This window comes from Chiloscyllium plagiosum, unplaced genomic scaffold (assembly GCF_037043375.1).
Source record: "Chiloscyllium plagiosum isolate Xiang-an unplaced genomic scaffold, Cpla_swu_hap1 HiC_scaffold_47, whole genome shotgun sequence".
Taxonomy (NCBI): domain Eukaryota; kingdom Metazoa; phylum Chordata; class Chondrichthyes; order Orectolobiformes; family Hemiscylliidae; genus Chiloscyllium; species Chiloscyllium plagiosum.
Genome location: NW_028270185.1, coordinates 8511637 through 8631636, shown reverse-complemented (window position 1 = coordinate 8631636; position 120000 = coordinate 8511637). Strand labels below are relative to the sequence as shown.

Sequence of the window (120000 nt, the reverse complement as noted above, 5' to 3'; positions counted from 1 at the left end):
CCTTAAAAGGTTTTGATTCGATGATTTGGAAGGCAAATGAAATGTTGGTGTTTATTGCAAGGACAATTGAATGGAAAAGTAGAGATGTTGCATAGAGAATTGATGAGGACACATCTGCATCGTCCTTACTTCGGGAATGATGTAACTGCTTCAGAAACAGATCAGAGCACCTTCACTCCATTGAGTCCTGGTTGTCCCATGAGAAAAGATTGGGTTATTTATGGCCTCGGTTATTCTTTGACATGAGGCGATTTGTCATTGGTGAGGCGAACATTCATTACCCATCCTTAATTGCCCCCAAACTGAGGGTCTCACTCGGTCATTTCAGAAGGCAGTTGAAGTAATCCCATCACTGTGGGTCTACAGCTACCTATAGGCCAGATCGGTTACGGATGACAGATTTCCCTCTCCACCGGGCATTAGTGAACTTGCAGGGGCTTTTAACACTAATCGATGGTAATGTCATGGTCACCATCACTGAGACTATCCTTTCGATGCCAGGTTCGTTAAAGAGAATTTAAAATCCCACCAACTGCCATGGAGGAGGTGGGTCTGGGTGGAATGCTCTTCGGAGGGGCAGAGTGGACCTGATGGGTCGAATGACCTGCTTCCACACTGTAGGGATTCCATGATTGTATAAACCTCTCTCTGTTCCTCTGGGATAGTCTACCCCTTTGAGCGTGCTTTCCCTAATCCGCCTTGATCTGACCTTAAATGATGTGGAGGAGCTGGTGTTGGACTGGGGTGGACAAAGTTAAAAATCACACAACTCCAGGTTATAGTCCAACAGGTTTATTGTGGAAGCACTAGCTTTCAGAGTGTTGCTTCACAACCACCTGGTGAAGGAGCAATGCTCCGAAAGCTAGTGCTTCCACATAAACCAGTCGTACTATAAGCTGGAGTTGTGTGATTTTTAACTTTGTCCTTAAATGAACCAGTGCTCTTTTGTAACGCTCCCTGGGACGTTTCATTACACTGAAGGCGCCACAAAAATCTAAGTTGTTGTTAACCTTTTGATTTTTCTTCAATGTCGCTTGCAGCCCTGGACTGGAGATTAATCTTCAATCATCAGATACCTGAGGGCAGTCCTGTTATAGATTTTTATAGCTAGTATTTAAGCTAGCCCAGTATTTAGTGCCTGTTCCTAATTGCCCAGAGGACAGTTAAGAGTCAACCCCATTGCTGTGGGTCTGGAGTCACATGTAGGCCAGACCAGGTAAGGATGGCATCTTCCTTCCCTAAAAGACATTAGTATTTCCTGACAATTGGCGATGGATTCATGGTCATCATTATGATCCCGAGACAGCACCTTCCAAACCCCCAACCGCTTCCATCTCGAAGGACAAGGACAGCAGATACATGGGACCACCACCTCCTGCAAGTTCCCCTCCACTCACATTCCTGATTTGGAAATATATCGCTGTTTCTTCAGTGTCGCTGGGTCAAAATCCTGGAATCCCCTCCCCAAGGGCATCGTGGTTCAACCCACAGACCACAGCAGTTCAAGAAGGCAGCTCACCCCCACCTTCTCAAGGGGGCAATTAGGGATGGGGTTATATATGCTGGGCCCAGCCAGCAACACCCATGTCCCACAAATGAGTCAAGAAAAACAATTATACCTTGAAGGGAAGCTCAATTGCTACCATCTGCTGTAGGAGGATTCAAACCGAGACCCCCAGACCATTAGCTGGATTAAAGGCCCAGTGACAGCACCACTAGGCCATCCCTGCCCCTTCACAGGCAGTGTTTGTTTTCATTTTGTTTGCAGTTGTAGGAAGCAGAGCATGATAACTGAGCCTCTCAGCAAGTGTTGATTGAACGGGCGCTGCATTTACATAGAGCCCGGGTGTTGTTGACACAGCTGGGTTTCCGAATTCAATGCTCTGCCTTTGACAAACAGGCCAGCTGATAGTTACCAGCTGCTGTCAGCGCAGTTCCCAGGCTTCACCGTTTCACTCGAGATCTCACGTGGGAGTTGGAATGTTATTTCCTGGCCTGTGGCTGTTCTCACTTAGCGAGCAGGGCACAGTCATAATGGGCCAAACGGCCAACTGCCTTGTTGGGGTGGCACGGTGACTCAGTGGTTAGCACTGCTGCCTCACAGTGTCAGGGACCTGGGTTCAATCCCACCCTCAGGTGGCTGTGTGGAGTTTGCACATTCTCTGTGTGGGTTTCCTTCCAACGATGGTCTGGTTAGGATGGATTCTTCTGCTCTGAAATCAACTGGACGTGTTGGTTTAACACTAATCCAGAACATGAGGTTAATGCCGCAGGGACAAGGGCTCGAATCCCACCAAAGCCGACAGTGACATTTCAATTAAAAAATAATCTGGAATTCAAAGTTAACTTAATGACAAACCGTGTGCCACTGTCATCAAAAATCCATCTGATTAACTAATGCTTTTTAGGGAAGGAAATGTGCCACCATTAACATCGCTCAGAGGGATGTGAAACTTTGGAATTCCTTGCCACAGAGAGCTGTGGGGGCAGAGTCCTTGGGTATGTTTAAGGCTGAGATCGATTCTTAATCATTTGAGGAAATCAAGGGTTATGGGGATAGAGCAGGAAAGTAGACATAAAAAATGTTGGATTGGCCATGATCCTATTGAATGGTAGAGCAGACTCGAAGGGCTGAATGGCCTCCTCCCATTCCTATTTCTGCATTTCTGATTGCTTTGTGACTCCAGTGTTGCGTATAGTTCTGGTCGCTGCATTATAGGAAGGATGTGGAAGCTTTGGAAAAGGTGCAGAGGAGATTTACCAGGATGATACCTGGTATGGAGGGGAAGGTCTTATGAGGAAAGGCTGAGGGACTTGAGGCTGTTTTCATCAGAAAGAAGAAGACTAAGAGGTGACTTAATAGAGACATACAAGATTAGGCTACAGAATGAAAACAGGCCCTTTGGCCCAACAAGTCCACACTGACCCTCTGAAAAGTAACCCACCTAGACCCATTCCCCTACCCTATATTTACTCCTGACCAATGCACCTAACATTATGGGCAGTTTATCATGGCCAGTTCACCTTACCTGCACATCTTTTTGAGTGTGCAGGGCATTTAAATTGGCCATGAAAAACAAGATGATCAGAGGATTAGATAGGGCGGACAGTGAGAGCCTTTTCCTCAGATGGTGATAGCGAGCTTTAAATTGAGGGGTGATAGATATAGGATAGACCTCAGAGTTAGTTTCTTTACTCAGAGAGTAGTAGGGGTGTGGAATGCACTGCCTGCAACAGTAGTAGACTCACCAACTTTAAGGGCATTTAATTGGATGAAAATGGAATAGTGTTGGTTAGATGGGCTTCAGATTGGTTTCACAGGTCAGCGCAACATCGAGGGCCGAAGGACCTGTACTGCTCCGTAATGTTCCACGTTCTATGTCAGACCCACAGGAATGTGGTTGACCCTTGACTGCCCTCTGGGCAATTAGGGATGGGCAATAAATGTTGGGCCTAGCCAGCGACACCCAAGTCCTCCGAACACATTCTTTTAAAAATTATGAGAGACCAAAGGCTCCGAGATTGTATGCCTGGCTGATAACCCTAACATGGCCGTTGGTGTGGTTCTTAGCGCACTCGGTCATGTTCAGTATGTGCTGCTAAACAAATGCAGTGAGCTGATGTGACCCACAAAGCACTGCTTGAAGGGGGCAGTGGAAACAGATTCAGTCGCAAAAAGGAATTGGATCGAGAGGCAAGTATGCAGGGCAATGGCAGAGGTAATGGGAGTAATCTGATGGAGAGTTGAAACTTTATTGCTGGAACAGCACAGCAGGTCAGGCAGCATCCAGGGAACAGGAGATTCGACGTTTCGGGCACAGGCCCTTCTTCAGGATTCCTGAAGAAGGGCCTGTGCCCGAAACGTCGAATCTCCTGTTCCCTGGATCCTGCCTGACCTGCTGTGCTGTTCCAGCAATAAAGTTTCAACTTTGATCTCCAGCATCTGCAGACCTCACTTTCTCCTAATCTGATGGAGAGCCCAGCACCGGTATGACAGGCCAAATTGCTTTCTTCTCCAAGGCACTATTGCCGTTGAAGAGTGAAAAGGCCATCCCATTCTCCCTGATCAGGTACATTTGTGAAATACTCCACGCCCCTATGGCTCGGCCGGTTTATTTGAATATGGAACAAGAGAGATGTAACTGAACCGTCAAAAAACAAAACAATCCCCAGGGTGCAGACGGAAACACTCTGACAAGGCTGTTACTGCTACTGCCTTCGTAAAGCAAATTGCGGAGTATCGGATCCCACCCCTCCCCCAGACCCCACTTCCAATTTTCCTGCGAGAGAAGGAGTTGACTCGGGTCAGTATAGAGTCAAGAAAGAATAGTACAGCACAGGAACAGGCCCTTCGGCCCAATATGTCTGTGCTGACACATGATGCCTTTCTAAACTAAAACCTTTTGCCTCGACGCGGTCTGTATCTCTCTGTTCCCTGCCTGTTCCTGTATCTGTCAAGGTGTCTCTTACACGTTGGTATTGTATCTATCTCCTCTGGCAGCGCATTCCAGGCACTTACCACCCGCTATGTAAAAAAACCTGCCTCTCGCATCTCCTTTAAACTTATCCCCATTTACCTTAAACCCATGTCCCCCAGTCATTGACATTTCTACCCTGGGAAAAAAGACACTGACTATTCATCCTATCCGTGCCGCTCAGAATTTTGTAAACTTCTATCAGATTGCCCCTCAGCCTCTGACATTCAAATGAAAACAAACTAAGTTTGTCCAACCTCTCCTCGTAGCAATTACCCTCCAAATCCGACAACATCCTGGTAAATCATTTCTGTTCCCTCTCCAAAGCCTCCACATCCTGCTAGTAGTATAGGGACCAGAACTGTACAAAATGCTCCAAATGGGGCCTAACTAAAGCTCTATACAGCAGCAACATGCCTTGTCCATTTTTATACTCTGCTCCAATCAAACATGCTGTATGCCTTCTTGACCAACTTATCTATGTGCTGCCACGTCCAGGGAACTGTGGACCGATATTTCTAGATCCCTCTGCATGTTGATACTACTAAGAGTTTTGCCAATCCCTCTATATTTCCCTCCTACATTAGATCACTCAAAATACGTCAGCCTGCATTTGTTCAGATTAAACTCCATTTACCATTTCTCTGAAAGCTGGTGTATCCTCTGACAATCCTCCTCAGTATCCGCAGCTCCCCCGGTCTTGGTGTTATCGGTAACCATGCTCATCAAACCACCTACATCCTCCTCCAAATCATTTAGATAGATTACACACAACAGTACTGATCCCTGTGGAACACCACTAGTCAGAGATCTCCAATCTAAAAATCACCCTTCCACTACAACTCACAGTCCTCTAAGACTTGGCCAGTTCTGTATCCAGGTAAAAACAATGACTGCAGATGCTGGAAACCAGATTCTGGATTAGTGGTGCTGGAAGAGCACAGCAGTTCAGGCAGCATCCAAGGGGCAGCGAAATCGACGTTTCGGGCAAAAGCCCTTCATCAGGAATAAAGGCAGTGAGCCTGAAGCGTGGAGAGATAGGCGAGAGGAGGGTGGGGGTGGGGAGAAAGTAGCATAAAGTACAATAGGTGAGTGGGGGAGGGGATGAAGATGATAGGTCAGGGAGGAAAGTGGAGTGGATAGGTGGAAAAGGAGATAGGCAGGTAGGACAAGCCCGGACAAGTCATGGGGACAGTGCTGAGCTGGAAGTTTGGAACTAGGGTGAGGTGGGGGAAGGGGAAATGAGGAAATTGGTGAAGTCCACATTGATGCCCTGGGGTTGAAGTGTTCCGAGGCGGAAGATGAGGCGTTCTTCCTCCAGGCGTCTGGTGGTGAGGGAGCGGCGGTGAAGGAGGCCCAGGACCTCCATATCCTCGGCAGAGTGGGAGGGGGGAGTTGAAATGTTGGGCCACGGGGCGGTTTGGTTGATTGGTGCGGGTGTCTCGGAGATGTTCCCTAAAGCGCTCTGCTAGGAGGCGCCTAGTCTCTCCAATGTAGAGGAGACCGCATCGGGAGCAACGGATACAATAAATGATATTAGTGGATGTGCAGGTAAAACTTTGATGGATGTGGAAGGCTCCTTTAGGGCATTGGATGGAGGTGAGGGAGGAGGTGTGGGCGCAAGTTTTACAGTTCCTGCGGTGGCAGGGGAAGGTGCCAGGATGGGAGGGTGGGTTGTAGGGGGGCGTGGACCTGACCAGGTAGTCACGGAGGGAACTGTCTTTGCAGAAGGTGGAAAGGGGTGGGGAAGGAAATATATCCCTGGTGGTGGGGTCTGTTTGGAGGTGGCGGAAATGTCGGCGGATGATTTGGTTTATGCGAAGTTTGGTAGGGTGGAAGGTGAGCACCAGGGGCGTTCTGTCCTTGTTGCGGTGAGTGGGGTGGGGTCTGAGAGCGGAGGTGCGGGTTGTGGACGAGATGCGTTGGAGGGCATCTTTAACCACGTGGGAAGGGAAATTGCGGTCTCTAAAGAAGGAGGCCATCTGGTGTGTTCTGTGGTGGAACTGGTCCTCCTGGGAGCAGATACGGCGGAGGCAGAGGAATTGGGAATACGGGATGGCATTTTTTCAAGAGGTGGGGTGGGAAGAGGTGTAATCCAGGTAGCTGTGGGAGTCAGTGGGTTTGTAAAAAATGTCAGTGTCAAGTCGGTCATCATTAATGGAGATGGAGAGGTCCAGGAAGGGAAGGGAGGTGTCAGAGATGGTCCAGGTAAATTTAAGGTCAGGGTGGAATGTGTTGTGAAGTTGATGAATTGCTCAACCTCCTCGCGGAAGCACGAGGTGGCGCCAATGCAGTCATCAATGTAGCGGAGGAAGAGAGTGTGGATGCCATGTGTCTTCACCTTCGGTATCAGCCTGCCATGGGGGACCACGCTGCCTTCATTAATCATTGTGCAAGACATGACCTCCCTCCCAAAAAGCCACACTGTCTATCAATAACAAGCCCATATTTTCCCAAAGTAAATACTAAATCTCTAAAATCGGTAAGTAAATCCTATCCCTTAGAATCTTCTCCAACAATTTCCGTGTCACTGGCAGAAGGCTCACTGGACTATATTTTCCCAGATTTTCCCTGTTACCCTTCTCAAACAAAGGAAGAATGTTGGTTATTCTCCAGACCTCTGGGAACGTTCCTGTGATGAAAGAGGAGATAAAGATTTCTTACAAGGCCTCACCTGCCTCCCTCAGCATTCTGGGATAGATCCCATTAGGTACTGGGGCCTTGTCCACCTTAACACTTTCTGAAGCAGCCAACACCCCCTCTGGTTTTGGACGATTTACTTTCATGAAATGAAATTGTGAAGGCAGTTTGTAGATCTGGGGGAACTAATAGAGTTCCATCCATGACCCAAAATGTCCTTTTGCACAAATCATGTGGGCTGTTTCCTTCCAACACGTCAACTCCACTTCCTCCAACATTAACATCCTGGACTCAAAGCCTGGGATCTCTATGACAGTCACTACACTATTGTCCTTCAAGGACCAGTGGGGCATTTTGCTGATTTGAGGTAATTCAGTTTGCTATAGAATCACTGATTCCGCACAGTACACCTAAAGGCCATTCAGCCCATTGAGTCTGCAGTGACCTTCTGAAGAGCAACCCACCCAGACCCATCCTATCCCTATAACCCTGCATTGCCCATGGCTAATCCACCTAACCCGCACATCTTTGGACTGTGGGAGGAACCAGAGCACCTACAGCAAACCCACGCAGACACGGGGAGAATGTGCAAACTCCACACAGACAGTTGTCCGAGGCTGGAATCGAACCCGGGTCCCTGGCGCTGTGAGGCAGCAATACTAACCACTGAGCCACCCCCACACTACAGCTTACAGGGAAAAGCATGAGTCAGTGGTATCTCAGTGAGTTGTTAAGGGACAATTTTTTTTTGGGAGGCCAATGATTAGACAATATGCAGTAGAGAAACAGAATCGATGGCTCCTGCTTGATGCTCAGATTCTATCTGGGCTCCAGCCAGCTCCTCCCCATCCACTACTGGACTGGGCAGTACAGACATGATGGACGAATGAGGGGAGCTGACCTGGGGGTTGCAGTGAGAAAGAGACTCACTCAGATTCCTGTAGAGAGAGGAGGAGAACTTCTTCAAGGTAGGCGTCCTTGCAAGAGGATTCGCAGTGAGGTTAAAATCAACTAGGCAAAAGTGAGGACTGCAGGTGCTAGAGATCAGAGTCTAGATCAGAGTGGTGCTGGAAAAGCACAGCAGGTCAGGCAGCATCCAAGGAGCAGGAAGATCGACGTTTTGGGCAGAAGCTCTTCATCAGGAATGAGGAAGGGCTCCTGCCCTAAACGTCGATATTCCTGCTCCTCAGATACTGCCTGACCTGCTGTGCTTTTCCAACACCACTCTGATCTGGACTCTGAGCTCCAGCGTCTGCAGTCCTCACTTTCGCCAAGTTGGACAAATGGCCTCCTCCTGTACCACAGAAGGTCTGAAGTGGAGATGGTGGAGAGTGTCAGGTTCCTGGGAGTGACAATCACCAACAATCTGGCCTGGTCCACCCACATTGATGCGGTGGTCAAGAAAGCACAACAACGTCTCTACTTCTTCAGGAGGCAAAGGAAATTCAGCGTGTCCACAAAGACTCTTACCAATTTTTACAGGTGCACCATAGAAAGCATCCTATCCAGACGCATCACGGTCTGGTACAGCAACTGCTCTGCCCAGGACAGTAAGAAAACTACAGAGAGATGTAAACACAGCCCAGTCCATCACCAGCCTCCCATCCACTGCCTCCGTCTACACTTCCCACTGCCTCGGGAAAGCAACCAACATCATCAAAGACCCCTCCCACCCCGGTTATACTCTGTTCCACCCTCTTCCATCGGGCAAAAGATAGAAAAGTTTGTATAAACATATGAACAGATTCGAGAACAGCTTCCTCCCTGCTGTCATCAGGCTTTTCAATGGACGTCTCAAATGTATATTCTGATCTCTCTCTCTCTGCACCATCTCTGCTGCTCTAACTCTGTATTTTGCACTCTCTTCTGCTACCCTGGTCACCTTGTGTGGTACAATCTACCTGGTTAGCACTCAAAACAACACATTTCACTGTAGCGTGGGAGATGAGACAATCAGACTCAAACACTCATTTTCCCTCTTACTTCCACGTGGAGATTTCTTGCTAACACTCTGTGCAATGAAGCTCCAAGGCTAATACCCTGCGCATTGTAAACTCTCCCCAAACCTTCTCTCTTTGGCTCACATTTTCAGGATAAACATAATCTCTGCACTTCCCCACACCTGCTCAGTGTCCTGTTTTGTCCTCATTATTGTCCAATGTTTTGAAGCCATTCCTGTATTGAGACAAAATGAAAAAAAAGTACAAGTTTGTCAGGATCTTAAGAAACATATGCAGGACAGAGACAGCACGGGGTTGGATACAGAGTAAAGTTATCTCTACACTGTCCCCATCAAACACCCCCAGGACAGAGACAGCACAGGGTTGGATACAGAGTAAAGTTATCTCTACACTGTCCCCATCAAACACCCCCAGGACAGGGACAGCACGGGGTTGGATACAGAGTAAAGTTATCTCTACACTGTCCCCATCAAACACCCCCAGGACAGGGACAGCACAGGGTTGGATACAGAGTAAAGTTATCTCTACACTGTCCCCATCAAACACCCCCAGGACAGGGACAGCACAGGGTTGGATACAGAGTAAAGTTATCTCTACACTGTCCCCATCAAACACCCCCAGGACAGGGACAGCACAGGATTGGATACAGAGTAAAGTTATCTCTACACTGTCCCCATCAAACACTCCCAGGACAGGGACAGCACGGGGTTAGATACAGAGTAAAGTTATCTCTACACTGTCCCCATCAAACACTCCCAGGACAGGGACAGCACAGGGTGAGATACAGAGTAAAGTTATCTCTACACTGTCCCCATCAAACACCCCCAGGACAGGGACAGCACGGGGTTAGATACAGAGTAAAGTTATCTCTACACTGTCCCCATCAAACACCCCCAGGACAGAGACAGCACAGGGTTAGATACAGAGTAAAGTTATCTCTACACTGTCCCCATCAAACACTCCCAGGACAGGGACAGCACAGGGTGAGATACAGAGTAAAGTTATCTCTACACTGTCCCCATCAAACACCCCCAGGACAGGGACAGCACGGGGTTAGATACAGAGTAAAGTTATCTCTACACTGTCCCCATCAAACACCCCCAGGACAGGGACAGCACGGGGTTAGATACAGAGTAAAGTTATCTCTACACTGTCCCCATCAAACACCCCCAGGACAGGGACAGCACGGGGTTAGATACAGAGTAAAGTTATCTCTACACTGTCCCCATCAAACACTCCCAGGACAGGGACAGCACAGGGTGAGATACAGAGTAAAGTTATCTCTACACTGTCCCCATCAAACACCCCCAGGACAGGGACAGCACGGGGTTAGATACAGAGTAAAGTTATCTCTACACTGTCCCCATCAAACACCCCCAGGACAGGGACAGCACGGGGTTAGATACAGAGTAAAGTTATCTCTACACTGTCCCCATCAAACACCCCCAGGACAGGGACAGCACGGGGTTAGATACAGAGTAAAGTTATCTCTACACTGTCCCCATCAAACACCCCCAGGACAGGGACAGCACGGGGTTAGATACCGAGTAAAGTTATCTCTACACTGTCCCCATCAAACACCCCCAGGACAGGGACAGCACGGGGTTAGGTACAGAGTAAAGCTCTCTCTACACTGTCCCCATCAAACACCCCCAGGACAGGGACAGCACGGGGTTAGATACAGAGTAAAGTTATCTCTACACTGTCCCCATCAAACACTCCCAGGACAGGGACAGCATGGGGTGAGATACAGAGTAAAGCTCCCTCTACACTGTCCCCATCAAACACCCCCATGACATGGACAGCATGGGGTGAGATACAGAGTAAAGCTTCCTCTACACTGTTCCCATCAAATACTCCCAGGACAGGGACAGCACGGGGTTAGATACAGAGTAAAGTTCCCTCTACACTGTCCCCATCAAACACTCCCAGGACAGGGACAGCACAGGGTTAGATACAGAGTAAAGCTTCCTCTACACTGTTCCCATCAAATACTCCCAGGACAGGGACAGCACGGGGTTAGATACAGAGTAAAGTTCCCTCTACACTGTCCCCATCAAACACTCCCAGGACAGAGACAGCACAAGTTTAGATAGAGTAAAGGTCCTTCTAACTGTCCCCACCAAATATGCCCAGGACAGGGACAGCATCGGTTTAGATACAGAGTAAAGCTGCCTGTACATGGTCCCACATCAAACACACCCAGGACAGGGATAGCACAGTGTTAGATACAGAATAAAGCTCCCTCTACATTGTTTCCCATCAAATACTCCTATGACAGGGACAGCACGGGGTTAGATACAGAGTAAAGCTCCCTCTACACTGTTCCCATCAAATACTCCCAGGACAGGGACAGCACGGGGTTAGATACAGAGTAAAGCTCCCTCTACACTGTCCCCATCAAATACTCCCAGGACAGGGCCAGCACGGGGTTAGATACAGAGTAAAGCTCCCTCTACACTGTCCCCATTAAACACTCCCAGGACAGGGACAGCACGGGGTTAGATACAGAGTAAAGCTCTCTCTACACTGTCCACATCAAACACTCCCAGGACAGGGACAGCAGAGGGTTAGATACAGAGTAAAGCTCCCTCTACACTGTCCCCATTAAACACTCCCAGGACAGGGACAGCACGGGGTTAGATACAGAGTAAAGCTCCCTCTACACTGTCCCCATCAAATACTCCCAGGACAGGGCCAGCACGGGGTTAGATACAGAGTAAAGCTCCCTCTACACTGTCCCCATTAAACACTCCCAGGACAGGGACAGCACGGGGTTAGATACAGAGTAAAGCTCCCTCTACACTGTCCCCATTAAACACTCCCAGGACAGGGACAGCACGGGGTTAGATACAGAGTAAAGCCCCTTCTACACTGTCCCCCATGAAATAATCTCAGGACAGGGACAGCACAGAATAAGGGCAGTCTGAATCTTTAGCCTCGCTGTGGGCATTTGGAGCGTGAAGGGGAGTAAGTGGGAAATTTGTAAATCCGGAAGTAAATAGGAATAGGGCAGATTCAATATGTAGACATTGTACTCAGATGACTAGCCATTTGGATACAGAACTGGCTCAAAGGTAGAAGACAGAGGGTGGTGGTGGAGGGTTGTTTTTCAGACTGGAGGCCTGTGACCAGTGGAGTGCCACAAGGATCGGTGCTGGGTCCTCTACTTTTTGTCATTTACATAAATGATTTGGATGTGAGCATAAGAGGTACACTTAGTAAGTCTGCAGATGACACCAAAATTGGAGGTGTAGTGAACAGCGAAGAAGGTTACATCAGATTACAACAGGATCTTGACCAGATGGGCCAATGGACTGAGAAGTGGCAGATGGAGTTTAAATCAGATAAATGTGAGGTGCTGCATTTTGGGAAAGCAAGTCTTAGCAGGACTTATACACTTAGTGGTAAGGTCCTAGGGAGTGTTGCTGAACAAAGAGACCTTGGAGTGCAGGTTCATAGATCCTTGAAAGTGGAGTTGCAGGTAGATAGGATAGTGAAGGCGGCGTTTGGTATGCTTTCCTTCATTGGTCAGAGTATTGAGTACAGGAATTGGGAGGTCATATTGCAGCTGTACAGGACATTGGTTAGGCCACTGTTGGAATATTGCATGCAATTCTGGTCTCCTTCCTATCGGAAAGATGTTGTGAAACTTGAAAGGGTTCAGAAAAGATTTACAAGGATGTTGCCAGGGTTGGAGGATCTGAGCTACAGGGAGAGGCTGAACAGGCTGGGGCTGTTTTCCCTGGAGCATCGGGGGCTGAGGGGTGACCTTATAGAGGTTTATAAAATCATGAGCAGCATAGATAGGATAAATAGACAAAGTCTTTTCCCTGGGGTCGGGGCGTCCAGAACTAGAGGGCATAGGTTTAGGGTGAGAGGGGAAAGATATAAAAGAGACCTACGGGGCAACGTTTTCACGCAGAGGGTGGTACGTGTATGGAATAAGCCACCAGAGGATGTGGTGGAGGCTGGTACAATTGCAACATTTAAGAGGCATTTGGATGTGTATGTGAATAGGAAGGGTTTGGAGGGATATGGGCCGGGTGCTGGCAGGTGGGACTAGATTGGGTTAGGATATCTGGTCGGCATGGACGGGTTGGACCGAAGGGTCTGTTACCATGCTGTACATCTCTTTGACTCTATGAGTGAGGGTTAACCATCAGTGAGAGCTCAGTGTAAACTCATTCCTTTTCCACAGGCTTGAGTGCTGCCCCCTTGTGCTCACCCCAGCTCACAGCCGTGCTTTCATAAACGGGTCTCCCTTTGATCAGCTGCCCTGTGCAAACACTGGCAGCTCAACGACGAGTCCAATCAACCTGCTCTGATAAGCTGGGCTCCTCTTCATTAATTGCCACTTATCGTGAATTGCAATTAACTTCTCATCACAAAATATCAATGCATTTTCCATGCCTTAATTTCCAGTCTATGTGACTATTTTCTCTTGGTGACACGCTCCATATTGTTGAATGTCTCCACCTAGCAGGGTGTGCGTCTATGTATGTTTTGTCTATGTGTGTCTGTTACTGTGTGCCTCTGTGTGTGTCTGCGCCAAAGGTGTGTGTCTGCCTGTTTGTGTGCATATGCTGTGTCTGTGTGTGAGTGCATGTGTTTGTGTATGTGCGTGCATGTGTGTGTGTGTGTGTGTCTGCGTGTGGGTGTGTGTGTATGAATGCGAGAGTCTGTGTCTGTGAGAGTGTAAGTGCATGTTTGTGTGTGTGTCTTTCTGTGTCTGTGTGCGCGTGTTTTTGTGTGAATGTGTGTACCTGTCTTACTATAAATGAATAAAATTTAATCAAAAAAGTATGTTGAGTATCACTATCAGTCAACATTTATTGCCTGTCCCTAATTGCCCCTTGAGAAAGTCCTGGGGTGAGCTGCCTTCTTGAACCACTGCAGTCCACCTACTGTGGGTTGACCCCCAATGCCCATAGGGAGGAAGTTCCAGGATGGTGAGTGGCTTGGAGGGGAACTTGCAGGGGCTGGTGTTCCCATGTACCTGCTGCCTTTGTCCTTCTCTTGGGAGTGGTCGTGGGTTTGGAAGGTGCTGACTAAGGGACCTTGGTGGATTTCTGCCATGTATCTTGCATACGGTACACACTGCTGCCACTTCTATATCCAGTAAACTGGCCCTCAGATTAACAGCCCATGACAGCACCACTGGCAGTGCTGCACTCCTTCAGTAATGCAGCAGTCAGCCTTGAGTTTCTTGTATTCTGCCCACTCCTGGAGTTGAACACTTCTGGACTCGGGGAGCTCAATCATACCAACTGAGCGACAGCTTCCACTGAGAGGCAGAAGATTTGCATAAAGAGGATGAAAAGATTGGATACTGAACTCATTTGCACAATCTTTACATGATCAGTCTGTTTACAAATGGAAAATCATTTGAAAGGATGAGGAAATTTAAATATATTTAATCCAAAGTGTTTGCTGTCTATATTAGCGAGTAGGCAAATTACAGCCCGTACGTATTTAAACAGCAAGGAGCATAGGTTGAATTTCGAGAGAGTTGTTTGGGAGGTAGAGGGTTTAGCTGGCATGCGGGACACAGCTGAAGGTCTGGTCTTGTTATGAGACAGTACCAGTGATTGCTGCTCTGGGTTTATGAGCCTGCCTTACATTCTGTCACGATGCCGCGATCGTTTCTGGTCAAAAAGCAACACGCCAAGTGTGGCTCTCGCAACTGGGGAGACATATCGGATGATCAGCGAGGAGATTTCTACATTCCAGGTACGCTTTCTCCACAAACCAACTCCCGAACCCTCCAGGAGGAAAGAAAGAGAGACAGAATGAGGGACAGAGGAAGATGAGTAGAGCATAGAGTTGTACAAGACGAAATAGACCCTTTGGCCCAATTCATCCATGCTGACCGGGTTTCCTGAATTGAGCTAGTCCCATTTGCCTGTGTTTAGCCCATATTCCTCTAAACCCTTCCTGTCCATGTGGGCAAAAGTGAGGACTGCAGATGCTGGAAGTCAGAGTGGTGCTGGAAAAGCACAGCAGGTCAGGCAGCATCCGAGGAGCTGGAAAAATCAACGTTTCGGGCAAAAGCCCTTCATCAGGAATGAAGCCAGGGAGCCTCCACCCTGGAGGCTTCATGGCTTCATTCCTGATGAGGGGCTTTTGCCCAAAACGTCGAATTTTCCTGCTCCTCGGATGCTGCCTCCCCTTCCTGTCCATGTACCTGTCCAAATGTCTTTTAAACGTAATTGTACCCACCTCCACCACTTCCTCTGGAAGCACATTCCATACACGCACCGCCCTCTGTCTGAAAAAGTTGACCTTTAGATCCCTTTTAAATCTTACCTCTCTCACCCTAAACCTATGCACTCCAGTTTTGTACTCCCTTACTCTGGGAAGAAAGAGCTTAAAAATGTGTTGCTGGAAAAGCGCAGCAGGTCAGGCAGCATCATAGGAACAGGAGAATCGACGTTTTGGGCATAAGCCCTTCTTCAGGAAGATTCCTGAAGAAGGGCTTATGCCCGAAATGTCGATTCTCCTGTTCCTATGATGCTGCCTGACCCGCTGCGCTTTTCCAGCAACACATTTTTAAGCTCTGATCTCCAGCATCTGCAGTCCTCACTTCTTCCTCTGGGGAAAAAGGCCTGGGCTATTCACCCTATCTATAACAGTTGTTAAAACGTTGAACAGTTTTATTGGGCAAGGAATTAATAATTGGCTGACACACCAGAAATGGGAATTAGGAGCAGAGTAGGCCATTTGGCCCTTCAGTCCTACTGGGAAGTCAATACAATCATGGTCAAGCTGCTTGAGGATTCAAATCCACAATTGCCCACCCTCTGGCTGTTTTTGTAGGATGTAGGTACCAGAGTAGAATGGCATTGGAATTAGGTTTTATTGTCACATCTATTTAAGTTCAGGAGTACAATGAAAAGTGGGCAATGTCACCACACACAGCACCATCTTATTTACAAAGTACTGAAAACAGAAGTTGCTGGAAAAGCTCAGCAGGTCTGGCAGCATCCGTGAAGAGAAATCAGAGTTAACGTTTCGGGTCCAGTGACCCTTGCTCAGAACCTGGTTCACTCTGAAACATTAACTCTGGTTTCTCTTCACAGATGCTGCCAGCCCTGCTGAGCTTTTCCAGCAATTCCTCCTTTGTCAATCCTTCCATTCCCGGCAACATCCTGGTAAATCTCTTCTGAACCCAGTCCAGCTTAATAATATTCTGGCCATCGCATTATGATGTTCGTTTCGAAGTATAGTCGGTTCTGTCATGACACACGTTTCTTCAACCCGAGCTGGCTATAACATGATTGAAGAATTTAAGCTGTTATTTGCCAACTTTCCTTACCCATATTGGCTATAACACGATTCCTGCCCCATTGGTTTAAACGGTGCGGCTATTTTCTTATAACGTGGGATTGCATGGGAACGGAACTGTCGCGTTATATCACAACAAACTGTAGGCTTGACGCCAGTCGTGAAAGACACATCTCATTAACAGAGCGGTGATCTGACATGGATAGTATTTCATTCAATCCACAGAATGTTTAGACAGGCAGCAGTGCTTACCTGACCGAGGTAACACAATGAGTGGAAAGGACACATGGGAAAGATCATTTGATAAAGGATTCCGTGAAACAGATCAGCGTGAAGTACAGCCAGTGCTGAAAACAGCCAAGGTACATCTTCATAGTTTAAATTATTATGACCACTCTCTGGGAGACTCTCTCTAATTTGTTACGGTTCCAGACAGGATGGAGGATGTTATTCACGTGCTTTCTGGTTGGTCATAATTCAGAATCGAGCCCCTACAGTGTACATGCCTCTCTCCCAAACTCAATGAAGTTATGTTTTAAAAGAAACCAATGTAACTAGACTTGTTTTCATTACTCAGGAGAGTTTAATGATTACATGTAAGAAGAAATAGGAATGCAACACGTAATGTAGAAATGAGGCAAATCCAAAATAAAATCAGCATCATCCCTGCTATCCTCCCACAGATGCAGCCAGACCTGCTGAGTTTCCCCAGCAACTTCTGTTTCTGATTAATATAATGCAGTCATTTAGGAGAAACATTTTTCCCCAGAGAGCACATGAGCTCACAGTGACATGAAACGGTTGAAGGAAAAAAAGCATTGATGTTATTTAAGGATAAGCCAGTGAAGTACATGAGGGAGAAAGCAACACAGATAGGGTTGGATGAAAAAGACTGTGAGGGAGATGGTGGCACAGTGGGTCATATCACTAGACTAGTAATCCAGACGCCCAGGTTATTGTTATGAGAAAACGGCTGCACAGCAACTTTTAAATTCAATTACTAAATTCAGGAAATACACTACATTTTTTAATGATAGTAAAATGTAGGGTATGTAGGTTAGTTTAATCCTGGAGTAGGGTGAAAGGTCAGTACAACATAGGTCATAGAAGGGCCTGTACTGTTCTATGAAATAAAGCTGTACTCGATAATAGTAACCAAGACAATTGTCATCAATTGGTGTGAAAATCCATCTGGTTCACTGGTACTTGTTTTAGGGGAGAAATTCTGCCAGCCTAACCTGGCCTAGATGCGATTCCAAATACCATTACAATATGAGTCAAGATTAGAGTGTTGCTGGAAAAGCACGGGTCAGGCAGCATCCAAGGAGCAGGACTTTAATCTTGACTCTGTTCTCCAGCATCTGCAGTCCTCACTTTCGCCTAGGTGACCATTACAATATGGTTTATTCTTCCAAAAGACCCAGCAAACCAGGGTAACTAGAATCAGGCAACAAACGCTGGTCTTGCCAATGGCACCCAAGTCCTACAAAGTCAATGTGGTGGCTCAGTGGTTAGCACTACTGCCTCACAACACCGGGATCCAGGGTTCATTTCCACCCTCAGGTTGAGGAATGACCTTATAGAGGTTTAGAAAATCATAAGGGGCATAGATAGGGTAAATAGACAAGGTTTTTCTCCTGGAGTGGGCGAGTCCAGAACTAGATGGCTGGAACAATGACAGCATTTAAAAGGCATCTGGATGGGTAACTGAATAGAAAAGGTTTAGAGGGATATGGGCCAAGTGCTGGCAAATGGGACTAGATTAATTTAGAATATCTGGGTCAGCACAGATGAGCTGTACATCTCTATGACTGTCAGTGTGGGAGTTTGCACATTCTCCCCACGTCTGCGTGGGTTTCCTCTGGGCACTCCAGTTTCCTCCCACTGTCCATAGATGTGCAGATTGGACTAGCCATGGGAAATTTCCCCATAACGTCCAGGGATGTGTTAGGTTAGGTGGGTCAGCCATGGGAAATGCAGGGTTATGAGGATTGGGTGGGATGCTCTTCGGAGGTTCAGTGTGGCCTTTTTCCACACTGTAAGGATTACAGCCACAGGGTTATAGAGACTTACAACATGGAAACAGACTCATCAGTCCAACTCGTCCATGCCGACCAGATATCCTAACCTAATCTAGTCCCGATGTAGTAACCACCTGATGAAGGAGCAGCGTTTCGAAAGCTAGTGCTTCTAAATAAACGTGTTGGACTATAACCTGGTGTTTGTGTGATTATTAATCTAGTCCCATTTGCCAGCACTTGGCCCATATCCCTTTAAACACTTCCTATTCATATACCCATCCAGATGATTCCATGAAAGAACAAAGAAAGTCTCCTGTGGAAACCAGGCACAGGTTAATGCTTATAAGGGACAGTCACACGCATTTTTCAAAGGGGGTCTCACACAAAAAAAACTGCCCGCACGTTCTAAGCAAAACGGGGTCAACAGGCAACTCAACATTAACATGGACTAGTTGGGCTGATTTTGTGCTATAAGTCATTCTCTCTTGTTTTGAATCATTAATTTTTGTTTTTTTTTTTGCAAGGCGCAATCAGCCTACACCCAGGGCCATTTCCTCTGCTCCTCCTGCAGCAAGATCTTCCCGTTACACCGCATGCTGACCCGCCACCTGAAATGTCACAGTGCTGTGAAGAGGCACATCTGCAACTTCTGTGGAAAAGGCTTCAACGATACGTTTGACCTGAAGAGGCACATGCGAACACATACAGGTACAGCGGGGGAGGGGGTACATCAGGCCTCACAGAGAAGAGTCAGATCCCAAAAGATAACAGCAATGCCGCACACGCTCAGTGCCGCACCAGGGACTCTGTTGAGACGTTGCACGTGAACCTCTGTGCAACCAAGACCTGCTCGAGGACACAAAATCGGGATCGGAGGCATAGCTTTTTAGCTGAGACCCAAACTGAGGCTCTAACGTCTTATGTGATTTGGGACAAGGGCAAAGTGTTTTCACAATACCTTAGCCAAAATGTATCACTCAAATGAAACTTAATGTAGATGAGCAGGTCATTCCTTCCAGTTAAGGAAGCCTGAGAGACCCCTGGTGGGGATGCTTCCTATGTTCAAACAATGGTGACTACACTGGCTTTAAGATGTCTTCGATGCATATCGAGTTAGAGTCATTGAGATGTACAGCATAGATACAGAACCTTTGGCCCAACTCGTCCATGCTGACCAGATATTCTAAGCTGAGCTGGTCCCATTTGCCAGCAGTTGGCCCATATCGTTCCAAACCGTTCCTATTCATATACCCATCCAGATGCCTGTTAAATGTTATCTTTGTACCAGCCTTCACCACTTCCTTTGGCAGCTCATTCCATACATCCATCAACCTCTGCGTGAGAATTTTGCCCCCTAAAAACTTTCCCCTCTCACCTTAAACCTTAGCCCTCCTACTTTTGAACTGCCCTACACTGGGGAAAAGACCTTGTCTATTCATCCTATCCATGCCCCTCATGATTTTATAAACCCCTATAAGGTTGCCCCATTAGCCTCTGATGCGCCAGAGAAAACAGCCCCAGCCTATTCAGCCTCTCCCTATAGCTCAAATCCTCCAAACCTGGCAACATCCTCGTAAATCTTTTCTGAACCCTTTCTACATCCTTCCTACAGCAGGGAGCCCAGAGGTGAACGCAGTATTCCAAAAGTGGCCTACCTAATGTCCTGTACAGTCGCAACATGACCTCCTATACTCAATGCAATGACCAATAAAGCCTAGTGCATCAAATGCCTTCTTCACTATCCTAGGCATAAGTGAGGACCGCAGATGCTGGAAACCAGAGTTTAGATTAGAGTGGTGCTGGAAAAGCACAGCAAGTCAGCAGGGTTTCTAAGGAAGGGCTTTTGCCCGATATGTCGATTTTCCTGCTCCTCGGATGCTGCCTGATCTGCTGTGCTTTTCCAGCACCACTCTAATCTAAACTTCTTCACTATACTGTCTACCTGGGACTCCACTTTCAAGAAACTATGAACCTTGTGAAAGGTTGCTGTATAAATGCAAGCTCTTTCTTGTAGTGTCTGGTACCTCCTCACATTGGAGGGGGGGGGGGAACTTATCAACTCACCTTTGCTTGAAACAGGTATCCGGCCCTACAAGTGTGACCTGTGTGAGAAGGCATTCACACAGCGATGTTCCTTGGAGTCCCACCTGAAAAAGATTCACAGCATACACCAGAACTATGCCTACCGGGAACGGCGCTCCAAGATTTTCGTCTGTGAGGACTGCGGTTTTACGTCTAATCAAGGGGACACGTATTTCCTCCACATCAGGGACCATCATCCCACCAGCCCGTTACTGCGCAAGTACCTGCGGAAGCAAGGCACGTCATTCCAGGATAGATTAGACATGCTTCTCTTCCCACGTTTTGTCTAGAAACCAGCCAAGAAAGCAGCAGCACTGAGATAGCAGCTATCACGAGCAGCATCCAAAAGTTGCCCAAGAAAAACTTTTAAATTGCATCAATTGTTCTAACATAGGCAATGTGGTACCAACATGCAGGAGCAAAATGCCACAAACAGCAGCAATGCGCTGACAGAATCATCTGCTTTTATTATATTGACTGAGGGATAAATATTGGCAAGGACACCAGAGATGAACTCCACTACTCCTTGAAACTGGTTTTGGAACCAATTATGTGCACTTATTTTTTCGTGGAAGCTTAAGTCCTAGTTTTTTTTCGACAATTTTTTTTATATCCAGAAGTGCTCTTACACACATTAGCTTTGTCCCCCTCAGTCGCTGTGACATTTTTCCATCTATTAACCATCACCAGTAAATCACTCGTGGAGATTTCTCTCCACAGATGCTGCCAGACCTGCTTCATAAGTTCTAGGAGCAGAATTAAGCCATTCGAGTATGGTTCGCCATTCCATCATGGCTGACATGCTTCTTGCTCCCATTTTCCTGCTTTCGCTCCAGTTTTTCCAGCATCTGCAGTTCTTTCAGGTTTCAGTAAATCACTGTGATGGATCCTGGGTTTAACGTAGCGGGGAGGGTACCAGAACACATTGTCACTAACAGGGAGGTGGTGACATAGTCAGAATAACACTAAACAACTTAGAGCATGGGTTCAAAATCTCACCACAGTGAGGTGGCCTGGAATTAAAAGGTAGTCTCAATTATGGAGAACTTCATTGATTGCTGCAATGGCCCATCTGCATCATCAATGCAGACCTTCAGAAAAGGCTATCTTTCACACTTAGTAAGTAATAACATCACAGGACTCACATTTCAGAACCTCACAATAGCAGCGGGTAGAAATTAAATGAATAAATCTGGAAATAAAAGCTGGTCTCAGTCACAGTGATCATAAACATATTGTTTAAAAAATCCACCTGGTTCACTAACGGTCTTCAGGGAAGGAAATCTGCCACCCTTGTGTCGTCTAGCCGACTGTGACTCCAGATTCACAGCCAAGAGTTGACTATTATCCTCCAAAACGGCTTAGCAAAATACCCAGTTCAAGAGCACCTAAGAATGAGCAAAAATAGCCTCTTCAGAATCCAAAGGAAAGAAACGAGATTAGCTGCTCAAGTGTCTGGAATAAACTTGTCATTTGGAGGTGTTCACTGTGATACTTGATCTAACAAGTTGGGAAGGTTAGCTAGGAGGAGGAGGCATCACTTGACACAAAAGAATAACTCTGATTTCTCTCCACAGATGCTGCCCGACCTGCTAAGCTTTCCCAGCAATTTCCGTTTTTGTTTCTTTTTTACAGCGTCTGCAGTTCTTTCGGTTTTTATTCAGTACAGATTGTTTACTGTTTGAACAGCTTCTGAACTGAAAAATATTAAGTGAACATTGAAAATCTCAAATGATAACAGAAAATTTATTCCAGGTGTAGGAGCATCTGCAGAGAGAGAAACAGAGTTAAAATTTCAGATGTGACTTTTTAATCTAATTTTAAATTCTAACCATACATCTCTCCATAGACTCTGCGGCCATTAACTTGCTGAGCATTTCCAAGTTCAGTTTTAAGTTGCAGTGAAGTATTCATCACCCGAACTGTCCAACTCAATGGTGTCGATAAACAATTTGTTTGCTTTCAGCTAGGGCAATTTGGGATGGGCAATAAACACTGGCTAGCCAGCAACACCACACATCCCACAAAAATAAATAAATTTTCAAAAAAGATAATGGGAAACAGATGGCAGTTTGGCATCAAACAGACTTCATATTAAGAGATGACAAACAATTTTAAATTGGGGCGAGAGAAAAAATATAAAAAGGACAGATGGGAACATCAACAGGATCGGAGCTGTCCACAGGCCTGAGTTTGATGCCAGATTGACTGTGATAAAACACAGGCATGTCTCCAAATGAGTTCAGGAGCAAGCACAGGAGAAAGGAATGTTCTGAGGCACAGTGGGTAGTGCACTTGCCTCAAGTTTAGGAGGTCCAGTTGGAGTCCCACTCCAGGACTCAATGGCCAAGAAAATGTGTGCGCACAACAGAACCAAACAGGGTGCCCATCAACCTGCAAATCTTTCCAACACATGCAAATGATGATTAGCGAGGCTGGGAGAGATTCCTGGACAACCGTGTAGTGGAGAATATGTGGGAGCCTCTAGCTGTCCATAGTTCTGAACTCCAGTAAGGCAGAGCAAGTTAGAGAGGGGGAAAATAATCTCACTGTAACAAAGCACGTTCCTAATGTCGGGAACATGAATGTATGAATGCTGAGTGAAGACAAAGGGGAACTTCGCTGAGGTCGAAGACTCAGACAGTGGTCAGGGTACCATAGAGCCACTGGCAGCCCAGAAACTGCAGTTTAGAGGCTGTAAATTTTCCAGAAAAGAAAATTAAGGTACTACTGAGCAGCACAGCTTGTTGGTACACAAATGAGATGCACACAGAGTGGACTCAGGCAGAAAACTTTTCAATTCACATCCAAATCATAGAATCCTTACAATGTGCAAGAAGGCCATTGAGTCCACACTAACCTTCTGAAGAGCATCCCACCCTATGCCTGTAACCCTGCATGTCCTATGGCTAATCCACCTAACTTGCACATCCCAGGATACTATGGGGCAATTTACCATGGCCAATCTACCTAACCTGCACATCTTTGGATAGTGAGAGGAAATCGGAGCACCCAGAGGAAACCCACACAGACAGTGGGAGAATGTGCAAACTCCACACAGACAGTCATCAGGTTGGAATTGTATCCAGTCCCTAGTGCGGTGAGGCAGCAGTGCTAATCACTGAGCCACCCTGCTGCCTACAAATCACCCAAAATATTTACATCCTGTTCTCTGACCATCTAATATTCATAGACTCTACAAATCAGAACACGTTTGCTTCTCTCCCATCCTGTCCATGAGGATCAATGAAGAATCTGATGCTGGCATTGGGTGGATGTAACTGGTTAACTCTGTCCATCAGAAAAGAACAGCAACGTGTCAGTCAGGCTGCAGAATGACATTAAAGTATACATTGGTGCACACATTAATGCAGCAGAATAAGACTGCTGTTTCATAAAATTACAAGTAGGGACACAGCAACAGCTTTCATTTATATACAGCTATTATGGAGTAAATTGACCCAAGGCACTTGACAGGAGGGCTTATCAAACACAAATGGACTTTGAGCTAAAGAGCAAAATAAAACAAAGAACTGCAGATGCCTGAAGATCTGAACAAGAACAGAAACAGCTAGAGATACTCGGCAAGTCTGGCAGCACGTGGAGAGAAAGCAGAGTTAACGTTTTGAATCCAGTGAACCTTCTGCAAAGAACTAAAGAGCAAGATAGCAGGAAGTGAACAAATGTTTTCTTTAAAAGATAGGCTTTAAGGAGCTTCTCAAAAGATGAAGAGACAAGTAGAATTTGTTTCAGGAAAGTTTTGCAGAATTGAAGCCTCTAGACAGTTAAAGGCAAGGCCGCGAAAGAAGTGGGAAAATATACATTGTATCATTTTTTAAGCTTCTCTGAGACATACTTTTATATAAGAGCCTTTACATAACAAAGAAAAATCACAGGAGTTTACTGTATCATTTAACACAACTAGATAAAGACAAAGAAAAACATCAGTGTGTATGGGGCAAGGGAATCAGAATAGATAAACTCTGATGTATATTCACTTCAGATACTAAGTGGTTTTTCTTGATTCCGTGAAACAGTACTGAGAGATACCACTTAAGTAAATGCTGATTCACAGAACATAATTCCAACTTTTTAAAATATTTATTACTGTATTTACAAATCAGCAGTCAGTGCATTAAAAAAAATAAACATTTTACCAAACAGCTGATTTTTCTGACTCAATTTTGCATTGTCCATGAATTGACAGTCTGATTGTTGAGAAAGGTCACAGGTGGTACAGTCTGACAACGACACAGCAAAGTCTCACGGGCTGACACAGCCTCCTCACTCAGTCCAGCGATGGCCGCAGTGTGGTGCTGTGCACACATAGTATAGCCTCATTGCGTCCTGCAGCGGGGAGGAACGGTAGCTGCAATTAGATGTATGCTTCAAACTCAATCTTTTGTCCCCGATGAGTCACAGACACCATTTGGCTCATTCGCAGAAGTGGAGGCAAACTGGCAGTCAGGTTTCCCTACATTCTAATATGTTTCTCACCTTTTTAAAACCATAAACGCTGTTAATGTTGTACATAAAGCAAGGTCACAGTCCTGACCTAAACCTTAATAGGCACGTAAACACAACAATTGAACTGTCTAAAATTTTGAGGGAAGCTTCCTGGATTTTACATTTTAAAACTGAAGAATACTTAAATCTTATGTACACCTATTGTACTTAACATAAGATTTACTACATATCCACATATTAGTTTTTTTTACAAAGCAAGACCCTTGTTATCCTCAGAGATCTCACTTTCGAATAATTATGGTTCTCCAGAGAGTCTGTAACCAATACACCATATTGTCACACTCCCATAGCACTCTAATCAAGGGTCAAACTTAAAGCTTTTCATCACCCAGGCTACCTATTCAGAGCCATGACTTAGAAAACAAAAGAAAACCCACACACACCCTGAGTAATTCATGGCTGTTCATTATCCTATTCTCCCTGGCTACACATTCAGACTCACAAACTGTCGCAAAGGCATTTCAAAGCAGACAGCTACGTGCACATTTCGAGCTAGGCGGCAGAAGGTTTAAGTAGTGGTTACAATGGCTGCTGGAGCCTGCAAACGGCTCGATACTGGGCTTGGCAGGAGTGCTGAGAGAACCCACTCAGCAAACAAAAAATACGGTCAGTAAACAAAGCAGCACTGCATGCCAACACCTACTTTCACAAGTTTAAACACCCTTCCCTTACATCTTTAAGAGAGGATAAATTAAAGTTCAGTTTTATTTACCAAAGGACAAATAGTGAAAAACAACTAATGTTTGTTCTGTGGCCTCTAATAGATAACACAATTATCCATATCACTGATGATATTCAGTTGCGTTATGTGGCTTGAATACATGCTTTTGACAATTACGTGCATATTTCCAATAGGTTCAATGTCTGTACCTCAGCTCTTGCACTGTGTGACTGGAAAAACACAGCTTCCTTGTGTCCACACCTGCAACGACATTTTAAAACAGCTGTTAACAGCTTTCAGAAGAATGTGTACAGCCTGGTGAATTTTCACACAATCTCAGAACTGCTGTAGTGCAGGAGGAGACCATTCAGCCCACAAGCCTGCACGAACAATTCACATTGTTCCATTCCCACATCTTCTCCTCTTGGTCTGTCAAAGCACGCAGTTCATTTTCAGATAACAGCCTTAATTCCCTTTTGAGCATTTCAAGTGAACTCAGACTGCGTATTTCAGACTGTACCCACTCACTGCTTGAACAAGGTTTACCACATGGCACTTTTGCTTGTTTTGATAAGAAGTTTAAATCTGTGGCCTCTTGTTCTCAATCCCCTAATGAGCAGAAGCAGTTTTTCCCTTTCTGATTTTTCTAGACCCATCATTTTTGATACAAAACTGATTGAAGGCATACATTTTCTGGAAACAATGAGGAGAAGCAACATGGTCCAATTTTAAAGTGGGTGCAGTAACAGAGACTTGTATGCCCCCAAATCTTCGATATCCAGAAGACCACTGAAGAAAATCTTGGGATCCTTGGATTTAACTGAGGGATAGAGCACAAATACATGCAAAAATCTTAAAAGTTCATATTAGGCTTCAGCTGGAGTACTGCATCTAATGCTCAGCCATTCACTGTAGGGTGTTGTGGCCTGGGAAGGAGGGACGGGTGATTTACTGTATGATATCAGTTGAGGGACCTCAGTTATATGGAGTGGAAAAGCAGAGAGGTTCCCTCATTACAGTCTGAGGGGCTAAGAGGGGATTTGATAGAGATGTTTAAAGGGTCTCGGGAGACTAAGGAGAAATTGTTTCCAGGAGGGTCAGTAAACAGACGACAGAGTAACTGGCAAAACAATTCTAGACCTCCTATGACCAAGAGAGCATTGCATGGGCTGGAAACAGATTCAGGAGTCATTGTTAAGAATTAACTGGATAATTGAAGGCGAGAAAACAGCTATGGGGAAAGACACGTGTTTAGGGACAGGGACATGGAGATCACCTGGACAAGAGGACATGGAGATCACCTGGACACCCCAACAAAGAGCTGGCATAAGCACGATGGGTTAAATGGGCTCCGTCTGTGCTATATTAGTTAATGACATTACCTATCTGTCTCATGGCAATGGCAGCTAGTGTTCTGCTTCGCAAGTATCCCAAACCCCTCTAAGGTTCACTGGCCTCAGGCTGTCAGTCTCCATCCCCAGCTCCAGCTCCTCACAGCAAATGCCTCAAGCTTTTTCTCTGCAATGCATCAGCTGCTGCTGCACATTCAGGCCACAGGCTGATATGCCAGTTTCTGAGGCTGCCTCTGCTCCAGGTCCCAGGATAACATCCAAGCTGCTCTGGTTAGAACATCTATTTCTCAGGAAAAAGACATTAAATGCCCACAACAATTACAGTGAGAATGAATTACTCCTAATTGAGGGTGCTAACATCTGCCTATGGAAGGAGGGTGGAGATTAGGAGAAGGTAGACAATGTGCAATAAGTAGTCATCATCATGGAAAGGATTATGAGGTTTAAAGGCTGACTCAACATGGAAGAGGGCAGTGAGATGTTGCAGCATTAGATATCACAAGTCAAGGCAGAAGGAGCCGAGGCACACTGTCGAGATTGGGGATTAGGTATTATTATTTTTTGACTAGCTCCAACAGGACAGTCAGATCTGAGTCAACTGGAGAAAGGTTTGGATGATTCACATAGTCAGATAAGCCACCTGACTGCTGTGCTATTGGAGGTCATATACCTGACATTTTCCTAAGACAGATTTTGTCCTCTCTTATTGCACCAAACAAGAACCTCTGTTCCGTATCTACGACAGAAAGGCAAGTGTGATCCAATCCATGACCTTCTACAACACGGTTGATAAAGGTTCTCAATGGGAGAAAGTGAGGACTGCAGATGCTGGAGATCTGTGTCAAGAGTTTGGGGCTGGATAAGCACAGCTGGTCAGGCAGCATTTGAGGAGAAAGTGAGGTCTGCAGATGCTGGAGATCAGAGCTGAAAATGTGTTGCTGGAAAAGCGCATCAGGTCAGGCAGCATTTGAGCAGGAGAATCGACCTTTCAGGCATAAGCCCTTCAACAGGAATGTTCTCATAATCAGAAAGGTTCTCAATGATCAACAATTTAGAATGGCTGCGTATTAGAGAGCATGGTGCAGTGAATAGGTAGACACATCATCTTTCTCCCTGATAACTCAAGACTGGATCGTCAACAAATTTAGGCTGTATGAGAACTCTTGTAAAATAAAGTCTGAAGTCACAAGACACTAGGTTGTAGTCCAACAAGTATAGTTAAAATCACAAGCTTTCCGAGCGCTGTCCCTTCATCAGGTGAAGCAGAAGGAGGCACGTCCTCTTACTTCACCTGAAGAAGGTGCAGCGCTCTGAAAGCATGTGATTTTAAATAACTGTCTTGGGCTATAACCTAGTGTCTTGTAACGGCTTTGTCCATTCCATCCAACACTAGCATCTCCACATCTTTGTACAATAAGGCAAAGCTGCAGTACTACTTGCTTTGGGCAGGGATGGTCTTCTGTTCTGGGCAGTGTGGGATCTTGTGCCACATCAGCTATGATTTGGGTCAATTCACTGTGAAAGAAGAACAAAGATACCTTTATGAAAACAATGTAGGTGCTGCGGTCAAAACAGTGCAATGGTTACTGGTATAAAGTTCAACCATACAAGATCAGGCCCAGCTATTCCATGTATTAGAAAACAAAAAGAAATTCAACTTGAAGGCCACTGGACCAATGGTGATGAGTGTCACAACATTCGTTGCTGTTACACCACTCAAGCTGATCGCAACTTCTGGCGTCCATATGTGAGCAGAAACCAGGAAATTTGGAAATTGCTGTCATAATTTGACATTCCTTCAAAACAAGCACCCTCTGAGCTCCCCCAGACAGCAATCAACTGGAAAACACTGAACTGAAGACAGAAGTTCAGTTGCTACACTCTTGTTCTCATTATAAAAAACTCTAACAGTGTCGAATGAAGAGTAGCTGGTTTTTGTTTTAAAATGCACTCAGTTCAAATTACTATTAAACACCCCTCTGGCCCTAAATAGCGAAGTTTGTCCATGGATGTCAAACTATTTGACTCGGAAAAAAATCTGCATTGATTATCTTCATTATTAATCTTTCCTCTTAATTCAATCATTTATTTTACTGTCTGAATTATTCATATTTTAAGCAAAGAAGCTCAAGCGCTTTCAAATTCCTTCACTGTCTGTGAGAATAATGCAATGTGATTGGTTGTTCACAGCACTGCTGTTAGAAGTGGCCTTGACTTGGTGTTAGATTTAAACAGCTGGTGGGGACTGGGGGAAACCACAGCATAGAGATTCTGGATTTGCCTGGGGAAGTTCTTTCGAACCCAGCAGTGAGTGCCAATGTTTCACTGAAAACAGCAAAATCCAGACCAATATCTCAGTATATCCAGACCGAGAGTCTCTTATGAAAAACTACCAACGTTACAATATTTTGCTAAATGGTTCCTTGCAAAATCACCTAGCGTTTAGATCGTGTATCACTTGCTTGAAACTTATCATTTTTTTCCTGGGCTGAAGAAGATATTTTTGGATATAAAAAAAATTAAATGGAATATCCTGATATGGTCATTAAACGGTTACAGAAACAGGTGTTCTTAAGGTGAGGATTCCAAGTAGCCACATCTTAGTAATCCTCTAGTACATCACCAAAAGAGTCAAATCTCTGGGTGGAAGGTGTTTATGCATCAAGATGCCAACACAGGAACAGCTGTTCTATCCTGACTTGAAGCACACAAACTTTAACGAGATTATGCCTCAAGTACTGTGTAGTTTTGATCTCCATATCCAAGGAAGGACACACATCACTTAAAATGCAATACAATCAAAATACAAGATTGATTCCTGGGACGAGAGGTCTGGCTGGAAGTTTAGAGCTTTGTCTCAGAGAATAAGAGCGGGCCATTTGTGACTCGGATAGGGCAATACTTCTGCATTGAGTTTGAGAATCTTTGTAATTCTTTTCCCCAGAGAGCTGTGGATGCTCAATTGGTAACTAAGTTCAAGACTGAGACCAGTAGATATTTGGACATGTTTATTAGACTCAAGCCACACCAAGATTAAAATCAGCTAAAATCTTATTCAAATGGTGTAGTGAGCTCGAGAATCAGTTTCACACACTCTTGTTTCTGCTCCTATACTTGCAGACCTTCCACCAAGACCATGGGGCAGCAATCAGATCAACTTTATGTTCTCTAAAGCACAGCACTAGGTGAAGACTGAAATAAGGTCATTCAGCAAATATAGGTCTGCATGGTTCAGGACCACAGAGAGCGTTTAACCACAATGTTCAAGGGAGCCACAAGAAATGAGAAGAACCACAGTGGGGTGGGGTGGCACGGTGGCTCAGTGGTTAGTACTGCTGCCTCACAGTGCCAGGAACCTGGGTTCAATTCCAGCCCCGCGGGTGACTGTCTGTATGGAGTTTGCACATTCTCTCCATGCCTGTGTGGGTTTCCTCCAGGTGCTTCAGTTTCTTCCAACAGTCCAAAGATGTGCAGGTCAGGTGGACTGGCCATGATAAATTGCCCATTGTGCTCGGTACATTAGTCAGGGGTAAAATGCAGGGGAATGGGTCTGGGTGGACTTGTTGGGCCAAAAGGCCTGTTTCCACACTGTAGGGAATCTAATCTAATCACTCTCAATAATTCGTGTCTGTTATGCCAGTCCTGCATGTAGCTAGCTTCTCCGTGGTACACTTACAACTTAACTGCCAGCCTCCGTTACAATGATGCACTGCTTAACATCGCACACAGCAGACACATGCTACTTACTCCACTTCATGCGTGATTTTGTTGACATAGATACAGCTGTTATCAGCTTCTTGTTGGTAGTCACAGTTTCGACACTGAAATTAAAACATATAGCATTTAAGTTAGAGCCTGGTCACACAGATCATGAAAAAAAAGCTGTAGTTCTTCATATGGACTTGAAACGTTAACTCTGATTCTCTCTCCAGTGATGCTGCCACTGCTGAGTGTTTCCAGTATTCGGTGTTTGTCCTGACATATTAGCTTAGTGTGTCTCTCCACTGATGCTGCCAGATCTCCAGAATATTTTAAGCAATTTACATTTTAATGCAGGCCCTGATTAGATGAGAACAAGCTTCTGGTTCAAGTGTTTACACCTTCAGTTTCCCATTCATTCTGCAGGGAAGCACAGAGTTTGGGAATTCAGAAATGTAGAGGCACTGATACCCAGTGCAGCTCATGATTCAGCATAGACTGCTGAAGCATTCTGCATTGTCTGGGCTAGTGTAACACTGGGCAATGTCTTTATGTTCCAAACATTTTCTCACTGTGATTCCATTTTACAAGTTTGGTGCACACCTATCAGCATGGCAGCAGTCGTGGCTAGAGTTTTAAATCCTCTCCCTTGGGATGTGTGGCAATCATCACTGAATCAAACCTGATGCACAAAACAGAGATGGGATTCACCAGATGTCACAAAATCAGCCACAAGCTTGGCACAATTTGCCAGAAAAGTACAATTTATTCAAAACGATCCACTGTTTGATGGCCGCCATTTTGTTCTTGGACCTTGCAACCCTAAAATTTAATCTTACAACCTCACTCTGTAGGAAGTCTGCCCCAGGCCAGTGAATGTAGGAACCATTCACCCCATTTTCAGTCAGTAATCTAAAACATCAAAACATTAAACATCTGGTGGTAATATTGCTGGACTATTAATCCAGAAACCCGGGTAAAAGTTCTGGCAATCTGGGTTTGAATCCTATAATGGCAGATGGTACAATTCAAATTCAATAAAAATCTGAAATTAAATGTCTAATGATGACCACAAAACCATTGTTGATTCTCAGTAAAACCCATCTGTTGCACTAATGTCCTTTAGGGAAGGAGACTGCCATCCTTACCTGGTCTGGCCTACATGTGACTCCAGACCCACAGCAATGTGGTTGAATCTTAACTGCCCTCTGGGCAATTAGGGATGGGCAATAAATGCTGGTCTAGCCAGCAACGCCCTCAACCCATGAATTAAACCCTTGCAATTCTAAGGTTTAAGTGCTTTTGTGTGTCATACAGACTAGCATTTCACCAACAGTAAACTTAGAGTTGTGCAACATTGCAGATTACACTTTGCATGTTCAACAGTCAAGGGATTTAATCAGTTTGTCTCCATCCAACACCAGCTACAAAATATTTCAGCGTTTTTTTTTGCTTACAAACACATTTCTCTGTTGTTCAGACAAGTTGTCAACTTAAATGACAAGCTCTGCTGCTTTTACATAAATCCATGCACAGACTCCAGGGATTTCCTTTCTTCTAGTTCTCCACCAGCCTCACAATAAAAAAAACCTTGTTAATTGCATCACAATTACACTTTGTAAACTTCAGCTCTCCCACAGTTGGGTTGCACTCCTGAATACAAACAGCAAGATTTGTCAGAAACTAAAAGCAGCCATGACTACTCGAGAAATGAACCTGGCAACAGATTACTGTCATTTATTCCCATAACTGTAACACCTATGTAGCACCTTGAACAATATAAACTCTTCCAAAGTACTTCACGGGACAGTTAACTCAAAATTTGTCACTGAACCACAAGATATTGGGACAGATGATCAAAATGTTGTTCAAAAAGACAAACTTTAAGGAGTATTTGAAATGGAGTGTGAAAAAAAAAACAAAAGTGGGGGACGGGGATGGGGACAGGAGGGAGGGGCAGGAACAAGAGAGTAGCAGGGGAGCGGAAGAGTGTGGCAGAAGTGGGGAGAATGAGGGGGAGAAGGGTGGAGTTGTGGTAAGAAGCAGGCAGGGAGAAGACAGAAGACGTGAGAAGAGGGAAGAGAAGGGGGCAGGAGTGAGAGGAGGGAAGGGAGAGAGGAGAAAGCAGGAAGAAGAGGGGAAAAAGGGAAGAGGGAGGGCAAGAGCGAAGAGTTTAAGGCCCAGGCAGCTAAAGTCACTGTTGTCAACAGTGGAGCCAACACAATCCAGTTTCTTTCATTTATAGTTTGAACGATTACTCTTCAATACTACAGAAATTTAATACTGCCATTTGCAGTTGCTTCACAGAATTGTTACAGGACAGAAGGCTATTCAGCCCATCATGATGAAATAGGAAAATTAGGTAATTACAGACTAGTTAGCCTGATATCTATGATGGGGAAATTATTGGGACTAACTGCATATCTGGAACATATTTAGTTAATCATAGATTAATGACAGAAAGGTCATGCCCAGCAAAACCTCATTGAATTTTTTGAGGTGGTGATTGAGGACAGGAGAATGTCTACATCATTCATATGTACTTCCAGAAGGCATCTGATAAAAATCCCACATAAAGACTTTTAACTAATGGCCATGAGATTGAGGGCAAAATACTGACATGACAGGTGACAGAGTAGGGATAATGGGGAAATAGAGATAACTGAGGAGGCTGTTCGAAAGTTCGCTTTACGCCACTTCCCTTTTATGAAAGACCTACATTAGGACCTGTTTTCACTAATCCGAAGAGGACTTTTGCTTTTACGAGAAGAGGTCAAACTTTTGCCATATAAATTAATGCATTTTCGCATTATGGCATTTTGGCGAACGAAAGATTTCATAAGAACGCTCTACTTTCAGATAGCAGAGGGGGGATACCTGTACCCGAATTGTTAGAATGTGACCAGTGGTGTCCCAAAAGGATCTGTTAGGGCCTCAATTATTCACATTATTTCTTCACATCTTGGATCATGGCACAGAAAGTCATATACACAAATTTGCTGATGACACAAAGCTAGACGGCAATGTAGATAATGGTACTGATGATAGTCTATCAATTGCTCTTTATAATTTTATATCAAGTGAATGAGCAAAACCGTAACAGATGCAGTTTAATTTAAGCTAGTGTGAGGTTATCCACTTTGGATCGAGAAAGGGTAGATCAGTGTACTTACCAGATGGTATGAAGTTAAATACAGTGAATGAACGAGACACTTTGGGGCTCAGATGCATAGATTTTTAAAATGTCACAAACTGGTACAGAAAACAATCATGGAAGCTAATGGAATGCTGGCCTTTATATCTACAGGAGTGGAGGACCAGGATGCAGAAGTTATGCTGCAAATGTACAAAACCCTATAGACCCTACATTGAATACTGAGCGCGGATGTGGGGCTTTGGAAGGAAAGATTGGCCTTGGAGGGAATTCAACATAGGTTTAAAAGAATGATACCTAGACTTCAAGGATTACACTTAAAACAAAACCCAAATGAGATCTGTTCTTTCTCGAATTTAAACGTTTAAGGGCGATCTGATCAAAGTCTTTGTGATATTAACAAGAAAAAAAGATAAACAGTCTGGCCCTAATTCACAGACTATTTCCCAAGTTCTGGAATCTCCAAATAGGGAAACCGCCTGTGAATTAGGACCGGATCACTTAGGAGAGATGTTAATAAGCACTTGTATACACAAAGGGTGGTAGAATCCTGAGAAGCTGGGTATTTTGTTTACATGACATTTATTTTGTCACAACATCACCCTTTTCCAATCCTTCCTCTGCAGCAGCAGAAATATCCCTGGATGCACCAATGTGTGACTGGATTCTCCTCCTTCACATCAAGTACTTTATGTAAATACAACAACCTGCAGGAGCACTTTTCGCTGGGGTGGGACCAAATGCAAACAGTCCCTTATACACACCAGGGAATGCAACTACAACATAGCACACCACCTGATAAAAATGTGGAACAGTGGAAGGGCCAGCACAACCAAGCTCCAGCAGCAATACTTCATCTTTCAACTGGGCTCTTTACCTTCAGAACCCACTGAATTCAGGTATTTCACATCATCAGTTCTGCCACATTTTTTGGTCAAAGCTGTTGGATGATTCTTCCACTGCCTACCCGGTCCATATTAACCCCACCCCCAACTTAACAACATTCCACCTCCATCAAACCCATCCCATTATCATCTCCTTCTGCCTCACATCCCATTTGTTAGTTAATCCAGCATCTACCATTTTGGTCCTTTGTATCACCTGTCTATATTGTGTTGATACTTTTGCTCCTGAAAGCTGATCTCAGCAAAACTGAGATTCCTGAATAAAACAATCACTTTAAAAACGTGTGAACTCACCGCATAAAGCAGGATCCGGTTTTCTTTATCTTCCTTTGGATACAGCATATTATTACTAACACAAACAAGAAAAATCATGCTTAGAAAATAACAGACGAAAGGATTACAATACCTAAATACAATTTCCCTATCCTGCTGCCAGACCTAATGGGTGCTTCCATTATTTCCTGCTCTTATTTCTGATTTACAGTATCTTGGTACAATTCATTTTACTGCTGGCTGTGACCTAACTTGTAGTCATGTGAACAAGCAGGAGTAAGCCATTCAAACAGATAATGGCGATCTGATGGAAACCTCAAATCTGTATTTTGAGGGGAAAGGGCGAAATAAAGTCGGGGAATTGGGGGGGGGGGGCAACAAAGTAGGAGGATAGGGGGTGCAACAAAGTAGGAGGATGGAGAGGGCAATGAAGTAGGAGGATGGAGGGGGCAACGAAGTAGGGGGATGGAGGGGGCAACGAAGTAGGGGGATGGAGGGGGCAACGAAGTAGGGGGATGGAGGGGGCAACGAAGTAGGGGGATGGAGGGGGCAACGAAGTAGGGGGATGGAGGGGGCAACGAAGTAGGGGGATGGAGGGGGCAACGAAGTAGGGGGATGGAGGGGGCAACGAAGTAGGGGGATGGAGGGGGCAACGAAGTAGGGGGATGGAGGGGGCAACGAAGTAGGGGGACGGAGGGGCAACGAAGTAGGGGGACGGAGGGGGCAACGAAGTAGGGGGATGGAGGGGGCAACGAAGTAGGGGGACGGAGGGGGCAACGAAGTAGGGGGACGGAGGGGGCAACGAAGTAGGGGGACGGAGGGGGCAACGAAGTAGGGGGACGGAGGGGGCAACGAAGTAGGGGGACGGAGGGGGCAACGAAGTAGGGGGACGGAGGGGGCAACGAAGTAGGGGGACGGAGGGGGCGACAAATTGGAGGGATGGGGTGGTGACGAAGTAGGGGGCGATGAAGTCGGGGGACGGGGGGGAGACGAAGTCGGGGGGCGGGGGGTAAGGGGGGGGGACTGAAGTCGGGGGACAAGGGGGAGACAAAGTTGGGGGGAGGGGGAGACGAAGTTGGGGGACGACAACGTCGGGGAACGAAGGGCGACGAAGTCGGGGGACGGGGGGCGACGAAGTCGGGGGATGGGGGGGGACGGGGGGAACGGGGGGGGGGAACGGGGACGGGGGGAGGGGGGGAGACGGGGGGGGGGGGGGGGGAACGGGGGGGGTGGGACCGGGGGGGGGGGGGGGGGGGGGGGGGTGGGACGGGGGGGGAAGAAGTCGGGGGACGGGCGAAGTCGGTGTACAGGGGGGCGACGAAGTCGGGGGACGGGGGGGGACGAAGTCGGGGGACGGGGGAGCGACGAAGTCGGGGGACGGGGGGGCGATGAAGTCGGGGGACGGGGGGCGACGAAATCGGGGGACGGGGGGGCGACTAAGTCGGGGGACGGGGGGGCGACTAAGTCGGGGGACGGGGGGGCGACTAAGTTGGGGGACGGGGGGGCGACGAAATCGGGGGACGGGGGATGACGAAGTCGGGGGACGGGGGGGCGACTAAGTTGGGGGATGGGGGGCGACGAAGTTGGGGGATGGGGGGCGACGAAGTAGGGGGATGGGGGGATGATGGGGGGGTGGGGGGATGATGGGGGGGTGGGGGGATGATGGGGGGGTGGGGGGATGATGGGGGGGTGGGGGGATGATGGGGGGGTGGGGGGATGATGGGGGGGTGGGGGGATGATGGGGGGGTGGGGGGATGATGGGGGGGTGGGGTGATGATGGGGGGTGGGGGGATGATGGGGGGGTAGGGGGATGATGAGGGGGTGGGGGGATGATGGGGGTGGGGGGATGATGGGGGGGTGGGGGGATAATGGGGGGGTGGGGGGATGATGGGGGGGTGGGGGGATGATGGGGGGGTGGGGGGATGATGGGGGGTGGGGGGATGATGGGGGGGTGGGGGGATGATGGGGGGGTGGGGGGATGATGGGGGGGTGGGGGGATGATGGGGGGGTGGGGTGATGATGGGGGGTGGGGGGATGATGGGGGGGTAGGGGGATGATGAGGGGGTGGGGGGATGATGGGGGTGGGGGGATGATGGGGGGGTGGGGGGATGATGGGGGGGTGGGGGGATGATGGGGGGGTGGGGGGATGATGGGGGGGTGGGGGGATGATGGGGGGTGGGGGGATGATGGGGGGGTGGGGGGATGATGGGGGGGTGGGGGGATGATGGGGGGGGTGGGGGGATGATGGGGGGGGTGGGGGGATGATGGGGGGGGTGGGGGGATGATGGGGGGGGTGGGGGGATGATGGGGGGGTGAGGGGATGATGGGGGGGGTGGGGGGATGATGGGGGGGTGGGGGGATGATGGGGGGGGTGGGGGGATGGTGAGGGGGGAGGGGGATGATGGGGGGGGAGGGGGATGATGGGGGGGGTGGGGGGATGGTGAGGGGGGAGGGGGATGATGGGGGGGTGGGGGGATGATGGGGGGGTGGGGGGATGATGGGGGGGTGGGGGGATGATGGGGGGGGTGGGGGGATGATGGGGGGGGTGGGGGGATGATGGGGGGGGTGGGGGGATGGTGAGGGGGGAGGGGTATGATGGGGGGTGGGGGATGATGGGGGGTGGGGGATGATGGGGGGTGGGGGGATGATTGGGGGGATGATGGGGGGAGTGGGGGGATGATGGGGGGGGTGGGGGATGATGGGGGGGGTGGGGGGATGATTGGGGGGATGATGGGGGGGGTGGGGGGATGATTGGGGGGATGATGGGGGGGGTGGGGGGATGATGGGGGGGGTGGGGGATGATGGGGGGGTGGGGGGATGATGGGGGGGGTGGGGGGATGATGGGGGGGGTGGGGGGATGATGGGGGGGTGGGGGGATGATGGGGGGGGTGGGGGGATGATGGGGGGGTGGGGGGATGATGGGGGGGGTGGGGGGATGATGGGGGGGGGTGGGGGGATGATGGGGGGGTGGGGGGATGATGGGGGGGTGGGGGGATGATGGTGACGGGGGAGGGGGAGGGGGATGGTGAGGGGGGTGCCTGTGTGAATGTTTTTACTCCCTCCCCTCACCCTCACCCTCACCCCCCCTCACCATTCCTGGCAGAAGCGGATTCCCACGAAGCCGGGCCCCCCGCTCCCTCCCTCGAAATCCATCGCGCCGAAACTTCCAGACGCGCCGCCGAACTCACCGCCGCGCATGCGCTCCCGTCCCGGACGGCGGCCCCGCAGGCCCCGGCGGCGAGAACGCGTTTCGAAACCGCCAGCGCCCCCCTTCGGCTCGGGGCGGTCGGTCCAGGGACTGGGACTGGGGATGGAGCTGGAGCTGTGCTGGAGCTGTGCTGGGATTGGGACTGGGAATGTGATTGGGGCTGGAGCTGGGATTGGAGATAGGGCTGGAGCTTGGATTGGGTCTGGAGCTGAGATGGCATTGGAACTGGGATTGGGATTGGCACTGGAAATAAGAGTGGGCATGGAGCTGGGAATTAGGCTATACCTTGGATTGGGAATGGGACTGAGAATAGAGCTGGGATTGGGAATGGAGCTGGGTCAGCCCTCTGCATTTGAAGGTTGCCAACCCTTTCACAAAGGGACAATCTGTGCATCTTCAATGAACATACAGCAAACATGGTGGCCATTTTGCCCATCTTGCCTGTGCTTGCTATTCATGAGACTGATTTTGGTACCAGGTAGAACTCATAGAACATAGAACATAGAAGAATACAGCGCAGTACAGGCCCTTCGGCCCTCGATGTTGCGCCGATCCAAGCCCACCTCACCTACACTAGCCCACTATCCTCCATATGCCTATCCAATGCCCGCTTAAATGCCCATAATGAGGGAGAGTCCACCACTGCTACTGGCAGGGCATTCCATGAACTCACGACTCGCTGAGTAAAGAACCTACCCCTAACATCTGTCCTATACCTACCCCCCCTCAATTTAAAGCTATGCCCCCTTGTAATAGCTGACTCCATATGTGGAAAAAGATTCTCACTGTCGACCCTATCTAAACCCCTAATCATCTTGTACACCTCTATCAAGTCACCCCTAAACCTTCTTTTCTCCAATGAAAACAACCCCAAGTGCCTCAGCCTTTCCTCATACGATCTTCCTACCATACCAGGCAACATCCTGGTAAACCTCCTCTGCACCCGTTCCAGTGCCTCCACATCCTTCCTATAGTATGGCGACCAAAACTGCACACAATACTCCAGATGCGGCCGCACCAGAGTCTTATACAACTGCAACATGTCCCTTGTTACTTTACAAGTTCAGAAGAAAAGGTGATCTTATGGATCTTATGGATCTTTCCTCATGTGGGTCCGGGTCGAAGTGCTTATTGATTGAATCTGTGGATGAGTGCCACTCATCCTGGATCCAATATACCGGCCACTGCAGCGGACAGCTGGAACTGACAACCGGAAGTGGCAGAGACAAACCACTATAAATGCCGGAGGAAACATCACAGAAGCGCTTCACAGGAGGCTCCCAAGCACTGAGGATGTCACCTAGACAGGGGACGAAACGTCTGCAACACAAATTCCCAGCTCGACGAACAGAACCACAATAAAATTAATAGAGGGCTCGGCAGGGTTGGTGCAGTGGAAATATATCCCACTGGCTGGGAAGATGCTTCTGAATCAAATGGACACAGTCTCAGAATAAGGGGCAATTCCCTAAATGAGGAGGAATTTCTTCCCACAAAATCCTTGGAATTCTCTTCCCCTAGGGTTATGGAAATCAATCATTGAGCATGTCCAAGTCGGAGTCATAGTCACACAGCACAGACACAGACCCTTTGGCCCAACCAGTCCATGTCGACCATAATCTCAAACTAAACTGGTCCCACCTGCCTGCTCCTGGCCCGTATCCCTCAAAACCTTCCCTATTCATGAACTTATACAAATGTTTTTTTTAAATGTTGTAACTATACCTGAAGCCAAGACTTCCTCTGCAAGTTCATTCCAAACAGCATAAGGACTAGGAGCAGGAGTCGGCCATCTGGCCCCTCGAGCCTGCCCCACCATTCAATAGGATCATGGCTGATCTTTTTGTGGCCTCAGCGCCACTTACCCGCCCACTCAACATAACCCTTAATTCCTTTACTGTTTAAAAAGTTATCAATATGGAAGCCTCAACCACTTCACTGGGCACAAATCTTCCTCTGTGTCAAAAATGTTACCCCTCATGTCTTTTAGAAATCTTTCTCATCTCACCTTAAAAATATGACCCCAACTCTTGAAATCCCCCATCCTATGGAAAAGACACCTGCCATGCACCTTATCTATACCTTTTATAAACCCTGTCAGGTCACCCCTCAACTTCCTGTGTTCCAGTGAAAAAAGTCTCAGCCTCTCCTTCAAACTTAAACTCCTATAACTTTAAAACTCAATAGATTTCTGGTTAATGATGTTTAACCAGGTGGCTCAGTGGTTAGCACTGCTGCCTCACAGCGCCAGGGTCCCAGGTTCAATCCCAGCCTTGGACGACTGTCTGTGTGGAGTTTGCACATTCTCCCCGTGTCTGCGTGAGTTTCCTCCGGGCACTCCGGTTTTCTCCCACATTCCAAAGATGTGCAGGTTAGGTGAATTGGCCATGCTAAATTGTCCATAGTTGTTGAGGTGCATTAGTCAGAGGGGGGTTGGTTACTCTTCGGAGGGTTGGTGTGGACTTGTTGGGCCGAAGAGCCTGTTTCCACACTATAGGGAATCTAATCTAATCAAACATAGGAGTAGGCCATTCAGCCCTTCAAGTCTGCTCCACCATTCAATATGAACATCCAACTCAGTCCCCAGTACTCACCTTCTCATAATATGGGGATAGTGAAGAAAATGGCATTGAGCCAGATCAACAGACATGATCTACAATGGAGGAACAGGCTGGAGGAGGCGTAATTCTGCTCATACCTTCATAAATCCTCTGGGACGTTCCCTGTAGAGCATATCATTGCGAGATTGTTCACGTTCCCAAAAATCTCCAAGGGGGGCTCCAATTTTTCCAGTCCCCGAACCTGACAGGAATCTACCAACCAGTTGACAGGGTGACTGAGAAGGAGGGGATTTGGGAAAGCTGACTCCATCCCAGTGTCTCCCTGTTTCATTAAAATCTATCACCTAGTGATTGCAAAGGACAGGAATGTTACAAGGTACCATGGCAACCGAACTAGTTAGCCATTGTTGTTACTGAATGCCACAAGAGAACATTCTCAGGACATCCATTGCTAAATGTCGCAAACTACCAGATAACAAATGATTCTTGAGGTTGTGCATTTTGTTTGGAACAATAGGGAGATCACGTTATTCACTCATGGGGCGTGGCCAACATTTATTGTCCACCTTTTTGCCCTGGAGAAGGTCATAGAGTATCAGAAACAGACCCTTCAGTCCAATTCGTCAATGCTGACCAGATATCCTAAATAAATCTAGATTAGATTACTTACAGTGTGGAAACAGGTCCTTCGGCCCAACAAGTCCACACCACCCCGCCGAAGTGCAACCCACCCATACCCCTACATTTACCCCTTACCTAACACTACGGGCAATTTAGCATGGCCAATTCACCTGACCTGCACATCTTTGGACTATGGGAGGAAACCGGAGGAAACCCACGCAGACACGGGGACAATGTGCAAACTCCACACAGTCAGTCGCCTGAGGCGGGAATTGAACCCAGATCTCTGGCGCTGTGAGGCAGCAGTGCTAACCACTGAGCCACCGTGCCACCCACTTACCATTTACCAGTATCTCTTGGCCTAAGTCCTTCTAAACCCCTCCTATTCATGTACGCATCCAGATGCCTTTTAAATGTTGTAATTGTACCAGCCTCCACCACTTCCTCGGGCAGCTCATTCCATACACGCACCACCCTCTGTGTGAAAAGGTTGCCTCTTAAGTCCCTTTTAAATCTTTCCCCTCTCACCTTAAACCTATGCCCTCTAGTTCTGGTCTCCCCCACCCTGGGGAAAAGACCTTGTCTATTTACCCTATCCACGTCCCTCATGATTTTATAAACCTCTATAAGGTCACCCCTCAGCCTCTGATGCTCCAGGGAAAACAGCCCCAGCCTGTTCAGCCTCTTTCCATCGCTCAAATCCTCCCACCCTGGCAACGTTTTCATAAATCTTTTCAAGTTTCACAACATCTTTCCTACAGCAGGGAGACCAGAATTGAACACAGTATTCTAAAAGTGACCTAACCAGCGTTGCTAAGTGTCACAAACTACCAGATAACAAATGAATCTTGAGGTTGTGCATTTCAGCTGGAACAATAAGGAGTTCACATTACTCAGTCATGGGGCATGGCCAACATTTATCGGCCATACCTCGTTGCCCTGGAGATTATCAATGCAGTTGGTGCATTGGCCTTCATTTCAAGAGGATTCAGAAATAAGGAGGTCTTGCTGAAGTTATACAGGGCCTTCGCGAGACCGGACCTGGAGTTTGGTCTTGCTACCTAAGATATAGAACCATAGAAATTATACAGTACAGAATGGGGCGACTTGGTTCAGCTTTCCCTATGAGAAGGCTGACTGGGCAGGTACTGGGGATGGCAGGATTGTCGTATGAGGAGAGATTGATTCAACTGGGCCTGTATTTTTATTTATTCACTCAAGAGATGGAGGCATCGCTGGCCAGCATTTATTGCCCAGCTCTAATTGCCCACAGAGCCAATCATGATGCTATGGGTCTGGAGTCACACGTAGTCCAGACCAGACAAGGATGGCAGATTTTACCAGCATTGAGAAGGATGAGGGGGAATCTGACTGAAACATATTAAATTCTAACAAGGCTGGACAGACGTGATACAGGGAGGAGGCTTCCCCTGGCTGGGGGTGTCTACAGGCAGGGGATACAGACTCAGGTTATGGGGTATACCATTTAGGAATGGGATAAGGATGTTTTTCTTCACTCAGAGGGTGGTCAACTTGTGGAATTCTCATGGAATCCCTGCACTATGAAAGCAGTATGGGACATGGATAAGGTGAATAACCAAGGTCTTTTCCCCAGGGAGTCCAAAAGGTTTAAGGTGAGAGGGGCAAGATTTGAAAGGGGCCTGAGGGGCAGATTCTCCATGCATGAAACAAACTACCAGAAGAGATGGGTACAGTTACATTTTGAATCTCTACAGTGTGGAAGCAGGCCATTCAGCCGACCGAATGCACATCAACCCTCCGAAGAGCATCCCATCCAGTCTCTACAACTCTGCGTTTCCCGCAGCTAATCCACCAAGCATGCACATCCCTGGTCACTATGGGGGTAATTTAGCACAGCCAACTCACCCCAACCGGCACATTTTTTGGACTGTGGATGGAAACTGGAGCACCGGGAGGAAACCCATGCAGACACGGGGAGAAGGGGCAAACTTAGGGCAGCACAGTGGCTCAGTGGTTAGCACTGCTGCCTCACAGCGCCAGATCCAGGTTCGATTCCAGCCTCGGGCGACTGTCTGTGTGAAGTTTGCACGTTCTCCCCGTGTCTGCGTAGGTTTGCTCCGGTTTCGTCCCACAGTCCAAAACGCGCAGTTAGGGTAAATTGGCCATGCTAAATTGCCCATAGTGTTCGGGGATGTGTAGGTGAGGTGCATTAGTCAGGGGTAAATATAGGGTAGGGGAATGGGTCTGGGTGGGTTACTCATCGGAGGGTTAGTGTGGACTTGTTGGGCCAAAGGGCCTGTGATTCCACACAGACAGTCACCCAAGGATTGAATTGAATCGAATTCAGGTCTCTGGCGCTGTGAGATAGCAGTGCTAACCACTGAGCCATAGAGGTCACCGAGTATATTCAAGAAATATAAATGTTTAGATTTGAAAGGCGTAGGAGAGGGTGGCAAACAGGAATTTAGCCTTGATCATATTGATTGTGTAACAGGCTTTAAGAGCGGAATTTGCTGTTCTGGTTTCTACGCGTCTATACTTCTACTGGTGAACAGCCTCCTTACATCACTGCAGACTTTAGGGTGTCAGTGTTGACAGGAAGGGAATTCCATATGTACCTCACCACAAACCTATAAACCAGGAGCAGGATGAGGCCACTCAGCCCCTTGACACTGTTCCACCTCTCTACCGGACAACGATTGATCTGCTCACTCCACCTTTCTTTTCCTTTATTAATTCACATGATGATTGCAAACTGGCTAAGCCCAGCATTTATTGCCCATCCCTAATTAACCAGAGGGCAATTAAGAGTCAACCACATTACTGTGGGTCTGGAGTCACGTGTAGGCCCAGACCAGGTAAGGATGGCGGTTTCCTTCCCTAAAGGACATTAGTGAACCAGATGGAGTTTTCTGACAATGGATTCATGGTCATCATTAGACTCTCAATTCCACGTTTCTTTTTTATTGAAGTTAAGTCCTACCATCTGCCGTGTCGGGATTCGAACGAAGGTCCCCGGAACATTCCCTGGGTCTCAGGAACATTCCCTGGGTCTCAGGGTTTCTACTTGTCTATAATACCACTAGGACATCACCACCTCTTGCCTGTCCTTCCCATTGGGCATAGTGACAGTCCTTCACCCCTCAATCACCAGGACGTCATCCACCTCCACTTTAAAGATATTCAAATCTCTGCTTTTCAGGAAGGGAGCTCCGAAGAATCACGGACCCTTCAAGAGAAAAAAGAAATTCTCCTCAGCTCTGTCATCGGTGTGTGAGCCCTTATCATAAAATCTCTGACTCCTGATCCTAGATCCTCCCACTGGAGAAAATGTTCTCCTCACTCTGGTCACATCTCCCACGTCAAGATCCCTCATCCTGTCAGGATACCCCACTCCTCCTCCGCCCTCACATCTCCCCACACACGTTCCCCTGTAACCACAGAAGGTGTAACACCTTCCAGTTCACTTCCTCCCCCCTCAGTATCCTTCCAGGTGAAGCAACACTCTACCTGGCCTTCCCACAGTCCAGTCTACCGCACTCGCTGCTCACAGTGGAGTCTCCTCCACACTGGGGAAATGAAGCGTAGACTGGGTGACCTCTTCGCAGAACACCTACCCTCTGGCCGCAAAAAAGACCCTGAGCTTCCAGTTACCTGTCACCTCAACACCCCACCCTGCTCCCTGGCCAACATCCCCCATCTCAGGCTTGCTGCAGTGTTCCAGTGAAGCTCAGTGCAAGCTGGAAGAACAGCACCTCATTTTCCCCTCGGGGACCCTGCAGCTTTCTGGACTCAATATTGAGTTAAATAATTTGAGAGGCCGAACATCATCTTTCTGTGCCTTTACCCACCCTGATTACCTCCCCCCCACCCCCAGCATTGTCATGAGAAGAGCTGCTTTCTGAACAGCCAATCTATTTTCACTGACTCATCATCCCCATTATTAGCTTTTCTCCATCTCTAGCTTACCATTATCCATTCCTGATGAAGGGCTCTGGCCCGAAACATTGATTCTCCTGCTCCTCAGATGCTGCCTGACCTGCTGTGTTTTTCCAGCACCACACTCTCAACTCTCATCTCCAGCATCTGCAGATCTCACTGTCTCTTTACCATTATCCATCCTGTGTCTGCCAAACTCTCGTTCCCTCTCCCTGGGCTCTGTCTCCATCGAGTAAATAGTCTTTTCTCCCCTCCCACCCTGTCCTCATTTTAAATGTTACCTTCTCCCAGCTATCATCATTTCTGAAGAAGGGTCACACCATTTTCTGAGCATTAATGCTGCTTTCTCTCTGAGTTTCTCCAGCCAGTTTTGCTTTTGTTCATTGCCTTTAAGAGAGTTCCCTTTAAGGATTCTATGTGCTGGGGTTATACAATGCTGTGACTCTGCCTGTCTGTTAGTCGGCTGTGTGCCTGCAGGCAGAACACACAGTTTACCGCAATGTCTGCTTAATAACTTATAATGTGTTTTACTGTTTCAACTAAACATCTTGGTATGACAACTGTACTGCCCAGGACTGTAAAAAACTGAAGAGCATTGTGAACACAGCACAGTCCATCTCGCAAACCAACCTTCCATCCATCGACTCCATCTACAGGGAGAGGCTGAACTGGCTGGGGTTGTTTTCCCTGGAGCGTCGGAGGCTGAGGGGTGACCTTATAGAGGTTTATAAAATCATGAGGGACATGGATAGGGTAAATAGACAAAGTCTTTTCCCTGGGGTCGGGGAGTCCAGAACTAGAGGGATAGGTTTAAGGTGAGAGGGGAAAGATATAAAAGGGACCCAAGGGGCAACTTTTTCACACAGAGGGTGGTACGTGTATGGAATGTGCTGCCAGAGGAAGTGGTGGAGGCTGTTACAATTACAACATTTAAAAGGCATCTGGATGGGTATATGAATAGGAAGGGTTTAAAGGGATATGGGCCGGGTGCTGGCAAATGGGACTAGATTAATTTAGGATATCTGGTCAGCATGGATGAGTTGGACCGAAGGGTCTCTTTCTGTACTGTACATCTCTATGACTCTATGACTCCATCCATCACCTTGGGAAGGCAGCCTACATCATCAATGACCCCCACCCATCTCGTTATAATCTCTTCCACCCTGTACTATCAGGCAGAAAATATGAAATCTTGTACACATGTAAAAATAGATTCGCTGGCAGGTGGGACTAGATTGGGTTGGGATATCTGGTCGGCATGGACGGGTTGGACCGAAGGGTCTGTTTCCGTGCTGTACATCTCTATGACTCTATGACCAGCTTCTTTCCCACTGTTATCAGACTTCCGAATATTTATTGTTAATGTTTAACGTTATTGTCAATCTCTCTCTGCACCTTCTCTGCAGCTATAACACTATCCTGCACACTGCCCTGTTACCCTGATGCACTGGCATCGCACGATTGCGTGTATAACATGTAAGACAACACTTTTCATTGTACACGTGATGGTAATAAAACAAATAAAACATCTTAGAAACCCTAAACAGCAGTCCAAGCACCAGGATTTATTTCCAGAGGGGAAGAATTGAATAGTAGAGAAATTGGGGAGTCGTGATTGATCTACGTCACTGGGGGAGCAGCCTGCAGTTCTGCTCAAAATATTGTGAGGAGGATATAGAGGCAATGGATGACATTAAGGGCTCACCATTTAGACCTTAACATGGATGAGGTCCTGGCTCCTTGCATTCCCAGACATCGAGGACTGCCTTGGATTGATTCATAGTTAATCTGCTGGAAACTGCTGCAAGATGAACCTCAGGACAGACAGGATGGAATGGAGTATGGAAGCACTTGGAGAAACTCAGCAGGTCTGGCAGCATCCGCAGAGAGAGAGAGAGAGAGAGAAACAGAGTTAACATTTCAAATCTGCTGTTGTGCTTCTTCAGAACACATGAGAGACTTTTAATCGGGAAAGGATTCAAGGGTTGTGGGGTAACGCAGGAAAGTGGAGTTGAGGATTATCAGATCAACCACTGAATTGCGGAGTTAGTTCAATGGGCTCATTGGCCGACATCTTCCCCAACGTCTTATGATCCTACTTTTAAAGTAGAGTCATAGAGCTGTGCAGCATGGAAACAGACCCCTTGGTCCAACTCGTTCATGCCGACCAGATATCCTAAGTTAATCAAGTCCCATTTGCCAGCACTTGACCCATATCCCCCTTCCTATTCATATACCCATCCAGATGCCTTTTGAACGTTGTAATTGTACCAGCCTCCACCACTTCCTCTGGCAGCTCATTCCATACACGCACCACCCTCTGTGTGAAAAAGTTGCCCCTTGAATCCTTTTTATATCTTTCCCCTCTCACCCTAAACCTATGTCCTCTATTTCTGGACTCCCCCACCCCAGGGAAAAGACCTTGTCTATTCACCCTATCCATACCCCTCATGATTTTATAAACCTCTATAAGGTCGGAGCATCAGCCTCCGACGCTCCAGGGAAAACAGCCCCAGCCTATCCAGCATATTGGACTCAAAACATTAACTCAGTTTTTGCCTCTACAGGCACTGTGAGTTTCAAATTTCAGATCTTCAGTGTCTTCAGTATCCTGTGTTTGTTATTTTTGTTCAAATATGAAAGGGGCAATTTCATCAGCACACTAATTACATTGGAGCTTGGTGGGGGACGGGCAAAATGGTCCAGGGGGAATGAAAGCTGTTCAACTGTGTGAGGCAGTCCGGAATCGTAGGGAGGTGATCGTGCAAGGAACAGAGCTAATCAGAGGATACTGCGGTAAGTAACTCCCCTCCCAACACTCCAAAGCTTGTCCACCATCTACAAGGCGGAGGTAGGTACTGCAGATGCTGGAGATTAGAGTCAAGATCAGAGTGGTGCTGGAAGAGCTTTTCTGAATGAAGGGCTTCTCCTCAGATGTTGCTTGACCTGCTGTGCTTTTCCAGCACCACTCTAATCTTGACTCACCATCTACAAGGCACAAGTCAGGAGTGTGAGGGAATACTCCCCACTTGCCCTGGATGGGGACAGCTCCAACAACACTCAAGAAGCTCGACACCATCCAGGACAAAACAGCCCCCACTTGATTGGCCCCACATCCACAAACATTCAATCCCTTCACCACCGACGCTGAGTAGCAGCAGTGTGCACCATCTACAATACGCACTGCAGAAATTCACCAAAGATCCTCAGGCAGCACCTTCCAAACCCCTGACGACTTCCATCTAGAAGGACAAGGGCAGCAGATACATGGGAACACCATCCCCTGCAAGTTCCTCTCCAAGCCACTCACCATCCTGACTTGGAAATACATCGCCGTTCCTTCACCGTCGTTGGGTCAAAATCCTGGAATTCCCTCCCTCAGGGCATTGTGGGTCAACCCACAGCACACGGACTGCAACGATTCAAGAAGGCAGCTCACCCCCACCTTCTCAAGGGGCAACTAGGGACGGGCAATAAATACTGGGCCCAGCCAGCGACACCCAAGTCCCACAAATGAATTTTAAAAAGATTGGATAACTCCACAGTCACATCGTTGACTCACATCTGCATGGCAAGTGGTGACGTAGAACTGGGTATTTTAAATTCCTTTTCTCTGTCTCATCTTAGCCGTGGGGAACTATCACACTTAGCGTAATGTGCAAGAAAATGACAGCGTGGTTATGAGTTGACTTTGAGACCAGGAATTTGAGCTCAAGTTACAAGGAAATCAAACTTCAAAAGCTTTGAGGCTTTGAGCTATAGGGAGAGGCTGAATAGTCTGGGGCGGTTTTCCCTGGAGCATCGGAGGCTGAGGGGTGACCTTATAGAGGTTTATAAAATCGTGAGGAGCGTAGATAGGATAAATAGACAAGGTCTTTTCCCTGGGGTCAGGGAGTCCAGAACTAGAGGGCATAGGTTTAGGGTGAGAGGGGAAAGATATAAAAGGGACCTAAGGGGCACCTTTTTCACACAGAGGGTGATGCGTATATGGAATGAGCTGCCAGAGGAAGTGGTGGAGGCTGGTACAATGACAACATTTAAAAGGCATCTGGATGGGTATATGAACAGGAAGGGTTTAGAGGGATATGGGCCAAGTGCTGGCAAATGGGAATAGATTAATTTAGGATATCTGGTCAGCATGGCCAAGTTGGACCGAAGGGTCTGTTTACGTGCTGTACATCTCTATGACTCTAAATGCTTGTCCATTAGTCAGTTTGTGTTGCTGGAAAAGCACAGCAGGTCAGACAGCATCCGAGGAGCAGGAGAATTGACATTTCAGGCATAAGCTCTTCATCAGGAATGAGGCTTGTGGGCAGGGGTCCTGAAATAAATGGGAGGGGGGGGTGGGACTGGGGGTAAGGTAGCTGGGAATGCGATAAGTAGGTGAAGATGGGGGGTGATAGTGATGAGTCAGAGAGGAGGGTAGAGCAGATAGTTGGGAAGGGAGATGGACAGGTCAGGAGGACGGTACTGAGTTGGAGGGTTGGATCTGGGATAAGGTGGGGGGAGGGGAAGTGAGGAAACCGGTGAAATCCACATTGATCCCGTGTAGTTGGAGGGTCCTGAGGTGGAGGATGAGGCGTTCTTCCTCCAGGCGTCCCATCCACTCCACCTTCCTCTCCGACCTATCACCATCACCCTCTCACCTCCATCTACCGATCACTTCCTCTGGCAGTTACCTTCCACCCAGTCCCACCCCCCTCCCATTTATCCCTCAGCGCCCCCCCCCCTCCCCCTCCACGGTCCACAAGCCTCATTCCTGATGAAGGGCTTATGCCTGAAACGTTGACTCTCCTGCTCCTCGGATGCTGCCTGACCTGCTGTGCTTTTCCAGCACCACACTCTTCGACTCTGATCTCCAGCATCTGCAGTCCTCACATTAGGCAGTTTGAGTTGGATTTGTCTGTGCCCCTGTTTAGCAGCTTACAGCAACAATTTAACAGAAACAAACATAAAATCCCTACAGAGCAGATGGAAGCCATCTGCTCCATCGACTCTTCATCAACACTCTGAAGAATATCCCATCCAATCCCTAGAACCCTGCATTCCCCATGGTTAACCCATCTAACCTGCACATCCTTGGGCACTATGGGCAATTTCCCACGGCCAATCCACCCTAACCTGCACATCTTTGGACTGTGGGAGGAAACCGGAGCACCCGGAGGAAACCCACACAGACACGGGGAGAATGTGCAAACTCCACTCAGCTGGTCGCCTGGCGCTGGGAGATAGCAGTGCTAACCACTGAGCTGCTGTACCACCCTTCAATATAGGACTAGAAGGAACTTGCTCAGAGGTAGAAGACAGAGGGTGGTGGTGGAGGGTTGTTTTTCAGACTGGAGGCCTGTGATCAGTGGAGTGCCACAAGGATCGGTGCTGGGTCCACTGCTTTTTGTCATTTACATAAACGATGTGGATGTGAACATAGGAGGTATCACTAGTACGTCTACAGAAGACACCAAAATTGGAGGTGTAGTGGACAGCTAAAAATGTTACCTCAGATTACAATGGGATCTTGATCAGATGGGCCAATGGGCTGTGGAGTGGCAGATGGAGTTTAATTTAGATAAATGTGAAGTGCTGCATTTTGGTAGCGCCTACACCTTAGAAGGGAAAAATGTGTGTTTCAAGCATCCCAAGTGACCTACTTGGCTTACAGAGTTGACAAGACTGGGTTATACCTGTTAGAAGATAAAGTGAGGGTGATCAAAGGTGCCCCACTCCCACATCTGTACCGGAACTTCGGTCTTTCCTTGGGCTGGTGAGTTATTACGGAGTGGTCACACATAACCTGGCCTCCATCCTGGCACCTTGGCATCGACTCCTAGAAAAGGGTCAGCCTTGGAAATGGTGACATAGCTGAGCCATAGCCTTTTACGGAAGTGAAGAAACAACTACCATCCTCCAAGATGTTGGCACACTATGATCCCAAACGAGATCTGGTATTGACCTGCAATGTCTTCCTGTACGGCAACCGGTTAGTATTAGCTCATCGATGGCCCAAGGGACAGGAATGCTCAATAGTGTACGTGTCCAGGACTTTGGCTAGTACAGAACGCGCAGATAGAGAAGGAAGGTTTGGTCATATTTGGAGTCAGGAAGTTGCACCAATACCTTTCATATGCTAATGGGTGGACCTAATCATGTGATATTAGACAATTCTTTCAGTTACTAACTGCACGGTGGCTTAGTGTTTAGCACTGCTGCCTTACAGCACCAGGGACCCAGGTTCGATTCCAGGGTGACTGTCTGTGTGGAGTTTGCACATTCTCCCCGTGTCTGCGTGGGTTTCCTCCCACAGTCCAAAGATGTGCAGGTCAGGTGAATTGGCCATGCTAAATTGCCCATAATGTTAGATGCATTAGTCAGAGGGAAATGGGTCTGGGTGGGTTACTCTTTGGGTTGATGTGGACTGGTTGAGCCGAAGGGCCTGTTTCCACATAGTAGGGAATCTAACCTAAACAACAGTTATGATTTAGCAAGTTTTGAGAAGATTTGAGGCTCAGGTTGAGGTTCTGGATGTAGGTTTGCTCACTGAGCTGGAAGGTTCATTTTTCAGATGTTTCGTCACCATATTAGGTAACATCTTCAATGAGCCTCTGGGTGAAGTTTCACTGAAGATGTTACCAAGTATGGTGACGAAACATCTGAAAATGAACCTTCCAGCTCAGCGAGCAAACTTGCATCCAGAACAGTTAGGATTTGGTATACACTCTCTAAGAGTGAGATTGAGACAGATTCAACCATGGCTTTCAAAAGGAATTTGAATAATTGGAAGAGGAAAAAATGTTAGGTATAAGAAAGGTAGAGGTATAAACTTTTAATAATTAAATTAGATTCCTATAGTGTGGAAACAGGCCCTTCGGCCCAACAAGTCCACACCGACCCTCCAAAGAGTAACCCAGCCCCCTCTGACTAACCCGCCTAACCTGCACATCTTTGGACTTTGGGAGGAAACTAGAGCACCCGGAGGAAACCCACGCAGACACGGGGGGAATGAGCAAACTCTACACAGTCACCCGAGGCTGGAATCAAACGTGGGACCGTAGTGCTGTGAGGCAGCAGTTCTAACCACTGAGCCACCATGCCACCCTAAGTATGGACCACACACCCCTGCTGCTGGGGTAGGTAGGAATTGACCCTGGACCTCTGAGTTCAGAGATAAGGACACTACCACTGTGCCAGAAGTGTCTCGTCTGTTCCAGAGTCTCCCTTTATAGTCGTGAGGAGTTCATAGAATTCAATAAGGCCCCATCCTGCAATGGTAAACGATGAGTTACTGGAGACTCCCGGGGTAGGAGATTAGCTCATTCCCGCACAGCAAGTTGCTTTGAGATTTGTAAAGATGGGGCGGAGCTGTGAATCACTCCAATGAAGTTTTAGGGTAGGAGTCAGGTATCTAGGGCGTTTCTCTCTCTTACTCAGGTGAAGGAGGAAGCCTGCAGATGTGGTAGGATTTTGGAATCGTTCAGGAGAGGAAAGGATCTAGGAGATGGCTCCAAGTGGCGACTTTGAATGGGTTTATACAGAGCAGCCTCATTCTGACAGGAGGAAGCAGATTCTAGGTAAATTCAAGCAACTCGAGCAAAACTTTTTGCAAACTTATTTAACTTCGCTGAAACATTTTTTGGGGGGAAGTGTTCGCTTCAATGTTGCCGCGTTTAATTTATTTTTCAAAAACGGAGGGAAAAAACAAGCCCTTTCCGAGCTAACCCCCAATTCCAGTCCTGTATTAATCAAACTATTTGGAAAAGGACTCTCGGTCAGCGACACCTGCTGTGAATCTTGTAGTCAGTTACCTCTTCCAAGGAAGTTCGGCCTGAAGTTTGCAGGGATTGTAAAGAGTAAAAAAACAATACTGTTCTTTTAAAATCTAAGTTTGCTTGGATTGGTTTGGTTTGTGGTTGGGGCTCCCCTATAGGAGTGGGGCAACTGAATTCCTGCACGTACCAGGTCCACTATGGACTGCTGGCTTGAGGAAGGAGTTTGTAAATTTACATAAAGACCTCCCTGGGATGTTTAAATCTCTGCAGTGAGGATGGGTGGTTAGAAAAATTTTTGAGGTTACCCTGACATGGGTGAGGCATTGGACCCCCATCTATTGGAGGGGATGGTGGAATGCTTATGGAGTCATTTGAGTTCAGGAAACTTCAGATAAACTGGCTATTTTTAATTTTCCAAAATAAGTGATTTGCTTCCCCCCCTCTTAGTAAATCAGATATATCTCATTCCCCTGTGCAAAAACCCACCTAGAGGAATTTCCTTGATGATGTAGCCATTCATTACAAACCAAGGAGACCAGGGGTGTTGCTGGGGTTGGAGGGTTTGAGCTACAGGGAGAGGCTGAATAGGCTGGGGCTGTTTTCCCTGGAGCATTGGGGGCTGAGGGTGACCTTTTTATAGAGGTTTATAATATCATGAGGGGCATGGATAGGGTAAATATAAAAGGTCTTTTCCCTGGAGTAGGGGAGAGGGTGTAGGTTTATGGTGAGAGGGGAAAGATATAAAAGAGACTTAAGGGGCCACTTTTCACGCAGAGGGTGGTGTGTGTATGGAATGAGCTGCCAGAGGAAGTGGTGGAGGCTGGTACAACTGCAACATCTAAAAGGCCATCTGGATGGGTATATGAATAGGAAGGGTTTGGAGGGATATGGGCCGGGTGCTGGCAAATGGAACTAGATTAATTTAGGATATCTGGTCAGCATGGACGAGTGGGACTGAAGGGTCTGTTTCCGTGCTGTACATCTGAGTCCAATTATCAGTTGCTTTATTTTGTTTTATACTCTCTCCACCCTCTGCCCTACCTCTCCACTTGGCCAAAGAGATTTGGTCAGGTACATGGATAGGTAAGGTTTGATGGGATATGGGAGTCATTCACTTTGAGAAACCTGGCCAGTTTGGATGGGCTGGGCCAGAGGGTCAGTTTCTGTTCTGTACAACCCTGACTCTGATGCTATAAATGCACAGTTCACCCCCTTCCCCCTTTTTTTTTTCTCTTTCCCCATCTCTCATCAGGGGAAAAGAATCATCTAAGTTTGAACCTTCCTATCTCCCCTGCACCCCTCCTACACGCTGTCAGCTTTAATCTACCCAGCTCCCCAGCTTGCTGTCTGACCAATGCTGACCCCTGCTCTAATGACTTGCAGGTTCTCATTCTCCCCAGTCCATTGTCCTCCTGACTCTCTGATCTCTCCAATCTTTCAATTACGCCTCTTGTGTGATCTCAAATTTTCCTTCTGCTTCCTGGGCCCTGAGTTCTGGGGAATTCCCTCCCTGAACTTGTCTCGTCCCTCCCTTTTTTTTAAAATGCTCCTTAAAACTTTCGTGTCAGAGGTGCAAAGCACAGAAAAAGGCCATTTAGTCCAAATTGTGCCAATCAAAAATACCCATATAGTATTCACACAGACCTTCCAGTATAACTTGTCCACACTGACCAGATATCCTAAATTAATCTAAATGCTTTTGTCAACATTTGGCCCACATCCCTCCAAACCCTTCCTATTCATATACCCATCCAGATGCCTTTTAAATGTTGTAATTGTACCAGCCTCCTCCACTTCCTCTGGCAGCTCGTTCCATGCACACACCACCCTCTGTGTGGAAAAAGTTGCCCTTTTAAATCTCTCCTCACACCCTTAAACCTACGCCCTCTAGTTTTGAATTCCCCATCTCAGGGAAAAGACAGTGTCTATTTAGAGCAGAGAGTGAGGTGCTGGAAAAGCACAGCAGGCTGGGCAGCGTTTGAGGCGCATGAAAATCCGGATGCTGCCCGACCTGTTGTGCTTTTCCAGCAGCCCACTCTCCGGTCTGATCTCCAACATCTGCAGTCCTCACTTCCTCCACCTTTATTCACCTTATCTATGTCCCTCATGATTTTATAAGCCTCTATAAGGTCACCCCTCAGCCTTTGATTCTCCAGGGAAAACAGCTCCAGTCTATTCAGTCTCTCTCTGTAGCTCAAACCCTCCAACCCCGGCCACATCCTTAAATCTTTTCTGAATTCTTTCAAGGTTTACAACCTCTCTCCTAGAGCAGGGAGTCCAGAATTGAAAGCAGCCTAACTATTCCAATCCCATTTTTCTTTGGCCCATAGCCTTGGGATTGCAAGGGCACGTCTAACTACTTAAATGTTGTGAGGGTTTTTGCCTATATTACTTGAATGGTAAGAAATTGCAGCACCCTGCAGTGCAGAGGGATTTGGGTGTCCTTGTGCAAGAATCACAGAAGGGTAGTCTGCAGGTACAACGGGTAATTAAGAAGGCAAATGGAATTTTGTCCTTCATTGTTAGAGGGATTGAGTTTAAAAACAGGGAGGTTATAGTGCAGCTGTACAGGGAGCTGGTGAAGCCACACCTGGAGTACTGTGTGCAGTTTTAGTCTTTTTTTTTTTGAGACTAGATTCTCTACAGTATGGAAACAGACCCTTTGGCCCAACAAGTTCACACCAACCCTCTGAAGAGTAACCCACTCAGACCCATTCCCCAATATTTACCCCTGACTAATGCACATAACACTATGGGCAATTTAACATGGCCAATTCACCTAACTTGCACATCTTTCGATTGTGGGAGGAAACCCACGCAGACACTGGGAGAATGTGCAAACTCCACAGTCGCCTGAGGCAGGAATTGAACCTGGGTCCCTGGTGCTGTGAGGCAGCAGTGATAGCCACTGTGCTGCTCCTTATTTGAGAGAGGATGTACTGGCACTGGAAGGGGTGCAGAGGAGGTTCACTAGGCTGGTTCTGGAGTTGAGGGGGTTGGCTTGTGAGGAGAGTCTGAGTAGACTGGGATTATATTCACTGGAATTTAAAACAATGCGAGGGATCTTACAAAAACATTAAGTTATGAAGTGATGAAAGCTGACGATGTTTCCACTGGCAGGTGAAACTAGGACAAGAGGGCAAAGCGTCAAGGTTAGGGGGGAGCAGATTTGGGACTGAATTGAGGAGGAACTTAACCCAGAAGGTTGTAACTGTAGGGAATACCCTGCCCAGTGAAGGAGTTGACGCTACGTCAGTAAATCTCTTTAAAGGTGAGATTCCTTATGAATGAATAACGAAGGAATCCACGCTTACAGTGAGAGGGCGGGTAAGTGCATGATAAAGATCAGCCGTTATCTTGAATGGGGGAGCAGGCTCGAGGAGCCAGAGGGCCTACTCCTGCTCTTAGTTCTCTTTATCGGCAATGAGTTCCAGATTCCCAGAAGGAATAATTTCCCCTCATCCTGTTTTTAAACCTTCTGCCCCTTACCTTTAAATCTATGTCCCCTGCACCCCTCACTGGAGATCTGCCTGTGTGTGTTCAACCTATGCCCCTCAGAAGTTTATATATTTCTGTAAAAGGCATCTGGAGGGGTTTGGAAGCAATGGACCGAACGCTGGCAAATGGGACTAGATTAATTGAGGATGTCTGGTCAGCATTGATGGGTTGGACTGAAGGGTCTGTTTCCATGCTGTACAGCTAACTCTAATCACAAACCCCTCTCTTTTTTTTTTTTTTTTTTTTCCCCCCTCCCCCCCCCCCCCCCCTCCCACCCCCCCAATCTCTCCTCCCCCCCCCCCCCCCCCCCAATCTCTCCTCCCCTCCTCCTCCTCCCCCCCCCCCCTCAATCTCTCCTCCCCTCCTCTTCCCCCCCCCCCCCCCCATCTCTTCCTCCCCCCCCCCCCCCCCCCCCCCACCCAATCTCTCCTGTCCTCCACAGAAAACAAGCCTTAGCCTGTCCAATCTCTCTTCGTGAATAAAGAGCGTAGGCTATGTTGTGGACTGAGCTTTTGACCCTGAGAAGGAGGAATGGTCGGGGGGGGGGGGGGGTGCCTGTGCCTGTGCCTATGGTGGTTCTAATGGTCCCCTATACCATAATGACTGATTGTATTCTGAAGCCTCTCAATGCCAATTTAATGTTTGTAAAGCCCTTGGAGATTTTTCTTGTATTTAAATAACACTTTTTTTTTTCAAACAAATGTGAACACAATGGTCCCCTGATGTCTGATCCCCAACTTAGTTCAAAGGTAATAGGTGTTTACAGTGCAGGAGGCCATTTGGCCCATTGTCTAGTTAGCAAAGATCTGACTACACCAATCCCAATTCTCCAGCTCCTAGCCATTGCCTCCAAGGCTATGGACCTTGTAAGTGACTATTTAAGTGCTACTTTACTGCTAGAGTTTGTCTTGTCGACTCATACAGCTCAGAAACAGACGCTTCAGTCCAACTGGTCCATGCCAAAAACTAGTCCCATCTGCCTGCACTTGGCCTATATCCCTCAACATTTCCTATTCATTTTACATCCAATTGTACTCATGCACCACTTTCTCAAAGTTCATTCCATGTATGAGCCCACTCTGTGTAACTTAAGTACCTGTGTCTTTTTAAAATCTCTCTCCCCTCACCTTTTTTTTTAAAATGTGTTGAGATTTTATAAACCTGTGTAAATCATCCCTCAACTCCCAATGCTCCAGTGACTGAAATGGCTGTGGTTAGCACTGCTCCCTACCTGCACCAGGGACCTGGGCTCGATTCCAGCCTCCGGCGATTGTCTGTCTGTGTGGAGTTTGCGCGTTCTCCCTGTGTTTGTGTGGGTTTCCTCCGGGTGCTCCGGTTTCCTCCCACAATCCAAAGATGTGCAGGTTAGGGTGGATTGGCTGTGCTAAATTGTCCTGCAGTGTCCAGGGATGTGTCGGTTAGGTGCATTAATCGGGGGTAAATGTAGGGCAGGGGGATCGGGTCTGGGTGGGTTACTCTTTAGAGGGTCGGTGTGGACTTGTTGGGCCGAAGGGCCTGTTTCTACGCTGTAGGGATTCTATGATGTAGCCTCTCCTTAAATATATGTCCTCTTGTTCTAGACTCCTTGCCCACCACCACCTTGTCCACTGTACCCCCTTCCCTCTCCCTGAAATGGGGGGGGGAGGAAAGCTATTGGCTATCCACCTTATCTATTCCCTCATAATTTTGGAGCTTTATAAGGTCACCCCTCCTATGGTCTGAGGGCAGAGTCCCAGCCTCACTTGTAACTTAAACCCTCCAGTCCCAGCAACTTCCTGATAGATCTTTGTCTGAACCCTCAGCAGCTTAATAATGTCCTTCCTTTAACAACTACCCTCTCCAGGCGGGGAGTTCCAGACTCCCACTACCCTCTGAGTAAAACAAATCTTGACTCTCCTCTCTGTTTTTTGTTTTTAACCTTGACCTTTAAATCAATTACCCCCTGGTTACTAAATTCCTCTGCTAATAAGGAAGGGCCCTTCATCATGGTCTCTGTTGAGAATCCTGTGCCCATTGCTCTACTCCCAGCCTAGGACCAGTGTAAACAGTGGTGCAATGATACTGTCAATGGGCTAGTGAATCCATAGGCCCAGGATAATGCTATAGGGGTCATAGGTTCAAATCCTACCAACGACTGAGTGGAATTTTTAAACTTGCTTTGTAAATCTGGAATATAAAACTACTGACTCAGTGACTGTGAAGCTATTGACAAATGTTCATTTTTTTTTTTTGTTTTCTGTTTACAAGGGAAAGACCTCTGTCCTTGCCTGGTCTGGGCCTACATGTGACTCCAGACCCACGACAATGCAGGGTTGACTCTTGACTGCCCTCTGAAATGGCCCCATTAGCCACTCAGTTCCAGGGCAATAATGGATGGGTAACAAATAGTCAGGGGTTTATAGCATGGAAACAGGCCCTTTGGCCTAACCTGTCCATGCTATCCAGTTTTCACTATATCTAAAACTACTCCCAGTTGCCTGCATTGGGTCCACGTTCCCCCATAACTATCTAGACGTTTCTTAAATTGTAACCCTCCTCCACCATTACGTGACACTCACCACCCTCTGGATCTTGATTTAAAGGTGAGAGGGGAAGAGATACCAATGTCCTCCTAGTTTGTCTCTTAAGCTGGGGAAAAACCATTGGCTATCTAACTTATCTATACCTCACATGATTTTATAATTTGGAGGTGCTGGTGTTGCACTGGAGTGAACAAAGTTCAAAAACTTTGACTCCAGGTTATGGTCCAACAGGTTTATTTGGAAGTGCTAGCTTTTCTAAGTGCTGATTTCTTCAGGTGGTTGTGGAGCAGAATCATAAGACACAGGATTGCAGTGTCATGGGATGTAATATTAAACCAATTTAGCTCAAGTCTTTATCTTTTAGAGTAATCATAGAACATTACAGTGCAGTACAGGCCTTTCACCCTTGATGTTGCGTCAAGCTGTGAAACCAATCTGAAGCCCGGATGAACATTTCCCATCAACCACCACCCTCTGTCATCTTACAGCTAGCCAATTTCTGATCCAAACCACTAAATCACCCTCCATCCCATGCTTCCGTATTTTATGCAATAGCCTAACATGGGGGAACCTTATCAGACGCTTTAATGAAATCCATATACATCACATCAACCGGTTTACCCTCCTCTACCTGTTTGGTCATCTTCTTCTCAAAAAACTCAATAAGGTTTGTGAGGTATGACCTACCCTTCACAAAACCGTGCTGACTATCCCTCCTCAAAGTATTCCTTTTCTAGATGGTTTATAAATCCTATCTCTTTTATAATCTTTTCCAACACTTCACCCACAACCAAAGTATGGCTAACTGGTCTATAATTTCCAGGCTTGTCTCCGTTCTCCTCCTTGAACAAAGGGACACATCCTCCTATCTTCCAGTCTTCTGGCACTCCTCCTGTAGACAATGACATAAAGATCCAAGCCATAGGCTCTGCAATCTCCTCCCTAGCTTCCCAGAGAATCTGAGGATAAATCCCATCTGGCCCACAGGACTTAGCAATTCCGGAAAGTGTAAAAATAGATAACACCTTATGAACCTCAATCCCATCTAGTCTAGTAGCCCATGTCTGTGTTCTCCTCTGACAACATTATTTTTCCTGTGTGAATACTGACACACATTTAGTACCCCTTGTATCTCCTCTGACTCCATGCACCACCTCCCATTACTGTCCTTGATTGACTGGCCCTAATCTTATTCTAGATGTGCTTTTATTCCTGACATAGAAAGCTTTAGGGTTTTCCTTGATCCTACCTACCAAAGACTTCTCCTGTCCTCCTCCTGGCTGCTCTTAGCTCTATCTTTAGTTCCTTCCTGGCTAACTTGTAATTCTCCAACACCCTAAGTGAACCTTCACATCTCTCATCTTTTATGTAAGCCTCCTTCTTCCTCTTGACAAGAGATTTAACTTTGTTAGTGAACCACTGTTCCTTTGCACAAACACTTCCTCCCTGCCTGACAGGTACATACTTATCAAGGACACGCAGTAGCTGTTCCTTGAACAACTCCACACTTCAATTGTGCCCATCCTGTGCATCCTAAATCTTGCCTAATCATGTTGTACTTGCCCCCCCCCCCCGCTAAATCTCTTGCCCTGCAGTACATACCTATCACTTTCCGTCACCAAAGTAAATGTAAACAAATTGTGGTCATTAGCTTCAGAGTTACATTCTCAAGATGCCTTTAACAGTAGGTGTCATCTCAGCTCAGATAATGCATTGAAGGTGTTGGTTTTATAGATGTCTATAAGGTCAGCCCTTGGTCTCCTACATCCTGCTGGGTGGGGTGTGGGAGAAATATCCCAGTGTCTCCGTTATAACTCAAACCTTCTAGTCCAGGTAGCATCCTAGTAAATCTTGTGATTTTTTTTAGTTTAATTTCTTCTTCTATAGCAGGGCAACTAGGACTCTAAAGGTGGTCTCACCAATGATTGCAACAAGACTTTCAAACTCCTATACTCAATGCTGGATTTCTGACAGTCACAAATTCCGAAACCTTTCTCTCCTCGTCTGCCCGTCCGTCCTGCTGAGTAGTTTTTTTTTCCCCAGATTTGTTTTGTTACTCATTTTTGTTTTTACAGATTTTAGTCAGCTTGTTTGCACACCTCTTCCTTGGCCGGTGGTTTATTCAGCAGTCAGAATGCATTAACAGGATTGTATGGAGCTTTGTGCGTGACACACAATAGCAAAAAAAAAACTCGCTGATGTTTAACCAAAATCTGGGAGTTGCCCAGTGTGACTTCCATATCTGGTTTTGATAAGGTTAAAAATCTCTCAACACTAGGTTATAGTCCAACAGGTTTATTTGGAAGCACTAGCTTTCAGAGCACAGCACCTCACCACCTGATGAAGGAGCAGCGCTCTGAAAGCTAGTGCTTCTAAATAAACCTGTTGGACTATAACCTGGTGTTGTGATTTTTAACTTTGTCCACCCCAGTCCAACACCAGCATGTCTACGTCGTACTTTGATAAGCAGAGCCAGAATAGTCATGTTGTCACTGAAATTTTGACAAAAGTACAATGAAAAATCTTTAAGTCACCATACCATGGTGCTTATGTTAATAATGGAAGGTGTGGATAGGAAAAAAATGGTGCACTTTAGTCTGTATGGAAGGATTGCAGGTAGGGACTGTGGGGCTCAAAGTTTGGGAGAAGATTTGTAGCTCGGGTGCTCGTTGTTGTGGTTCTGTTCGCCGAGCTGGAAATTTTTGTTGCAAAACGTTTCGTCCCCTGTCTAGGTGACATCCTCAGTGCTTGGGAGCCTCCTGTGAAGCGCTTCTGTGGTGTTTCCTCCGGCATTTATAGTGGCCTGACAAACCACTATAAATGCTGGAGAAAACACCACAGAAGCGCTTCACAGGAGACTCCCAAGCACTGAGGATGTCACCTAGACAGGGGACGAAACGTTTGCAACAAAAATTTCCAGCTCGGCGAACAGAACCACAAACTGTGGGGCTGTCAAGGGGCAGTGAGGGAACAGACTGCCTTGAGACTGTCTGTGTGTTTTTGGTGGGGGGGAGAGAGTGGGAGGCAACTCTGGGAGTCGGGATGGAGCAGACTATGTCTGTGTGTCTCTCTGAGATGAAAAGGAGGGAAAAAAATGGCTAGATATTCTGCTGAGAGTTGTCCATTCACAACGATCAATTTGCCTTTGGCTGCAACCATTAATGCATCAAAAGCATTAAGTTGCTTCATGACCAAATCCTTACTGTGCTTGTGTGAGAAAACAGGTCATTTGGCTCATAGTCCACACTGACCCTTCGAGCACTCCACCCAAACCCAACAACCCCTGTCACTGTAACATCACGTTTCCCCACGGATAACCCACCTTTTAACCTACACATCCCTGGACAGCTAGTGCTGGAAAAGAACAGCAGGTCAGGCAGCATCTGAGGAGCAGGAGAGTCAATGTTTTGGGCATAAGTCCTTCCTCAGGACACTATATGGGTAATTTAGCATGGCCAATCCACCCTTCTAACCTGGAGAGTGAGTGGAAACCAATGCAGACACTGAATGGATATATGAATAGGAAGGGTTTAGAGGTGTATCGGTCAAGTCCTGGCAATGGGACTAGGTTAGATCAGGATATCTGGTTGGCATGGACAATTTGGACTGAAGGGTCTGTTTCTGCTGCACATCTGACTCTGCAAACTTGGACAGTCGCCCAAGGTCAGAATCAAACCCGGGTTCCTGGACTGTAAGGCAGCAGGGTTAACCACTGAGGCACCCTACCATGCAACTAATACTAAGTTAACTTTGTACACCCCAGTCCAATATTTAAAAATCATGCAACACCAGGTTATAGTCCAACAGGTTTAATTGGAAACACTAGCTTTTGGAGCAGCGCTTCCAATTAAACATGTTGGACTATAACCTGGTTGTGTGTGGTCTTTTTTAACTTTAACACCCCAGTCCAACACTGGCTCCTACAAATCATGACTTTCCATCCTGACATATTGGTGTTCCTCCAGTGTCACTGGGTCAAAATCCTGGAATTCCCTCCCTCAGGGCATTGTGGGTCAACCTACAGCAAGTGGACTGCAGCGGTTCCAGAAGGTAGCTCAGTCCTACCTGCTCAAGGGGGCAGTTAGGGACAAGTGATAAATACTGACCCAGCCAGTGATACTCGTGGGACGCGGGTGAATGGATACAAAATTCCAGAGGGGTTGGGTTCATCTATCAATGGCAGAAGGTGTTGGAATTTGCTGATTTGTTTTTATTTTGACTCAAAGGCTGCAGCGGTTCCCAAAGTCATGGAGGGGCTGAGGCTTGAGGAAATGAGTACCTCTGGTTGCCCCATTATGATGACCAGCCATCATTGAGGCAAGACCAAAAGGCTGAGGAAGTGGCAGCAAGTTACTGCCCCCTGGTGGCAGGGTGTTTCCCTCACCCCCTCCTGGGAACAGCCCCATTTCCAATTCATTGTTTCTAGTCCTGTTTCCCAGAGAGAGAGAGCACCCGGGGAAAAGTTTGGAACTCACCTGGATTCCTCACACAAACACTGACCTCCAGTCTGAAAAACTTCCTGTTTTTCTCACTGAGAAAATCAGTGATTGGGGGGGGGGGGGGGGTTGAATATTAGTGCAGAAAGGGTTAAACTGCAGCCTGGGTTTTGTCCTGGTCTCATTTGCACAATTGTTAAATAGTTGGGGACTGGTTGGTTGTGAGTGAGTCATGATTTGTAAGTAAATGGCTTGTTATGGTCACTGCCTCTTCCCTGGAATCCAAGCTGCCAAACCTGCCCTGCAAGCTTTGAGCTGATGCTTAGTCTGCATTCTGAGAGAAAGAGAGAGAGAGAGAGAGATTTGATGTCGCCGTAAATGATGTCGATTAAAACATCATTTTGGTTTTTTCTATTTTTAAACGAAACAAGATGCTGGAAATCTGAAACAAATCCAGAGATTGCTGGAGAAATACTGAACGGCCTGGACAGAGTGGATGTTGGGAAGATGTTCACATGGGTAGGAGAGACTAGGCCCCGAGGGCACAGCCTTAGTGAAGGGAAGACCTTTTTAGAATGGAGGTAAGGAGAAACTTCTTCAGTCAGAGTGGGGATTGTGTGGAATTCACTGCCACGAGGGCTGTGGAGGCCAGGTCATTGAGTATATTTAAGACTGAGATAGATAGGTTCTTGAGTATTGAGGGTTATGGGGTGAATGGGGTTGTGAAACTTATTGAATAGTGGAGGAGACTCTGGCTGAATGGCCTAATTTCCGCTCCTGTCTTATGACCCAAATACAGCAGGTCTGGCAATGTCTTAGACTCCTACAAAGCTTCAAGTCACACAACACCAGGTTATAGTCCAAGAGTTTTTATTTGAAACCACAAGCTTTCTTCAAGTGACGAAGGGGCAGTGCTCCAAAAGCTTGTGATTTCAAATAAACCTCTTGGACTATAACTTGGTGTTGTGACTTTTTGATCTTGTCCACCACAGTCCAACACTGGCACCTCTACCTCTTAGATTTGTACAGCACGAAAAAGGCCCCTTTGAGCCTGCATTGACATAACTATCTCAGAAAGCCCACAAATCCCAGTTTGCCACACTTGTCCTGTATCCTCGAATATTATGGTATTTGAGGTGCCCATACAACAATCCTGTTCCAATGTTTCTGCCACCTTCACCTTTTTTCCAGCCAGTGCATTTTGAGATTCCCATCTCTAGCCCCTCACCCTAAAAATATACTCACTCCCCTGGCTGTGATTGACCCCTCAACCAAGGATCACAGCTGCTCTCTATTCCTCTGTCCATACCCCTCAATCTTATAGACCTCCATCATGTCTCTTTCCCCCCCCCCCCCCCCCCCCCTCAGTCTTCTCTACTCTAGAGAAAACAAACCAAGCCTATCTGGTCTCTCCTTTTTTTTTAATATAGCTCTATCTTATGGAGACAGTTCATGTTTTGAGGTAAGTGCCTCTGCTTTCCCATTTGATCAGTGAAAAGGGGTAAGGTGGAATGGATGCCCTTGGCTACAGAACAAAGGATTGGGAACCTTGTGCTGTCCCATCTCTAAGGTGAGGTCTCCGTAGTCAATATGGCTACGCTGTCATCGGGGAGAAAGAGATACGGGTGGTGGTGATTTTGTAACCTGAGGGTCACCACACCTCAGATTGGGAGGGTGTGAAGGAGACTCTTGTTAACGGTAACTTCAGCTAGTGCATGAATTGAACCATCTCTAACCTCCTGTTGACCTCCATAACCCTCAAGTCTTTGCCATCCTTCCATGTTGGCCTCTTGGCTGCTCGCAGAGCGCTTCAGAGAACATCTCCCAGACACCTGCACCACCCAACCCCACTGCCCTGTGGCCAAACACTTCAACCCCCCCCCCAACCCCGTCACTCATCATCTGCCACCCATGGACCCTGTAACCCCATTTCACCAACTTCGACACACACACGCACCCTCGTGACCTGTCCATCTTCCTTCTCTCCTATCCACTCCAGCCTCTCCTCTGACCTGTCACCATTGCCCCCACCTACATCTACCTATTGCACTCTCATGTACCTTTCCACCCCCCACCACCATCCCGTTTATCTCCCCACCCCCTCGGCACTCAGCCTCATCCCTGATGAAGAGCTTTTGCCTGAAACATAGACTCTCCTGCTCCTCCTGGTGTTGCCTGACTTGCTGTGCTTTTCCAGGACTACACACTCTCTCTCATTTACCACACCCCACCCCCAGTTTCCCTCAGTGGTTAGCACTGCTGCCTCCCAGCACCAGGGTTCGATTCCACCCATATGTGACTGTTTGTGTGGAGTTTGCACATTGTGTCTGTGTGGGTTTGCTCTGGTTTCCTCCCACAGATCAAAGATGTGCAGGTTATGGTGCACTGGCTGTGCTCAATTGCTTCGTAGTGCCTAAGCGAGGTGGGTTAGCCATGGGAAATTCAGGGTTGCAGGGATAGAGTAGGGAGGTGGGTCTGTGTGGATTTGATGGGCTGAATGGTCTGCTTCCACACTGTTGGGATTCTGATCCTTTAGTGCTCTCTCCTTTTGTAAGACACTGCCTTAGTTCTGTTCTGGTGCAGTCTTAAGACTTGGCATTAATCAGGCAGATATCTGATACCAAAGGCATGTCCCACAGGTGCATTAACTGTGAATGGTTGTAACAGCTAGTGCTCTAAGGATTGGATGGGTCTATACCACACAGAAATTGGCCATTCAGCCCAACCAGTCCATTACTAGCACTCTTCCTGCTAACCTCCTCCCATCCCCTCTCCTCTTAAGTATAATTCATCTCCCCATTGGGATGAATAGAAATGGATGTACTGGGGGAGATGTAGCAGTCTACATCACTTCCACTTAAATCCAGGCTCTGGGTTTAAAATCCCACCTACTGGAATCGGAATTCAAAAGTCTTGACTTGGTATTGGAGTCAATGACCTTTTAATCAATTATGAAAACTCATCTGATTCACTAATGTCCTTTTTTTTTCCCAAGGAGGGAAACTGCTATCCTTACCTGGTCTGGCCTCCACATGATTCCAAAGCTTGTCATTTGAGAACTCTGGGTCTGTACTGATTGGGTGGGGTGGGGGGGGGGGGGGAGAGAAGAAACCTGAAACACATAGAATACTGAGAGGCCGGTGGATGTGGTGATGATGTCTCCGTCCGTAGGAGAGACTAGGATCCGAGGGCACAGCCTCAGAGTGAAGGGACAACCCTTTCGGACTGAGATGCGGAGGAATTTCTTCAGCCAGAGGGTGGGGAATCTGTGGAACTCATTGCCACAGAGGGCTGTGGAGGCCAAGTCATTGTGTCTTTGAATCAGAGGGATTCTTGATTAGTTATGGGCAGGAGAATGGGGTTAGGAAATGCATCAACCCTGACTGAGCAAACCTGGCTGAACCTTGCCCCTATATCTAATGGTGTTATGGACCTACAGCGATGACTCCTAACTATCCCTGGAAATAGCCAAGCAAGACCCTATTTAAGGGCAATTGGGTGTTGAGCAACAAATACTGACCTTTTATCAGTGACACCCATGTCCCATGAATGAAATAAAAACTCTCTAAGCATTAACGCATCTTAATTTTTTTTTCTTTGTTTGTTTTAAAACAGCTAAGTATCCAGAGATGAAGTCTCTCATGACTCCAGACCCTCATCTGAAATGGATTGTAAGTGTGATGGTTCTCTTCCAGTTTGTCTCTTGCTACCTGGTGAAGGACTTGTCCTGGGGCTGGCTGGTGTTTTGGGCCTACGTTCTGGGAGGATGTGTCAACCACTCCCTGACTCTCGCCATCCACGACATCTCGCACAATGTGGCCTTTGGGAACAAGGCGGCCAAGTGGAACCGCTGGTTTGCCATGTTTGCCAACCTGCCCATCGGGATGCCTTACTCCGCCTCCTTCAAGAAGTACCACATTGACCACCACCGGTACCTGGGGGGTGACGGCCTGGACGTCGACGTGCCCACCGAGTTCGAAGGCCGGTTCTTCTGCACGCCCGCCCGCAAGCTCCTCTGGCTCTTCCTTCAGCCGCTCTTCTATGTTCTGCGGCCGTTGTACGTCAACCCCAAACCCATCACACAAATGGAACTGATCAATGCTGTTGTCCAACTGGGTTACGACCTCTTCATTTACTACATCTGGGGCCTGAAGCCCATCTTTTACATGTTGGCAGGTTCCATGTTGGGCATGGGCCTTCATCCGTTCTCTGGACACTTCATTGCAGAGCACTACATGTTCCTGAAGGGATATGAGACCTACTCCTACTACGGGCCCCTCAATTGGTTGACCTTCAATGTGGGATATCACATGGAGCATCATGACTTCCCCAGTATCCCTGGAAGCAAGCTTCCCCTGGTAACTGCTACTTTCCTCCATTGGCTGTTTTGTTTTTCCATTACCAATTATGGTTGGCATGACTGGGCAAGCTTGATTAAGAGCCTGCACTCTGAAGCCAATGGGGATGAACCTTTGGGGGGGAGAGAGCTTATGGAGCTAGATTGGGCCTCCCTTGTAGTGTTTGCCCTGATTTTCATGGGTGGGGTGTCAGTCAGGGCAATGCTTTACTCCAGTGGGCATTAGCCACCCTGAGGCTGGAGTGAGGGGTGGGCTTGTTTGGCACTCCAGCTGTGCCCTCCTTGAGGGAGGAACAGGATTTGTCTGGTCTGTGGTGGCTGGTTTCTCAAGTAGTCTGCATCTAGGATGAAAGACTCTTTTGGACAAGAGGAAATGGTACCAATCTACAAGTGGTCACAGTCATGAAGGTGCTGGTCATTAAACATTATCTATTGCAATCCTGTTTTCCAGCACCTGGCCCACCATCTGTATCCTCTGAACACCTGGTGTTCCAAGTGCTCCCCTAAATACTTAATGTCTTGAATTCCTTCCTCTACCACCCTTCACAAGCAGTGAGTTCTAGATCCACCTCCCCACCCTCTGAGTGCAATAATTCTTCCTCTAATCCCCTCTTTAAAAAAAGAAATCTATTGTCCCTGGTTCTTGGTCTCTGTACTGAAGGAAGACCGGCTGTTTGTGTCACTTCAACACTGCCTGCTCCAAAGGAAACACAGTCCAGCCAACCTACAAACCAGGAGCAATGGTACACCTGCTCTTCCATGTCTGTAAGATCATGGCTTATCTGTGTTTAACCTCAACATTACCAACACCCCCACCCCCAAACAATCTTTCAATCTTAGTCCTACATCCAGTCTCACTTTGTAGCTATATAATCACTGTCAGGTAGTTGAAGCTCTGTCTCTGTCTTCACTCGGGGGCCCCCCCCCCCCCCCACTCTCATTAGAGAGATGACCAGAGGTGTCTTAACTCTAGGACCAGCATGTCGCTGGCAAGATGTTGAGAAAGTGGGACTTTTTTTTGTAACCTCAGCTGGTGTGAGAATTGAATGCACACTGTTGACATTACTAGGATGGCATGGCTGCATCACAGCACCAGGGACTCTGGTTCGATTCCAACCTCTGGCGACTGTGCAAACACCACATGGACATTCTCTGTGTGGGCTTCCTCTGGGTGTTCCCACAGTCCAAAGATGTGCAGGTTAGAGTAGATGGGCCATGGGAAAATTGTCCCAGTGTCCAGGGATGTGTGGGTTAGGTACATTAGTCAGGGGGAAATCTATAGTAATAGGATAGAGGAATGGGTCTGGATGGGATCATCTCCCAGACCATCCATAACCTCATCACCTCAGGGGATCTCCCATCCACCGCCTCCAACCTCATAGTCCCACAACCCCGCACCTCCCGCTTCTACCTCCTGCCCAAAATCCACAAACCTGACTGCCCCGGCCGACCCATTGTCTCAGCCTGCTCCTGCCCCACTGAACCCATCTCTGCATACCTCGACACGGTCCTGTCCCCCTTAGTCCAAGAAGTCCCCACCTACATTCGGGACACCACCCATGCCCTCCACCTCCTCCATGATTTTCGCTTCCCCGGCCCCCAACGCCTTATCTTCACCATGGATATCCAGTCCCTGTACACCTCCATCCCCCATCACTAAGGCCTCAAAGCCCTCCGCTTCTTCCTTTCCCGCCGTACCAACCAGTACCCTTCCACTGACACCCTCCTTCGACTGACTGAACTGGTCCTCACTCTGAACAACTTCTTTCCAATCCTCCCACTTCCTCCAAACGAAAGGAGTAGCCATGGGCCCCAGCTATGCCTGCCTCTTCGTAGGATATGTGGAACAGTCCATCTTCCGCAGCTACACTGGCACCACCCCCCACCTTTTCCTCCGCTACATCGATGACTGTATCGGCGCTGCCTCGTGCTCCCACGAGGAGGTTGAACAGTTCATCCACTTTACTAACACATTTCACGCCGACCTCAAATTTACCTGGACCGTCCCAGACTCCTCCCTCCCCTTCCTAGACCTCTCCATTTCTATCTCGGGCGACCGAATCAACACAGACATTTACTACAAACCGACCGCCTCCCACAGCTACCTAGACTACACCTCCTCCCACCCTGCCTCCCCTATAAAAACACTATCCCATATTCCCAATTCCTTCGTCTCTGCCACATCTGCTCCCAGGAGGACCAGTTCCAATACCGTACAACCCAGATTGCCTCCTTCAAAGACCGCAATTTCCCCCCAGACGTGATCGACAATGCTCTCCACCGCATCTCCTCCACTTCCCGCCGCCTCCTCCCTTGAGCCCCGCCCCTCCAATCTCCACCAGGACAGAACCCCAGTGGTCCTCACCTACCACCCTACCAACCTCCCAAATACATCATATCATCCGTCATTTCTGCCACCTCCAAACAGACATCACCACCAGGGATATATTTCCCTCCCCTCCCCTATCAGCGTTCTGAAAAGACCACTCCCTCTGTGACTCCCTCGTCAGGTCCACACCTCCCACCAACCCAACCTCCACTCCCGGCACCTTCCCTTGCAACAGCAAGAAATGCAAAACTTGTGCCCACACCTCCCCCCTTACTTCCCTCCAAGGCCCCAAGGGATCCTTCCATATCCGCCACAAATTCACCTGCACCTCCACACACATCATTTACTGCACCCGATGTGGCCCCCTCTATATTGGGGAGACAGGCCGTCTACTTGCGGAATATTTCAGAGAACACCTCTGGGACACCCAGACCAACCAACCCAATCACCCCGTGGCTCAACACGTCAACTCCCCCTCCCACTCCACCAAGGACATGCAGGTCCTTGGACTCCTCCATCGCCAGGCCATAGCAACATGACGGCTGGAGGAAGAGCACCTCATCTTCTGCCTAGGAACCCTCCTACCATAAGGGATGAACTCAGATTTCTCCAGTTTCCTCATTTCCCCTCCCCCCACCTTGTCTCAGTCAAATCCCTCGAACTCACCACCGCCTTTCTAACCTGCAATCTTCTTCCTGACCTCTCCGCCCCCACCCCACTCCGGCCTATCACCCTCACCTTAACCTCCTTCCACCTATCGCATTTCCAACACCTGTCCCTCCTCCCTACCTTTTATCTTAGCCTGCTTGGCACACTCCTCATTCCTGAAGGGCTTGTGCCCGAAACGTCGATTCTCCTGTTCCTTGGATGCTGCCTGACCTGCTGCGCTTTTCCAGCAACACATTTTCAGCTCTGATCTCCAGTCCTCACTTTCTTCTCTTGGAGGGTCGGTGTGGACTTGTTGGGCCAAATGGTCTGTTTCCACACTGTGGGGATTCTATGATTACTGTGCATTGCAAACTAACCTCATTTTTCCAACCCCCCCCACCCCCCAAATTTCTTCTGCACCCTCTCTGATTATAATCACATCCATCCTAAAGAGTAGATAAATCCCACCAGCTGAGATGTTTTGATGGGTTGAGGAGGAGATTCAAAATGTGAGTTGTGCCAAGTGGAATAATGGAGAATTCTCACTTATCTCTTTCTATCTTTTTTAGGTTAAGAAGATCGCCCCAGAGTTCTATGAGAATCTACCTCAGCACACCTCCTGGCTTCGAGTCCTCTGGGATTTTGTCCTCTGTGACTCCATTGGGCCATTTGCTCGGGTCAAGCGGGTGTGTAAGCTGGTGAAGGAGCAGTGAACCTTGTGTGCGGAGCCTCTCGGGGCTGGTCATCTTCCCCCACCCACTCCCCATCACCAATTGTTTAACGAAACAGTAAATGATTATTTATAAAGTTTCACCTGAAACCAAACTCTGGCCACTCTGTCCCTCCGTCAAGGAAACCAACCATGTATTTTTAGGCTGGGGGCTGACCAGTCATACAACTGTGTATATTGCTGGGGGTGGCAAATTCTCAGTCCGTTTTAACTGTCCAGAGACGATAAAGCTAGACCCTTCCAAACTGGAGCCTGGGAAAATCTATTTTGAAATATATAACACTGGGGCACGGGACTGGAATGTTGTTTCTGGGAGTAATTTGTTAGGATAAGTTGTCACACTGACGTACATAGTGACTACACTATGACTGCAGCGTCTCCACTCTGCATCAACTTGTATCAGGAAGGAGTCACTTTGTCTTATGTGGCAGGGCCTTGGGGGAGGGGGCTGTGTATTTAAATGGTAACTCTCTCCAAGCCATACTGGAGCAGTGCCCTTAAACGATAGACCCCTTCAGCAGTTCACAATATGGCATCTCAAACCTAGGCTCACAGTCCAGAGCACTGGTGACCCCCATGGAGAGGGAATCATGGTGGTGTCAGTGACTGGTCTTTGGTGGGGAGGGGGGGAAAGAGGGAGAAACTGCAGTCCCACTTCCAGTGGGATCTGAGTAATAGGGCACACAATTAGCTGGAAAACACATCTTTACAGAAACCCAGTTGGGTGAAAGAGCCTGTAATGTCACCATATTGTTTGACTGCATCAAGCACATCAGGTGTTGTCATTCTCACCACTTTCTTTTTAAGATTTCTCTTTCTATTAGGAAGCGGGTGGATCATGTTTGACTTTTTTATTAAAAAGGTGGGATTAGTCACCATTATCGAACACACCCAAGATCTTTGTGTGTAATGTATGAGGTAAAGGAACAGGCCAGTTGAAGATTGTGTTTTGTGGTCCCATTTACTCCCACCCTCTAAGCAAATGGCAACTGAGCGGAGGCTGAATTCAGGTCACTGCAGTGGATTAGCCACTGCTTCTCGTTTTTAATCAAGTTTTTTGAATGTGATTTAGGAATATTTGTAGGATTGGGGGTGGAAGAGGGACGTTTTTTACAAAAAAAAAGTCGAGTTGACATTCTCTTATTTTAAACTGTTGTGAAATCATTAAAATGAAAATGGATCTTATATGTAAGTGATAGTGTTTTGTTTTGGCAACAGACCGGGTCAAATCACGTGGCACTAGAAAAGCACAGCAGCATCTGCAGAGCAGGAGTTGATATTTCGAGTATTCTCCAGGAATGCTACCTGACCTGCTGTGCTTCTCCAGCATCTGTATTCCTCACGTATCTCTTCCTCATCTCCAACAGGACAGACTTGGCTGATTAGGCTCTGATCCAAAGGGTCAATGCTAGTTTACTGTTCCTCCAATTCTGTTCTCTTGCCCTCCCTTTTGGAAAGGAGAGATTCTCAAATTCATAAGGATACTGGATGGAAAGAAGCCATTTCCTGCTTTTAAGAAAGATTTTTAAAAAACAAGAGGGCACTGAGTTAATGCCTTTTTGCAAAGAAGGAAATGTGATTTTTCTTAAAGTTCATTCATCAACTGGTTGGACCGATGGTTTTTCCCCTTTCCTAATTATCCAGCAGGCAGTTAAAAGTCAACCATACTTTTGTGGGTCTGGACTAAGTCAGAATTCTCACCACACCAAAAGCTTGGGATTTCAAACAACATTCTTTCGAGAGTGCTGAAAAGCAACATTACAAACTTTTTTCATTGCACTCATTCAAATGTGTGTGTTTGGGGGGAGGGGGGGAGCTGGAAAAGCACAGGTCAGGCAGCATCCAATGAGCAGGAGAATTAACATTTTGGGCATAAGCCCTTTATCAGGAGATCCTCTGTTCCCTGACCTGTGCTTTTCCACCACCACACTCCCCTCTGCTCTCCATGATCTCCAGCATCTTCAGACCTCACTTTTTCTACTCATTCAACTGCGTGTGCCAATGAAGGCTATTCTGGTCACCTTGTGAGACTCACCTTTTGCCCATTCAACACCAGCATCCCATGCATTGTGGCTCTGGATAAAGTGAGGGTGGCAGATTCCCCAAGGGAGACCTGTTAATAGATGTCATTTTCTATTAATTGTTTTGTGATAGTCAGTGGACTCTAATGCCAGACTCTGAATTTAAATTCCACCGTGGCAGGATTTGAAGCTGGGTTCCCTAGAACATTGTGTGGGGCTCTGGGTTAATAGGTTGACGATAATAGCAAAGGGCCATTACCCGAGTAGTTTAGGTCTGGCATGTACTACTGGAATACAATAATCAGCCACTCTGAATAACCTGCAATTCCACACACTGGTACCATAAAGAATTAGGTGATAACTATATTTTTAAGATTTATAGCTCAGGTTGATAAGTTAGCTTGTTGAGCTGGAAGGCTTACTTTCAGACATTGTCACCATGACTGGGTAAAATCACTGAGTCTCTGGTGAAGTGATGGTGGTATGTCCCACCTCTCTATTTATAGGTCCTGGTTTTTTTTAAGGTGGGTGATGTCATTTCCAGTTTTTTTTTTCCCCAAGGGAAGATCGATGGGATCTAAGTTGATGTGTTTATTGATGGAGTTCTGGTTAGAATGCTATGCTTTATCATGTGTGACTTAGTTTCACCTGTCCTAGGCTGTGTTGTCCCAGTCAAAGTAGTGCCCTCCTTTGTTTGTATGGAAACTAGTGATCTTGGGTCATGTCTTTTGGTGACTAGTTGGTGTTCATGTTTCATGCCAGTTTGTCCGATTTGCGGTGTTTAACAGTTCTTGCATGGTATCATGTAAATGCTAGTAGTATCTAGTGGATCCTTTAGGTTCACTAGTTGCTGTTTAAGTGTGTTGGTAGGTTTGTGGGCTACCATGATGCCAAGGGGTCTAGCAGTCATTTTGATATATCTTTACCTTACATCAATGTGGCTATAGTTTTTGGTTGCGTTGTCTGCTTGTTCGGGTTTGAATTGGCAGATTGTGTTTTATTGGGTGTATAGTGTGTGGAAGAGGCAAGGGTGTGTGTGTGTGTATTTCTCTTCAAATGTGCAGCAGAATGATTTGAGATGGGGAGATCCTTTCTCAGGTATATTCAAGGCCAAAGGGTAACTAGGGAGAACAGGGGGCTCCTTTTTAAAGATTTGAGGCCATCTACATGCAGAACCACAGATCGGGATCCAAAACAAATATTCCACATCAGTATTTACTGTGGAGAAAGCAAGGGAACATGGAAATAAATATTGATGGCTTAAACAGTCCACGTTACAGAAGAAATGCTGGAGTTCCTAAAACTCATAAACAAAGATAAGCTCCCAGGCCACTGCAAAGTTAAGGATGTTTATATCATCTCCAGCCATGGATGAGGTGCCAGAAAACTGGAGGGTGACTAATGCTATACCATTATTTTAAAAAGGCTACAAGGAAAAACCCCAAGGAACTATATACCTTTTTCGAGTCTGATGGCAGTGGTGGGTATGTTGTTGGGAGGGGATTCATATGCATTTGGAAAGGCAAGGACTGATTTGGGATAGTCAGCATAGCTGTGTGCGTGTGTGAAATGAGATGATAGATCATGTCAACATGGGCTTTAGCAAGGCTCCACACGGTAGACTGGTTACTAAGGTTAGATCGCATCAGATCCATCAACCAGGCCATGCCAACTGTAATCCCAAACTCACCTAGTCTCACCTGCCTACTCCTGGTTCATATCCCTCCAAACGGTGGTTATGCCTGAACTTATCCAAATGTCTTTTAACCACTGGGACCTTAGTTGCATTCTCAAGGTTTCTACCCATTAATCAGTGTAAAAGTTGCCCCTCACCTTAAAAATATGCCCAGAATCTTGAAATCCCCCATTTACCTAATGTTAGGTGGAGGGGTAAATGTAGGGGTTGCCTACATTTGGTCTGGGTGGGTTGCTCTTTGGAGGGTCGGTGTGGACTTGTTGGGCCGAAGGGCCTGTTTTCACACTAAGTAATCTAAACGCTTTCCCTGGAGTTCCACAGAGGAGTGTACCCTAAACCCACCCTTCCCCAGATAATCTCTCCAACATTGAGAGGTTCCACCTTTGCCCTGTGCAGGACAAAGTAACAGTAAGTTGTGTGAGAGATGGTGGCTGTATGCGTACTATATGGAGACTTACCCTACAGAGGCAACTGCAGCAGTCCAGATGCCTGGGTGGGAGGTGGGGGGTGGGGGGAGGGGTTTACCACTGCTCCCTGTGCAGGATACTAGCAGCAGCTCAGACTTTTAAATGCCTTTAGTCCAGGGCTTGGAGTTTTTATTGATTTATCCGAATGAAATAGTTCCTGCCCCTCCCATTCAGATCAGAGGTTCCCCTGCCCAGAGGGAACCTCTATTAGCCAGCATTAGATCATCTGAATTTTAGATTATCCAGCAAGATTTCAATGCTCAGCTAAACTTATCTGGCATTTGATCATCTGGAATTCAATTAACCAAACTATCAAAACAAAAACATCAAGGTGACCTTTTCAAGCTAAAGATGTGAAATGTTGAGGGTTATGACAATTTGGAAGTCTGACAGAAGGCAAATAATTTTTTTTTTCCCCCAAGGCATGATTCTTGATTAACAGGGGAATTGAGGGATAGCACAGGGGGGTCTTACGATAATGTTCCACCTTCTCCATCTGGTTGGTTAGAAAAATTATCTCCATTTTAAAAGCAGGGTATTTGGGGAAGTTTACAGCAGAAAATAAAAAAAAAACAATTAAGAAAAATCAGCAACAAGACTACTGCTGAATCAAACCAAAACCTGTTTATATTTCAGTATAAAGGCATCCAGTGTTTACACTTTATATATAAAATAAGAATGTAAAAAAAAGCCAATAAAATGGACATCCTGCAGAATGGCCCAGTGCCAGTATTGAATGACAGAGAAAGCGACATTCCCACATTTCGGATAAGTGGATCTTGGGGCACATTTCCCATCTTTTTACCCTCAGCACACCACACCCACCCCAGGCAAAGCTGCACAATTGGCACAAGGAAAAGATGCAAGAGATGTGGGTCCCTCCAGGCAGGACAGACTGCCCTCAACTTTGCACAGTCAAAATTTATTTTACTTAACCGCCAACCTGTCCAGATTCCACTCCATGGTGAACGATCCTCAGGGGGGGCTCCCTTTCAGATTGTGACTCACCTCATTACACAGACTGCCTTCCCCCTCCGACCCAAACACTAGACTAGAAGGTGTCAGCCAATGAAGGGTGAGGAGGGCAAGCCCTTGGTTGCCTGGTTCTTTCCCACCATCCCTTGCCCCATGTCATTCTTAAGTGACAAACCATTTCAGGAACATCAAGCTGGGGGGGCATGGGGAGGGGTGGTGGTGGTGTGGGGGAGCTTTCCCCACCCCCTCAGTCAGCGATTGCCCTTCTATCCCCTACCCCCAAACTCATGAAAAAAAAAGAGGGAACGCTGACTTCATGAATACCCATCCCTAGGAATTTGAGATGGGGGGGGGGGGGGGCACAGCACACAAAGGGATCAAAAATAAACCCCACCCCCAAAGGTTTGGGGCTTCAGAATCTATATCAGGCCCCACTACAGGCTTTATTGCACCCCCTCCCCCACCCACCTCCTTCCCCAAGACAGTGGGTAGAACTGGGTTGGCACAGAATCCCTTTACCCCACCCCTAGACACAGACACAAGGTCAAAAAGGTTCTTTTATATCCAATCTACTCAGAGTCCACCATTCCCAATACTGTTGATTTAAAGCCATCCCGATTCCCAGACACGTCAAGTGTCTGAAATTTTTGCGTCAATAATTTTTTTTAAACTTCCTCGACATCTAAACACCAATCCTCCCACCCAACTCATCCCCGCCAAAAAAATGAAATTCACGGACTGGAGTTAAACAAAAACTGGAGAGAGAAGAAAATATTTGGATTGAAAAAAAAATAATTCCGGAGGTTTCTCAGGGAAATACAATCTCTCAAAAGCCTAGAAGATCGAAGCCGACAAACCCTTCACCGCCGTTTTAATAATTTTCTTTTGAAGGAATAAAAAAAAAATAAAAATTAAAGAAATTCCCCTCTCGACAATCAAAGCAAAAATGCCCCGGGGGGGCAAGACAGACAAATTTAAAATTTATTCAGGAAACTGGGGAAAAAAAAAAGGTGTTTAACACCCCCCCCCCCCACCCACTTCCTCTGAAATTTAATTTAAAAAAACTTTTTTGTGGGTGTTTTATTTTTGGAAACACATCCCTCCGCACTGACCGGCCAATGGGGTGGGGGGGCGAGTGGACTTGGTCTCCAATTCGTCTGGTCAATACTGTCCCAACTTCAGATGCACTTCCATGCCCACCCCACCCCAACCCCCCCCTCTCCACCCTATCCCCCCGCAATCCCCCCCCCCCCGAAAATCCGAGCCGTCCTCCGAACTGGAAAACTATGTGGAGCTCAGGCGCTGTATCTCTTGCCGAACAGCTGAAAAAGAAGAAATAAAAAGAGAGAAAACTTGAATTTGTAGAGCGCCTTTCAGCACCCATACGCCTCACTGTTGACAGGGTGGGGGGTGGAGAGAGCTATCCATAGACCGTGATGTAGGCGGTGCGGGGCATGGAGTCGTACAGCACAGAAACAGACCCTTCGGCAGAACCCGTCCGTGCCGACCAGATATCCCAACCCAATCTAGTCCCACCTGCCAGCACCCGGCCCGTATCCCTCCAAACCTTTCCTATTCATATACCCATCCAAATGCCTTTTAAACGCTGTAATTATACCAGCCTCCATCACTTTCTCTGGCAGCCCATTCCATACACGTACCACCCTCTGTGTGAGAAAGTTGCCCCTTAGGTCCCTTTTATATCTTTCCCCTCTCACCCTAAACCTATGCCCTCTAGTTCTAGACTCCCCCACCCCTGGGAAAAGACTTTGCCTATTTATCCTATCCATGCCCCTCATGATTTTATAAACCTCTATAAGGTCACTCCTCAGCCTCTGACGCTCCAGGGAAAACAGCCCCAGCCTGTTCAGCCTCTCCCTGTGGCTCAAATCTTCCAACCCTGGCAACATCCTTGTACATCTTTTCTGAACCCTTTCAAGTTTTACAACATCTTTCTGATAGGAGGGAGACCAGAATCGAATGCAGTATTCGAAAGTGGCCTAACCAAAGTCCTGTACAGCCGCAACATGACCTCCCAACTCCTGTACTCAATAATCTGACCAAGGAAAGCATACCAAATGCCTTCTTCACTATCTTATCTACCTGCGACTCCACTTTCAAGGAGCTATGAACCTGCACTCCAAGGTGTCTCTGTTCGGCAACATTACATATACCGTGGTTCGACCCATGATGCCGTTCGGGAGGGAATTCCAGAATTCTGACCCAGAGACACTGAAGGAACGGTGATTTATTTCCAAGTCAGGATGGTGAGTGGAGGGGAAGTTGCAGGGGATGGTGTTCCCATATATCTGCTGCCCCTTGTCCTTCCTGATGGAAGTGGTCGAGGGTTTGGAAGGTGCTGCCCAAGGATTTTAGTGAATGTCTGCAGTGCATCTTGGAGATGATTCCCTTCAAAATCCTGGAATTCCCTCCCTCAGGGCATGGTGGGTCTACCTACAGCACACGGACTGCAGCGGTTCAAGGCAGCTCACCCCCACCTTCTCAAGGGGGCAGTTAGGGATGGGGTTATAAATGGTAACCCAGCCAGCGATGCCCATGTCCCATAAATGAACAATTATAAACCATTATTGTCGACCATTAGTTAAACAATGTCAGGATCATGAAGACTAGGCCACTTGGTGATGCCCCCCCTGGTCAAATAGCCAGTGGAATTCCTGACCCACAAAGTGCCGGCTGACACTTTGACTGTACCTGGATACCAATGCCAGGGAATGGTGTTGCCTTGGCGGGAAGGGGTTGGCTAGTGGAAGGTACAGGGACCACGCCAATTCAATGGAAAAGGCCAAACTGTCAGAACGACACTGCAGGCGGCCATCTGGCCCAGAATCCCCCTGCTGACCCTTGGAAAGTGACCAGTAGCCGCAAGGGCAAAATTAGGCCATTCAGCCCATCGAGTCTGCTCAATGAGACAAAAAACCCCGCAGATGCTGGAATCCAAGGCGGACAGGCAGGAGGCTGGGGGGACACACAGCAAGGCAGGCAGCATCAGGAGGGACAGGCAGGAGGCTGGGGGGACACAGCAAGCCAGGCAGCATCGGGAGGTGGAGATGTTTCAGGAGTGAAGGTGGTTTACGCCCAAAACGTTGACTTTTGCAGCTTCTGTTGCTGCCTGCCTTGCTGTGTTCCCCCAGCCTCCTGCCTGTCCCTCCTGATACTGCCTGCCTTGCTGTGTTCCCCCAGCCTCCTGCCTGTCCCTCCTGATGCTGCCTGCCTTGCTGTGTTCCCCCAGCCTCCTGCCTGTCCCTGATGCTGCCTGCCTTGCTGTGTTCCTCCAGCCTCCTGCCTGTCCCTCCTGATGCTGCCTGCCTTGCTGTGTTCCCCCAGCCTCCTGCCTGTCCCTGATGCTGCCTGCCTTGCTGTGTTCCTCCAGCCTCCTGCCTGTCCCTCCTGATGCTGCCTGCCTTGCTGTGTTCCCCCAGCCTCCTGCCTGTCCCTGATGCTGCCTGCCTTGCTGTGTTCCTCCAGCCTCCTGCCTGTCCCTCCTGATGCTGCCTGCCTTGCTGTGTTCCCCTAGCCTCCTGCCTGTCCCTCCTGATGCTGCCTGCCTTGCTGTGTTGACCCAGCCTCCTGCCTGTCCCTCCTGATGCTGCCTGCCTTGCTGTGCTCCTCCAGCCTCCTGCCTGTCCCTCCTGATACTGCCTGCCTTGCTGTGTTCCCCCAGCCTCCTGCCTGTCCCTCCTGATGCTGCCTGCCTTGCTGTGTTCCCCCAGCCTCCTGCCTGTCCCTGATGCTGCCTGCCTTGCTGTGTTCCTCCAGCCTCCTGCCTGTCCCTCCTGATGCTGCCTGCCTTGCTGTGTTCCCCCAGCCTCCTGCCTGTCCCTCCTGATGCTGCCTGCCTTGCTGTGTTCCCCCAGCCTCCTGCCTGTCCCTGATGCTGCCTGCCTTGCTGTGTTCCTCCAGCCTCCTGCCTGTCCCTCCTGATGCTGCCTGCCTTGCTGTGTTTCCCTAGCCTCCTGCCTGTCCCTCCTGATGCTGCCTGCCTTGCTGTGTTGACCCAGCCTCCTGCCTGTCCCTCCTGATGCTGCCTGCCTTGCTGTGTTGACCCAGCCTCCTGCCTGTCCCTCCTGTTGCTGCCTGCCTTGCTGTGTTCCCCCAGCCTCCTGCCTGTCCCTGATGCTGCCTGCCTTGCTGTGTTCCCCCAGCCTCCTGCCTGTCCCTGATGCTGCCTGCCTTGCTGTGTTCTCCCAGCCTCCTGCCTGTCCCTCCTGATGCTGCCTGCCTTGCTGTGTTCCCCCAGCCTCCTGCCTGTCCCTGATGCTGCCTGCCTTGCTGTGTTCCCCCAGCCTCCTGCCTGTCCCTGATGCTGCCTGCCTTGCTGTGTTCTCCCAGCCTCCTGCCTGTCCCTCCTGATGCTGCCTGCCTTGCTGTGTTCCCCCAGCCTCCTGCCTGTCCCAGATGCTGCCTGCCTTGCTGTGTTGACCCAGCCTCCTGCCTGTCTGCTGCCCAATTAAATCAGGATAAACCACAACTCCACTTTGTTGCCTTCTCTCCTTGAACACCCGATTTCCCCCTCCCCCAAAAAAGCGGAATGAGACAAAGAGAGGAGTCAAAAAGTGGTGGTGGGGGTGGGGGTGGGAATGTCAGTCACTGATCTGCTGTCAGCTACTACCTGCGATGATTTCATCCTTGACTTTCTGCAGCTCTTTCTTCACGTCCTCCAGCAGCTCCTGCAGAGACAGAGAACGTGAGAGTCAGAGAGAGAAGGAAAGAGAGAGTTAGAATGAGAGAGGGAGTGGTTCAGGTGGAGAATGAGCATGTCAGGGAGAGACAGAGACACAAGACCAGCGCCTCAAAACGACACACAGGTCATTCCAGTCAGAGTGAAAAGGAATTGTATTTGTATAGCACCTTTGCTGATCCTGGAGTTTCCCCAAAGTGGTTTACAGGTAATGAAGCATGTTTGAGGTTTGGTCCCTGCTGTAGGAACCAGAGCAGCCAGGCTGTGTACATGAAACTGCCACAAACAGCAACATGACAGAAAAATACAGATTGTCCCTGAAACCAACATCGAGAGAGCAGCTTTGAGATCGGGAGATCGCGTTGGTATATTTCAGTGGGACCTTCCCCAGCTGAGTGGTGAGACCAGACGGGGCTCCGAATGATCGACTCACTCAGGCAGACAGCTCCTCTGACAGTGTAACACTCCCCCCAGCCCCGCACCGGGATAGTGAGACAGTGCAGCACCCCCCGCAGCACTCCCCCACAGCCCCGCACTGGGACAGTGCGACAGTGTAACACTCCCCCACAGCCCCGCACCGGGACAGTGAGACAGTGCAGCACCCCCCGCAGCATTCCCCCCCAGCCCCGCACTGGGACAGTGCGACAGTGTAACACTCCCCCACAGCCCCGCACTGGGACAGTGCGACAGGGTAACACTCCCCCGAGCCCCGCACCGGGACAGTGCGACAGGGTAACACTCCCCCGAGCCCCGCACCGGGACAGTGCGACAGGGTAACACTCCCCCCAGCCCCGCACCGGGACAGTGCGACAGGGTAACACTCCCCCCAGCCCCGCACCGGGACAGTGCGACAGGGTAACACTCCCCCCAGCCCCGCACCGGGACAGTGCGACAGGGTAACACTCCCCCCAGCCCCGCACCGGGACAGTGCGACAGGGTAACACTCCCCCCAGCCCCGCACCGGGACAGTGCGACAGGGTAACACTCCCCCCAGCCCCGCACCGGGACAGTGCGACAGGGTAACACTCCCCCCAGCCCCGCACCGGGACAGTGCGACAGGGTAACACTCCCCCCAGCCCCGCACCGGGACAGTGCGACAGGGTAACACTCCCCCCAGCCCCGCACCGGGACAGTGCGACAGGGTAACACTCCCCCCAGCCCTGCACCGGGACAGTGCGACAGAGTAACACTCCCCCCAGCCCCGCACCGGGACAGTGCGACAGAGTAACACTCCCCCCAGCCCCGCACCGGGACAGTGCGACAGAGTAACACTCCCCCCAGCCCCGCACCGGGACAGTGCGACAGGGTAACACTCCCCACAGCCCCGCACTGGGATAGTGAGACAGTGTAACACTCCCCCCCAGCCCCGCACTGGGACAGTGCGACAGTGTAACACTCCCCCACAGCCACACACCGGGACAGTGCGACAGTGTAACACTCCCCCCAACCCCGCACCGGGACAGTGCGACAGTGTAACACTCCCCCACAGCCCCGCACTGGGACAGTGCGACAGTGTAACACTCCCCCCAGACCCGCACCGGGACAGTGCGACAGTGTAACACTCCCCCCAGACCCGCACCGGGACAGTGCGACAGTGTAACACTCCCCCCAGACCCGCACCGGGACAGCGCGACAGTATAACACTCCCCCCAGACCCGCACCGGGACAGTGCGACAGTGTATCACTCCCCCGCACCGGGGCAGTGCGACAGGGTAACACTCCCCCCAGCCCCGCACCGGGACAGTGCGACAGTGTATCACTCCCCCGCACTGGAACAGTGCGACAGTGTATCACTCCCCCACAGCCCCGCACTGGAACAGTGCGACAGTGTATCACTCCCCCACAGCCCCGCACCGGGACAGTGCGACAGTGTAACACTCCCCCACAGCCCCGCACCGGGACAGCGCGACAGTATAACACTCCCCCACAGCCCCGCACCGGGACAGCGCGACAGTATAACACTCCCCCCGCACCAAGGAAGGAGGGAAGTGAACGGGCTCCCCCAGACCCCTGGAGCTCAGTGTCCAATGGAGCCACCAGTAAAGCAGCACCATCCTCCACCCCCCCCCCCCCCCCCCCCTCACCCGAGCCAGGGGATCAGTACCTGTCTCATCCTGTCTGCGTCGGTATCATCTGATGTTGCGTCGTTGCTCGTGGGAGTGGATTTGACCCTGGGGGAGAAACAGGCAGGAAACATCAAACCATCAAACTGAGGGTCGCCTTAACACTGGAGGGGCATTGGGCGGGGGCAGGTGGATCAGTGCAAGAGGGTACGGGAGGGGTGGACAAAACAGCTCACTGACTGAGTACACCCACTTAACACGAGGCAGGAGGGAGGAGGAGGAGACAGGGAGAGGGGAATGGGTCAGGATGGCAGGGACTGCCGTGTATCCTGGGCCTGGTCTGAGGTGGGGATGGGGGTGACAGATGGAAAACAGGAAATAGTCAGTCAGTCAGTCTCCTGCCACTCCCAGAGGGTCAAGGAGAGACCTAGGGGCTGCTGGGGGTGCAGACAGCGATGAGAGTCAAGGGCTGAAGGACGAAGAACAATTAGAGAGGGGGGAGGAGTGAAAGGAAGAAGATATTCCCGTAGCAACTTCCACAATCGAGAGGCATCCCACAGAATTTACAACCAATAAGGCGATAGGTTTGGAACACAGTCACTGCCGTCGCGTCAGAAGCACAGTAGCCATTTTGAGCACAGCAAGCTCCCATGTACAATAAAGGGAATAAGCAGCACATTTGTTGGTTTGACAAATAAACAGGAGAGAAAACTTCCCTTTGCCAGCTTGGAATGGTTTTCAACAGGTTCCACATGTGGACCATAGAGGGTGGGCAATACCTCAACTGGAATACTGACCCTCCGACAGCGCGGCGCTCCCTCGGCGCTGACCCTCCGACAGCGCGGCGCTCCCTCGGCGCTGACCCTCCGACAGCGCGGCGCTCCCTCGGCGCTGACCCTCCGACAGCGCGGCGCTCCCTCGGCGCTGACCCTCCGACAGCGCGGCGCTCCCTCGGCGCTGACCCTCCGACAGCGCGGCGCTCCCTCGGCGCTGACCCTCCGACAGCGCGGCGCTCCCTCGGCGCTGACCCTCCGACAGCGCGGCGCTCCCTCGGCGCTGACCCTCCGACAGCGCGGCGCTCCCTCGGCGCTGACCCTCCGACAGCGCGGCGCTCCCTCGGCGCTGACCCTCCGACAGCGCGGCGCTCCCTCGGCGCTGACCCTCCGACAGCGCGGCGCTCCCTCGGCGCTGACCCTCCGACAGCGCGGCGCTCCCTCGGCGCTGACCCTCCGACAGCGCGGCGCTCCCTCGGCGCTGACCCTCCGACAGCGCGGCGCTCCCTCGGCGCTGACCCTCCGACAGCGCGGCGCTCCCTCGGCGCTGACCCTCCGACAGCGCGGCGCTCCCTCGGCGCTGACCCTCCGACAGCGCGGCGCTCCCTCGGCGCTGACCCTCCGACAGCGCGGCGCTCCCTCGGCGCTGACCCTCCGACAGCGCGGCGCTCCCTCGGCGCTGACCCTCCGACAGCGCGGCGCTCCCTCGGCGCTGACCCTCCGACAGCGCGGCGCTCCCTCGGCGCTGACCCTCCGACAGCGCGGCGCTCCCTCGGCGCTGACCCTCCGACAGCGCGGCGCTCCCTCGGCGCTGACCCTCCGACAGCGCGGCGCTCCCTCGGCGCTGACCCTCCGACAGCGCGGCGCTCCCTCGGCGCTGACCCTCCGACAGCGCGGCGCTCCCTCGGCGCTGACCCTCCGACAGCGCGGCGCTCCCTCGGCGCTGACCCTCCGACAGCGCGGCGCTCCCTCGGCGCTGACCCTCCGACAGCGCGGCGCTCCCTCGGCGCTGACCCTCCGACAGCGCGGCGCTCCCTCGGCGCTGACCCTCCGACAGCGCGGCGCTCCCTCGGCGCTGACCCTCCGACAGCGCGGCGCTCCCTCGGCGCTGACCCTCCGACAGCGCGGCGCTCCCTCGGCGCTGACCCTCCGACAGCGCGGCGCTCCCTCGGCGCTGACCCTCCGACAGCGCGGCGCTCCCTCGGCGCTGACCCTCCGACAGCGCGGCGCTCCCTCGGCGCTGACCCTCCGACAGTGGGAGTGCTCACTGCTGAGCGTGCGCAGGTGGCTCAATGAAGACAGACAGACGTTACATCACTTCCAACCCTGTCTTTGCCCCAGCACAGAGACCAGAAGCTAAAAGCTGTTTGTGCAGAAGCTTTTTAGCACTGAATGCTGAAATAATCGCGAGTTAAATCCTGAGGGAGAGGTACCAGAGCTGGCCAGGGACAGGGGCATGGCTGGGGGGTGCAAGGTGACCAAGGAGGGTGGGTGGCTCCCATCTGACTGAGCAACATTGGGTTGCTGCTGCCTGACAGCGCCTCTTCATGGTCCTGGAGGACGGTGAACCCCTCCCGCTGTCACCATCAGCAAATTGGTGCGTTGGGTTGATGGAGAGACAGCCAATCGCCCAACAGGACACAGTCTGAGAGAGTCAACCCTTGGAGTGGTCGTGAACCTGGAAACAATGGCCAAGGGCTAGAGCTATGGCCCACTGCAACACCTCCCCCCACCACCCAACTTGGAGACTGCAGGATGTGGGAGCTCGCCATTGACGCCCACCAGCATCCCACACAAACCCTCATCACCAGAATCACCTGAAGGTCTCCCACCAGACCCCAAAACAAAACATTGCAAACTTCTCCACCTCACCCCCGGCTGAGATAAAATGGGAGCCATGGGGCCTCTGGTCACAAATTGGATGGTTGGGGGGGTGGGGGACAGAATGGACAACCAGGCAAATGGACAGTTGGCCACATAGTGGACGACTGCAGTGCTGACCCCTCCCTCAAATCTTTAACCCTCAGTTGCAACAGCGCCAGCAAAGTGCCGACAGACAACGATTTGAACGTCAGGTACCTAGGCTGAGTGCCAGCGTGTGAACTGCTTGAGGAGTCTGTCGTCTTCAGCATGGAGTTACCTCTGCAGAGCGAGAGAGAGGTCAAATCGAGGAAGCAACATGGGAGAGATAGAGAAAAAAAAAACACCCACAAAATTCACCGAGAAACAGAGGCAGACGCCAGAGGCCTTGCCTGGATTCTGAACGTTGACCACACCCAACGGCCAAACCGGCTGTGGATCCACCGACGCAGAGTACCCAGCCCAGTCACATGCTCAAAACTGACCAATGGGGCTTCACTGACAATCAACCAATCACAGCCTCAGCTCCATTTCAGATTCCAGTTTCTCCAAACTGCATTGCCACCTTTTCAAATAGAAATCAACCACATAACCTCCAACCCTCTACACTCTTCATCCTTGCTCCCCTTCGGGTGGCATGATGGCTCAGTGGTTAGTAGATACTGCGCTTATGTCATACAGTCGGCAAAGAGAGACCCTTCGGCCCAGCCAGTTCATGCTGACCATAATCTCAAACCAAACTAGCCCCACCTGCCTGCTCCTGGCCCATAACCCTCCAAACCTTTCCTATTCATGTCCTTATCCAAATGTCTTTTAAATGTTATAATTGCACTCAAATTCACCACTTTCTCAGAGTTCATTCCACACACTAACCATCACAATTTGTCTCTCTTGTCTTTAAATCTCCTAGTCTTACCCCCTTGTCTTGAAATTCCCCAGCTTCAGGGAAAGACAACTACCATCAACTCTATCGATACCTCTCATTATTTTATAAACTTCTATCAGGTCGCCCCTCAACCTCCTACCCTCCAGTGAAAAAGATTCCAGCATTTCTTTCCAACTCAAACCTTCCATACCCCGCAACATCCTGTCGTGAGTTCAGTTGAGTTTCTGGTCAACGGTAACCCCTCAGCATGTTGATAGTGAGGGATTCAGTGACGGTAAACTCCGTTGAATGTCAAGGGGCAATGGTTACATTGTCTTATTAGTGAAGAAGTTAAAAATCTCTCAACACCAGGTTTAGTCCGACAGGTTTATTTGGAAGCACTAGTTTTCGGAGCGCTGCTCCTTCATCAGGTGGTTGTGAAGCGACGCTCCGAAAGCTAGTGCTTCCACAATAAAACTGTCGGACTATAACCTGGTGTTGAGAGATTTTTAACTTTGTCCACCCCAGTCCAACATGGGCACCTCCACATTATTGGTGATGGTCATAGCTTTGCATTTGTGTGGCATGAATATTACTTGCTGCTCGTCACCCCAATCCTGAGTATTGTCCTGATCTGGGTGAAGGGACTGCATCCAGAAAACTACAACAAAACATAAACCAAGTTGATATCTTACCAGGTGGGGCTGTGCAGGCCATGCTCTGGGTGGGAATGGATGTGGTAATGGGCCCCGGGAGGATGATGTGGACAACCACACACTACCAAGCCTGTGATCTATGCTTCCTCCTAATATCATCGTCAACTGACAGGAACAGGCCATTCTACCCCTTTGAGTCTGCCCCCCACCATTCAACACAATCATCCAACTCAGTCCCTTGTTCCCTCAATACCCTTTGAATCCCTTGGTCTGCAAGAACTGTAACCAATTCCTTCTCGGAAACGTTCAAACGTTTTGGCCTCAAATGCTTTCAGCGAGACAGAATTCCACAGAGGACAGCTCTCTGGGGGACAAAATGGCCGCACTTCACAACCAGCTGAAGGTGACCTTTCACCCCCCTCCTCCCACCTGACCCAAATGTGACACTCACCTGGAGACTGACGAACTGGGCTTTTCCCAAGGTCTCTTCACCGATTCTGAAAACAAACGAGGGGAAAATCAGAACACCCTTTCACCTGGGAGCTGCTTTATCCAATGAGAATCAAGTCAAGGTGCACAGTTTCCACGGAAACCGGGCAACACTCACCTTTAAGAGAGACGTGACACCAAAGTGTCTCATCTTGCTCCACCCCCTCAGGATACACAGGCAAGAATGCCAAATTTCAAAGCAATTTACACCGTGGCGAAAAGGGTGATGATTGGTCGACTGTTACCAACAAGGAACAAGGGTACACCACTCTGCCCTTCCAGCCTGGTAACCCATTCAGCAAGATTATGGCTGATCGGATTTTAACCTCAGCTCCACATTTCCGGACATCCTCCCACCGATAATCTTTCACTCCCTCGGTCATCAAGAATTGATCTCCCTCAGTCTTCAACATAATTGAAGATTCTGCACTCGCTGCTTTTGGAGGAGGAGAATTCCAAAGAGTCTCATAATCCTCAGAAATAAAATATTTTCTCATCTGTTTCCAATGGGAGCCCCCTTATTATTAAGCAGTGACGCCTCGTTCCAGACATGAAACTGGAAAAGCACAGCTGCCAAGGAGCTGGAGAGTCAACCTTTCGGTCAGATGCTGCCTGAACTGCTGTGTTCTTCCATCTATCGGCTCCGGCCTCCAGCATCTGCAGCCCTTCCTGTCTCCCAGTCCTACATTCTCCCTCAAGAGGAAACCCCTTTCCACATCCAACTGGCCAAGTCCCCCCACAGGATCTTAGGTGTAACATTTTCACACAGAGGGTGGTACATGTATGGAATGAGCTGCCAGAGGAAGTGGTGGAGGCTGGTACAATTACAGCATTTAAAAGGCATCTGGATGGGTTTATGAATAGGAAGGGTTTGGAGGGATATGGGCCAAGTGCTGGCAAACGGGACTAGATTGGGTTGGGATATCTGGTCGACATGGACAGGTTGGTCGGAAGAGTCTGTTTCCGTACTGCATGACTCTATATTTCAATTCCGTCACCTCTGACTCCTAAACTCCAGAGCATTCTGGGGACCCGGGTTCGAATCCTGCCATGGCAGATGGTGGTTAGATTAGATTAGATTCCCTACAGCATGGAAACAGGCCCTTCGGCCCAACAAGTCCACACCAATCCTCCGAAGAGCAACCCACCCAGACCCATTCCCCTAACTAATGCACCTAACACTACGGGGCAATTTAGCACGGCCAACCCACCCTGACCTGCACATCTTTGGACTGTGGGAGGAAACCGGAGGAAACCCACGCAGACACGGGGAGAATGTGCAAACTCCACACAGACAATTAGCACTGCTGCTTCATATTAGCAGGGACCTGGTTTCGATTCTAGCCTCGGGCGACTGTCTGTGTGGAGTTTGCACGTTCTCCCCGTGTCTGCGTGGGTTTCCTCCGGGTGCTCCGGCTTCCTCCCACAATCCAAAGATGTGCAGGTTAGGGTGGATTGGCCATGCTAAATTGCCCCATAGTGCCCAGGGATGTGCTGGTCAGGTGCATTAGTCAGGGGAAATAGGGTAGGGGGGAATGGGTTACTCTGTGGAGGGTCGGTGTGGACTTGTTGGGCCTTTTGGCCTGTTTCCACACTGTAGGAATTCTGATCCATTGACAATTGTCAGGAAACCCATCTGGGTCACTAATATCCCTCAGGGAATGAAACTGCCATCCTTACCTGGTCTGGGCCTACACGTAACTCCAGACCACAGCAATGTGGTTGACTCTTAACTGTCCTCTGGGCAACTAGGGATGGGCAATAAATGCTGACCTAGCTAGTGACGCCTTCATCCTGTGAATGAATAAAAATCAACCCAGGTTCAGCCTTTCCTCAGGAAGCAATCCACTCATGCCAGAGATTGGAAGGTAGGTAAATCCTCAGAGATGCTTCCAGTACACAGTCATCCATTCCCTCATCAATGCCCTAGGACGGCACAGTGTGGCGAGAGCAAGAGCAAGAGCGCGAGAGAGAGCGCGAGACCGAGAGAGCGCGAGAAAGCCCTGAAGAAAAGCAGTTCCCCCAAATATATTCCACTCCAATGCAACTCTCGGGTTTCGGCTTACACCCAGCCCCACCTCCCTCACTGGCTTACCATTGGTAAGCCCCCCCCCCCCCACCGACAAAACAACTGGGCCAGGACTGATGGAGGTGACTCACAAACACAGAGGCCATTCAGCCCATCCAATGCCATGACTCATCCACCAGGAACAACACCCAGGAGATAATCCACAGTGTGTAAACAGGCCATTTGGCCCAACAAGTCCACACTGACCCTCAGAACAGTATCCCACCCACACCCATTCCCCTATTATCCTGCATTTACCCCTGACTAATGCACCTAACCCACACATGCCTGGACACTACGGGGCAATTTGGCCAACCAGACTCACTCTTATAACCTCTTATTTCCCAGAGCTAATCCACTTCGCCTGAACATCCCTGGACACTATGGGGCAATTGAGCACGGCCAATCTGCCCTATCCTGCACACCTTTGGACTGAGAGAGGAAACCCACGCAGATACGGGGAGAATGTCAGTGTGGAGTATGCAGAATCATCAGAGGCTGGAATCGAACCTGGGACCCTGGGGCTGTGAGGCTGCAGTGCTAACCACTGAGCCACCACACCATCCACTGCCAGGATAGGCAGGACGGTGAAGAAAACACCGAAGAATTTTTGATTTGATTCCATTGTTTTAGATTAATCATACAGCACGCATAGAGACCCTTCAGTCCACCCAGTCCATGCTGAACACAGTCCCCAAACTAAACCAGTTCCACCTATCTGCTCCTGGCCCATTTCCCTCCAATCCTTTCCTATCCACATACTTATCCCAATGCCTTTTAAACCCTGTAACGGTACCCACACCCACCACTTCCTCTGGAAGTTCATTCCACACACTGAAAATATTGCTCATGTCCTTCCGAAATCTCTTTCAAAAATATGCTCCCCCCAAGTCTTCAATACCCCCACCCTAGGGAAAAGACACCTGCCATTCACCTTATCGATTCCCCTCATGATTTTATAAACCTCTATAAAAGGTCACCCCTCAGCCTCCCACGCTCCAGTGAAAAGTGCTCCAGCCTATCCAGCCTCTTCTTATAACTCAAACCTCCCCCCCCATTCCTAGCAACCTCCTGGTAGATCGTTTCTGAATCCTCTCCAGTTTAATAATATCCTTCCTACAGCAGGACGACCAGAACTGGGCACAGTGCTCCAGCAGAGGTCTCACCAAAGTCCTGTCCAACTGCAACATGACATCCCAACTCCTACACTCAAAAGATCTGAGCCGTGAAGGCAGGTGCGCTAAATGCCTTTTTAACCACCCTGTGATGCAACTTCAAAAGAATTATATAACCAGAACCCCTAGGTCCCTCCGTTTTACAACACCCCCCAAGGTCCTGGTTAGGGTGGGGAAGCATTGAAAATGGTGGCAGTGGAATAAAGATTGGAGCCGTTGGGACCTCAACATAAGACTGTCCAACAAACAAAAGGAAATCTGGAAAAATTGCTGCTGGATGGTCCATATTGTGGATGAAGTAGAGGAGCCAAGTCAGGAAACTTGGGTCTTTGCTGTTCCTCAAATCAGCACTTGGGGGTGCCCAAGAGCAGCTGAGACAATGTTTCTCTGAAACTGCATCCAACATGTGACAGTGTGGAATAGAATAGAATCCCTACAGTGTGGAAACAGGCCCTTCGGCCCAACAAGTCCACACCGACCCTCCGAACAGTATCCCACCCAGACCCATTCCCCTACTGTATTACTTTATGTTTCCCCTGAATGATACACCTAACCTACACATATAGCTGGACAATGTCAGGTTATTTCCCGTCGCCAATCCACCCTAACCTGCACGTCCCTGGGCACTAAGGGACAATTTAGTATGGCCAATCCACCCTAACCTGTACATCTTTGGACTGTTTGAGGAAACCGGAGCACCCGGAGAAAATCCACGCAGACACGGGGAGAATGTGCAAACTTCACACAGACAGTTGCCAGAGGCTGGAATTGAACCCAGGTATGGAGTACAGGAGTTGGGAGGTCATGTTGCGGCTGTACAGGACATTGTTGGAATATTGTATACAATTCTGGTCTCCTTCCTATCGGAAAGATGTGAAACTGGAAAGGGTTCAGAAAAAATTTACAAGGATGTTGCCAGGGTTGGAGGATTTGAGCTACAGGGAGAGGCTGAATAGGCTGGGGCTGTTTTCCCTGGAGCGTTGGAGGCTGAGGGGTGACCTTATAGAGGTTTATAAAATCATGAGGGACATGGATAGGGTAAATAGACAAAGTATTTTCCCTGAGGTGGGGGAGTCCAGAACTAGAGGGCATAGATTTAGGGTGAGAGGGAGAGAGAAAAGATTTAAAACAGACCTAAGGGGCAACTTTTTCACACAAAGGATGGTGTGTGTATGGAATGAGCTGCCAGAGGAAGTGGTGGAGGCTGGTACAATTACAACATTTAAAAGGCATCTGGATGGGTATGTGAATAGGAAGGGTTTGGAGGGATATGGGCCAGGTGCTGGCAGGTGGGACTAGATCGGATTGGGATATCTGGTCGGCATGGACGGGCTGGATTGAAGGGTCTGTTTCCGTGCGATACATCTCTACGACCTCCTGAGTGAAAACATTTTCCCTCATGTCCGTCTGAAATGTTCGGCTTCGCATCCAGAGACTGTGCCTCTCTCTCTTCCCCTCTCTCCCTGCCACCCCAACCCTCCCCTCTCTGCATGCTGACCCTATCAGAGTCATCCTCAGACCTGTCTCTTCATTGTTCCACACTCTGGAGGGAATTGGCTAAGATTACTCAGCGTCTTCCTCAAAAAGGACAAATCCCTCATCCCGGGAAACAGTTCACAAACAAAGATGGGAGGGTAGGTGCAGACTCAATGGGCCGAACAGCCTCTTCCTGCACTGCAGGGGGTTCTATAATTATGGAAATCAGAAACAACAGCAGAAACTGCTCAGAAAACCTCAGCAGTTCTGGCAGCATCTGCGGAGACAGAGAGAGGGAAACAAAGTTAACGTTTCTGAATACTCACTCGACCCGAAAGACCAACTCTGCTTTCTCTCCACGGACCTGCCGAGTTTTCCCAGCAATCTCTTTTTTTTTTTGTTAACAATGGTCTTTCGCTGTGGCTTCTCCAGTCAAATAAGATCGGGCCCCCTTCAGCACCACCCATCAGTGCGAAACGCCCCCCCCACCCCCCCCTCCCAGACGGTCAGCACCCACCTAACCTGGGACAAGGGAAAACGCAAGGAAGCAGAGTGTCTGAAAGTGGAGAATTGAAGCATACCGCTGCTGTGCACCGTCGTCACTTTGGTGACTGTGTTGGTGTCTTCCTGGAGAGAAAACACATTAAACAACGGGGTTAAACAGAGAGATATTCAATACAGAGCAGACTGCTCAGCCCCACCCAATCCCCTCACACCTCCCCCAACTCATATGAGGCCATCAGTTCTCACACACACACACACACACGATGCCAATTAACTTCCTTCAGGCCCATAGTTCCCTCCAGATTTCACTTCGCCCATGGATGCCCCATTCATTCAGCCCTTACCATCCCAACAGCCCCCTCCCTCCAAACCAGGCCATAACAAGCTTCACATCATATCACCTCCCTCCCTCCCTCCCACTGGGGCTCACTCAGCAATCCCACAATTCCTGGTCAAGCGCCATGACGATCTCAAAATCCCTCGGTTTGCCTCCAAATCACTACCCCCTCCTGATCTCAGCCTACGTCGCCCAGAGGTCGCCAATTCTGCTCGCCCCCCACCTTCCCCCCCCCCCCCCCCAACCCACCGAAACACACAAACCCCACCCTGCACCACCCCCCAACCCCGTCACTTACGCTTGGCTCATCGTCTTTCTTCGCTGGAGGCTTCTCGGACACTTTCCGTCTGCAGCGAAAGGGGGAGACTGGGGTTAACGCGGAGAGGTAGAGTGGCTTTGGTTAGCAACATGCCACTACCCCACCCCCTTCCCTCCACTGGCACACACACCCCTGTATCCAACCTACTCTCCCCTTCCCTCCCTCACTCCCCCAATGGGCGAGTCCACCCTCCAGGTCACTGGTCCAACATGAAGGCGAGGAAAGTGGATGCAAGTTACCCCCTGCGTTCTTCACACAGCACCATGTGGTCACTGGATTCCCACTGGGCCACAGGCTCTCCCCATACACTCCACCCCACTAGGCCGCATTCCCCTCCCCCACTGGGCCACAGGCTCTCCCATCCTCCACCCCACCAGGCCGCATTCCCCTCCCCCCTCTAGGCCACAGGCTCTCCCAATCCCCCCCTGCCCCACTAGGCCACATTCCCCTTCCCCCTCCACAACTCGGCCACAGCCTCTTACATCCCCCACCCCACATGGCCACCTCCCCAGGCAACAGGCTCTGTCGGCTGTGGTGGGATTTGAACCCAGATCCCCGGAATGTTACCTGGGTCTCTGGATTAACCCCTCGCCCTAACGTAGGGACAGGCAATAAGCAGCTCTGCACCTCGACAAAAACGAACTGCCGCAGGCAGTAGAATTCCTGACAGGAAATCGCAAGGCCCCACCCTGTCGATCAGCCCAGAGACTCACCTTCGTGCCAACATGGCGCTCATCTCCTCCATCAGCCCTCCTCCTCCACCTCCACCTCCTCCTCCTCCTCCTCCCCCCCCTCCCCCGCCACTATTCTTGCTGCTGTCACTCCGGGGGCTGGAGCTCCCACTCGCGCGGGCGTTGTCCTCAGCCTGGGAGGGGAGGTGGGGGGGGGGGGGGTGGGGTGTGTGGGGGGTGGGGTGGTGCGAGAGAGACATACACAGCCGAGACGTTAGAATTCACCAAACGGGGAATCATCTCAGAGAGACTGAGCGCTCTTTCCTGCTGCCCAAGACCCATTGCCCCAGTCACCCCTGACAGACCCTGCACAGCAAGATCCCAGATATAGGTGCTCCCCTCACCACAGGTGAGGGGGCGGGAACACTGCCCACTGTTCAGACCCCAAATCCTCCCCAAGGCCAACAGCCCTGGATTTACTGGGGAGGGGGTGGGGCCCTGACCTTGTCACTGTTTGTGGGAGCTTGCTGTGCACTTATCCTTCAACAGCGACTGTATCTTCTGTTTTTTAGAAAGCGATAAAGCATTAAAAGACTTGTGAACAAAACACAAAATAGCATCAGTAGGCCATTTGGCCCCTTGACAGGGCTCCGCCATTCAGTATGACCATGGCTGATCATTGTCAAATCTTTGCCCTAAAAAAGATCACAAAAAAGGAAAGTTTCTCACTTGCAGTTTTTTCCCCTAAGAAAATGCGAAACTAACTTCAAGACTTTGCATCAATAGTGAAGAAATTAATTTTTGATTACTTGGATGAGAAGAACTATTGGGCCAGTTAACGTGGTAACCCTTAACCTGGAAGCAGTGCCCACAAAGAGGAAGTTCCTGTTCCCACTCTTTCCCCATACCCCTTGATCCCTTGATCCCTTTATCCCTCAGAACTGTATCTAACTCCTTGGAAATATTCAATGTTTTGGCCTCAACCACTTTGTGGCAGAGAATTCCACAGGCTCCTCCACTCTCTGGGTGGAGACGTTTCTCCCCATCTCAGTCCTTCCCATATCCTTCGACCGTGACCCTCCCTCCCCGGTTCTGGACTCCTCTGGTCACTGGGAACATCCTTCCTCCTGCCTTTACACGGTCGTAGAGTCACAGAGATGTACAGCACAGAAACAGACATCCAACTCGTCCATGCCGACCAGGTATCCCAAACTAATCTAGTCCCATTTGCCAGCACCCGGCCCATATCCCTCCAAACCCTTCCTATTCATATACCCATCCAGATGTCTTTTAAATGTTGTAATTGTACCAGCCTCCACCACTTCCTCTGGCAGCTCATTCCATACACGTACCACCTTGCGTGTGAAAACGTTGCCCCTTAGGTCTCTTTTATATCTTTCCCCTCTCACCTTAAACTAGTCCTGTTCAAATTTTATTGGGATCTATACATTTCCAGTGAATGTATCTCCCCTCAGATGCCACGCCAGCCACCCTAGGAATTAGTCAGAGAGTCTGGTGTATCGAACTGGCCGATTTCCTCCAGTTACACTGTTTCAGCTCCCATTGAATCATATGGCACAGGGCAGGCCATTCTGCCCATCAAGTCTGCCTAGTCCAGTTAGAATTTTATAGGTTTCCACTAAATCCCAAACCCTCACCAAACGCATCCCCCCCAACGACCTCAAATCAACTCAAACCCAAGTACAAAGAGTCTGAACTGATCAAAGTCAACATCCAGAGGGGGGGGGGGTTCGGCAACAGCGCACTGTGGATTATTTAACGGCAGAGAGTGCCACGCTAAAGCTCCCCCGCTGGCAGCGAATGCACACCCCCTCCCCCACCGTCCCCATCACACACCACCCCCCTTGCCCCACCTGTCCCCACACCCCTACCGTCTCTCCCCAACCTCCTGTCTCACCCCATTCGCCCTACCCCTGCTCCACACCCCCATCACCCGTCCCCATCACTCACCCGTGCCACCTTCTTCAGCTTGGCTGCCTGCAGGGCCTCAGCGAGACCGCCTCCGGAACCACCCCCCAACTGGCCAGAAGGGGGCGGTAGCGGTGGAGCAGGGGGAGGCCCACTCCCCGACAGCGGAGGCGGGGGTCCGGGAGGCGGCGGTGGCCCCGGGGGAGGTGGGGGTCCAGGTGGGGGTCCAGGCGGGGCAGGGGGCCCCCCGGGTGGGGGTGGAGGCCCAGGCGCTAGGAAACGAAGAGCAGGTGTTGGTTACGACGTCCGCTGACCCTCCACTCCCCCCTCCCTCCCCGCGACAGGGTGGGGGGGGGGGGTCTGTTTGGCCCACCCAGCCGATGTTGGCCCCTTCCTTTCCCAAAGGGGCTGTGCTGGCTGTGGAGCCGACAGCAGGGAGCACACACAGCACACGAGCAACTACTGCGCCTGAGGGGCTCCTCCATCTCAGCAGGAGCCCAGCTCCTCGTTCAAGGCGCAGAGAGGGTACATCTACCCTCACTCCCTCCCCCACAGTCAGAGCCCCACTCGGTACACTGTGTAAAAGGCATAGGATTCACAAAACTAGTCAGGGAGGGAGGAGGAGGGCGGCGAGAGGGAAGGGGGGAAGAGGGAAGGGGGGGGAAGAGGGAAGGGGGGGGAAAGAGGGAAGGGGGGGAAAGAGGGAAGGGGGGGAAAGAGGGAAGGGGGGGAAAGAGGGAAGGGGGGGAAAGAGGGAAGGGGGGGAAAGAGGGAAGGGGGGGAAAGAGGGAAGGGGGGGAAGAGGGAAGGGGGGGAAGAGGGAAGGGGGGGAAGAGGGAAGGGGGGGAAGAGGGAAGGGGGGGAAGAGGGAAGGGGGGGGAAGAGGGAAGGGGGGGAAGAGGGAAGGGGGGGAAGAGGGAAGGGGGGGAAAGAGGGAAGGGGGGGAAAGAGGGAAGGGGGGGAAAGAGGGAAGGGGGGAAAAGAGGGAAGGGGGGAAAAGAGGGAAGGGGGAAAAGAGGGAAGGGGGAAAGAGGGAAGGGGGAAAGAGGGAAGGGGGAAAGAGGGAAGGGGGAAAGAGGGAAGGGGGAAAGAGGGAAGGGGGAAAGAGGGAAGGGGGAAGGGGGAAGGGGGAAGAGGGAAGGGGGAAGGGGGAAGGGGGAAGAGGGAAGAGGGAAGAGGGAAGAGGGAAGAGGGAAGAGGGAAGAGGGAAGAGGGAAGAGGGAAGGGGGAAGGGGGAAGGGGGAAGGGGGAAGAGGGAAGGAGGAAAAGGGGAGGGGGAAGAGAGGAAGGGGAGGTGGGAGAAAAGAGGGAGGGAGGGAGGGGTGGAGGGAGCACAACTTTGCGAGTCTGGCAACAGTGCCATGGTGGTGAACATTTGCGAAGCACTGCATCTGACGGCACTACATAAATGCAAGTTGTTCAGGGGCGTGAGCCAGGTCAGTCTGACGCTGGGTGTCTGACAGGAAGCAGGGAATTACATCCACTCTCAGGGATTTACAATTTAAAAGAAAAAGGAAATTGCTCTCCTGAACAGTCAGACGCTGGGAGATACACAACTCGCCAACGGGAGCCCCTCCCAAGTGGGGGCTCAGCTTAGACCAGGAGCTTTAACCGACGCTCTCACACTTTAACCCCCCCGCGCAATGCCCCTCAACCCCCACCCTGTCCTCCTCCTCCTGAGGAGAGGTTTTGTCATCTGCCTTCAGGAAACAGGATAACCAAAGAGGACAATCAGGCCATTCGGCCCATCGACTCTGCTCTGTCGTTCAATGCAATCACCGCTGATCCCCCACCGAGGCCTCTCATTCCCGCACACTTCCCAGTATCCGCCTGAGATTTCCCAGTGGGCAAGTGCTGCGTATGGGGGCCCTGTCCCCCAAAACAACCCCTCCACCTCCCTCCAGCCCGCGGGCGACTGGAGCCCCACCGTGAGGCAACAGTGCCTCCTGGCTGCACCGTACCTGCACTGCGCCTCTCCTGCTGTTCGCGTTCCTGCTCCAGTCGCTGCTGCTCCAACCTCTGCTGCTCCAGCTGCTGCCTGTACGTTCACGGGATAACACGACAGAGACGTTGGAAAGGCCAGAAACCCTGAGCTACCCACTCTCCCACCGAACCTCCCCACTCACCATACCGAGGTCAGAATGGGGGACCCAATGGTGAAACCCATCTGTCCCCCTATTACCCAGTGTCAGGGCAATTAGGTTAGCCTCCTGTGTATCACAATACGAGTCTCTGTAGGGATTCTATGATTCCAACAGCAGACGGATGGAAAGATGGTGCAGGGTGAGTCATGAATTTATAGAATTCATTGCCAGAGAAGGTTGGAGGCCAGGTCACTGAGTTTATTTAATACGGAGATAGATGGGGTCTTGAGTATCGAGGGGGTCAAGGGTTGTAGGGAGGAAGCAGGAGAATGGGATAGAGAAACTTATCAGCCATGATTGAATGGTGCAGCAGGCTTGATGGGCTGAATGGCCTAATTTCCGTCTTGTAGATGCTGCAGACAGAATCGAGGTGTAAAAACTCACTTTACAAATTTCAGAGACTAGAAGTCAAACTGGTGTTTTTAAAAATCACTCTCAGGATCTAGGCGAACATTTATTGCCTGTGTCTGATTGCCCCTTCAGATGGTGGTGGTGAGCTGTTGGTTAAACGATGAGGAGCAGAAATTAGGCCATTCAGCCCATTGAGTCACTCTGTCATGCAATCATAGAACATAGAACAGTACAGCACAGAACAGGTCCTTCAGCCCACGATGTTGTGCCGAACATTGATCCTCATGTATGCACCCTCAAATGTCCGTGACCATATGCATGTCCAGTTGTCTCTTAAATATCCCCAATGACCTTGCTTCCACAACTGCTGCTGGCAACGCATTCCATGCTCTCAACTCTGTGTGTAAAGAACCCGCCTCTGACATCCCCTCTATACTTTCCTCCAACCAGCTTAAAACTATGACCCCTCGTGTTAGCCATTTCTGCCCTGGGAAATAGTTTCTAGCTATTGACTCTATCTATGCCTCTCATTATCTTGTACACCTCAATTAGGTCCCCTCTCCTCCTCCTCTTCTCCAATGAAAAAAGTCCGAGCTCAGTCAACCTCTCTTCATAAGATAAGCCCTCCAGTCCAGGCAGCATCCTGGTAAACCTCCTCTGAACCCTCTCCAAAGCATCCACATCTTTTCTATAATAGGGCGACCAGAACTGGACGCAGTATTCCAAGTGCGGTCTAACCAAAGTTTTATAGAGCTGAAACAAGATCTCATGACTCAAACTCAATCCCCCTGTTAATGAAAGCCAAAACACCATATGCTTTCTTAACAACCCTGTCCACTTGGGTGGCCATTTTAAGGGATCTATGTACCTGAACACCAAGATCCCTCTGTTCCTCCACACTGCCAAGAATCCTATCCTTAATCCTGTACTCAGCTTTCAAATTCGACCTTCCAAAATGCATCACCTCGCATTTATCCAGGTTGAACTCCATCTGCCACCTCTCAGCCCATCTCTGCATCCTGTCAATGTCCCGCTGCAGCCTACAACAGCCCTCTATACTGTCAATGACACCTCCAACCTTTGTGTCATCTGCAAACTTGCTGACCCGTCCTTCAATCCCCTCATCCAAGTCATTAATAAAAATTACAAACAGTGGAGACCCAAGGACAGAGCCCTGTGGAACACCACTCGCCACAGACTTCCAGGCAAAATATTTTCCTTCTACTACCACTCGCTGTCTTCTGTTGGCCAGCCAATTCTGTATCCAGACAGCTAAGTTCCCCTGTATCCCATTCCTCCTGACTTTCTGAATGAGCCTACCATGGGGAACCTTATCAAGTGCCTTGCTGAAGTCCATATACACCACATCCACAGCTCGACCCTCATCAACGTTTCTAGTCACATCCTCAAAGAACTCAATAAGGTTTGTGAGGCATGACCTGCCCCTCTCAAAGCCGTGTTGACTGCATTTAATCAAGCCATGCTCTTCCAGATGGTCATAAATCCTATCCCTCCGAATCCTTCCTAACACCTTAAAGACGACAGACGTGAGACTTACTGGTCTGTAATTGCCGGGGATTTCCCTATTTCCCTTCTTGAAGGGAGGAATTACATTTGCTTCTCTCAAGTCCTCAGGTACGCAAGGTGGCGAAGCAATTGCATTTCTCGTTTCCCAAAGCAGCCGAGGACAAATCTGGTCCGGGCCTGGCGACTTGTCAATCTTAATGTTTGATAAAATTTTCAGCACATCAGCTTCCTCTACCTCTATCCATTCCAGCATGCACACCTGCTCTTCAAAGGTTTCATTCACTACAAAGTTCGTTTCTTTCGTAAAGACAGAAGCAAAAAAACTCATTTAGGGCTTCCCCTACCTCCTCAGACTCCACACACAAATTGACTGATACGTTTCTCAACCCCACTCTCCCACTTTCTCCCCATGACTCTTGATACCCAAGAACCTGTCTCTGTCTTAAATACACTCAATGACCTGACCTCTACACAGCCTTCCGTGGCAATGGGTTCCATAGATTCCCCACTCTCTGGCTGGAGACGTTTGACCCACAATGCTATTCGTGGCGGAATTCCAGCATTTTGGCCTACTGAGGGAACAGTGATGTATTTCCAAGTCAGGGTGGTGAGTGGAGGGGAACTTGCAGGGGGTGGTGTTCCCAAGTGTCCGCTGCCTTTGTCCTTCTACATGGAAGTGGCCGTGGGTTTGGAAGGTGCTGCCAGAGGACCTTTGGTGAATCTCTGCAGTGCATCTTGTAGACTATTCCCTTAGATTAGATGGTCTACAGTGTGGAAACAGGCCCTTCGGCCCAACAAGTCTACACCAAAGCGCTGAAGAGCAACCCACCCAGACCCATTCCCCTGAATGATACACCTTACACTACGGGCAATTTAGCCTGGCCAATCCACCCTGACCTGCACACCTTTGGATTGTGGGAGGAAACCGGAGCAAACCCACGCAGACACGGGGAGAATGTGCAAACTCCACACAGACAGTTGCCCGAGGTCGGAACTGAACCCAGGTCCCTGGCGCTGTGAGGCAGCAGAGCTAACCACTGAGCCACCGGCAAAATCCTGGAATACTCTCCCTCAGGGCATTGTGGGTCTACCTACAGTAGATGGACTGCAGTGGCTCCAGAAGGCAGCTCCCCCCCCAAGGGGGCAATTAGGGACACAGCATGGTGCAGCATAGAACATAGAAAAGTACAGCACAAAACAGCCCCTTTGGCCCACGATGTTGTAATGTAAAATATAGTAACTTAACCTACGCGCCCCTCAACTCACTGCTATCCATCTGCATGTCCAGCAGTCGCTTAAATGTCCCGAATGACTCTGCTTCCACCACCACAGCTGGCAACGCATTCCATACATTCACAGCTCTCTGCGTAAAGAACCTACCTCTGACATCTCCTCTATAACCTTCCTCCTAATATCTTCAAACTATGACTTCTCGTACCAGTCAATCCTGCCCTGGGGAAAAGTCTCTGGCTATTGACTATCTATTCCTTTCATTATCTTGTACACCTCGATCAGGTCTCCTCTCTTCCTCCTTCTCTTCAGAGAGAAAAGTCCGAGCTTCTAGAGAGTGTTTAAAGGAACAGACACAGTGAACACAACTCAGGGCTCTCAGGAGGTTCTGTTAACTCTTTCTTCCCCCTCACGGACCGTGATCATAAAGCCAAGTATGATTGCCAAGTTTCAGACTCAGTTCCAGAGACAGAAGAAATGTTACCACACCCCCTGCTGCAAGGGACTTTGCTTTCAGGAGCACCGGGGCATTCAGATAATTGGAACGCAGAGTGAGAGGTCGGGATCTAACCAGATTAGATGCCACGCAGCCATTCAGCACTGACAGTGCACTCTCCAGAAGATTAGATTGCAGGGTCTGAAATCCGGATTAATCCCGAAATTTTAATAAAAGGGGAGAGTGAACGAGAGGGAGCAAGTGAGAGAAAGGAAGACATTGCTGGAATTGCCATCCGGTGTGGTGTAGATCCTTCCCCACCAGGCCTTGCCCCAGAGCCTTTCCTGGTGGCCTGTCCCCACCAGGCTCCCCCACCCCCCTCCCCCGCCCCCCGTCCCCGAGCTCAGGGCCTGCCCCACCAGGCCTTTCCCCAGAGCCTTTCCCGGTGGCCTGTCCCCACCAGGCTCCCCCACCCCCCGAGCTCAGGGCCTGCCCCACCAGGCCTTGCCCTAGAGCCTTTCCCGGTGGCCTGTCCCCACCAGGCTCCCCCCCCCCCCCCCCCAGCCCGGGGCCTTGGGATTTCTTAGAAATCGGCTCCAAATCAGCCTCACCTCCTCTGCTGTTCCAACTCCTCCGCACTTGGTCCATTGTTCACCGGCCGTGGGGCAGCAGTTCCTGTACAGGAGAGAAGGCAGGGTCACACAAACCAAACAGAGATTTTGAGAACAGGACACTCGATCTGAAATGTTAACTCTAATTTCTCTCCACAGGTGCTGCTAGACCTGCTGAGCTTTTCCAGCAATTTCTGTTTTTACTTACAGCATTCGCATTTTTTCCCGATTTTAATTAGCATTTTCTGCATTGTGTTCTATGGACTTGTATAAGGTGGGACTTATCTGGATAGCATGCAAAACAATACACGGGACAATAATAAATCAAATTCAATTAAATTAAACGAGGGGGATGACGCAGGGTTCATCTCTCAACTTCCTCAGTTCCCTCCAAACTCTCCTCACGCTGTCTTCTGCGAGGTGAATGATGATGGTCTTTTCCCCAGGGTAGGGGAGACCAAAACTACAGAACATAGCTTTAAAAGATGAGAGGGGAAAGATTTTAAAAAGGGAGCCAAGTGGCAACTTTTTCAGGCAGGGCCTGGTTTGTGTGTAGAATGAGCTGCAAGAGGTGGTGGTAGACGCAGGTACAGTTACATTTAAAAGGCATCTGAATAGGGAGGGTTTAAAAGGGATATGGGCCAAGTGCTGACAAATGGGACTAGATTAATTTAGGATACCTCGTTGGCATGGACAAGTTGGGCTGAAGGGCCTGTTTCTGTGCTGTATGACTCCATAGTGCAACACAATGTTTGATCACTTCAACTTCTCAAGGGCATGGGGCTCAAGACATAGGAGCAGATGTAGGCCATTCAGCCCATCAAGTGTACTCTGGCATTCAATAAGTTCGTGGCTGATAGGTTAACCCTCATTGCCACCTTGCTTTCTTCCTCTTCCCCACAACCCTCGGTTCCCTTCCCCATTAAATGTCTCCCTCAGCCTTGGATATCCCGATGTCCCGGCCTCGACAGCCCTCTGCGGTAAAGAACTCCACAGACTGACTCCCCTCGGACTGAAGATATTCCTAACCCGTCTCTGTCTTCATCGGGCAAAGATGTTAGATATCGATCTTAGGGCTCAAGGCGAGAAAGTGGGAATAGGGGACTGAGTTGGATGATCATAATGACTGGTGGAGCAGGCTCGAAGGGCCGAATGGCCTACTCCTGCTTCTAGTTTCTACATTCCTAATGATCCTGTTCTGAGATAGTGCCCCTGTGATCCTAGAGTCTCCCACACAATTCTCCGTTTCAATAAGGTCGCCTGAAGAAGGGCTTATGCCCGAAACGTCGATTCTCCTGTTCCCTGGATGCTGCCTGACCTGCTGCACTTTTCCAGCAACACATTTCCAGCGCCTCTCATTCTCCTAAACCCCAATGAGGACAGGCCCGACCTACTCCCCTCTCCTCCCAAGACGCTCCTTCCATCCCCGGGATCAGCCGAGTGAACCTTCTCTGGACCGCCTCCGATGCTGGGATATCTTCCCTTCGATAAAGGGCCCCAAGACCTTTCACCGTATTCTGGCTGTGGTCTGACTTAGGCCCCTGATAGTCTTTTTATCCCCCACAAGCTCCCTGCTTTTGTAGAACCCACAGAAACTGGGAGCAAGGGAAGGCGGCCATTTGGCCCTTCGGGCCTGCTGCCCCTTTCAAGTGGATTGTGGGCTGACCATCCAACTCAGTGCCCAGTTTCCCTTCGATCCTTTTACACCTGGAGAACTAGATCCAGCTTGTTTTTGAAAACATTAAGCGCATTGGCCTCACCTGCCTTCTGTGCCAGGGAGTTCCACAGGCTCCTCACTCCCATCCTGCGCTCCATTCCCTTTGAAATAAAGGCCAACACTCCACTTGCCTTTCCTCCCGACCGTCTCTATCTGCTCGCCCCCCCCCCCCCCGCCACACTACAGCCTCCCACCGGGAGGGCTCCATCACCAGCGAAGTAACGTTACACCTACCCACACTTGCCGTGCCTTCGAGCACCTCCAGGGCGTGATGCATCCCATTGGCGAATAGCATGGCGTCCTCCTTGCTCCCGAAGTTCAGGCCCCAGACCTGGCGCATGTCCCTCCACTGATGGAAGCTAGCGGTGGCCTGGTTATACTTCAGGCCCTTGACAATGGGGCAGTTTATCACAACCTGGCAGTCAACAAGGAAGCAGGTTAGCCGATAGTGGGGTGGTGAGGCTGTGGGGGTGAGTTTAGTTAGAAGGGGTGTGTGTCACTTATGTGTTCCCAAACGTAGGTCGCAGGGTTCATCACCACCACCCACCCTAACACCTGATGTACAACTCAAAGAACCTTACTCCACAGAGACCTCTTCCCAAAACCGCTCTGGACACCTGAGGGAGAAAACGAGGCGAGGAAAGAAAACGAGGCGAGGGGAGAAAACGAGGCGAGGGGAGAAAACGAGGCGAGGGGAGAAAACGAGGCGAGGGGAGAAAACGAGGCGAGGGGAGAAAACGAGGCGAGGGGAGAAAACGAGGCGAGGGGAGAAAACGAGGCGAGGGGAGAAAACGAGGCGAGGGGAGAAAACGAGGCGAGGGGAGAAAACGAGGCGAGGGGAGAAAACGAGGCGAGGGGAGAAAACGAGGCGAGGGGAGAAAACGAGGCGAGGGGAGAAAACGAGGCGAGGGGAGAAAACGAGGCGAGGGGAGAAAACGAGGCGAGGGGAGAAAACGAGGCGAGGAGAGAAAACGAGGCGAGGGGAGAAAACGAGGCGAGGGGAGAAAACGAGGCGAGGGGAGAAAACGAGGCGAGGGGAGAAAACGAGGCGAGGGGAGAAAACGAGGCGAGGGGAGAAAACGAGGCGAGGGGAGAAAACGAGGCGAGGGGAGAAAACGAGGCGAGGGGAGAAAACGAGGCGAGGGGAGAAAACGAGGCGAGGGGAGAAAACGAGGCGAGGGGAGAAAACGAGGCGAGGGGAGAAAACGAGGCGAGGGGAGAAAACGAGGCGAGGGGAGAAAACGAGGCGAGGGGAGAAAACGAGGCGAGGGGAGAAAACGAGGCGAGGGGAGAAAACGAGGCGAGGGGAGAAAACGAGGCGAGGGGAGAAAACGAGGCGAGGGGAGAAAACGAGGCGAGGGGAGAAAACGAGGCGAGGGGAGAAAACGAGGCGAGGGGAGAAAACGAGGCGAGGGGAGAAAACGAGGCGAGGGGAGAAAACGAGGCGAGGGGAGAAAACGAGGCGAGGGGAGAAAACGAGGCGAGGGGAGAAAACGAGGCGAGGGGAGAAAACGAGGCGAGGGGAGAAAACGAGGCGAGGGGAGAAAACGAGGCGAGGGGAGAAAACGAGGCGAGGGGAGAAAACGAGGCGAGGGGAGAAAACGAGGCGAGGGGAGAAAACGAGGCGAGGGGAGAAAACGAGGCGAGGGGAGAAAACGAGGCGAGGGGAGAAAACGAGGCGAGGGGAGAAAACGAGGCGAGGGGAGAAAACGAGGCGAGGGGAGAAAACGAGGCGAGGGGAGAAAACGAGGCGAGGGGAGAAAACGAGGCGAGGGGAGAAAACGAGGCGAGGGGAGAAAACGAGGCGAGGGGAGAAAACGAGGCGAGGGGAGAAAACGAGGCGAGGGGAGAAAACGAGGCGAGGGGAGAAAACGAGGCGAGGGGAGAAAACGAGGCGAGGGGAGAAAACGAGGCGAGGGGAGAAAACGAGGCGAGGGGAGAAAACGAGGCGAGGGGAGAAAACGAGGCGAGGGGAGAAAACGAGGCGAGGGGAGAAAACGAGGCGAGGGGAGAAAACGAGGCGAGGGGAGAAAACGAGGCGAGGGGAGAAAACGAGGCGAGGGGAGAAAACGAGGCGAGGGGAGAAAACGAGGCGAGGGGAGAAAACGAGGCGAGGGGAGAAAACGAGGCGAGGGGAGAAAACGAGGCGAGGGGAGAAAACGAGGCGAGGGGAGAAAACGAGGCGAGGGGAGAAAACGAGGCGAGGGGAGAAAACGAGGCGAGGGGAGAAAACGAGGCGAGGGGAGAAAACGAGGCGAGGGGAGAAAACGAGGCGAGGGGAGAAAACGAGGCGAGGGGAGAAAACGAGGCGAGGGGAGAAAACGAGGCGAGGGGAGAAAACGAGGCGAGGGGAGAAAACGAGGCGAGGGGAGAAAACGAGGCGAGGGGAGAAAACGAGGCGAGGGGAGAAAACGAGGCGAGGGGAGAAAACGAGGCGAGGGGAGAAAACGAGGCGAGGGGAGAAAACGAGGCGAGGGGAGAAAACGAGGCGAGGGGAGAAAACGAGGCGAGGGGAGAAAACGAGGCGAGGGGAGAAAACGAGGCGAGGGGAGAAAACGAGGCGAGGGGAGAAAACGAGGCGAGGGGAGAAAACGAGGCGAGGGGAGAAAACGAGGCGAGGGGAGAAAACGAGGCGAGGGGAGAAAACGAGGCGAGGGGAGAAAACGAGGCGAGGGGAGAAAACGAGGCGAGGGGAGAAAACGAGGCGAGGGGAGAAAACGAGGCGAGGGGAGAAAACGAGGCGAGGGGAGAAAACGAGGCGAGGGGAGAAAACGAGGCGAGGGGAGAAAACGAGGCGAGGGGAGAAAACGAGGCGAGGGGAGAAAACGAGGCGAGGGGAGAAAACGAGGCGAGGGGAGAAAACGAGGCGAGGGGAGAAAACGAGGCGAGGGGAGAAAACGAGGCGAGGGGAGAAAACGAGGCGAGGGGAGAAAACGAGGCGAGGGGAGAAAACGAGGCGAGGGGAGAAAACGAGGCGAGGGGAGAAAACGAGGCGAGGGGAGAAAACGAGGCGAGGGGAGAAAACGAGGCGAGGGGAGAAAACGAGGCGAGGGGAGAAAACGAGGCGAGGGGAGAAAACGAGGCGAGGGGAGAAAACGAGGCGAGGGGAGAAAACGAGGCGAGGGGAGAAAACGAGGCGAGGGGAGAAAACGAGGCGAGGGGAGAAAACGAGGCGAGGGGAGAAAACGAGGCGAGGGGAGAAAACGAGGCGAGGGGAGAAAACGAGGCGAGGGGAGAAAACGAGGCGAGGGGAGAAAACGAGGCGAGGGGAGAAAACGAGGCGAGGAGAGAAAACGAGGCGAGGAGAGAAAACGAGGCGAGGAGAGAAAACGAGGCGAGGAAAGAAAACGAGGCGAGGAAAGAAAACGAGGCGAGGGGAGAGAGAAGAGAAAAAAGAGAGAGAGAAGAGGAAAAAAAAAAAGAGAGAGGAGAGAAGGCCTTTGATAAGGTGCCACACGGGAGGCTGCTGAGCAAGGTGAGGGCCCATGGTGTTCGAGGTGAGCTACTGGCATGGATTGAGGATTGGCTGTCTAACAGAAGGCAGAGAGTTGGGATAAAAGGTTCTTTTTCAGAATGGCAGCCGGTGACGAGCGGTGTCCCACAGGGTTCAGTGTTGGGGCCGCAGCTGTTCGCATTATATATTAATGATTTGGATGAGGGAACCGGGGGCATTCTAGCGAAGTTTGCCGATGATACGAAGTTAGGTGGACAGGTAGGTAGTACTGAGGAAGTGGGGAGGCTACAGAAGGATCTAGACAGGTTGGGAGAGTGGTCCAGGAAATGGCTGATGGAATTTAACGTGAGCAAGTGCGAGGTCTTGCACTTTGGCAAAAAGAATACAAGCATAGACTACTTTCTAAATGGTGAGAAAATTAATAAAGCCAAAGCACAAAGGGATCTGGGAGTGATGGTCGAGGATTCTCTAAAGGTAAACATGCAGGTTGAGTCCGTGATTAAGAAAGCGAATGCAATGTTGTCTCTTATCTCAAGAGGGTTGGAATATAAAAGCAGAGATGTACTGCTAAGACTTTATAAAGCTCTGGTTAGGCCCCATTTGGAGTACTGTGTCCAGTTTTGGTCCCCACACCTCAGGAAGGACATACTGGCACTGGAACGTGTCCAGCGGAGATTCACACGGATGATCCCTGGAATGACAGGTCTAACATATGAGGAACGGCTGAGGATACTGGGATTGTATTCGTTGGAGTTTAGAAGATTAAGGGAGACTTAATAGAGACGTACAAAATAATACATGGCTTGGAAAAGGTGGATGCTAGGAAATTGTTTCAGTTAAACGAGGAGACTAGGACCCGTGGACACAGCCTTAGAATTAGAGGGGGTCATTTCAGAACAGAAATGCGGAGACATTTCTTCAGCCAGAGTGTGGTGGGCCTGTGGAATTCATTGCCCCGGAGTGCAGTGGAAGCCGGGACGCTAAATGTCTTCAAGGCTGAGATTGATAGATTCTTGTTGTCTAGAGGAATTAAGGGTTACGGGGAGAACGCTGGTAAGTGGAGCTGAAATGCGCATCAGCCATGATTGAATGGCGGAGTGGACTCGATGGGCCGAATGGCCTTACTTCCACTCCTATGTCTTATGGTCTTAAGGACAGATAGTGTACAGGTCAGCCATTGCTATTTCCCCTCAAGCCCCCAAAACGTCATCTTCCTGCAATTCCCACTCGGAGTCAAGAAATTCCCCCACCCCAATGTGGGTGCAGTACGTTTTAGCACAAAGGCTATTCGCTCCATCAACCGGACTAGCCTCGTTCTTGCCTTCCTCCCCACATTTGCCCAAAGCCTGTGAATCCTCCACTCTGACAACAATTCAACTATTTCTGTCAGTTCCCCTTGAAGTGAAGGAGCTGCCTGTGAATCCCACCACTGTCGAATTTCTACCCCATGCATCCAAGCTTGCCAAAATTTCACAAAAGGGAACAACAATTTATTCTGCAGGTGAAAAAAAATTACTGATCGGTTGTTAAGTCAACTGCGATTGGCCGAGGCATTGTGGTAGAGATTGCAGTAGGGAATTATTGTCCCTCCCACTTGCTTAATTTAAATAAAAAAGGGTACAACATATATTCCCATCTGCTTAGAGCTGATTGGTCCCAGCATCAAAACATTTGCAAGCTTGGCTCAGAAAAATAAGCCAAGCAAATCGCACCAGAATCCAAAAGCGTTGGCATTGGTTGGGGGCTTAACCCGACAGGATTAGAACGCCCCACTGATTTTCCTTTCGGAGGCCCACTGATAAGTGACCCCTCAGCCCACTCGGTACCTGCTGGTCCTGTTGGATTTTGCGGCCCACCACGCGGAAGGTGTTATTGCTCGGGTTGTGGTAGATGTGGACCCGGCTGAAGACTTGCGGCCCGTTACCCGACGGGACCCATTTCTTGTTCGCGTCATCGTAGAGCATGACCGTGGCCCGGGCCTGACAGATACTCGTCTCGCTGGAGGAAGTGGAATAGAAGAATTAATTAGCAGTGCGGCTCAGGAGACCAGAGAGCATTCCACATCCCCAAAAATCAAAGAGAGATTCATTGGCAGACACCATAGCTCGCTGCCAACCTGTTTTATGGGACACCACATGGAGGGAACGCGAATACGTTGTAAAGCCTAGTCATAGTATGATCGGATCATAAAGACCTTCACACATGTGTGGGGCATCTGGTCATACAATCATAGTACAGAAGAGGCCCTTCAGTCCATCAGCGCTGTACTGACAATAACAACTCTATGTCTGCACTAGTCCCTACTTTCCCACACTAGGCCGAAAGCCTTCAACGCTGTGACACTTCAAGCGCTCCCCCTTTTTAAACATTGTGAGGTTTCCTGCCTCAACTACTCTCCAAGGGACTGTGGCCCAGAACGCTCCCCTCCAGTCCTCTTGGTTAAATATTTTTTTTCTTAAATTCTCTCACACCTCCCATCTTTTACCGCTCCCCCCACCCACCCCACCTCACCTTGTTATTGACCTTTCAAACAGCCACTTCCTATCCACCCTGTCCATGCCCCTCAATTGTATACACCTCTACCAGGTTCCCCCTCTGCTCCAAGGAAGACAACCCAGGTTTATGGAATCCCTACGGTGTGGATGGAGGCCATTCGGTCCATGTAGTCTGCACCAATCATCAAGAGGACCCCACTCCCGCCTTATACTATCCCCATAACCCTGCATTCCCCATGGCTAACCCATCTAACCTACACATTCCTGAACACCATGGGTGATCTCCCATGGCCAATCCACCTACAAATCTTCTCACAAACTTTGAACAATCCACCTTTTCCTGCACAGACACGGGGAGAATGGCTGTCTGTGTGGAGTTTGCACAGTTGCCGGAGGCTGGCATCGAACCCGGGCCTCTGGCGCTGTGAGGCAGCAGTGCTAACCACTGAGCCACCGTGCTGCCCCTATCCCATCTTCTCTTCAATCTCCTTTGCCATCACAACCTTGGGCGGTGCCATATAACAATTAATCATCACACCATAGGTAGATGATCACATCACTGCGTCCTTGAGATGGGGAGGCTAGGGTCAAGGGGCACGGGGCACAGACAAGAGAGGAGAGGCAGTGACAGGAGACAGGCGGCTACACTAATGGAAGCTCCATTACGTGGCACTCCCTGCATTGACCTTCTGCCTACATTTGACCACCTACAGGGTGGTCAAGAAGGTGTTTAAGCATACTTGCTTTCATTGCTCACACCTTTGAGTGTAGGGGTCATGTTGAGGTTGTACAAGACATTGGTGAGGAGTACTGTGTCCAGTTCTAGTCACCCTGTTACATGAAGGATATTATTAAACTGGAGGGGGGGGGGTTTGGAAGAGATTTCCCAGGATGTTGCCAGGAATGGAAGGTTTGAGTTATGAAGAGAGGCTGGGGCTGTTTTCCCTGGAGCGTAGGAGGTTGAGGGGTGACCTTTATAGAGGTTTGTAAGATCATGAGGGACACGGATAAGGTGAATGGCAAGTGTCTTTTCCCTTAGGTGGGGGATTTCTAGGCACCTGGATGGGTATATGAATAGGAAGGGTTTGGAGGGCTATGGGCCGGGTGCTGGCAGGTGGGGACTTGATTGGGTTGGGATATCTGGTCAGAGTGGACAGGTTGGACCAAAGGGTCTGTTTCCGTGCTGTACATCTCTATAACTCTAATACCACACACATTCTTTAAGGAGAGAGAAGGAAGATTGTTAAAAAAAACTGAGGGACAATCTTTTTACACAGAGAGTGGCTCGAACTTTCAGAGGAAGTGGTGGATATGGGTACAGTTACAACATTTAAAAGATATCTGGATAGGAACAAGAAATGTTTGGAGAGAACATGGGCCAAGTTTAGTTTGGGGTTATAGTCGGCATGGATTGGGTGGACCGAAGAGTCTGCTTCCGTGCTGGGTGTTGCTCATAACTCACTATCTGGGGATGTGGGAAGTTTTATCACACAGACAGCAGTGGGCCTCACAAGCTGATGCAGGGAGCAGGAAGACGGATGGTTTATCAGTGAGTCAGAGGCTGACAGCATGTCATCACTGGGCTGACAGAGCTTAAATTGGAAGCAATTAACTTCGGTAACTTTTATCTCCATTCAGAAAAAAACAAAACACAGCAGAGAGGTCAAATATTTCCATTTTTGGAGATAGTGTTGAAGGCTTGGAGAGTTCTCCCCTGATATCTGTCTCTCTCTCTCTCTCGCCCCTGATATCATCAGCAAAAAAAAAAAAAAAATCAGGAGGAGGAGAGGTTGTGAACACGTCAACATCTGAACGCTGTGTAAATTCAGCTCAAGGTGCTTTACACGAGAAAATAATTTTAAAACTAAAAAGTTAGACATCAGGCCACGGGGGGAAATGACACGCGACACAGTCCACCATTTCCAAGAGCTACTGCTGTTGATCCCCCATTGCCACCTCGCACCTACAAATAAATCCAACGTTGGAGCAGACTGCCAGGTAGGAAACACAAAAATGGGCCACTCAGCCCCTCGAGGCTGCTCCACTATTCAACAAAATGGCTGACCTTCTACCCCAAACACCATTTCCCTGCACCATCCACTGACTCAGGGCTGTTTTCCCTGGAGCGTCGGAGGCTGAGGGGTGACCCAATAGAGGTTTACAAAATCATGAGGGGCATGGATAGGATAAATAGACAAAGTCTGTTCCCTGGGGTGGGGGGAGTCCAGAACTAGAGGGTATAGGTTTAGGGTGAGAGGGAAAAGATATAAAAGAGACCTAAGGGGCAACATTTTCATGCAGAGGGTGGTACGTGTATGGAATGAGCTGCCAGAGGATGTGGTGGAGGCTGGTACAATTGCAATATTTAAAAGGCATTTGGATGGGAATATGAATAGGAAGGGTTTGGAGGGATATGGGCCGGGTGCTGGCAGGTGGGACTAGATTGGGTTGGGATATCTGGTTGGCATGGACGGGTTGGACCGAAGGGTCTGTCCCCATGCGGTACATCTCTATGACTCTATGACCCCTTCAGTGGCTCAGTGGTTAACACTGCTGCCTCACAGCACCAGGGACCTGGGTTCGATTCCACCCTCGGGCGACTGTGTGGAGTTTGCATGTTCTCCCAGTGTCTGCGTGGGTTTCCTCCCACAGTCTAAAGATGTGTAGGTTAGTGGGGGAATTGGCTGCGGGAAATTGCCTCATATAGTGTCCAGGTATGTGCAGGTTAGTCTTGGGAAATGCAGGGTTACAGGGGGTGTGGAATGCTCTTCGGAGCATTGATGGGCCGAATGGCCTGCTTCCACACTGTAGAGTGTTTTGAATCTAAAAGTTTACGACCTCTGTCTGAAACCAAGTAGTATTGTTCAAAGTGACAGGCAGTGAGTAGCACCTGACAGAGGTTTAAAAAACATGAGGGGCATGGATAGGGTAAACAGACAATGTCTTTCCCCTGGGGTGGGGGAGTCCAGAACTAGAGGGCATAGGTTTCGGGTGAGAGGCGAAAGATATAAAAGAGACCCAAGGGGCAACTTTTTCAACCAGAGGGTGGTGCATGTATGGAATGAGCTGCCAGAGGAAGTGGTGGAGGCTGGTACAATTACAACATTTAAAAGGCCTCTGGATGGGTATATGAACAGGAAGGGTTTGGAGGGATATGGGCCGAGTGCTGGCAAATGGGACTAGATCAGTTGAGGATATCTGGTCGGCATGGACGAGTTGGGTCGAAGGGTCTGTTTGTATGAGAGATGTGCATCTCTATGTGGTAGAATTACCATAGATATGGGGACAACTTGGAATCTAAAATGAGCAACAAAAGAGGGAAATACAGTAAACCAAATCATAAATCAAAAGAAAAAAGAAAAATCAGTGATTGAATCGGAAAGACTCTACAAGGACAGAAAGAAAACAACCAATGAACAGAATAAAATATAAACAGATCGTTTATATAAAGAAAACGTTTTTATTTCCTCCAAAGTCTTTGGTACTGTCTGTTTGAACCACAGGTAAGCTGTATGGAGTCGGTTGGGGGGGGGGGGGAATGCGTAGGGTAGAGGGAGTCTGACCGAATGGTTCAGGGTCATTGTTCCATCCTCTGGAATGACAGGAATGCTCACTAAATAAACCAACGTCATGGAGGAACTTTGTTTGAACCACAAGCTAGAGTCTTCACTTTGCAATAAAATCCAGGAAGCAGAACAAACCAGCAACAGAGTACAGAGTATAACGTGGAGAGAAAGGGGGCAAAAGACCTGGGAAGCTGAATGAACCCTAATAAACTAACACGGGAATTTCAGTGAAAAACATGAGAGCTTTCATTCGTGAGAATATTTCATGGCATCATGCTCTGCCTAATCTACCCCCCTCCCCCCCCCCACCTCAATGGGATTAAACACCAGGAGTGGGGGAACCTTGTTGACCTACAGTGCCCAAGGAATGGTGGGTATATTCAGCTTTCCAATCCAGGCTGGGGTAGCAACCACAGCTCGCCCTCCCATCGCAGAGTCAGAGAGCCGTAGGGTTTGAGGCCTACTCCAAGGTTTGAGTCAACACTCCCCTTGGTGCAGCATTGTCTGAGGTACCACAAAACCAAGCAGCCGTCAACCTGCACTCCTGAATAGCCTCAGGCGTGGAGAATATCCCACATTTGGAAACTACAAATATCCCAACCCCAATCTAGTCCCACCTGCCAGCACATGGTCCATATCCCTCCAAACCCTTCCTATTCATATACCCATCCAGATGCCTTTTAAATGTTGCAATTGTACCAGCCTCCACCACTTCCTCTGGCAGCTCATTCCATAAACGTAACACTCTGAGAAAAAGTTGCCCCTTAGGTCTCTTTATTTTTCCCCTCTCACCCTAAACCCATGCCCTCTGGTTCTGGATTCCCCGACCCCAGGGAAAAGACTTTGTCTATTTACCCTATCCACGCCCCTCACGATTTTGTAAACCTCTATAAGGTCACCCCTCAGCCTCCGACGCTCCAGGGAAAACAGCCCCAGCCTGTTCAGTCTCTCCCTGTAGCTCAGATCCTCCAATCCTGGCAACATCTTTGTAAATCTTTTCTGAACCCTTTCAAGTTTCACAACATGTTTCCGATAGGAAGGAGACCAGAATTGCACGCAATATTCCAACAGTGGCCTAACCAATGTCCTGTACAGCTGCAACATGACCTCCCAACTCCTGTGCTCAATACTCTGACCAATAAAGGAAAGCATACCAAATACCTTCTTCACTATCCTGTCTACCTGCGACTCCACTTTCAAGGAGCTATGAACCTGCACTCCAAGGTCTCTTTGTTCAGCAACACTCCCTAGGACCTTACCATTCAGTGTATGCTAAGATTTGCTTTCCCAAAATGCAGCACCTCAGTATAGTTTTTACCTCTGTAGTCCCTCCGGTTTGCTGCGCTGTCAGAGTCACACCACACAGAAACAGGCCCTTTGGCCCACCATGTCCATGCTGACCAACAAACCCCAATCTACCTAATCCCTCAATTTTGGGCACCTCAATCCAACTCCTCCCTCCCACCCCCCAACCAACCACCTCCTCAGGGGAAACAAACCCAGTCTATGCATTCACTCCTTTTTTTTCGCTAGTTATAAAATGTTTCAAATCAAACACAAATGAAGAGGAACAGACACAAAAGCCTACTAATTTATCTTTACAGAACACTAGGAGGTGGAATGCCATTTCATCATCAGTTCATAGAATCCCTACAGTGTGGAAGCAGGCCATTCAGCCCATCAATACAACACCAACCCTCTGAACAGCATCCCACCCAGACCCACCATGTCCCTGTAACCCAACATCTCCCATGGCCAATCCACCCTAACCTGCCCATCTTTGGGCTGTGGGAGGAAACCGGAGCACCTGGAGGAAACCCACACAGACATTCACCCGAGTGTGGAATCGAACCTAGGTCCCTGGCACTGTGAGGCAGCAGTGCCAACCACTGAGCCACTGTGCCGCGTAGTCTGTCACACCTATGCTGGATCTTTGAAAACGCTGAGAGAGTTCAATCCCAGAACACTGCAAATTCCTCTTTCCCAAGCCTTTACCCAACTCCCTTTCGGAAACTTTCAATTCAATCCACTTCCCGCTAGCCCCTTCAGGTGACGCATCCCAGACTGCGATGCCTCACGTTGCCGGATTGCCGACTGAAGCTTTGCACTGTCCTTTTTGTTTGTACGATCCCGGTCACCGAACGGCTGAGCAGGCGTCTGTACGATTCAGACCGTGCCAGCGCTTGACAGCAATTTCTGTAGCATCAACAAAGACTTTGATGGAGAGCTTTGTTGACTGTCCTGAGAGATCAGGACCGCCCCCCGCCCCCACTCCCAGAGGGAATACTCTGCACATCACCACGACTACCCAACACACCCCAGCAGATGCAGGACGGACGGGAAGGGATCAAACTGAAACAGAGGACAACATCTCCAGCCTGGGAACTTTGAGATCCACCCTGGAAAAATAATAGACCGAGGGTGGTGAGGCACTAGAAATTGACTTTGCAAATCCTTCAGAAGGAGGGGGTGGACTGTGGCAAACTGGGAAAATATCAGACAGATCTGCAAGACCAAGAGCTGGTCAGACAGGATGGCATGGCAAATGCAATTTCCGGAATGCTGCTAAGTGCCCCCAGCCATGTACACTGATCAGCATGTTCGATTGGAGGAATCTAGTAACATCGGTCAACACACTTGGAGCAGAGATACTGGACTGTATTAGAGTTCAGCTCTCTCTACTCCTTCCAAACTGACAGTAAAGCTCCCTCTACACTGTCCCCATCAAACACTCCCAGGACAGGGACAGCACAGGGTTAGATACACAGGTTTTGTGGGCGGCACGGTGGCACAGTGGTTAGCACTGCTGCCTCACAGCGCCAGAGACCTGGGTTTGATTCCAGCCTCGGGCGACTGTCTGTGTGGAGTTTGCACGTTCTCCCCGTGTCTGCGTGGGTTTCCTCCGGGTGCTCCAGTTTCCTCCCACAGTCCAAAGATGTGCAGGTTAGGGTGGATTGGCTGCGCTAAATTGTTAGGTAAGGGGTAAATGTAGGGGTATGGGTGGGTTGTGCTTCGGTGGGTCGGTGTGGACTTGTTGGGCCGAAGGGCCTGTTTCTACACTGTAATGTAATCTAATCTAATACAGAGTAAAGCTCTCTCTACACTGTCCCCCATCAAACACTCCCAGGACAGGGACAGCACAGGGTTAAATCGAGAACTGTTCCCTTAAGAGAGCCACTTTCTCATTCCCCCCATCCGCCTCTAACTGCCATCACGTTAATTGTGGATCATTTACACTGACACACAGACCACGACACCTTCCACGTAACTCACTGAGAACCCTTCCAGCCAACGGGAACTTGCCTTCCCTCAGCTGGGGAGGAATTGGAAGAAAATTCCAGAAGATAAAGAGGTCATCTGAAAACACACATGGAATCGTGGGTAAACCCACAGCAGGGGCACTGCAGCGGTTCAATATGGCGGCTTACCCCCACCTTGAGGGGCAATTAGAGACAGGCAATAAATACTGGGGAGAAAGTGAGGTCTGCAGATGCTGGAGATCAGAGCTGGAAATGTGTTGCTGGAAAAGCGCATCCAGGGAACAGGAGAATCGACGTTTCGGGCATAAGCCCTTCTTCAGGAATAAATACTGGGCCCAGCCAAAGCCAGTATCCCATTAATGAAGAATTTATTTTAAAATGTAGCTTAAAAAAACATTTGATTTTCCACATTTTTATTTAAAAAGCGAATTGACTTTTAATGTTTGTCTGCTTCAGTAAATAAAAAAGGTTCAGATCCTGACCCCAATCGTTCCAGTCATAAGCAGCCCTTGGGTGTTATTTTTGACTCTGTGATGATCTCCTGACCTTCCATCTGCAGCACCGTCAAGTCCAGCTATTGCCAGTTCCTTACATTGTCTGTCTAACACCAACCCTGCATCGTTCCCCCCCCCCCCCCCCCCACCCCCTCATGCCAACTATGGCCTGCTGCTGCTGAATTGTAAATTCACGCCCCTCAGCCGGAATATTCCGGTACACTCTTGGCCGCTTTCCCATACTCTAACCCCAGAGCTTAGCCAAAAACCTTTTAAAACCGTTAGTCGTAGGAGCAAAAGTAGGCCATTCAACGAGATCACTGATGATCTGATAATCCTTAACTCTACTTTCCTGCCTTTTCCTCAATCTCCCTTCCTGATTAAAAGTCTCCTCGGTCTCAGCCTGGAATATTCTTAATACCCCAGGGCTCGACAGCCCTCTGCAGCAAAGAGCTGCACAGATTGACTCCCCCTCAGAAGAAATTCCTCCCCATCCCGGTCTTCAATGGGTGACCCCTTACTCTGAGATGGTGCCCCTCTGGGCCTAGACTCTCCCACACGAGGGGAAACACCCTCCCCACATCTCCCCCCTGTCAAACCCCCTCAGAATCTTGTACACTTCAATAAGGTCGCCTCTCATTCTAAACTCCAACAAGTACAGGCCCAAATAGACTCAACCTCTCTTCATAAGACAATCCCTGCATCCCCAGGATCAACTGAGTGAACCTCCTAGCTATGAGGAGAGGTTGAGTTGGTTAGGTTTGTTTTCATTAGAAAAAGGAGATTGAGGGGGGGGGACCTGATTGAGGTCTACAAAATCATGAAGGGTATAGACAGGGTGGATAGAGATAAGCTTTTTCCCCAGGGTGAAGGATTCAGTAACGAGGGGTCACACTTTCAAGATGAGAGGTGAAAAGTTTAAGGGGAATACACACGGCAAGTACTTCACACAGAGGGTGGTAGGTGTCTGGAACACATTGCCAGCAGAGGCAGGCACGGTAGATTCATTTAAGATGTGTCTGAACAGATGCATGAGTAGGTGGGGAGCAGAGGGATACAGATGCTTAGGAATTGGGCAATAGGTTTAGACAGTGGATTTGGATCAGCACAGGTTTGGAGGGCCGGAGGGCCTGTTCCAGGGCTGTAAATTTTCTTTGTTCTTTGGATGCTGCCTGCGGTTTGTAAAAGACACAGGGTGTCTGAGTCACATTAAACAATAAATAAGTCTCTGCATTATCAATAAAAACCTCTCAGAAACTGAAGCAGCAAGAAATTAGCTTATAAGTGGCTTGCTGCACGAATAGAGGGAGCTTGTGGGCTGGAGGCCAACCTGTTCGAAACCATCGGAGAATCATACAGTACACAACAGGACATTCGGCCCATTGAGTCTGTACTGCTCGAAAGATATTACCAACTCATGAGTCCCACTTTCCCACACTAGGCCACAGCCTTGAGCATTTCAAGAGCTCACCCAAATACAGCAAACGTTTATTAACCAGATCTGTGGGAACAGGATCAAATATTCTGGATAAAAATCGAAAGGGAGGCAGTAGAGCAAAGCTTCGAGACATTAACATCCCTCCAAAATATATAAAAAACATCAACACACCTCCGAACATCAATGTCAAAACACACACTGAGTAACAGAAATGTAATTCAGGGGGGATGCACATCACTGATATACTTTATTTACAGCATTAATAGATCTTAGAATCCCTACAGTGTGGAAACTGGCCCTTCAGCCCAACAAGCCCACACCGACCCTCTGAAGAGTAACCCAGCCAAACCTATTCCCCTACCCTAATATTTACACAAACTAATGCACCTAACCTACACATCCCTGAACACTAGAGGCAATTTCCCATGGCCAATTCACCCTGAGCTGTACACCTTTGGACTGTGGGAGGAAACCCACGCAGACACAGGGAGAATGTGCAAACTCCACACAGACAGTCGCCCGAGGCTGGAATCGAACCCGGGTCCCTGGAGCTGTGAGGCAGCAGCGCTAACCACTGAGCCACCGTGCCACTGACATCCCAGT

General features: G+C 49.3%; 4 protein-coding genes and 1 long non-coding RNA gene across 7 annotated transcripts in view; 2 read left to right on the top strand and 3 right to left on the bottom strand.

Annotated features, from left to right (window-relative positions):
- Positions 1 to 18968: 18968 nt before the first annotated feature.
- Positions 18969 to 20756, top strand: LOC122542696 (putative transcription factor Ovo-like 1). Its single transcript, XM_043680675.2, has 2 exons — positions 18969 to 19092; positions 20464 to 20756. Exons 1-2 carry the CDS (start codon positions 18978 to 18980, stop codon positions 20754 to 20756), a joined length of 408 nt encoding a protein of 135 aa, XP_043536610.2. The 5' UTR covers positions 18969 to 18977.
- Positions 20757 to 24548: 3792 nt separating this feature from the next.
- Positions 24549 to 38237, bottom strand: polr2i (RNA polymerase II subunit I). Its single transcript, XM_043680855.2, has 6 exons — positions 38129 to 38237; positions 35059 to 35113; positions 30754 to 30827; positions 28447 to 28521; positions 25864 to 25915; positions 24549 to 24813 (listed from the first exon to the last, which is right to left on the bottom strand). The coding sequence occupies exons 1-6, from the start codon at positions 38233 to 38235 to the stop codon at positions 24751 to 24753; spliced, it is 426 nt and encodes a 141-aa protein (XP_043536790.2). The 5' UTR covers positions 38236 to 38237; the 3' UTR covers positions 24549 to 24750.
- A 6179-nt stretch (positions 38238 to 44416) lies between these two features.
- Positions 44417 to 48789, bottom strand: LOC148135986 (uncharacterized). Its single transcript, XR_015754723.1, has 3 exons — positions 48659 to 48789; positions 47054 to 47218; positions 44417 to 44638 (listed from the first exon to the last, which is right to left on the bottom strand). It is a non-coding gene; the product is annotated as an uncharacterized LOC148135986 (long non-coding RNA).
- Positions 48790 to 52760: 3971 nt separating this feature from the next.
- LOC122542802 (sphingolipid delta(4)-desaturase/C4-monooxygenase DES2-like) lies at positions 52761 to 71726 on the top strand. 2 transcript variants are annotated; one of them, XM_043680854.2, is made up of 3 exons: positions 52761 to 52913; positions 67183 to 67925; positions 71471 to 71726. In XM_043680854.2, exons 1-3 carry the CDS (start codon positions 52841 to 52843, stop codon positions 71612 to 71614), a joined length of 960 nt encoding a protein of 319 aa, XP_043536789.1. In that variant the 5' UTR covers positions 52761 to 52840; the 3' UTR covers positions 71615 to 71726. The 2 variants fall into 2 exon arrangements, with proteins under 2 accessions (XP_043536789.1, XP_087840114.1); XM_087983988.1 differs by lacking the exon at positions 52761 to 52913 and adding an exon at positions 64006 to 64148.
- A 4694-nt stretch (positions 71727 to 76420) lies between these two features.
- Positions 76421 to 120000, bottom strand: part of vaspb (vasodilator stimulated phosphoprotein b) — a 73629-nt gene continuing 30049 nt past the window's right edge. The window contains exons 2-14 of one of the 2 annotated variants that reach the window (XM_087983986.1): positions 109971 to 110142; positions 104925 to 105105; positions 102974 to 103037; positions 98636 to 98712; positions 96717 to 96946; positions 94788 to 94939; positions 94054 to 94102; positions 93496 to 93541; positions 88158 to 88203; positions 86405 to 86467; positions 83594 to 83660; positions 81421 to 81478; positions 76421 to 78112 (exon numbers count right to left, since the gene is read on the bottom strand). In XM_087983986.1, the coding sequence (XP_087840112.1) occupies positions 78075 to 78112; positions 81421 to 81478; positions 83594 to 83660; positions 86405 to 86467; positions 88158 to 88203; positions 93496 to 93541; positions 94054 to 94102; positions 94788 to 94939; positions 96717 to 96946; positions 98636 to 98712; positions 102974 to 103037; positions 104925 to 105105; positions 109971 to 110142 (1243 nt within the window). In that variant the 3' untranslated portion in view covers positions 76421 to 78074. The remainder of the gene's footprint in view (positions 78113 to 81420; positions 81479 to 83593; positions 83661 to 86404; positions 86468 to 88157; positions 88204 to 93495; positions 93542 to 94053; positions 94103 to 94787; positions 94940 to 96716; positions 96947 to 98635; positions 98713 to 102973; positions 103038 to 104924; positions 105106 to 109970; positions 110143 to 120000) is intronic. The other variant, XM_087983987.1, reaches the window with a different exon arrangement.

Coding starts and splice junctions, on each gene's coding strand:
- LOC122542696 (XM_043680675.2), top strand. CDS start 18,978: ATGCTGACCCGCCACCTGAAATGTCACAGTGCTGTGAAGAGGCACATC. Junction 19,093..20,463: donor GCACATGCGAACACATACAG/GTACAGCGGGGG, acceptor TGCTTGAAACAG/GTATCCGGCCCTACAAGTGT.
- polr2i (XM_043680855.2), bottom strand. CDS start 38,235: ATGCGCGGCGGTGAGTTCGGCGGCGCGTCTGGAAGTTTCGGCGCGATG. Junction 30,828..35,058: donor ACCGGATCCTGCTTTATGCG/GTGAGTTCACAC, acceptor TTTTAATTTCAG/TGTCGAAACTGTGACTACCA. Junction 28,522..30,753: donor AAAATCACGCATGAAGTGGA/GTAAGTAGCATG, acceptor CTTCTTTCACAG/TGAATTGACCCAAATCATAG.
- LOC122542802 (XM_043680854.2), top strand. CDS start 52,841: ATGGCTCCAAGTGGCGACTTTGAATGGGTTTATACAGAGCAGCCTCAT. Junction 52,914..67,182: donor CAGGAGGAAGCAGATTCTAG/GTAAATTCAAGC, acceptor GTTTTAAAACAG/CTAAGTATCCAGAGATGAAG. Junction 67,926..71,470: donor CTGGAAGCAAGCTTCCCCTG/GTAACTGCTACT, acceptor TATCTTTTTTAG/GTTAAGAAGATCGCCCCAGA.